Raw genomic sequence first — 144,179 nt, 5'->3', positions numbered from 1 at the left:
ACCCCTGGATTTTCAATGTGCATAAAATTCATCTAAATCATAGACTCTGTATATATAAAGGTTGTATTAGAAGGATTTTGCAGAATAATGTCTTCTTCGATATCTATGGAGGGCTAAGATTGTCACTTTTCAGCTATTTTTTTCAAAATTTCAGCGAAAAGGGCATAGGGCAATGGTGAGAGCCCCCTGATCTCTCAATCTGTCTAATATTATGCAGACATTTAGTTAATAGGTAGATACAAATGTGACGAAAAGGAATTTGGATACACTTCCTGTCTTCTATGTTTACGGAGCGCCCAAAGTGCCAGTTAGATATTCAAAATATATAGTGAAAACCTACCTGTGACCGCTTAAATAGAGAATGAGAGACCCCTGGATTTTCAATGTGCATAAAATTCATCTAAATCATAGACTCTGTATACATGTATATAAAGGTTGTATTTGAAGGATTTTGCAGAATAATGTCTTCTTCGATATCTATGGAGGGCTAAGATTGTCACTTTTCAGCTATTTTTTTCAAAATTTCAGCGAAACGGGCATAGGGCAATGGTGAGAGCCCCCTGATCTCTCAATCTGCCTAATATTATGCAGACATTTAGTTAATAGGTAGATACAAATGTGACGAAAAGGAATTTGGATACACTTCCTGTCTTCTATGTTTACGGAGCGCCCAAAGTGCCAATTGGATATTCAAAATATGCAGTGAAAACCTCCTTTAGACCGGTTAAATGAGGACGAGAGCCCCCTGGTCTTTCAATGTGCATAAAATTCAATTAAATATATCTACAAGATATAAACATGGTAGCGGACTGCAAACCGTATTTCTACCATCCGACTTTGACCTTTATCGCTTGGATCTGTGCAACGCTGGCTACCGGCCAGGAAACAATGGTGTGCGAAACGAGATTGTGGCGATCCTCGATGCCACGAAGAAAGGTAACACATGAGCATCAAGGAATACTCCATCGTAGTATCCTGTAAATAAATGCTAAGAAAGAAAGGTTATGCTTGAAAGTATGCATACGGTGGTAGAAGTTTGTTTGACACTGTCGCCAATATCGCTGGGCTCATGTTCATCTCCTTTAGATATGCTGTCAAGACCTTGGGAAGTAAGGCTATGAGCGCCGCCATCAATGCAGCCATGAAAGGTGTTGAAAAGTGGGCTGCCAGAGCCGTCGACCATGTCGTTGACAAGGTGACCCGCCCTCGAAAACCCAGTATTCAATCAATAGCTCAGTGTCCAACGCAGTGAGCCCCAGCACCAAACCCAGTTGAACAATCTCATCTCTGGTCGTGGCATCGCTATCATACACGACTTCGTCCAACGCTATAATAAATACATTATGTCTGACATCCTTACAATCACTGAAGAGTTGACCTTCGATAAAAGTATTCAAGAATATTAGTACCAGGTTCACGAAAACAAACCTCAAGCTGGCGCCCAACTTACAAACTCTGGAGCGGAGATCCGAATCAACATCGAAACGCAGGACCTGTTCCTCTAACCCACCGAGAGTTATCTCTTGGTAGAAGGACGATTTCAAAAGAGCGACGGCACTGCATATGCCGACGTTGATATTGTGTCGCTCATTCACAATGGTATCATGTTTCTCTTCCAAACCATCAGCAATCGACTCTCCGGCCAGCATATTGACGACATTAACGACCCCGGCATCGCCACAACTATGCTGGGAATGTTAACCTACCCCGACGACTTCTCCAAATTGCAGGTTCTCAACCAACTGTGGTATAAGGATTCTTCCACCGATGCCACCAACAAATGATCGTTTTCGTTTGCCATCCCCCTGAAACATATATTTGGATTCGCAGATGATTACAACAAAATAGTGTACGGGTTCAGGCACGAACTCTCACTCGTTCGCAATTCAGGTGAAAATGCCATTCTGAGAGCAGCCGCCGACAATTACGTGTCAAAAATAATCCTGTGTAAGATAGTGCATTTTTTTCTGAATTTTTTTCTGAACTCAATTTATTCTGTTTGATTATAGGTTTATGCTGAATTGAAACATATATATAGACTTTAAAAAAATCTTTCATCTTTTGGGGATATCAATCCAGGAAAGTGGAAGGATATCATGTTTACTGGAAGTGGTGCGGCCTAGTAAAAATAGCAAACAGAAAGTAGAAAAAAAATGTTTTGACTTCAGGATTGCGTAACTTTTTATTCTTCGTGGCAACACCCTCTTTTTTTTCGATTAAATCACAATTTCACATTAGTACATGCATGATATGAACATGAAAATTTTTTTCTATGTAGCATTTTTTATTTTTTTATTTTCAAAGATCAGCTGTTTAACATGTAAGCCTATGGAGCAGTCAATTACAAGACTGCAACCTGGAGAATAAGGAGAGCAGTTTCCCTCACGTACGACTGGTGCAAGAAATCGAAACAGAAATACATGCAATTCGTTGAAGTTTCTAATTCCGGTATGAACGACACCTTCAAAAAGGCACATTCCCTCGACCCATCCAACGTATAACGTTTGGGTAGCCGCCCTTTGAAATTGCCACCTACTTTATTTGCAAACGTTGATTGCGAGTCTTCGCTATTAATAAATAAGCAAAACTTGTCAATAGTGTTCATTTCAGTTTAACTTTAAGTATCTATCTTCTATCGTTATTATACTTAAAACCGTAGTTAAGAAAGAAAAGTAAAAAGTAAGTAATTGCTTAACGTCCAGTGGCAAATAGTTAAAGCATGTTCAGAAAAAGTCAACCAGAAATACAATAGGTTAAGAAGGGCTTGTAATAGAGGCAATATGGGATAAAGGTCGGGAAAATTTGGTCTTCCGGAAAATGAGGATACATTGGATAGAGACAGACATTTTGTTAACAGGCTAAATCGTGTGGTGGATAAATGTATAAGTACAGTAGACGAATTAAGCTTCTATTCGGGTGAACAAATTTATAAATACAACTTTTATCGTTTCTGTATAATAAGTGTCCTGACCTATCCTTCTTCCTTAAGCATTTCATTACCTTCAACACAGTTTTATGTAGAGGAATATATAGAGATAAAAATTGTTTGATTGGACCGTATGCTCAGAGCCGCCCACCTACAGAGCCAGTATCGTCTCATTTAAACCGGTTCAAACCGGTTCTGGTTTCTCTGCACAGACATAATTCCTTCACGAGCACAACAATTAAAAAGATAAGTAAAGAGAAATCTTACTGCATAAAAAAATGGAATATTCATATTTGTTTGTATTATTTTTTTTATTATTATTTAAGCAGCCCATAGTTCTTTATTCCTTATAGTATAGCAGCCGTATATTTCTCTATTCTATACAGATTAATAGCTTTCATTTCACTATTCTTTAAAAAAAAAAATATCATTTTCTTTATTCTTTCTTTAAAATGTATTTTTTATTTATCCATTATTCTCTATTTTGTTTATATATTCTTTATTTATTAATGCCCATTATTCGATCTCTATTTTATAACTCCTCGAATATAAATATCGATAGATTAAATACATTATCCGTGTATTTTTGAAGATAAAAATCAATTACGGCCGTTGACTTTACAACTATATAGATAGGACTATGTTAAATGAGAAGCAATATTTAATGTCCAGATGTGCATTTTAGTTAATCATTTGGGGTGAAATTTTAATGATATGATATTAAATATAAGTGGTTCAAATGAATGTGGAAAGCAATACTACTGAATACTTACGGCTAATATGGGGACGAAGTCCCCAATAACAGTAGAAAAATCAATAAAAACAAAACAAAAAACGGGGAAAATTTTCCCGAAATTTTCATTGTACTAATGAACTCAAAATCGTTCAATTCTTTTTATGTCATGTTTTGAATTCCCGCATCTGCGCAGAAATCTAGAATGTACTTCCTTTTTCGGGTCTCGTTTGTATGAAACTTTGAGTGAAATATATATTTATCAGTCTAGTATAAAATAGGAAGGAACGCAATACCAATTTCCTAGTTGTTGTCCGTTAATTAAAACCAGACAAAACAGTGTACACCTGTAAACATGTTATTGAAAAAGAAGTGTATAAAGATACTTATATATGTTTTAATCACCAGATGTGCTTTATCTCTTTATTTAATTATTTGTCATTTTAATCAGCACCATATGATATTAGTTAAGAGTTGAAAGAAATCGAAAAGCAATACTACTGAATGTTTCAAGATTGTCATGTAAATAAGATAAGCAATCCAAAAAATAAAAATAAAAAGATAAATATTTTATGTATTGATAGCAAACATTTTATTCCAATTATCTTTACACGTTCATCTATTTATAGTTCCGCCTACTGGATTGATTGACAGTTTATCTGATTTATATAAATAGTATATCTTGGGGAATTTTTACAGTTGTTATAAGCATGTTCAAATAGTTACTTATTTAATGGTAGAACTTTCATTGAAGTCCGATCTGTTTCCATGCAAGGATTGTTCTGGTAAGAAGACTGTAATTTAAGCGGGTGAATTAAGTGGTGTATGTAACCGCGCCAGATTGTTGTACAATAAAATCATCATATATACCAGATTTCAATTTTGAATTTAAACCAGACGCGCGTTTCGTCTTCAAAAGACTCATCAGTGACGCTCGAAGCCAAAAAAGGTTTTAAAAAAAGTACGAAGTTGTAGAGCATTTAGGACCAAAATTCAACTATGGTGATCTATTCCTGAGGTGAAATTATTCCTTTTCAAACTTATCACGGACTTATTATCTAGGGGTTGGGTAAGCGTTTAGCAAAGAATAATTCGCGTCCACTTTTAAGGATGTGACTTCATTAATAGTGCCCACCTTGGAGGGTAGCCTGGTTCAACATTTAGGTACGGCGTTCAAGGTTTAAACCCAACTATAGCGTCAGCGTCCGCGCCCAAATACGGCGTTCGTGTGAGACATATTCTAAGTTATGCATCCCAATGTGAATTCCAACTATGACGTCCGCGCTGAGCCCGAAATATAGCGTCAGTGTACGTGTCAAAGTATAAATGTAGCGCTCAGGTCCGCGTCCGAGGTTTGGGGTCATACTGCTCACAAAATACTACTAGTAACAAACACAATAAATAATTGTTTTGATACACATAAAAAAAAAAACAATAGTCTTGGCCTTGGAAACCTGTTAAAGGTATGAAAATAGATGATGTAACGTATTTGCATGTACTATAATTTAAATCTATCGGGCTATTTCCAAACATGATTTACCTACATTTAGCTTATCAAATGAAAAAACTAACTGGAAAATGGCCTGTTAGTTTTTAAAAAAGTTAAAAAAAAATAAGAGGGAGGGACCACATTCAGGGAATACACATGTCTCAACACGCCTTGTCAGGGACGGAGGCAAAAGTAAGGAGGGTTATTCAGAATAATATGCACGACTGCTATGGGAAATGACCGACAATAAAATCTAAAACATTTTGCAGTTTTCCTTAGCTACCACATGAATCGTCATTGCATTTGTAGCAGTTAAACTGGTAGACGTGTCTCGCTAGAATAGCCTACTGGGAAAGTTTTAACAAATCACTCTGACACCAAACACCCTTTATATTTCTAGTTCTAAGTTGAAGTCGGGGAAAGCAATTAGAACTTTGAACTAGCTATTAGTAACTGCGATCGAGTAATCTCAGATCTGTACTAAGCGGTTTTTTTTTCGTACAAATACCTGGACACGCCCAATCAATGTTTTTGATAGGTGTATTTCTATGAGTATGCAACTCATGAATTCAGCCTTTTTTGACAAATCTGATGTTGTACTAATACACAAGTGTCCCATGTTAATGAGAGGGATCGGCTCCCATTTATATGTGTTAACCCGGCCGCCACATGCTGTGTGTACCTATTCCAAGTTAGGCCCCCGTAATTCAGTGGTTGTCTTTGTTGTTGTATTACTTATTACTTATTTCTTTTTTATTAGTTAATTTTTTGGTACATTAATTAGGCCGCTACTTTTTTGGTTTGAATTGCTTTATATTTGACATTTCGGGGCCTTTTTATAGTTGACTGTGTGGTACTGGCTTTGCTTATTATAGGCCGTACTTTGACCTATCGTATTTTTAATATTTGCGTCATGTGGTCTCTTGTAAAGAGTTGTCATTCATACCACATCTTCTTTTTATATTGTTTTGTTTTTTTCGATTGCACTTCTTGGAAACTATAGTCGTGTCTGTATCTTTATATTTTTTTTCAATTTAAAAGCATGTGTGTAAAACGCACACTCTTAAAACAGAACAACATAATTTCCCCTAAAAACTAAACATTTATATAGCATTTTTAGTATCATTATAAAAATACCACATTTCCAATACTAAATCAACAACCCTATAAGGAAACAGCGAAGCAGTCCACAGCTTTTTAGAAAGCTTAAACTTGTAATTTTCAAAGTGTATATCATTGATGCGTTTTTAAAATGTTAATCTGTGTCAAAAAAGCGTTTAACAGAACGTAATTGATGTTTGCACATAACGTAATAGGTGATTGCACATAACGTAATAGATGATTGGACATAAAAAGTAAAAACACAAAAATACTGAACTCCGAGGAAAATTCAAAAAGGAAAATCAAAAATCAAAAGGCAAAATCAAAAGTCCAAACACATCAAACGAATGGATAACAACTGTCATATTCCTGACATATGTATTAGGCATTTGCACATACCGTCATACGTTTTTGCACATAATGTTATAGGTATTTGCACATAAAGTAATAGGTATTTGCACATAATGAAATAAGTGTTATACATAACGTAAATTAAATTCTCCCTCGCCCTGCTCGTCCGTATTTAAAGCATTTAATCTCTAAATTCAATAGGCTATAAACAAGACAAACACAGATATAGGATTGGTTGCTCGCAGTAACATTTCATTTTCTCTTGCGATACAATATTTTATTTTACTTTATTGTACATATTTCTTCGATTGAAGCAATTTATAAACACATGACATATAACATTGTTCCTCTTTCGCATCGCTTCTTTTCCCCCGGCTAATACCTCCAACGCCTGTACGTACAATAAACATAGCAGCAACTGCACATATACCTATGTGACCAACTTCAATTCGACGTAACTGCGAGCACCTTCGATACTAATACATTTAAATCCAAAACTTTATATAGTACCTTTAAACCCCACCCATAAAAACCGCCAAAACTTTCCTCGTGCCTCCTGCACCTAACATCAACCTTATAAATAGTACGTACTGTTACAAAACCAGTATCCGAACTAGTTATACTAGTTCCCATCTATAAATAATAACTACAAATAGCAAACGGGAAAACCTCCATTTCAAACGAAATAAAATACATTTAAATTCTCCTTCGCCCTGCTCGTCCGAATTTAAAGCATTTAATCTCTAAATTCAAAAGGCTATAAACAAGACAAACACAGATATAGGATTGGTTGCTCGCAGTAACATCGAAACAAAGGAAATGAAACAGTTCAGAATAAGATGCCGAAAAAAGTCTTTTGAAATATTGCTAATTGAAGATAAATCTTTAACCACTTAACTGGACCAATATCAATTTCAAGTCGACAATCGGAACGTCAAATACGACACATGGAACCGGACGCTTCCGCAATAGATGGTAAAGCAGACAAATCTTTTGCAAATCTTGAATCGTTGGATAATTTTGCAAACTGTTTTCATTGATTCTGTAAATAGAAGAAAACAATCAAAACTTCATACATACATGTACATGTATCTTAATCAGATAAACATTAAACTTCTATAGATATATACATTTTTCATTTCTATATACATCAACTTCTAATCACACTGTGTGATTCCTTATTTTACACAATGCAACATAGCTCATGAAATTCTATACATAGACATTTCATATCTACATACATCAACTTCTAATCACACTGTGTGATTCTTTTGTTACACAATGCAACATAGCTCATGAAAGTCTAAACATATATACATCTCATATCTACATACATCAACTTCTTATCACACTGTGTGATCCTTTATGTTACATTCAATATAATATTTATTTGTTTAGATTTTTATGAATGTAACATAAAGGATATATATCTCATAGACATAGGAAGATGTGGTGTGAGTGCAAATGAGACAACTCTCCATCCAAATAACAATTTAAAAAGTAAACCATTATAGGTTAAAGTACGGCCTTCAACACGGAGCCTTGGCTCACACCGAACAACAAGCTATAAAGGGCCCCAAAATTACTAGTGTAAAACCATTCAAACGGGAAAACCAACGGTCTAATCTATATAAACAAAACGAGAAACAAGAAACACGTATATATTACATAAACAAACGACAACTACTGTACATCAGATTCCTGACTTAGGACAGGTGCAAACAAAAGCATAACATCACAACATAGAAAAACACACGATAAAATATCAATTGGCAGACTTAACTCAATCAAAAAACGTATGATTACAATGGCCGTACTTTAACCTATAATGGTTTACTTTTTAAATTGTTATTTGGATGGAGAGTTGTCTCATTGGCACTCATACCACATATCAATTATCAACAACAAAAATCAAAGTCGACATGTACAGCTATGTCGGAAGCTCCGACTTTGTACTAATTTTCTTATTATCTTTGTTACATTTTGATTATCGGTGTAAATTAAACAAGTTTTCCACTCAATATTTTATGTACCATGTATACGGACTGTAAAATATTACTGCTTACCGATTTAAAATCTCTCCAAGTTGAACTCTCGGTACTGTCCTATTTATCTCACATAAAACGGGCTACTTTTTATACCTACACCTGCATATTTGTGGCATCCGGGAAATAATTCTCACAGACATGAGGTCTCCAATATGGTACTAAAACTCTGATCGTTTTATATTAAATGCGACCTGCTGATAAAATAAAAGGAAAACTGTGGTATTTTATGAAAAAACCTATAAAATTGATGATGATTACAAGTCTCATCTTCAAATCAAATGTCTACATATATTGAATTATGTGCAAAAGTTAATGCCTTCATATTTAATCTTTTGTTTTCTATATATTAATTTAACTAAACAACATCCCATGGTGCACTGTGCAACCAATCACATCGCTCCCAGCGACAACATTCCATGGTGCACTATGCAACCAATCACATCGCTCCCGACGACAACATTCCATGGTGCACTGTGCAACCAATCACATCGCTCCCAGCGACAACATTCCATGGTGCACTATGCAACCAATCACATCGCTCCCAGCGACAACATCTCATGGTGCACTGTGCAACCAATCACATCGCTCCCAGCGACAACATCCCATGGTGCACTGTGCAACCAATCACATCGCTCCCAGCGACAACATTCCATGGTGAACTATGCAACCAATCACATCGCTCCCAGCGAAAACATCCCATGGTGCACTGTGCAACCAATCACATCGCTCCCAGCGACAACATCTCATGGTGCACTGTGCAACCAATCACATCGCTCCCAGCGACAACATTCCATGGTGCACTGTGCAACCAATCACATCGCTCCCAGCGACAACATTCCATGGTGCACTGTGCAACCAATCTCATCGCTCCCAGCGACAACATTCCATGGTGCACTGTGCAACCAATCACATCGCATCCAGCGACAACATCTCATGGTGCACTGTGCAACCAATTACATCGCTCCCAGCGACAACAGCTCATGGTGCACTGTGCAACCAATATCATCGCTCCCAGCGACAACATTCCATGGTGCACTGTACAACCAACCACATCGCTCCCAGAGACAACATTCCATGGTGCACTGTGCAACCAATCACATCGCTCCCAGCGACAACATCTCATGGTGCACTGTGCAACCAATCACATCGCTCCAAGCGACCTAATGAATAATGTCCATACATTACAACAGTTTAAACTCAACTGTTACTCAATTTACCCTGAGTGAATTATTGTCGCACTGCGCGACCAAAAACATCGTTCCCAGCGATCTAATAAAATAAATTTCATACATACCATTTCAAACTCATCTGTAACTCATATCACTCTTCGTGACAAAATCATCTCGCTGCGAGAAGATTAATACATTTCAGATGAAATACACATTAACTATAACCAACTAACAGTACAAACACGTGACTGTTAATAGGCCGTTTTGCAAAAATACTGTTGTCATTTGATACAGCCTCAAAAAAGTTTTGGATTTTTATATTCTCTAAAATCCTTTACAAAATTTTAATAAGTGTTAGTAAAACGATCTACATCATAGGCCAAAAAATGGACTTCCATTTTTGTTACTACTAAAACAAATTTGGCTTTGCACATCTGCATATGATTATTTATCCGAGAAATTAAATTAACAGGAGGAACTACCCAATTATTAAATTTTGACCAATCATATGCAATTGCGTCTACACCTGGTGTACGTGGAGTAAAAAAATTTGAAAAGAATACAGCTACATATAATCTCTTATTTCTGTCATCTGCCAGAGTATCACAAGTTAATGGATGGACCTCATAAAGCATTAAAAAAAAATAATTTGAAAATATTTTGTGAAACACCCCAGTCATCGAAATCAAAAATATTTTTAAGCGCATCTGCGCAAGTATTTTCATTCCTAGGTATCCATTCTACCTCTAATACCAGTGTATATAGTGTGCGAATCCAGTATGTTCATTTTCACTGTTGTATGCGAGTATGTTCATTGTAGAATACACCTAGACCTTCTAAAATTCAAACTGACCACACGCACGATACACGCACGCACGATACACGCACGGTGAATGCACGATACACGCACGGTACACGCACGATACACGATACACGCACGATGAGCGATGAGCGTTACACGGAGGATTAACGCAAAATGAATGATGAATGATGAACGCACGATACACGCACGATGCACGATGAATGATAAATACACGATACACGCACGATACACGCACGATACACGCACGTTGAATGATTCATTGACGAATGAACAACGAACGCTTTTTACACGATTCTCAAAGCTATTTTATTTAGAATAGTATTTAAAATTGATATGCATTTGAATTAAAGGCAATACTTGTTGCTGTTTTGCCGATACTAGCATAATCGATAATATGCTAATTTGACAGCTCAGATTCAAATAACTTAATTAAAGTCGGCGATTTTATAGGTATCGGAAATATTTGTGAACTTGGACAGAAGCTCCTAACAATCAAAATATAGTGTCTTGATTTTGTTCAGCCCGAGAGTTCAAGTTTACGGCAAAAGAAGGCGAGACATTGTGTTCCGCAAAGCCCTACTAATTTTATTTCATACAGTTAAAAATCTAAATTATATTTTTATGCATACAATGTCCGACGCATTATATCTACAGACAGTGACTGGTTCTAGAAATTATATATTTCAACTTCATGACTGTTTGATATAATTGATTGCAATAAATGAATGATCAATGTATTTTTATTTTCATGTTATATATTTTTTTTCTCACTTTGACGGATAAATTTTATAAACGATTATATATGTATATATCTAAAAAAAAAAGTATTGTAAGCTGTTTTCGTATTCACTACAAGCATAGCAGAAATTAATTGATTCTTTTATGTTAACATGCACTGCAAATTTTTGTAGTTCTCTACATGTATACTTATCAACAGGACAGTAAAATCAGTGATCCGAATGACACGAAAATTCTTAATAATTCAATTATCCTTCCCATCGTGCAACACAAAAAGTTAAAAAAATGTATTCCCATCAAACCATCTGATATGCAATGGCTACACACACCTCCAGAACAACAAAAGAGATACTTGGATCTCTTGGAAGTCCATAGACAGAAATTGCAGGGCTACAATATGCACAAGAAATGATGTACCTTCAAAGATTGGCCAACCACACAATCACCTACCAGACCATGCATCTGATTCAGTCAATAGTAGAAAGATATTAGAATCAATTAGATCTAGATGCAGATCAGAAACTACACGGTACCTATACCATCAATTTATGATGAATAAATAACAAAACTCAGAGATGCACCATGGGATGCCCAGACCCGGGAGACTGCCCCAAAACTGCCTACATTCGTAAGTAAGGATGCCCAGACCCTGGAGACTGCCCCAAAACTGCCTACATTCGAAAGTAAGAGATCAGCACTCTTTCATGTATTAGTTGGCACAGCCATGATTCCATTGGTGTATTCTTTGCTTCGACAGCGAGATACATAACCAACCAACATAACCTCAACTTTCAGCCAGACAGAGTTAGCCTCGACTTTGAATGTGCATCAATAAATGCAGTATCTCATGTCTTTCCAAACGCAGAACTCAAAGGTTGTTTGTTCCACTACGCCATAGCAATTTTGAAATAATTCTTAAGTTTTATGTTTTAGTGCTTATTCTCATGGTATTATTTATAACTTGTGCTTTGAATTCAGTGCTGATTCACAAATAAAATATTTGTTATGATAGTTTGATATTTGTCTTTATTTATTTATTAAAATATGAAATATCCGTAGCCAATTTATCATCTCTAAAAAGACTTTATTTACAAAATATAACACATGAGTAAAAACAAAATACAATTTCAGAAAAAGAAGAGCAACTATAAAAAAAAATATTTAAAAAGTAGGACACAAAAAAAAAAAAAATCTTCTTTTAAATAGTATTTCATGGTGGAATTTGGCATCAGATAACAAATATCAACTAATTGCAATAAAAACAAAACATAACTTAATTACATTGTTTATATTGAAGCTCCCATTTCGCCTTAGTTAATTCTTGTGTACCTGAAAATTTATACTAAGGAAAACTGGGATTAATTTTATATAATAATTTTGACAGCTAAGGCGAAATGAGAATAAGCCGAGCGAACTTACATAACAACTGATTAAACAATCATAATCTCTTTTTTTTATGTAAGTTACAATGTTCCTTATACTATCCATTGTTATCATATTCGTATGTGTTTATTTAGAGCAAAAGATATTATTTTTTCAGAAAAATTTGATTCGTACAAATTTATTAGAACTAGCTAAGAAAATGACATTTACCAAATAATTAGAAAATTTAAACATTTGTAATACCAAATACTTCAATATATACTTCTGAAACGACCTTTCGTCCTGAATATGCATGAAATGTTTGCCACTGGACGTTTAAACAACCACTGAATAATCAATTAATCAAAGTTTGCTCCCAGTAAAAATGAATTACACAATATAAGACACAATTGGTGTCTGATGTTTGTTTGTACAGTAAACAAACTGAATTTGTTTATATTCCTAATACAATTTCAAGTATAAAAATTCATACATATTTTCAAACATCCTGACACTTTAAATTTCTAGGAGGTGAGATTCTCGGGGTTTTACCTAGAACTCTTTGGGAAAATGCAATATTTAATTCCAATTTGAAACCAAACGGTAATAGATGTCCCAATCTTTTTTAAAATGCATGTCTAATTTGATATGGAGATTTGAAAATCGATCTAAATGGTAGTTGAAATGATTCAGTGCAATCATTGTGTGTCCGTGTCCGTCGTTGTCTTTCATATCAATTGGTGTATCCCCTGTTTGCTGTTCGTAATCTGTTGTTTATAGCAGTCAGGCCTCGCGATCGGTGTCCAAATTTAAGCCCCCACTTAGGTAATTTAATGATCATTTATAGGGGAGGGGTTATTTTTCTCGATGGAAACATTATTTTCCTTCCTGAAAACGAAACAGCTTAACAATTTTCTATGTTTTTTCATTTACTCATAAACCGATGCATATTAAATGATTTTTTTTCAAATTTAAAAACATATTTTTATGGTAAATATATCTAAATGTCAGGGTAATTTTCTTATCCAAATAATTATTTTTTTTCATTTTTTAAGGTAATAGTGTTTTTGACACGTGTCTTATATTTCAGCGATTTTCGGAAAAATTAACGAAAACCGGCACTTTTCAATTATAATTATTTGTGAATTTTTATTGATTAAATTTGAATATATGCATTAAATATCAATCTCTATCTAGATAAGAAATTTGTTTAAATTGTACAGCACCCCTTTTAGTCCTTAGTAGCATATTATAACTCATTAGTGCACTTAAGAGTCCATAGCCGTGTTTAGACGCACCATTTTCTGCTCTTTGGTCGGATTGTTGTTACTTTGACACATTCTCCATTTCAATCCTCCATTTTATTCAATTAGTTGTGATTCTCTGCATCTCTCTGTTTGATGTTTTTGCAGACAAAAACAATTCGCAGAATTAATCTTAAAAAGTAGACATTAAACTCTTTCTTCTAAAAACTTTTAGCATTTAAACCTTATTGCATGACATTGAATTAGTATTTTATTATCAGTCTTATCACATATTATATGACCTTCATAATAGTTTCATATATAATGATTTTTGACAGAAATTTATTTACTTAATAATTGAAGAATTCGTTCTATCTATCGACACATTAAAAATTGATGCCGTAAATGTTATTTTGCGCCACGTCAAACTGTGAAATATCGGGAAAAGATACATTTTTTTTCGAGATTTAACCATTAGCTTAAGAGCATATGTCCTTCTTTTTTTAGAAATAACATGTGGCTTGATAATCATACCGTACGGAGATTTTTTTCCCGACTATTATGAAGAAATTAACCACTTTTTTTTGAACTAGATCAATATTCAACAAAAATACCGTTTTTTCTTAAATCAATTTCTTTTAACAAAAATCAATTATTAACAAAGAATTGTAACACAAATGTAGTAAGAACCCAATTTTGTAACGAAGATATTCCTTATCTCTTTACCGAAATCTGCATATCTATATATTTTGAAACATCAAATGTTGAGGGTGTCTGCTCAAAAGACAGAAAGGTCCAAGAAACCGAAATATTAAGTAAATGTCGAATAATTCAAACCCATTTGTCTTTTAATTTTAGCACATGAAAACATATACACATGTACAGATTGATTTTGTAAAAAAAAAATCACTGTCGGTCTAAAACTGTATCGCAAGCTCATAATTTTCCTAAAGCTTTAAATGTTAGATCACGAGGGTCTGAATGGGGATTCATTATTTCTGTATTCTATAATTTTTGGCAATTTGTTCTATAATTCATTTTACCTGTTGCCGATCATTCTTTATTCCATATATTCATTTCTAGTACCTCATCATTTTCTTTTTCTATATATTTGTCTGATTATTTTCTGTATTCTTTATTTTTTGTCTATAATTTCCTTCTATAAACCCCCATCCACACCCTCATGTATAATGGAAGACGATAAACATTTTAGTATACATACCCACCCGTTGTCACTTTCACCTGACATACAAATCACATATTAATATTGTTATTACGGGCCCGTTATTTCCACCTGGACACAGGACTTATATAATATATATGTTACGTAATAATAACGGATATAGTAAACTCAGTAGAATATAACCTGTATCAACGCACTGACTTGTTAAATGTATTTTGAACTGACAATTGTTAATCATATTTTAAATTATTTTAAAATTAAGAAAAAAAATCGAGAATATGTCAAAGAGACAACAACCCGAAAAGAACAGTTGACAGCCGAAGGCCACCAGTTATATTTGCTAATGTTTTAGTTTTGAATAAGGCAAAAACCATTGTATTTTCAGAAAATCTCTAAACGGATCTTTCGAGGTTACGTCACGGAAATGTATCTTAAATGAAAAGGTGCAACTGGGTGCATCCCTAAAAAAACAAATTTAAAAAAAATCTATATTTATAAAATGACCGGTATTCGTCAATCAGACAGCAATCCAGCATATGAACATAAACACAAGAAAGTTACCTAACATCTAGAATAAGAGGTATAAGCATACATGTACCCCGCGCTGGTATCAACTTACTGAGTTGTGATTAAAATTCAATATACACGGTAGGACTGTGAAACGGGAAATATACGAAAGATTTGTTTTTACGTACGATTGAGTATCATTTCCTAAATACATACGGGTCCACACACTATTCTTATGATTAATAATGGTAAATGAGGATCTCATTTGAAGAACAAATTAAGTAAGGATACATGTAGAAGCAAGGATGATTTCCACATGGAAAACATCAAATAGGACTATCTCTCAATTAGTACGCAACAACTCGAACTATAACATCCATAGACAATAACACTATAGTAAATGCTTTATATACTGACATTGAAACGAAAATACTGCTCATAATAATTGCACATATGTAGACTTTAATTGAGGTATCCCGCTTTATATAAACCATCGCACACCATTGCGCCAAAGTGTGCTGGTCTGCGCCGAAGTGTGCTGAGCTATTATTTCATTATTCAATCCGATGTAAAGTAAAATGAATGATACCGTTTTGAGCTATAAAACCAAGGCAACCCTTTATACTAATCAAAAATGGCTTGGTCTTGATAGATGCATACGAAACTACAATTAATTGTTTGTATTTTTCAATCTTTTATATCCGATAAAAATGAACAAAAAATGGAAAAAACTACCGATTGTTCTACGAGACAAAATTTATCCTTAACAGAGTCTTTGTCATATGGATTCACAAAGAATGAAAAATTTCCTCAGTAACAGAATAAAAAACACCCCATGGTAAAAAAAAACACGGGTGACACTGATAAGGAGTCACTAAGAACGTATAACATGACACTAAGTACTAGATGGGATGTTGTTACATGTAATTTCTTTTCATATTGTGGGATATTTAATGCATAATTTTCAAATTTTATAGAAAAATAATAATAAATAAACAAGATATTCGATATTATTAAGACACGTGCCTGTTTTCTTTGATATGCCGAAAATCAATGAACCGTTTTACACGTGTCAAATTACATAACTGATTACACGGGAATCCTCCTATCTGTTGTGTTAACGTTTAATCGACAAGATCGGTAAAGTTGGATACTAATAAATGAATTGTTGCTGGAAAAAAAATTTCAGAATGAAGAAGTATTTTCTTAAGTGTGTTTTGTAAATATTTCATGTAAATAATAAATTTGTCAACAGAACAATATATCTAATGTCGGTTTTTCCAAGACTGCATACAAATTTTGTGTTCGTACATCGGTATCACTTCGTCGTCGTCCGTCGTCCGCTTGACTTGTTCGTGTGGCGTTTTCACAAATTTTGGTATACACAAATGAACATGTTGAAGCTGGTTACGAGACTTCAATACATATTCGTACAATCGTTCTTTAAGTTTTTGAAAGTACGTGTTAAAAGTTTTGATAACAAGAAAAAGATGTGGTATGATTGGGGATGAGACAACTCATCGCAAGAAATAAAATGACACAGAAGTTTTCACCATAAGTCACCATACGGCCTTCAACAGTGAGTAATGAATAAACCGCAGTCATTATTTCATAAATTATCTCAAACAATATGTTAAACAGACAATTTGTTAAAAAAAAATCGTAAGGGTTCCGCGGAACCCAGTGTCTCGCCTATTCTTTCTGTTAATTGCAGGCGCAACACAAAATGAGGAAATAAATCAATAAAATACTATACTATCTTTTGATTGAAAGAAGCATCTGTCCAAGTTTGGTAAAAACCCAGGACAGTTTATGAATCTAATAAATGTTTAAAAACTTTTGGATACTATCTTATGATCATAAACAAGCTTCTTTCCAAGTTATGTTAGAAATTCAGGATAGTTTAAGAAACGGTTATTAATTTCAAAAACTTAAACCACAGAGTGAATATTTGTAGACGCCGCCGACGCCGACGCCGACGGAATGTAGGATAGCTAAGTCTCGCTTTTTCGACTAAAGTCGAAGACTCGACAAAAAACATACAAATCAGATTTCCTTCTGACATACGGGCACACTACGCTTTTTATACGCCCGTCAACATTTTGACGGGACGTATTATGGTATACAAATGTCCGGCGTCCGTCCGTCTGCCGGGCGTCCACATGTCGCACTGTAACTTGAGAACCGCTTATCCATTTCATGAAACTTTACATAGTTGTTTCTTATGATGGTTTTCGGAATTTACTCATATTTTTAGTGAAACCATTTGTATATAAACGCGTCTTTGTCGGAATTAAAATAAAAAAACAAAACACTTATAAATATATATATTCCTTTTGTCTTCGTATATCTTACATAAACATTTTAACAAGCTGACCAAACTCTTACTTATAAGTTAGCGCACATCAAAGTCGTGCTCATATGGCAAACAATTTTGTTGGGAAAGAAATAAAGCAACAGCAAAATTATTTGTCCTTTTTATCATTTTGAATAAGAACAACACATATAATTATAAATATTTGAAGCATAAATCTTTTCGATACAATTGTTTTAAATTACTTAAAATAAAAATTCGTGATTGTTTAATCAGTTGTTATGTTATTTGGCACGTGTCAATCGGTTCATTGATTTTCGGCATATCAAAGAAAAACCGGCATGTGTCTAAATAATGTTGAATATCTCGTTTATTTATGATTTTTTTCTGTAAAATTTGAAATTTAAGCATTAAATATCAATCTCTAGAATTATATATAAAAATAATACATATAACAGCACTCCTTTTAGTCCTTAGTGGCATTGTATAGTCAAGGCCTTAGTGCACCAAGGAATTCTCAGCAGTGTTTAGACGTACCGAAATAAAACATCCGTCATTCTTTAATAATCATAGAAGGTTAACCACTAGTCTGTTTCCCGGCCGTCATTGAAATTCTTGACAATACCTTAATATTTGTATATTCCGAAGGCATACTGAATGTTTTACGGAGGGGACCAACCTAGTTAACAACGTGCTATTGGGATTTTTTTTTTCGGATAATAATCTTTTAGACATACATTAAAAACGGTGTCATTGATAGGCAACCATGAACACAATGAAAAATGAATCCGTGAAAGTGTTCCATGTTTATTCCATTCAAATAAAGACTTGTTATGATCAGAGACATATATATGTCTCTGTTATGATAATACCATATATTTAACTATTTTATCATTAAAAAAATAAAATAAAAACAAGATTATATCTTAAACTTGTAAATTCAATTTCAAGTTTTAAAAGTTCCTCAATTTAAAATCCTTCTGAAGGAATACATGCTATATTTGCCTGATCTTATATTTGTTTAATTAAAATAATGCCTTCAAGTTCATATAATGTTTATTTTTATTCAATTTTCCACAAAACATAATTAGCTTAGTTTAAATGAAATTCAGAACAGAGAATTCAAACACTGTTGAAGAGAATATACATATTCGTGTTAATTCGCCTCAGTTTAATTTGTTAATTCAAGTTTGACATTTAACATTTTAATCCGCAATCCACATTTACCCGACAGTCTTGTATATTGCATTTTCTCAATGTAATAACATTACGTGCATGTGACCATCAGAAACGAAGACAAAAATGATATTTATAATGGCATTTACCAAAACTTAAATATTTGAAAATATCTAAGTAGCAAATAAGCGAAGAATTATAATCTAGCCTAGTTCAACCAAGGATTTGTATAGTTTTTTTTTTCAATAAAATATTGTTGGTGTTTTTGGCGACTATAGCAGTAACATTGCCGTTATTAAATGAAAATATAAAATTTTTGCTATCTGGTAATTAAAGGTTAAAATGTTCATTAAAATGTATAATATTTGTCTTAAAACTACATGTAATGGGCATTTTAGAATGACATGAAGTTCATCTTCAATAGTAGAGCTACAACACATGTCATCTCGTGGACTTCTTTTCTTTCATACTTAATAGTTTCAATTTTTTTAGTGGAGCTACCCCACATCTAAATTTGGCTAAAGCACTTTTGTTTTTAATTGACAGAATGTTTTTAACAAATAACAGTTGGCCAACAGTATATTTCGCTCAGTTGAATAGAAATTCCAATTTTAACTCTTCTGTCGTAGAAATGTCAATATCATGTTATTGTTTTTACGTACAACATGTAATTATATCAAAATGTGTCAGTCCCAGCCAAGATTCACTGACTAACCACGAAATATTTACAGATGATAAAATATTTACACAAAAAGTCATAAAGATTTGATTTGAATTAAATTGAATTATGAACGTTATGTACGATAAAGTTAATTAAGTGTTCACAAGAAAGTAAGTATGACTGTAAATTTTATTGAAAGTCGGAACATATATATATATACTTTAACCGTGAGAAAAAATATAAGCTTTGGTGAGCTCTATATCCGACTATTATATAAAAAAAAACCGCAATGTATGAACGTTACACAATTAGAGATGAACGTTTGTCAAATGCACGTTATCTGATACACAATTATACACGATTGACGAACGCACGATACACGGTTAAGAATGAATGATTGATGAACGCACGATACACGGTAAAGAATGAATGATTGATGAGCGCACGTTACACGCACGATACACGCACGATACACGATTAAGAATACACGATGCACGCACGTTACACGGAAAATACACTGAACGATGAATGATGAACGCACGATTGGTACACGCACGATACACGCACGATGCACGCACGCAACACGCACGATACACGATGAACGCACGGAATAATGGTCAGTTTGAATTTTAGAAGGTCTGAAATATTTTTAAGCGTATCTGCGCAAGTATTTTCATTCCTAGGTATCCATTCTACCTCTAATACCAGTGTATATAGTGTGCGAATCCAGTATGTTCATTTTCACTGTTGTATGCGAGTATGTTCATTGTAGAATACACCTAACTGCGGCCTAGCTTAGCGAAAGGTCGTGCGACATAATCCAGTCAAACAAACTTTATTAGATTCACTCTCTAAGGAACGATCGTTTTCATTGGTCAATTCAAACCTTCGACCTCACACCTGCTAAAATAGAACACACGTACTATAACGTTGAATGGACTGATTAATATCCACGTAGCTGGTCAAGGTCGTTTAAAGCTTCCATCGTCATATTCGCATACATGATTGCAATGACAATTCTAGCTTTTGATAAATGTACATGTGAAATTCATTGGTTTTATACTTTTGTGCAATTGGTAGTAAAGTTTAAGCTTTAAGATCTTGACAGTTTTCACATCTTAATATTCATTTACATGTCTCCTCTAGATCAAGGGACGACATTAAAAGTTCAATGTAGGATAAAAAAAAAAACTCAATTCATATTTTTTATTGACTCCTCCCCCCCCCCAAAGTTGCTTATCCTGCCTTTTCTTTTACTCAATGGACTCGATGAATTAACGTTGTACTTGAAAAATGAAACCGTATGTACTTTACTACAAACACTTCATATTCTTTGCCAAGTTTTTAAATTAGGTATTCGACATAGGATAGTGATTTTTTTTCTGATTCCGTTTACTGGAAGAAAAAAAAATCCCGATATTGTAAGCAAATTATTAACATATAACCAACCATGCTTTGTTAAAAAAAAAACGGAGATGGCCAATCATGGCACAGGGGATGATTAAATGTAGTTTATAAACTCCAACGATATACTTGATGAGATTTTGCTATTCTCAGTTGAAAAACGAACGTAAATTATATATTGTAAATATTAGACCGTTGGTTTACCCGTTTGAATGGTTTTACACTAGTAATTTTTAGGGCCCTTTATAGCTTGTGTTATATACCTCTATTTGGTATTTCTGGTTACCGGAAATGTAGGACATAATTTATACTGTTTACTGTATTTTACGGGACTGTATACCTTTTTTTTTATGTTTGTCGGCGGCGAACAGTTAGTGTCGTCTGCCATACAGATTGAAATAAACAATTAATTTCCCCATAGGCGACAATGGTAGCCTTTTTCGAGATACAGACTTTAGAAAGTTGATTTTCTTAACGAAACCTTGCTAGAATCAAAGAAAAGTTATTAGGACAGTATTTTTTGGTTTAAAAAATATAGGGTCGCGTTGCTTTTCTTAGCGTATTTTGTACTTATCTCCCATGTCTATCAATTTTGCCCTTAAAAATACGGGTCTTGTCCTAGCGTTGAAAAGTCATCTCAGTGCCTTTAGGGCTACGGAATAATTTTTATTTTGCGTTTTGTATAAAGCAGAGTGCACGAAGTCTCTTAAAATAAAAAATAACGGGAGCACATATCGACCAATCAGGATTCGCCATACTCTTAATTCTGAACACCATGTTATGCTCATAAAATGGCTGCGCCCATAAAATCTAATGGTGTATTGTAACCTATACGGTATTTAATACTTTCTTGTATCGTGCAATTCATAGTGCGTTAGATGCACAAATATATATGCCACAAATAAATCATCTTCAAACCGTTCTGGCTTTACTCTCTGAATTTTCAGAATTTTTTATCGGAGGTGACCCCAGTCGAAAAATGTGAAGAAAAAAAATCAGTTTTTTTGAGTAAATGCGGTTCTGTTAAAAAGGGACTGAAGATAATGCCCACTTTCTCCAATGATTCTTTATATATCATCAAGTACTGATTATATTGATAACAAAACCAATCCAATATATAACTACTACGGTGAATTTTGAACAACAGTTTTAAATGAAACCGTTTTCGTAAAAAAGTACATTTTTGAAACAGACTATAGCATTTCAAAATATGGAATACGTGTTAATATTTGTGTTTTGACACCGATAACTGTTTGTTAACTACAAAATGGCATGCTTATTTTATTCTTTTAGTTTGATATTCGTGTGAACATTTCAATGTTCGAAGGAGATCATTTCCGTACATTTTCGCTGAATTTGGTAATTTCGATAACAGCACTTGGGTCGAGATTGTTATGTTTAAAAATCGATTTATATTCACAAACTCTAGACGTGTACTTGCTCTATTCAAACAAATCAGCAGAACTTCAGAAAATGACATATTCGTTCCACAGTAAGTCAAAAGTCGAGCCCACCCTTGTTTCTAATGTAAAATGCAATACCAATATGAAACAGACTATAGCTTAAAAACTAGATAATCAATATTTCATTTGTCACCAAAAAATACCGTTTCACATCAACTGTCAAGTAAAATTACTGTTTTTGACACTTTTTGAGCACTATTATAAAGAAAGGTCGATGCTGTATAGATTGAAATAAACAATTAATTTCCCCATAGGCGACAATGGTAGCCTTTTTCGAGATACAGACTTTAGAAAGTTGATTTTCTTAACGAAACCTTGCTAGAATCAAAGAAAAGTTATTAGGACAGTATTTTTTGGTTTAAAAAATATAGGGTCGCGTTGCTTTTCTTAGCGTATTTTGTACTTATCTCCCATGTCTATCAATTTTGCCCTTAAAAATACGGGTCTTGTCCTAGCGTTGAAAAGTCATCTCAGTGCCTTTAGGGCTACGGAATAATTTTTATTTTGCGTTTTGTATAAAGCAGAGTGCACGAAGTCTCTTAAAATAAAAAATAACGGGAGCACATATCGACCAATCAGGATTCGCCATACTCTTAATTCTGAACACCATGTTATGCTCATAAAATGGCTGCGCCCATAAAATCTAATGGTGTATTGTAACCTACATGTGTTTGTTAAATGGCAGTAAAATAAAATTTGGATAACGAAAAGCGTGACTTCAATCCCATAGTCCCCCCAGACAACAAAAAGGATTGAGGCCCACGACACTTGTTGTTCAGCGTGAGCCAATGCTCCGTGTTGAAGGCCGTACATTGACCTATAATTAATGGTTTACTTTTATAATTGTTATTTGGATGGATAGTTGTATCATTGGCACTCACAACACATCTTCCTATAACTATGTAAATAGAAACAAACACAGTTTTTAAAAAGTGTGTTTATTCATTAAATCATTTAAATGTATTGATAAGAAGGTGGGTTTTTTCTTGTACATGCATTTAGTCATCCTTAATTTCTTGATATTTTGTTTATCCGTTTATCATACACGTTTCGTTTTGTATTTCATTTTAAATACGAATACATACTACATTTACTTTAGCGGATAGTTCAACAATGTTATGCAGCTCTATTCTCACAGTATAAAATTAAAAGATAAATGTTCATCCATTTAACATCGAAAACAGTACATTTATATTTAAAAAAGAAGATGTGGTATGATTGCCAATGAGACAACTCTCCACAAAAGACCAAAATGACACAGAAATTAACAACTATAGGTCACTGTACGGCTTTCAATAATGAGCAAAGCCCATACCGCATAGTCAGCTATAACATGTATAAAAGGCCCCGAAATGACAATTTAAAACTATTCATACGAGAATTGTTCCTTATAAACTACGACATTTCTCACACGTATTAATTTATTATTTAGTTCCACACATGCAAAAGAAATAATCTTCGCCGATGTAACATTTCAATTTATTACAACATGCCTTCACTGAATTCTTTCAGGTGCACAAATGATACGATTAAAGTTATTTTGTTTCTATATCTTTGGGGGACAATTTCCTCCGTTTATGGTACGCGTATAGCTACTGTGTGTATGTTTTATAGGCAGATGGCAGTTAGGTCCGCTGCTGTATGCCCTGAGGTAATCGGTGCCCTCAGGTAATCGTGGCAATAGTGCCCATTTGCGTAGTAATAACATGATCTAAAAATAGAATAAACTAAAAATACATCATTGTACTTTCTATTTCGACTGACAGTATATGTGCGAAAAATAGGAGAAAACAGGAACACATACAATTTTTTACAATAAGTTACGACAAATAATTCACGAAAAAAATTCAAATATTTGGTTTATTTGTGATCATTGCAACGTGAACAGATATTTATTTAGTGAAACGTAAATGACTTAAAATAATTAAAAAGAAAACACTTTTTGAATGGCGATTTAAACTTTTATAATAATAGTTGTCAAAAACTGGTTTCATAGAGATTTATGTAAATAAATGTATATACAATTATTTAAACTAACTATTAAAGAATAAAAGTTATCCACACATGCCTAAGGCAGCAAACATTTGATTTTCGGGGGGTGGGGGGGGGGGGGGGGGGGTGGCTATGGATTTTTTTCCTTCGGCGAAAGACAATATTTTTTGGAGACAGGTCGAAAACATTTTTTTCTTTCATTTCAATTTTAGCATTACATATAGTGGCAGAACAATTAGAAGCAAACTTTAAAAAAAAACCCATAGCCCCCCCCCCCCCCCCCCCCTGAAAATGAAATGATTGCTGCCTAAGTTTCGTGAATGTCCTGTTGAAACTTTGACTATCATTGTGTTTGGTAATATATGACACTTACATATGGACAGATTACGCATATATTGATTTTGGTTACTTCTTTTAAAGTAACATAAGTAGAAAATGATAACATTTAATAGATAGGTTATTAAAATCAGTCCATCTTGTTCGACTACATGAGGGGCAGTGGCGGATTCATTCCTTTTTTTTTAAAGGGGGAGTCCCCAATCCAGGACACAAGGAGGGGGTTCCGACTATATGTTCCCATTCAAATGCATTGATCTCCAAAAAAAAAGGGTTCCTATCCCCAGAACACCCCTGGACCCGCCACTGAGCTGTTACAAAAAATATCGCGATAAACTGTCACGGCATTATTTGAATTTAAGTGTATGCATCTTGCACTGTAAGATTAGCATTAACACTAATGCAAAATTGTTAAATAATTAACACTTTCGTTGGTTTTTTCTTATCTTTGTTTGAAATGTATTTTATTTAAAGCTTCTTTGTGTACCATTCTTTGTTTATTCGAAAGGGGTAGTAGATATAAATATATATATATACAATTAAAATAGAAGAACCTAGATGACGATATGTATGCGTTCAATAATGATACATATAAAAAAGAAGCTGTGGTATAAATCCCAATGAGACAACTGTCCACAAAAGGACACAGAAATTAACAACTGTAGGTCACCGTACGGCCTTCAACAATGAGCAAAGTCCATATCGCATTGTCATCTATAAAAGGTTCAGAAATAACAATGAAATCCAATTGAAACGAGAAAACTAACGGCCTTAATTATATAAAACAAATGAACAAAAACAAATAATAAAGAAACGACAACCACTGAATTACAGGCTCCTGACTTGGGGCAGGCACATACGTTTTTTTTTCTCATAAAAGTTGTACAAACAATCGATATGTGAAAAGTATTCTATCAATTATATCAAAGTATATTAAGCAAAGCATACATTAATAGATCCGTATTTTACTCGATTGGCTTTAAAATACTAGTAGTTAATAATATATGACACTAACATATGGACAGATTACGCATATATTGATTTTGGTTACTTCTTTTAAAGTAACATATATAAGTAGAAAATGATAACATTTAATAGATAGGTTATTGAAAATCAGTCCATCTTGTCCGACTGCATGAGGGGCAATGGCGGATCCATCCATTTAAAAAAGGGGGGTTCCCAATTCAGGACACAAGGAGGGGGTTCCAACTATATGTTTCCATTCAAATGCATTGATCTAAAAAAAAAGAAGGTGCCTATACTCAGAACACCCCTGGACCCACCACTGTCCATTGTTCAACTACTAAATTGTCTGTTTTACTTACTAGTACACTTGGTACAATAAAAAACCTGATAATAAATTGTTCAAATAAGGCCCTTGAAAATAGTGGAATTAATTACTTTTGGAGTGTCAAAAAATTGCATGCATACAATGGTGATTTTAAATCTGTTCAAAGTTTAGATTTTTCTACTCTATATACCACTTTGCCTCATATTCTTATTAAGAAAAAATTCACATCCCTAATTAACTGGGCATTTAAAAAGTCGGAATGCGAGTGCATTTGTTCAAACTCTTTGCGATCATTTTTTAGTAGCAATAAACAAAAGAACTATGTCAATTGGACATGCTTTGATACTATTTATGCGCTTGAATTTTTATTTAATAACATTTTTGTTCGCTTTAGAGATTCCGTATATCGTCAAGTTATTGGAATTCCAATGGGGACTAACTGTGAACCAATTATTGCGGACCTGTTTTTGTATTGTTATGAGTTACAATTTATGACTTAAATTAGCAAAGACCCATCAAAACAATATTTGATACAAAAATTTAACAATACTTTTAGATATTTGGATGATATATTGGCTCTCAATAATAACGACTTCCGTATGTATAATAAAGAAATTTATTCTGTAGAACTTACTTTAATTAAAGCTAATGATAACAATGACCACTGCCCTTTCCTCGATCTTGATATCTATATCATAAACGGGAAGATTAATACAAACATTGTTGATAAGAGAGATGTTTTTTCATTTCCTATTGTTAATTATTCATTTGAAGATGGTGACGTTCCCTTGTCATCATCTTATGGTGTTTATATATCTCAACTTGTACGATTCTCTCGTGTATGTAACAACGTATTAGATTTTAGCGAGAGAAATTTATGTATTACTAAAAAATTATTACACCAGGGTTTTCGATATCACAAACTGGTCAAAACATTTACTAAATTTTATCATCGGTATAAGGAAATAATTCGTAAATTTAACTCAACATGCAGACATCTTATACGTTCAGGTATTTCACATCCATTTTTTTATGGAAATATTCTATATAAAGAACAAAAATGTCAGTATTCTCCTCAGAAACTAACAAAACCTTTAAATAGACTTATTAAAAAGGGATATAGTTACGATACTGTTGTCAGGTCATTAAAGATTGCATATTTTGGCTTTAATATTGATTCACTGATAGAGTCTTTGAATCGGAACTAAACACATCTATTTCTAAAAAAACAGTTGTTGGCATGACACGGGTTATGTTCTTCTCATATATTTTATGATAGTATGATACTAAACCCCTAACGGGAGGGATTGTGCCTGATATTCATATGATGAACACATAATCTTTCAATCAGTTTAATTGAGGTCTGGAGCTGGCATGTAAGTTAACTGCTAGTAGTCTGTTGTTATTTATGTACTATTGTCATTTTATTTATTTTCTTTTGTTACATCTTTTGACATCAGACTCGGACTTCTCTTGAACTGAATTATAATGTGCGTATTGTTATGCTTTTACTTTTCTACACTGGCTAGATGTATAAGGGGAGGGTTGAGATCTCATAAACATGTTTAACCTCGCCGCAATTTTGCGCATGTCCCAAGTCAGGAGCCTCTGGCCTTTGTTAGGCTTGTATGATTTTAAATTTTAGTTTCTTGTGTATAATTCGGAGTTTAGTATGACGTCCATTATCACTGAACTATTATGCATATTTTTAGGGGCCAGCTGAAGGACACCTACAGCTGCGGGAATTCTCGCTACATTGGAGACCCATTGGTTGCCTTCGACTGTTGTCTGCTCTATGGTCGGGTGGTTGTCGCTTTGACATATTCACCATTTCCTTTCTCTATTTTAATAACTATGTTTCTGATCTAATTTTGTATTCTATAAACTGCATCCATATATTTACACTACAAATCTACAACTCTCAGTCTATGGCTACACGTGCTGATCTTATCTATATTCATGCATAATATTCATTAGCTGTGTATGAGTATCAAAATCGTATCATACGCGATGATGACCAGCCAGTACATACTAAAATGATTTTATTCACCATTATTAAAAAAGAGAAACATTGCAGTACGAACAGTAATCTATTTGTTTTTTCATTTGACATTACTTTGAAAGTAACGTAGTTACAAGCACAGGTTATACAGTATATAACTGCTTTTTTAGAATGTTAATTGTCTTAATCAATCTTATTTGAGAGATGTTGGATATTTTCAAGGAAAAACCTCACATCTCCAGTGGACTTTTGTACATGGTCAGATAACCTTAGGTCATCGCTAAATTACTGTGTATTTCCTGTATCTCAGATCATATCTATGATTGCTCACATGGTGAGGCTACCTCAGGTCACCTCTGTATGATTGAACATTGTGAGGTTACCTAATATTACCTCTGTATTGCTGTACATGGTGAGGTTACTCTGTATTACTGCACATACTCGTATTACCGTATAGCGGGTTATTTTCGCGGGTGTAAAATTTCGCGATTTTCATTGAAAAGGGTATACGAAAAATTTTGGCGGTTATTATTTTGGCGGATTCAACATTTTTAGCATTACCTTTGCATGTACATTTTTAAATTGGCGGAATTTATTTTGGCGATTTTGTTCTATCCGCGAAAATTTACACCCCGCGAAAATAACCCGCTATACGGTACCACATTTTGTATAAACTTTACAAAACACTATTTTTTTAGTTTTCCTCAGCGCACTTCTGCATTTCTATACATGGTCAAGTACACATGTTAACTAATGTCATTTCTTAACTACTGTATATAAATATGTAACCTCAGAATACCCCTGTATGTTAGAATATGGTGAGGTTACCTAAGGTCACAACTTCATGGTCATTGTACCAGCTGCATGTTACCACAGATAAACTTTGCAAAACGATAATTTTCTACAAACCTCAGGTGACCACAATTGAATGTTCATAACTCCCTTCGTCAGCTTAGTCCGTCCAGATAACATCTATGTTCTTTTTTTCACGGACAGGCTACCTCAGGTCATCTGTAAATAAAGGCAACAGTAGTATACCGCTGTTCAAAACTCATAAATCCAGGGACAAAAAACAAAATCGGGGTAACAAACTAAAACCGAGGGAAACGCATTAAATATAAGAGAACAACGACATAACACCGAAACGTAACACACACAGAAACGGACCAAGCATCAGACAAAACACCACGAGAATAACAAATATAACATGAAAACCAAATACATGAATTTGGGATAGACAAGTACCGTGCCACGTCTGATCTCAATATCTCAAAAAATAAGAGAAAACACAAACGACTCAACGTTAAAATGCAACACACACAGAAACGAACAATAATATAACAATGGCCATCTTCCTGACTTGGTACAGGACACTTTTAAAGGGGAATAAAAGTGGTGGGTTGAACCTGGTTTTGTGGCATGCCAAACCTCGCACTTTAATGGCAAAGTTAAATATAACATTGAAATGACAACATAATATTACAGGACTACAATACAAATAAATAGGAGAACATATTAGACAAAGAAAAACATGATTAATAGATATCAAAAAGCATCAGGTTTAAAATTCAATACGCCAAAAACGCGCCTTGTCCACACAGGACTTACAAGTGACGCCCAGATATAAAAGATCGAAAGTGAAAAAAGTACAAAGTTGTACAGCACTGGAGATAAAAAGTTGAAAAGGTTTCGCCAAATACGGCATTGTTTTTATGCCCGGGATAAGAACATTCTTATTATATAGAACAATTCATGCTATTGCAAACAGTAAATTTTATCAAATGAATATGAAAGAGATATACATAAAGAAACTGAAGTATTAACTAATTACAGAAAACTAAACCCGAATACATAACGCCCAGATATAAAAGATCGAAAGTGAAAAAGGTACAAAGTTGTACAGCAATTACTGTACATGACCAGGTTACCTCAGGTCATCTGTAAATTACTGTACATGACAAGGTTACCTCAGGTCATATGTAAATTGCTATACATGACCAGGTTACCTCAGGGAACCACTGTACTACTGTGCATGGTAAGGTTACCTCAGGGAACCATGGTACTACTGTGCATGATGATCGGGTTACTTCAAGGAACCATTGTTCTACTGTGCATGGTCTGGTTACCTCAGGGATCCATTGTACTACTGTGCATGGTCATGTTACCGAGGGAACCATTGCACTACTGTGCATGGTCAGGTTACCTCAGGGAACCACTGTACTACTGTGTATGGTCAGGTTCCCTCAGGGAACCATTGTACTACTGTGCATTGTCATGTTACCTCAGGGAACCTTTGTACTACTGTGCATGGTCAGGTTTCCCCAGGGAACCATTGTACTATTGACATGGTCAGGTTACTTTAGGGAACCATTGTACTACTGTGCATGGTCAGGTTACCTCAGGGAACCATTGTACAACTGTGCCTGGTCAGGTTACCTCAGGGAACCATTATACTACTGTGCATGGTAAGTTGCCTCAGGGAATTATTGTACTACTGTGTATGGTCAGGTTACCTCAGGAAACCATTGTACTACTGTGCATGTGCAGGTTACTCAGGGAACCACTGTGCAACTCTTCATGGTCAGGTTACCTCAGGGAACCATTGTACTTCTGTGTATGGCTATGTTACCTTAGGGAATCATTGTTCTACTGTACATGGTCATGGTACCTCAGGGAACCATTGTACTGTTGTGTATTGTGAGTTTACCTCAGGGAACCATAGTACTACTGTGCATAGTCAGGTTACCTCAGGGAAAAATTGTACTACTGTGCATTGTCAGGTTACCTCAGGGAACAATTGTACTACTGTACATGTTTAAGTTACCCCAGGAAACCATTGTAATACTGTGCATTGTTATGTTACTCAGGGAACCATTGTACAACTATGCATGGTCAGGTAACCTCAGGAAAACATTGTACTACTGTGCATTGCCAGGTTACTTCAGGGAACCATTGTACTTCTGTGCATTGTCATGTCTCCTCAGGGAACCACTCTACTACTGTGCATGGTCAGGTTACCTCAGGGAACCATTCTACTACTGTGATGGTAAGGTACCTCAGGGGATCATTGTACTACTCTGCATTGTCAGGTTTCCTCAGGAAATCATTGTTCTACTGTGCATGGTTATTTAACCTCAGGAAACCATTGTAATACTATGCATTGTCAGGTTACTCAGGGAACCACTGTTCAACTATGCATTGTCAGGTTACTCAGGGAACCACTGTTCAACTATACATGGTCAGGTAACCTCAGGAAAACATTGTACTACTGTGCATTGCCAGGTTACCTCAGGGAACCATTGTACTACTGTGCATGGTAAGTTGATCTCAGGGAACCATTGTACCACTGTGCATGGTCAGGTTACCTCAGGGAACCATTGTACTACTGTGCATTGTCAGGTTTCCTCAGGGAACCACTGTACAACTGGGCATGGTCAAGTAACCCCAGGGAACCATTATACTAATCTGCAGGGAACCATTGAACTGTGTATATTCAGGTTACTTAAGTGAACCATTGTACTACTGTGCATGGTAGGTAACCTCAGAGAATCATTATACTACTGTGCATGGTCATGTTACACCAGGTTACCACAATGCAACTGGGCATTGTCAGGTAACCTCAGGGAACCATTGTACTACTGTCCAGGGAACCATTGTACTATTGTGCATGTTCAAGTCTCCTCAGGGAAACGTTGTTCTACTGTGCATGGTCATGGTACCTCAGGGAACCATTGTACTGTTGTGTATTGTGAGTTCACCTTAAGGAATCATTGTACTACTGTGCATGGTCAGGTTACCTCAGGGAACCAATGCACTACTGTGCATGGTCAGATTTCTTCCGGAAACCATTGTACTACTCTGCATGGTAGGTAACCTCAGGGAATCATTGTACTACCCTGCATGGTCAGATAACTTCAGGGAACAATTGTACTACTGTGCATGGTAAGTAATTAGGGAATCATTGCACTACCATGCATGGTCAGGTAACTTCAGAGAATCATTGCACTACTGTGCATGATCAGATTACTTCAGGGAACCATTGAACTACTGTACATGATCATGTTACCTCAGGGAACCATTGTATTGCTGTGCATGGTCAGTTTATTATCTCAGGGAACCATTGTACTACTGTGCATGGTCAGGTTACCTCAGGAAAAATTGTGCTTCTGTGCATGGTCAGGTTACCTCAGGGAACCATTGTGCTTCTGTGCATTGTCAGGTTTCCTCAGGGAACCATTCTGTTATCCATTTGTTTTATGTGTTTGGACTTTTGATTTTGCCTTTTGATTTTTGATTTTCCTTTTTGAATTTTCCTTGGAGTTTAGTATTTTTGTGTTTTTACTTCTACTACTGTACATGGTCATGTTACCTCAGGGAACCACATTACTACTGTGTATGGTCAGGTTACCTCAGGGAACCATTGTACTATTGTGCATTGTCATGCTTCCTCAGGTGACCATTGTACTACTGTGCATGGTCAGGTTTCCCAAGGGAATCATTGTACTACTGTACATGGTCAGGTTACTGCAGGGAACCATTGTACTTCTGTGCATTTCCAGGTTACCTCAGGGAACCATTGTACTACTGTGCATGGTAAGTTTATCTCAGGGAACCATTGTACTAATGTGCATGGTCAGGTTACCTCAGGGAACCATTGTATTACTGTGCATTGTCAGGTTTCCTCAGGGAACCATTGCACTACTGTACATGGTCATGTTACCTCAGGGAACCACTGTACTACTGTGCATGGCCAGGTTACCTCAGGGAACCATTGTACTACTGTGCATTGTCATGTTACCTCAGGGAACCATTGTACTACTGTGCATGGTCAGGTTTACCCAGGGAACCATTGTACTACTGTACATGCATGGTCAGATTACTTCAGGGAACCATTGTACTTCTGTGTATGGTCAGGTTACCTCAGGGAACAATTGCACTACTGTGCCTGGTCAGAATACTTCAGGAACTATTGTACTACTGTGCATGGTAGGTTTCCTCAGGGAACCATTGTACTAATGTGCATGGTCATGTTACCTCAGGGAACCACAGTACAACTGTGCATGGTCAGGTTACCTCAGGAAACCATTGTACTCTTGTGCATGGTCAGGTTACCTCAGTGAACCGCTGTACAACTGTGCATGGTCAGGTTATTCATAAAGATAGACAAGAATGAGATTTACAGATAATTTAGTAGACTGAATTTTTTTCTGAACTCATTTTTTTCTGTTTGTTTATAGGTTTATGGTGAATGGAAACATAAATATAGACTTTTTAAAAAATCTTGCATCTTTTTGGGATATCATTCCAGGAAAATGGAAGGATATCATGTTTACTTGAAGTGGTGAGGTCTAGTAAAAATAGAAAACAGACAGTAGAAAAAAAATGAGTTGACTTCACGATTGCGTAACGTTTTATTCTTCGTGTCAAGACCCCCTTTTTTCAATCAAATCACAATTTCACTTTGGTACATACATGATATGAACATGATTTTTTTTCTAAGATCAGCTGTTTTGCATGTAAGCCTATGGAGCAGTCAATAACAAGACTGCAACCTTATGTTAATTTGATTTGAATCGATTATATTTGTTGTTATTTTTTGGGTTACCTGAGGTAATCCTGTTATGAAAGAATACTTCGTAGATACTTTGCTGGTATATGCATTTATGCTGTAATTACACAATTTCTTAATTTAAAATGTAGGACTTCATAGATTTGTATTGTTTATGCGATTATATGTAAATGTTACATGAGTTCACTTGAGTTAAATGGATTGTATTTGTCGTTATAATTGGGGTTACCTGAGGTAACCCTGTCATGAATGAATACTTCGAAGATACTTTGCTAGTCTTTACACTAATTGTAATAAACTAACTTATTCATTTTGAATGTAGAAATTCATTGAAGTTATATTGTTTATGAGATATATATGTAAAGGTGATCTCAAATAACTTCAGTTAAGTGGGTTATATTTGCAATTATATTTGGGGTTACCTCAGGTACCCCTGTTATGAAAGAATGCTTATTAGATAGTTTGCTAGTGTAAACATTTATGTTGTAATCAAACAATTTCTTTATTTTACATGTAGGACTTCACAGATGTAAATTGCTTACGCGATATTTAGAAAATGCGATCTGTCTTAACTCGATTTAAATGGATTATACTTGTAGCTATTTTATGGGTTACCTGAGGTAACCCTGTCATGACAGAATACTTAGTAGATACTTTGTTAGATTGTGTATTTATGGTGTAATAAACCAACTTCTTCATTTTCAATGTAGGAATTCATTGAAGTTACATTGTTTATGTGATGTAAATGTAAAGGTGATCTGAATTAACTTGAGTTAAATTTGTTGTAATTGCTGTTATTGCTTGGGTTACCTCAGGTAACCCTGTTATGAAAAAAATATTAGTAGATACTATGCTAGTGTATACATTTGTATTTTAATCACACAATTTCTTAATTTAAAAATGTAGGACTTCATAGATTTGTATTTTTTATTTGATGTTATTGGTATGGTTACCCGAGGTTATCCTGTCATGTAAGAATACTTTGTAGATAGTTTTCCAGAATATACATTTAATTTGTAATAAACGATTTACTTTTTTATAAATTTGAACTTCATAGATGTGTATTGTTTATATGATATTTAGGAAAGGCAACTTAAGTTAACTTTATTTGAATTGATTATATTTACTGTTATTTTTGGGGTTACCTGAGGTAACCCTGTTATGAATGAATACTTCGTACATACTTTTCTGGTATATGCATTGATGTTGTAATTACACAATTTCTTAATTTAAAATGTAGGACTTCATAGATTTGTATTGTTTATGCGATGTATAGATATATGTTACCTGAGTAAACTTGAGTTAAAAGGGTTGTATTTGTTGTTATTATTAGGTTACCTGAGGTAACCCTGTCTCAGGTAACCCTGTAATGAATGAATTCTTCGTAGATACTTTGCTAGTGTTTACATTAATTGTAATAAACAAACTTCTTTATTTCAAATGTAGTACTTCATGAAAGTTGTATTGCTTATGTGATGTACATGTAAAGGTGAACTCAGTTAACTTCAGTTAAGTGGGTTATATTTGTAATTATGTCTGGGGTTACCTCAGGTACCCATGACATGAAGAATGCTTTTTAGAAAGTTTGCTATTGTAAACATTTATATTTCTTTGTTTTAAATGAAGGACTTCATAGATGTGTATTGTTTATGTGATATACCGGAAAGGCGACTTAAGTTAACTTGATATGAATGGATAATACTTGTTGCTATTTTATGGGTTACCTGAGGTAACCCTGTCATGACAGAATACTTAGTAGATACTTTGCTAGTATATGCATTTATGGGGTAATAAACCAACTTCTTCGTTTTTAATGTAGAAATTCATTGAAGTTTTAATGTTTATGTGATGTATATGTAAAGGTGATCTGAATTCACTTGAGTTAAATAGGTTGTATTTGTTGTTATTGTATTGGTTACCTCAGGTAACCCTGCTATGAAAGAATTCTTAGTAGATACTTTGCTAGTGTATACATTTGTATTGTAATTCCACAATCTTTTTATTTGAAATGTAGGACTTCATAGATTTGTATTGTTTATGTGATGCATATATATTTAAAGGTGACCTCAGTGAACTTGAGTTAGATGGGTTATCTTTGTTGTTATTGTTATGGTTACCTAAGGTAACCCTGTAATGAATGAATCCTTCGTAGACACTTTGCTAGTGTTTACATTAATTGTAATAAACAAACTTCTTTATTTTAAATGTAGGACTTCATGAAAGTTGTATTGTTTATGTGATGCACATGTAAAGGTGACCTCAGTTAACTTCAGTCAAGTGGGTTATATTTGTAATTATGTCTTGGGTTACCTCAGGTACCCATGATATGAAGAATGCTTTTGAGATAGTTTGCTAGTGTAAACATTTATGTTGTTATCGGACAATTTCTTTATTTTAAATGTAGGACTTCATAGATGTGTATTGTTTATGTGATTTTTCTGAAAGGCGACTTAAGTTAACTTGATATGAATGGATAATACTTGTTTCTATTTCAAGGGTTACCTGAGTTAACCCTGTCATGACAGAATTTTTAGTAGATACTTTGCTAGTATATCCATTTATGGTGTAATAAACCAACTTCTTCTTTTTAAATGTAGGAATTCATTAAAGTTATATTGTTTATATGATGTATATGTAAAGATGATTTGAATTAACTTGAGTTAAATAGGTTGTATTGTTGTAATTGTATTGGTTACCTCAGGTAACTCTGCTATGAAAGAATTCTTAGTAGATACTTTGCTAGTGTATACCTTTGTATTGTAACTCCACAATTTTTGAATTTGAAATGTAGGACTTCATAGATTTGCATTGTTTATGTGATGTATATATATTAAAAGGTGACCTCAGTGAACTTGAGTTAGATGGGTTAACTTTGTTGTTATTGTTATGGTTACCTGAGGTAACCCTGTAATGAATGAATCCTTCGTAGACACTTTGCTAGTGTTTACATTAATTGTAATAAACAAACTTCTTTATTTTAAATGTAGAACGTCATGAAAGTTGTATTGTTTATGTGATGCGCATGTAAAGGTGACCTCAGTTTACTTCAGTTAAGTGGGTTATATTTGTAATTATGTCTTGGGTTACCTCAGGTACCCATGTTATGAAGAATGCTTTTGAGATAGTTTGCTAGTGTAAACATTTATGTTGTAATCGGACAATTTCTTTATTTTAAATGTAGGACTTCATAGATGGGTATTGTTTATGTGATATTTCTGAAAGGCGACTTAAGTTAACTTGATATGAATGGATAATACTTGTTTCTATTTCATGGGTTACCTGAGGTAACCTGTCATGACAGAATATTTAGTAGATACTTTGCTAGTATATCCATTTATGGTGTAATATATCAACTTCTTCATTTTTAATGTAGGAATTTATTAAAGTTATATTGTTTATGTGATGTATATGTAAAAGTGATCTGAATTAACTTGAGTTAAATAGGTTGGTTTTGTTGTTTTGTATTAGTTACCTCAGGTAACCCTGCTATGAAAGAATTCTTAGTATATACTTTGTAAGTGTATACATTTATATTTTAAATACACAATTTCTAAATTTAAAAATGTAGGACTTCATAGATTTGTATGGTTTATGTGATGCATATATATTTAAAGGTGATACCTGAGTTTACTTGAGTTATATTGGTTGTATTTGTTGTTATTATTGGGTTACCTGATGTAACCCTGTAATGAATGAATTCTTTGTAGATACTTTGCTATTGTTAACATTAATTGTAATAAACAAACTTCTTTATTTCAAATGTCGGACTTCATGAAAGTTGTATTGTTTATGTGCTGTATATATATAAAGGTGACCTCAGTTAACTTGAGTTAGATGGGTTATCTTTGTTATTATTGTTATGGTTACCTGAGGTAACCCTGTAATGAATGAATCCTTCGTAGACACTTTGCTAGTGTTTACATTAATTGTAATAAACAAACTTCTTTATTTTAAATGTAGGACTTCATGAAAGTTGTATTTTTTATGTGATGCACATGTAAAGGTGACCTCAGTTAACTTCAGTTATGTGGGTTATATTTGTAATTATGTCTGGGGTTACCTCAGGTACCCATGTTATGAAGAATGCTTTTTAGATAGTTTGCTAGTGTAAACATTTATGTTGTAATCAAAAAATTTCTTTATTTGAAATGTAGGACTTCATAGATGGGTATTGTTTATGTGATATATTGGAAAGGCGACTTAAGTTAACTTGATATGAATGGATAATACTTGTTTCTAATTTATGAGTTACCTGAGGTAACCGTGCATGACAGAATATTTAGTAGATACTTTGCTAGTATATGCATTAATGGTGTAATAAACCAACCTCTTGATTTTTAATGTAGGAATTCTTTGAAGTTATATTTTTTATGTGATGTATATGTAAAGGTGATCTGAATTAACTTGAGTTAAATAGGTTGTATTTGCTGTTATTGTTTAAGTTACCTCAGGTAACCCTGCTATGAAAGAATTCTTAGTTGATACTTTGCTAGTGTATACATTCATATTGTAATTCCACAATTTTTGAATTTGAAATGTAGGACTTCATAGATTTGTATTGTTTATGTGATGTATATATATTTAAAAGTAACCTGAGTGAACTTGAGTTAGATGGGTTATCTTTGTTGTGATTGTTTTGGTTATCTGAGGTAACCCTGTCACGTAAGAATACGTCGTAGATAGTTTTCCAGAGTATACATTTAACTTCTAATAAACCATTTACTATTTCATTTTGGACTTCATAGATAAGTATTGTTTATATGATATTCAGGAAAGGCGACTTTAGTTATCTTAATTTGAATGGATTATATTTGTTGTTATTTTTGAAATAACATGAGGTATCTCATGAAAGTTGTATTGTTTATTTGATGTACATGTAAAGGTGATCTCAGTTTACTTCAGTTAAGTTAAGTGGGTTATATTTGTAATTATGTCTTGGGTTACCTCAGGTACCCATGTTATAAAGAATGCTTATTAGATGGTTTGCTAGTGAAAACATTTATGTTGTAATCAAACAATTTCTTTATTTTACATGTAGGCCTCATAGATGTGTATTGTTTATGTGATATATCGGAAAAGCGACTTTAGTTAACTTGATATCAATGGATAATACTTGTTGCTATTTTATGGGTTACCTGAGGTAACCCTGTCATAACAAAATACTTAGAAGATACTTTGCTAGTATATGCATTTATGCTGTAACAAACCATTTTCTTCTTTTGTTATGTAGGAATTCATTGAAATTATATTGTTTATGTGATGTATATGTAAAGGTGATCTGAATTAACTTGAGTTAAATAGGTTGTATTTGCTGTTATTGTTTGGGTTACCGCAGGTTACCCTGTTATGAAAGAATTTTTAGTACATACTTTGCTAGTGTATACATTTATATTTTAATAACACAATTTCTTAATTTAGAATGTAGGACTTCATAGATTTGTATTGTTTATGTGATGTATATATAAAGTTACCTCAGTTGACTTGAGTTTAATGGTTGTATTTGTTGTTATAATTGGGGTTACCTCAGGTAACCCTGTCATGAATGAATACTTCAGATCATTAATTGAACTTTTATAAAAAAAAAAAAAAAAAAAAAGTTTATAATTTTACCAGCCATCCCCACCCTACACGTACATACGAAATAAATGATCGGTGAATACAATAATAAAATCATTTGGGAAGTTTGTTGACATCTTTGGTATTTGGTCACATTAAAATTTGGTATTAAGATCTATCTAGATAAGAACTATATTTTCGTGCGTATTTAATCAATGGCGCATTACCACGATTACCTCAGGGCACCGATAACTGCCACCTGCGTTTTATAGCACGAAAATAATAAAAGAGGAATGCAAAGACACATTTGGTTTCCGGACAATATCTTCAATTTAAGTGAATGGATCTATATAAATTTTATAGAAGGTTCAATACCAAAAAAGGAAGGGTGGGGTAATTTTGGGGATGATGATTCCAATCGTTTACGAATAAGGGGCCTAAAAAAGTTTGTTTTTTTAGTTTCAGGATAATAACTTGTGTATAAGAATTTCCATTTCTCTGCAATTGTACCACAGTGTTCAATACTACAAGTAGAAGGTTGGGATGCATTTTGGGTTTTATGACACTAACAGTTTAGGAATAAAGGGACAAAAACAATCAAGTTTGTAGTTTCCAGACAATAACTTGTTTTTAAGTGTATGGCTCTCTCTTAAATTGTACTTCAAGGTTCATTACCACTAAGGAAAAACTGGGATTTGGTTTGATGGTTACTGATCCTAGAAGGAATACAAAATGGTAGGGGCGCTTCGAATTTTTTTAAGAGGTTCATATCTTTTTTAGTTGTTTTTTTTTATATTTCAAATTTTTAAAAAGTTTCAAGAAAAAACCTACAGTATTGCGCATACAATTTGTAAGATCTTCGACCACATTTACCTTGTGTCAGAAACTTATATAACGTCATAAATTAAAGGTGAAGGGGCATTAAGGCCTGGATTTGGCCAACAAATAAATGTTTGATATCTATTTCAAATTGACACGTAATGTTTAGAAATGAATAGGTTTAAGAAATATAAAAGAAGTACATAAAGATTTTTACCTGATGACGTCACAACTACGTCATAAAATGTTCTGTTATGGAATTAGGAAACATTGTGCACAGACAAGAAACAACAAAATAATTTAACAGAACTTTGCTATTACTATTGACATGATTCCACCAAATACAAAGTTGTTCCTTGGGTGCGCACATACTTTTTTCAATCTAAATTATACATAAAATTTGATGAAAAACAAGGAAATCACGAAATTTTACAAAATATGCAAAATAAATCATGATTTATTGCCATGTAAGCTTGTTCAATGTCAAATATGTTTTGTTTCTCTGATTACCTTGTACTGTAGTACGGTTTTCAGTTATTTAAGAATACATATGATTACTTTTAAATTTGAAGTAATTTTTGGGCCAAATGAGGGCCTTATTGCCCCTACTCCTTTGATACCATTCAAATTCGGATATTATCAAACTTTAATATTGTGTCCAAATTTGCCCCAACTGTTCACGGTTCGACGTCTGTGGTCTTATCATGCTGCGGCCAGCGAAGCATTTTTAATGTTTTACTACAAAACGAGCTGATGTGATTAAAATTTCCTGTTACTTTCATCATATGGTAAGTCAGGCCAGCATAGGCGTATCCAGGGGGGGCAGGAAAAATTTGGCAGGCCTTCTCCATGCTCTCAGTTTTTATGCTCATTGAGAAGTCTTTAAGATTTTAATTCACACATTTTTGAAACTCATTAGTGGGGATTTTCTATTGCCTGTGAAAACTAGCTTCCCATTTTGTCTTGAAAGGACAATAAGTGCATCGGTATGAAGAACCTCCTTTTTAACTTTAGTTCTTTTTTCTGTTATTCATCTTCACTTGCCTCCTCTACTGTTGAGCCCAAAAATGCTTCAATATAAAGAAGCAGATGAGGTATGATTGCCAATGAGACAACTATCCACAAAAGACCAAAATGACGCAGACATTAACAACTATAGGTCACCTTACGGCCTTCAACAATGAACAAAGCCCATACCGCACAGTCAGCTATAAAAGACCCCGATAAGACAATGTAAAACAATTTAAACGAGAAAACTAACGACCTTATTTATGTAAAAAAAATGAACGAAAAACAAATATGTAACACATAAAGAAACAAACGACAACCACTGAATTACAGGCTCCTGACTTGGGACAGGCACATACATAAATGATGTGGCGGGGTTAAACATGTTAGCGGGATCCCTATCCTCCCCCTAACCTGGGACAGTGGTATAACAGTACAACATAAGAACGAAATATAAAAACCAGTTGAAAAGGCTTAACTCATCAGATGGACATCAATGTCCATATTCTGAAGGAAAGATAGTTTTTAGCTCGATTGTTGCTTGAATTTCTGTACTGTATAAAATGAAAAGACATGTGATAACTATCCAAAGTTTTTAAAGCGTGAAATATAAGTCAAGTTGTGTAGGGCAAACTTTTTCTGTCAAAAATCTTCCTATATTTATGTTCTGATAACGTTGCATTGGTACATGATGTACGTGTTGTAGAGTTTGGGGTAAGTATGTACACAACATCCAAGCAAGACTTCATTTTTGATTAAATGAAAAAAATGTTGAATTTTGGACTTCAATGTGGACCATTTCGATAACTTGGACAAAAATCCCAAAATCCCAAATTTAAAACCATGATGTGAGATTCAGCATGCCAAAGACACCCAAATATTCAATTGTTGTTGAAATCCATTTATTTCTAGACAGTTTGGATCCCTCAAACTTGTAAAATGGGCCAAAAATTAAACACAATCAGCCTACCAAAGAACCTCAAGTTTTATTTTGAACCCTTTGGACCAATTTAAAACCGGACTCAAAATAAAAAAAAAACCTTTACTTCACGGTTAGATTTAGCATATTAAACCTCATTGTACTTGGTCAATAAATGATTAATAAAAAATATTAGAAAAGCGTTGTTGTTTTTTATCCCCTTTTATCCCATCCTATAACGATAGACATGATAGATGAACGTATTTAGTGATGAAGTGTCAAATAATTTGATATTGATTTTCCCTATATATTCCATGTAATTAAGTACCCTATCGAAACATTTCAATTGAAGTCGGTGACATAAATACTTTATTTTACATTTCTGATGTACATTTTCAATATCTATCAAGTTGAGTTTTTATCATTTTTTTTAATCTGTGGACTGGTCATTTACTGAACGATTCTTGACCTTAATATGTTTTCCTTAATTTAAAAACACTTTCAACTCTTTAATGATCCACATGTTGTTATATTATGACTACAATGTGCTGCATTTGAAATGAATATCAATTCTATTGAATTTAATGGAGTGTTCAATCAAACTTTCCTTCTCAAGGTCATCACTATGAAATCCTTAATTAGTGTTTGAGCAAGTCGGCTGAATTAGGAATTTAATGCATAAAAATGAATAGAATGCATACAGTGAAAATGCACCGCATATACAATACTAATGAATCGCTCTACAGCGAAAATGAAAGTAAAGTATCATTATTCAACAGTAAACATGACTCGCATAAATATAGCATCATATTGGAATTCAATTCAATATGGACAAACTGAATAACAAAACCTATTCTACGTTATATAACATTAATAATTGTGTTGAAAGGAATATGTTTCTGCAACTACATCTTTCCTGCTAGTTTTTAATCACCAGCTGCACGATTTGTCAGTAAAACGTCCTAAATATTCACCTATTTCGGTATATATTTCACGTATGGTTGGCTATTGGCGCGATAAAACCCCGTTATCATCTCTTATTTTGTCTAACTTGTATTATTTATTACCTTACATATACGTGTGAACTATTTTTCTCCATTTTCTTCAAAAATAATATTTTTTTCGTCTGTTTATTTACCATTCTACATCAGAAATGTTTGGTATATCCAGTGAAATGATATTTTAGGATCCGCACTTTACATACACTGTAATACTATATTATTGTTTAAACATATGTTGTTTACATGTCTCAAATCTAGTACAAGTCTTACGAATTCTTTTCCTGATCTTTGTACTGAAACAGTAATCAGATTTACTACAAAAGGTGGACACTGTAATATTTTAAATAGTGAGCATTTCATCTATCAACTTTTAAATAAAAGTTGCATGCCTAAAAGCTGATTTGTTTATCATATTAATGAACTCAACATGGTTCACATGGTTCAGTATGAATGGAATTATATAACCAAATTCTGCAGTAATTTAAAATAAAATCATAAACCTGTAAAACGTTTTTTAAAAGAACACAAATATATTGATATTTGCTTTTAACTTAATAATATAATCTCCAGACATGATTCATGAATGTAAATAAAGCCAACATTATACTCAACTCCGTTCATGTGCTTTCATATAAACATGTTCCTCTTTCGCATCGTTTCTTTTCCACCGGCTAATACCTACAACGCCTGTACGTACAATAAACATAGCAGCAACTGCACATATACCTATGTGACCAACTTCAATTCGACGTAACTGCGAGCACCTTCGATACTAATACATTTAAATCCAAAACTTTATATAGTACCTTTAAACCCCACCCATAAAAACCGCCAAAACTTTCCTCGTGCCTCCTGCACCTAACATCAAACTTATAAATAGTACGTACTGTTACAAAACCAGTATCCGAACTAGTTATACTAGTTCCCATCTATAAATAATAACTTCAAATAGCAAACGCGAAAAACCCTATTTCAAACGAAATAAAATACATGTAATAAGTGTTCGCATATAACGGTATAGGTCTTTGCACAAAATGTATTAAAAGCCGTTAGAGTATAACATCATGAGGTTTTCATAGAACAAAGATGCAACAAAACAAAACGTTTAGAAAATTCGGCATAACAATCACATTTGTGTCAGGACGCAAGTATAAACTGACTTACTTAAAGGAAGAATAGACACAACATAGAGAAAATATGAAAGATGGAAAGGTGGTTGATCATAAAGTTTGGAAGTATTAACAGAATATATAGTGGTTACAACATTATGTAATGCCTATTGCACACAACAAAGTTTAGTAATGACAAGGCATACAATTGTTTGACCAAACGATTAATTAATTTGACATTACACAGATATGCAGTGTCAGAAAATAAATGTATCTGCACATAACATAAAGAAGAAATGACAGGACGTAAAGGCAAAGCGACAAAACACATTAGATATTTACACTATTACTTATAAGACAGTTTCAGCGTTCCATAGTCTTCCGCTGTTGTCTGCTCTTTGGTCGGGTTGTTGTCTCTTTGACACATTCCCCATTTCCATTTTCAATTTTATGTAAATGCAAAAAAGAAGATGTGGTGTGATTGCCTTTGAGACAACTCTTCATCAAGTGACCAAATAGCACAGAAATTGATAACTATAGGTAATCGTACGGCCTTCAACAATGAGCAAAGCACATACTGCATAGTAACTTGTAAGGACACCATTAAAATTTAAAACAATTCAAACGTGAAAACTATCGAACTAATTAATACGCAGGTCAATTTCACTCACATCAGTTTCACGTGAATTTAAATTCATAAAAAAACAGTTCTATTTCAAATATGAGGATATTTGGAAACTCGTCTATTCGTTTCAAAAATAAACCATGATTGTTCTACTCTTCTTTTTTAAAAAGCGGTATCACAACTATCCAGGACATTTGGAATTTAGAAACTACGGATTTCATTAGTTGTAATGAAATTTATAGGAAGCTGATTGATCGGAGAAATTGTATTTCCGAATTTTCAAAAATTAAACAGGAAATTCCTACAGATTTCGTGCAAATTTTGAAATCTTGCGGAAACCAGAATTTGGATTATGAAAGTAAATTAAACATATCAAATGACCTTGAGATCATTAACTTAAACAACCAAAAAATCAAACCATCGAAGTTAAAACTCACTTATATTCGTACGGTTCTAAATAAAGATGTATCTCCAAAATGTCAAATTAAGTGGGAGGAAATATTTTGAACAAATATATACTGAACGACTTTAGAAACGCAACACTCATTTTGTTGATTTTTTAAACCAAATCTTGTTTGATTCTCTCACAACTACTGATCATGCTTATCATGCTTCTTTCTCCTTACAAAAAATCAAAATCTGACTTACATGTGGTTATTGAACATACCGAATTTTTGAAGTTGCACGAATTTCTAAAAGCGAAATTTCGGACCCATGAAAGATTGTTTTATCTTTTTTGCTTTGTGAAACAGTTCTTTCAATCATTTGCCTCACTTAAATCAGTTAAAAATTGTTGCATCTCCATTTTGCCAAGAATGAGAAATAAAAATGAACTAGCCCTTTAGAATACTGCAAACATGAAAACATAAACGTGCTGCAACCATACTGTATGACTATAGAAACTCGTCTTACTGTCCTTCCGACAACGATACAAGTAGACAAGATTTGTTGCTGGCCATCAATGAACAGATCAACGTGTAGTGACAATGAAACGTCAACAGAATTTGATTATGCAACGTCATTTACCAGACAATGTTAACGGCCGCAACGTTAACTGCTAATCAAATTGTACAGATTCATGCCATAAATGTTTCCCATCAACTGAATTACCAAAGAATCGACTGAAGAAAACCCTTTAAAGGCATCAAGTTCTAACCGTATAATTGCCAAAACCAATTAATGAGTTGAACAAAAGCAAAATCGGAAGGTGTAAAACAGAACGCAACACATTTTAGACAGAATTTGTTGACCTTTCTGACAATCATTTTGACGTTTGTAACAGGTAGTCATCGCTTGCTTTTGACGGTGACAAATCCATTCAAAAATAACACAAAAATAATCTAGTGTTGCGTTTCTTAAGTCGGTCAGTATACCTTGGGAAAATATGTGGTCGGGATTAAAATATTTGAAAATTGAAAATAAAGTAAAAGAATTCCAATGGAAATCCTTGCACAATATTTTATATACTGAAGACAGATTAAAAATGAAGATATCAAATGGAAAATGCCACATTTGTCAAAATGACAATAATATAGAAACCCTGCAACATTTATTTTTCAGTTGTAGTACATCACAGTTAATTTTAAAAAACCTCCAAGAAATACTTATCAAATCAAACATAGGAATACATAATCCATTTGGTAAAGAAGGTTCTATTGGGTAAAAACACGAAAAACTAAAATATGATAATTTTTCAAACATAATTATCATATATTTTAAATGGACACTATGGAAAATTAGGAATTCAATCAAATTTAACAAAACGCCTAAAACACCACAAGAAATTTATAAAATCTGGAAACAAAACTTGAAATATAATAATCTAAAATTTGTTCTTCTTTTGAAAGGCGTTGATATCATTGATAAGACACAATTAGCGTCTGTAATAATGAAAATTTAGACATTTTTTATATAGTATAATATAGCTTGAGTCAAAGTACATTTTTTATGGTTTATAGTATTAGAACAATGATTGTATAAAAAAAAATGATAAAAAAATATTAGCCTATGGTTATTGTAGTAAATGCACATCTTTTATGTGGGTATCTTATACTTATTTACTTACTATTTTGTATTAAAGTATAGAACTGTTTGATGCTTCTAACATTATATGGATATATTTTTTTACACTAAATGTAAATCCAAGGTGAAAAGTGGACTACTTTTTTTATTGCCTTCTATTTCCCCTGGATAGATGGTTTCACTTTGTAAACAGGGACCCTTAGCCTGACCCTGGACGACTAAGGTAATTGTACACAGGAAATATTTAGGAATAAAACGTTATATGTCTTAAAAAAAAAAAAAAAATCATGAAAAACACATTTGAATTTAACTTGACGTGAATTTTCCCTCAAACGAGCTTTCACGTGAAACTAATGTGCATTCAGTTTGTGTCAATCTTATGTGAAACTCGAGTGAATTGTTTTACGTGAAATTCACATGAATTTTTAAGTATTAGATAAAATACAAAGGTAACAACCGTTGTCGAATAGTTTTTCTGCACGAGTAGTCAGGTCACCTTGACCTGACTACACGTGTAGAAAAACTATTCGGCTGGTTGTAACCGGCCTGTTTTTTCTTACTTTTGTTTTTTATCTGACTTGTACGACGTTTCAAGAAAGTAATAATACTTTTAGCAAGACTAGAACACTTGAGAAACTTAGATAGCCATAAATCAGTTAATGTAAGTTATACGTATAAACACATTTTTTTTTCATTTCCCTTCAACCGAGAATTTTTTTCAAGAAAAAAAATCAGGAATTTAATAATTTGATAAAAAGAAAAGAACCATTTCAAGTAAAAGATAAATGTTGTACGCATTTAAGACTTTTTAAAATGCAACTTCGTAAAAAAGTCATTATTAAAGACATATTTTAGTGGTAAGCAGTGGCAGATCCAGAGGGGGGCGTAGAGGGCGTACATTCGCTTTGATGGAGTTGGCCAGTGCGTCGAAAAACGTCACTCGGTCATTTTGAAATTCAAATTACAGTAACACATTGATTAGGCTGAGGATGACAATCATGATACCCTCAAAGCGAGACAGGATTGAACAAGAACGTATTGACTTTTATTTCACAATTCCACCAAACAGAAAGTAAAACTCTATTACACTCTCATGAAAAAAAAGTTCCACTGCAATAATATTCACATACGAAAACTTGTTTAACCTCAAACGTCATAGTCTATTTCAAAATAATATAACTGAACAATGATCCCCAGTCAGTATCTAAAGCTCTGGATAGATTTAAAGTATAATGTACTTAGATTTGAGGAGGCAGTCTGAGATATTTGAGAAAAAATCTAACTCTGACGTTTTCCTTAAACAAAAATTCTGGCCGTATCTTGATTGAAAACAATAATCTTGTCCACATTTTTTTACTATTAGAAACGACAATTTCCAACAGAATTATTTAGCATTAAATAAAATTGAGAATGGAAATGGGGAATGTGTCAAAGAGAAAACAACCCGAACAAAGAAAAAACACAACAGCAGAAGGTCACCAACAGGTCTTCAATGTAGCGAGAAATTCCCGCACCCGGAGGCGTCCTTCAGCTGGCCCCTAAACAAATATATACTAGTTCAGTGATAATGAACGCCATACTAATTTCCAAATTGTACACAAGAAACCAAAATTAAAATAACACAAGACTAACAAAGGCCAGAGGCTCCTGACTTGGGACTAGCGCGGGGTTAAACATGTTTGTGAGATCTCAACCCTCCCCCTATACCTCTAGCCAATGTAGAAAAGTAAACGCATAACAATACGCACATTAAAATTCAGTTCAAGAGTAGTCTGAGTCTGATGTCGAAAGATGTAACCAAAGAAAATAAACAAAATGACAATAATACATAAATAACAACAGACTACTAGCAGTTAACTGACATGCCAGCTCCAGCATGCAGACTTCAATAATAGTTATCAAAAGTACCAGGATTATAAAACTGACTGAAAGATTATGATTTCATCATATGAACATCAGGCACAATCCTTCCCGTTAGGGGTTTAGTATCATACCATTATAACATATATGAGAAGAACATAACCCGTGTCATGCCAACAACTGTTTTTTTTTAATATATGTGTTTAGTTCCGATGCAAAGACCCTATAAGTGAATCAATATTAACGCCAACATATGCAATCTTTAATGACCTGACAGCAGTATCGTAACTATATCTCTTCTTAATAAGTCTATTCAAAGGTTTTATTAGTTTCTGAGGTGAATACTGACACCTTTGTGCTTTATAAAGAATATTTCCATAAAAAAATAGGATGTGAAATACCTGAACGTATAAGAAGTCTGCATGTTGAGCTATATTTACGAATGATGTCCTTATACCGATGATGAAATTTAGTAAATGTTTTGACTAGTTTGTGATATCGAAAACCCTGGTGTAATAATTTTTCAGTAATACATAAATTGCTCTCGTTAAAATCTAAAACATTGTTACATACACGAGCGAATCGTACAAGTTGAGATATATAAACACCGTAAGATGGTGACAAGGGAACGTCACCATCTAAAAATGGATAATTAACGATAGGAAATGAAAAGTCATAGATAAAGGAAGATGTGGTGTGAGTGCCAATGAGACAACTCTCCATCCAAATAACAATTTAAAAAGTAAACCATTATAGGTTAAAGTACGGCCTTCAACACGGAGCCTTGGCTCACACCGAACAATAAACTATAAAGGGCCCCAAAAATACTAGTGTAAAACCATTCAAACGACGGGAAAACCAACGGTCTAATCGATATAAACAAAACGAGAAACGAGAAACACGTATATATTACATAAACAAACGACAACTACTGTACATCAGATTCCTGACTTCGGACAGGTGCAAACATTTGCAGCGGGATTAAACGTTTTAATGGCTCCAAACCTTCTCCCTTTTTCTGAAACAATATCATAACATCACAACATAGAAAAAAACACGATAAAATATCAATTGGCAGACTTAACTCAATCAAAAAACGTATGATTACACAATGAACGAATAAATTTGATCTGCGATATTTGAATACAAATGCACAGTTAATTAAATATTAGAGACAAACATTCATGACCAAAAAGCTAACAAACAAATTCAAACAAAGCCATGGCAGGACATCACTGAGAAATATTTCATCTCTTTTATCATAAATTTTAGTATTCAGTTTTCAGTTAGTGATATAGATATCAAGATCGAGGAAAGGGCAGTGGTCATTGTTAGTATAAGCTTTATTTAAAGTAAGTTCAACAGGATAAATTTCTTTAATATACATACTGAAGTCGTCATTATTGAGAGCCAAAATATCATCCAAATATCTAAAAGTATTATTAAATTTGTTTATCAGATGTTGTTTCGATGGGTCTTTGCTTATTTTTTTCATAAATTGTAACTCATAACAATACAAAAACAGGTCCACAATAAGTGGTGCACAGTTAGTCCCCATTGGAATTCCGATAATCTGACGATATACGGAATCCCCAAAGCGAACAAAAATGTTATATAGTAAAAATTCAAGGGCATATATAGTATCAAAGCATGTCCAATTGACATAGTTTTTTTGTTTCTTGCTACTAAAAAATGACCTAAAAGAGTTTGAACATATATATTCACATTCTGACTTTTTAAATGCCCATTTAATTAGGCGTGTGAATTTTTTCTACATAAGAATGTGAGGCAATGTGGTATACAGGGTAGAAAAATCAAAACTTTGAACAGATTCAAAATCACCAATATAGGCATGCAATTTATCAAGTACTTCCAACGAGTTCTTGACACTCCAAAAGTAATTAATTCCACTATTTTCGAAGGTCTTATTTGAACAATTTATTATCAGGTTTTTAATTGTACTAAGTGTGCTGGAAAGAAGAATAGACAATTAAGTAGTTGAACAATGGCTTGAAGACGAAATAAATCTATATTTGTAAGGGGTTTTGTGTAGCTTCGGAAGCCAATACATAGTACAATGCACATGATGAATAAAAACGGGCGTATTTTTTTAGGGGGTCGGGTTACCATGTCTGACTGGAATGTCTGCTTCGCCGAACTGATATATTGAATACTTTTTTCAAACCAGACTGCAAGCAACCTGCTTATTGGTTGTGGCCTTTATGTCTCCATTTATCGACCGACATCATAAATTCGTTGTCATTTCACTCATTCGTAACGGCTTTTGGTTGATTTGGAACCCCTTACAACGAAACATTTGGCTAAACATTGCTTGTTTGTATTTTAACTCGTGTCGGTCGTTTTGTAAATTTCATTAAATAGCCTAGCGTATAATCCGTTCCAATTACTTTACTATATATAAAAGCAGATTTTTCTATATTTTTTACTGATCAAAAGTTATATGTACAAATATCGAAGTGGATAGAAGGTTATCCAACTCAGCGGAGAAATATTTTTATAAGATTGCATATTAAACATCATTGTTTACGTTTCTTCGTTCCCCGTTCTTAACAGTCTCTTCCTAAATATAACTCTGCATTTAATTCATTGAATTTATTAGTTTTAATTTACCTTGTTTGCCTTGGATTTACATTCATGATTTAAGATTCTGTTTTGACAAATGTTCAAACGGAAATTGTACAGTGGATGAATTGTGGGATATTAATGAAAAAAGTGTTGTTAAACGTAAAAACACTATGTACATTTGCATTATTTCGTAGCCAAACTTATCCATAACGATTATAAATAATATCTGGGAGTCTGGAACGTCAGAAAAATATACTCGATCTGAACATGAATGAAACATTTGCCACTGGACGTTAGGCTACAAACAAAACCAATCATTTTCCTTCTTCTAATTATTCCAAGAAGAGAACTTCTCATACATGTACTTATATTTTAGGGGCCAGCTGAAGGACACCTACGGGTGCGGGAATTCTCGCTACATTGAAGACCCATTGGTTGCCTTCGGCTGTTGTTTACTCTATGGTCGGGTGGTTGTCGCTTTGACATATTCACCATTTCCTTTCTCAATTTTATTTTCATTTTTAAATAAAGTATATGAATCAGTCATTTGAGTGTTGGATGATGGCGTTAAATAGTTTTGTTTAAAAAAAAAACATCATGAACTACTGACTTAAAAAGTCACTTTTGTGACAATTCATTATTTAATAATTTAATTTTGGATGTAACGGGTCTTCTGATTGGCTGACGTTATTTTGTTATCAGCCTATAGAAAAAAGTTAGTCATGTGACCGTAACGTTATCAACACTTTTTCATGGTTTGCTAAGGTTTAAAATGGAATTTAGAATTAAGTTATAAGAAATGACTGTAATATTTTTTTCTGTCTATTCGAAATAACATAAAATAGGTGGTGCATGCACACTGTTAAAAAACCTGCTACTCGCGTTATTCAGTGTGCACCAAATTGTTTATGTTATTTCTTCATAGATAGAAAAAATATAACAGTCATTCCTTAAATAATAATATTATCGATACAGAGAGGAAATAATGGCGCCCTAAATGGATGTGGACAAATTTTGGTGTCATCTTTATCATGTAATATCTGTCCTGACATAGACATGTTATTGGTTTACAATGAGGCCATATATATTTACATGATAAAGTATATATGTTCAGTTTTGGTTGATGCGGTCAAATAATATTGTTATTAAAACAACTCAGTCTGTGTTAACAATTCAATATTTTGATTATAAAGAGCACATGCTGTCATTTGAATTATACAATCCATCGTTATTGGTTGTTGTCTGCTCTATGGTCGGGTTGTTGTTGCTTTGACACATTCTCCATTTCCTTTCTCAATTTTATAAGTGGTTTACTATGCAGCTATATAATTATCTATATATTAAGATTTACATAATAAAGTGTAAATATGGTCAGTTTTGGATGATGCAGACAAATAATTTTGTTATACCAGTCAGTCTTAGGTATGAAAACTACTGATATTTATTTATGATGCAATATTTTGATTAAAAAAAGGACACGCTTACACTCTAAATTGATGCAAAAGAAATAAGGTAGCTTTGTGTTCCAATATTTCTATCATTTGTATTATACAACCATCCTTACATAACAATATTACAGATTTACTATGCGACTATAAGAGTTACATAACAAAGAGCAAATATGGTCAGTTTTGGCTGATGCAGTCATATATGGTCAGTTTTGGTTGATGCTGTCAAATATGGTCAGTTTTGATTGAGGCAGACAAATAATTGTGTTACATGAGTCAGTCTGAGATATGAAAACTACTGATGTTTGTTTCTGATGCAATATCTTGAATAAAAGTAGGGAATGCTGGCACTCTCAATAGATGCAATTTTTTTTTGGGGTCCAATATTGCAGTTATTTATATACTACAGTCCCTCTTGACCTAAAATTATAACTGAAGTACTGTGCAGCTATATAGACTTGCATAAAAAAGCAAATATGGTCAGTTTTGGTTGATGCAGTCAAAAGATTTTATTACACGACTCAGTATGAAGTATGAAAACTACTGATATTTGTTTACAATTCAATACTTTGAATAAAAAGAGGATGTATGCTGGCACTATAAATTCATGCGAACAAAATGTTGAGGTCATTGTTTTCCAATATTGCTGTAACTTGTATATTACAGTCCCTTTTGACCTAATATTATAACTGAATTACTGTGCAGCTATATAGATTTGCAGAAAGAAAGAGCAAATAAGGTCAGTTTAGATTGATGCGGTCAAAAGATTTTATTACACGACTCAGTCTAAAGTATGAAAACTACTGATATTTGTTTACAATTCAATACTTTGAATAAAAAGAGGATGTATGCTGGCACTATAAATTCATGCGAACAAAATGTTGAGGTCATTGTTTTCCAATATTGCTGTAACTTGTATATTACAGTCCCTTTTGACCTAATATTATAACTGAATTACTGTGCAGCTATATAGATTTGCAGAAAGAAAGAGCAAATAAGGTCAGTTTAGATTGATGCGGTCAAAAGATTTTATTACACGACTCAGTCTAAAGTATGAAAACTACTGATATTTGTTTACAATTCAATACTTTGAATAAAAGAGGACATACTGGCCCTTTAAATTCATGCGAACAAAATTTTGAGGTCATTGTTTTCCAATATTGCTGTAACTTGTATTTTACAGTCCCTCTTGACCTAAAATTGTAACAGAATTACTGTGCAGCTATATAGATTTGCAGAAAGAAAGAGCAAATAAGGTCAGTTTAGATTGATGTGGTATAACAGGTCCGTCCGAGGTATGAAAACTATTCGTAAACACATATCACATATGTTTACGATTCATTTTTTTAAATAAAAAGACATGCTTGTATTATAAATTGAGTGCAAATAAAATTTTGAAATCATTAATGTTTTCCAATATAATTGGTTTCCTTGCCTGAAAATAAACTGGATTCCTGCAGTGTGCAGCTAAATGTATATAGATTTATATGATGAAATCAAAGATGGTCAGTTTAAATTTATAGTGGATCAATGGCAGATCCAGAGGGGGAGGGGGTTGGACCCCTCTTTTTTGGACGATAAATGCATTTGAATGAGGACATATAGTTGGACCACCCCCCTTTTTCCTGGGTTGGGACCCCCCCTTTTTTTTAAACTGCTGGATCAGCCCCTGGTGGTTTGGGAAACAACGCATTACATTAAGGTCAGATAATTTTGTTATGTACATTTGTGAATGACAAATGTAAAACAATTGAAATAATAATCCCCCCCCCCAATATCAACGGCCTAATTTATGTTAAAAAAATGAAAGAAAAACAAATAAATTATGTAACACATCAACAATAGAAAATCACTGAATAACGGGCTCCTGACTTGGAACAATCACATAGATGCAGAATATGGCGGGGTTAAACATGTTCTCTTGCCGACGAAAAATTTGAAATAAAATCGGCAATATAGCAAAACTCTTCATAATATTAATCGCTTTTTTGCCGAAGCCTTTATATTTCGACAAAGAGTTCTTAAAACTTATAAATCAATTCTAGCCGTAAAATTTATAAATCAATTTTAGCCGTAGGATTTATAAATCAAATCTAGCCGTAGAATTTATTAATCAATTCTAGCCGTAGAATTTCTAATCAATTCTAACCGCAGAACTGTTCTAGAAGTAGAACTGACCAAAGATTTGGTCAGTTCTAGGTTGAACTGTCTAAAACTGTTCTAGGGTAGAACTGTCAGGATCAGTTCTAGGTAGAACTGTCCAAATCAGTTCTAGCTAGAACAGTTATAGCCTAGAACTGACTAAAAGGTGCCAGGCTGACAGTTCTACGTACTGTCCTAGAACAGTTCTCCTGACAGATTCTGACAGATTTAATGAGAGGTTAGAAGTGATCTCCACTGTACAACACACGAGAATTTGCCATGTCTATGTTTTATTGACAAGTACAACATTAAATATATCAGTACATAGCTTTGATACATACTATCATTTTATGATAAACAATTGATAGGGAGAATTAATCCAGCATAAAACATGTCAAACCCTTACACTTTACAGCAACTGTAAAATATACATGTTCCACGTCAGGAACCGTTAAAGGGGGCATTTTAAACATATTTTTTGTTTTTTTTAGCCTAAAAAAGGTCCTAAATTTTTAGGACTCGCTGCGCTCGGCAATATTTAAAAACTTGGCCCCCCTTTCCAAAATCCAGGATCCGACCCTGGTAAGTAAGATCACGTTTGATTGTTATGAATGAAACGGAAAGCGGAGAGGGGGAGGTATAATTCATTTTGAAATAAACAGGCTGTGATCTTTGTTTTTGATGAAAAAATGTAGGATGTGCCATTCCATCCCCCATAAAAAAAATCGAGTTGGTTGCCAAATACATGAATTTAATATTCAGAAGTGGGGGTCGCAGGGGTTGGAACAATCCTTTTTTGGTAGATCAATACATCTAAATGGGGACATAAAGTTGCCCCCCCCCCCTGTTTTGTTTGTCCTGGAAGTAGTAGTCTTATGCACGTTCTGGAACAACTTCCGGATTAGTCTTATGCACGTTCTAGAACAACTTCCGGATTAGTCTTATCCACGTTCTTGAACAACTTCCGGATTAGTCTTATGCACGTTCTGGAACAACTTCCGAATTGAGTAATGATCTAAGGACACAGGAGGTCAATCAAAGTTCAAATAAGTGACATTCCAGCAATTGTCAGAATGATGTCATCAAGAATGTTGTAACCTTAGGAATGTGTAGAATGTGTGTATTTTGATTTTATGAATATACAGTATACATAGGTATACCTCATTCAGTAATATGTTGTTTGGATAGCAAGTAAATGGCTTGGAAAAAGATACGATGATTAAAACAGATTAACATTTATTCAAAGTTAACATGCATGTTTCAAGTGCCTTAATCATTTTTTAGTTAACATCATGTTTTCAATAAACTATATACAGTATAAGACATAACCTGGGCATTTATCCATTTTTGTTGTAAAAACAATATATGAAACATAAATATATATAACTTGAACAATGTTAAAAAATGTGTTACCTGAGATCTTGTATTTGATTAATGGAATATATGACATGAGAAACTTATACAATGTATTTTTGTAATGCATCAATATATAAAAACATATAACCCGAGATAGTTTTGATTGAAAGAAATACATCAGTCAAGGACAATTATGTTAATACTATTATGAAATAAGGACTTGAGGAAAATTATGCAATGAATACAACAATGTATTTACACTATATTTTGACACTTAAATATTACAGGATGTAAAATACTTTACAAACAATAAAAAAAAAACCATCAACAATATACATACATATGATTAAATCTTTAACACCATATAAAAAAAAGATCAGCGAATTAAAAATAACTTTGTGACCTGAGAGAAATTATATTGAGCTCACTTACATGAATATGTATTAAACTTTAAACAGATATCAAGTATAAAAAAAAGTTACCATCATTTTTTTCCTTTCTTTCTTGCAATAAAAGTTTCTAAATAAAGTATAATAGACTATACAAAAAAACATCAACAAAATACATACATATTATCAAATTTTCAACACTTTGTAAAAACATGGACAAAAAACAAAACCGGGGTAACAAACTAAAAGCGAGGGAAACGCATTAAATATAAGAGGAGAACAACGACACAACACTAAAATGTAACACACACAGAAACGGACCAAGCATCAGACAAAATCCCACGAGAATAACAAATATAACATCAAAACCAAATACATGAATTTGAGACAGACAAGTACCGTGACACGTCTTATCGCAATGTGAAATTACACTCAAAAATAAAAGAAAACAAACGACGCAGCGTTAAAATGTAACACACACAGAAACGAACAATTATATAACAATGGCCATATTCCTGACTTGGTACAGGACATTTTTAAAGGAAAAAATGTAAAGTTTGAATATTCATTTTATTAATTTACTGTTTGCAAAAGTATAAATTACTCTAAATTATAGGGATTTTCTGGTAACTTAACGGAAAACCCTTGCCGTTTTTGGCACAACCTTTTTGATCTTTTGGTCCTCGATGCTGTTCAACTTTGTACTCGTTTCGGCTTTCAAACTTTTGTATCTGTGCGTCACACATAGGTCTTGTGTGGACAAAATACACTTCTGGCGTATTAAAATTTTGAACTTGTTGCCTTTTGTTGGCTGTTGTTCGTGTGATTCTTTGTCAATTGTGTTCTCCAATTTATTTATATTGTAGTCCTGTGTTGTCATTTTGATGTTATATTTCACATGGCCATAAAAGTGCGAGGTTTGGCATGCCACAAAACCAGGTTCAACCCACCATTTTTTCCTTTAAAAATGCCCTGTACCAAGTCAGGAATATGGTCATTGTTATATTATAGTTCGTTTCTGTGTGTATTACATTATAACGTTGTGTCGTTTGTTTTCTCTTATTTTTGAGTGTAAATTCACATTGCGATAAGACGTGTCACGGTACTTGTCTATCCCAAATTCATGTATTTGGTTTTGATGTTATATATACATGTTATATTTGTTATTCTCGTGGGATTTTGTCTATATGTGTTACATTTTAGTGTTATGTCGTTGTTCTCCTCTTATATTTAATGCGTTTCCCTCGGTTTAAGTTTGTTATCCCGATTTTGTTTTTTGTCCATGGATTTATGAGTTTTGAACAGCGGTATACTACTGTTGCCTTTATTTACCTTATTTTTTTTCTTCTTTCAAACAGGTTTCTATATAAAAAGAAATAAATTGATTTTTTTTTTTTAAAGAATTGCACCAATATATCATAAAGAATCATAAAATAAGTATCAAATGAAATCCATAAAAAAAACAATCAAAGTATACACATGATCATATAAAAAATTATTTGATAAAAAATATATCTGAAACACGGCAAAACCATAAAAAAATGAGACATATATATAAACAATCAAAGAATGACTTTAATATCAAACTGTAATTTATAACATAAAAATTTGTCTATAAACCGATCAAGCGCAAGATTCGAAAAATATTATTTTCATAAACACCATCTATTTTAATTGTAATACCCGACCATGTAGAAACTGAAGGTGTGACATATCACTTAAAATTGATTTATGTAAAAACACGACACATACCACATTTCATGTAAAAGAAAAGACAGCGAAAACTTTCTTTCAAACTGGCTCGAATATCTGGAATAAAAGTGGGGAATGGTAAAAAATTATTTATTTATTGATAGTTAAGTTTTATCTTTACATATTAATATAAACAACACTTAGTATGTTAAGGTATATATCATATAAAAATCAGTTATATTAAAAGATCATATATTATGAAAATAATTGACATAAATAAGTGTTTAATTATATAGATGAGAACGTTTACAACTTAATGATTTTATATGCATTGGTAAAGCTAGATTTTTAACATGCATTTTGAAACATTAAGGAACTCTCAAAAAGAAGCAATAAGATTGATAAAAAGAACTTCACATACAAACTTTACACAAACAAAATTTTCCAATCCATAGTATTGTATTTATGTACGCATTTATTCATCTGTTTCTAATTAAAATATTGTTTACACTAAAATTTGACAACAAGTTTAGTCTTATAACTGTTTTGTATTTGTCTTTGAGACCTTCTCAGTACTTCCATTACATTGACATATGGTATTGGTTGATTCTGAAGGGATTATTTGTTTATTTTCAGCAAGTGCTGGAGCAATGGGATGGTCCTGACTAGCCTATGGTTTAACATCTTGTTGTGCATCAGGGTTTTCTTAGTGGTTAAGTTAATTTTGAAGTCTTTGGCACAATATGCTATAACTCCAAATGCTTTACCAAAAACCACTGAAAAGGAAAAAAATAAATAAAGATAGTTATTTTGAACTTACTTTTCTTCTCAGTGTTTTATTGTGTAATTATGTTTTCCTTTTCTGTGATTTTTTTCTTCTTTAATTGTATTTCTTTTGTTTAAGTTGTATTTCTTTTTTTTCTTTAACTGTATTTCTTTTGTTTAAGTTGTATCTATTTTTTATGAATATGTGTTTTTTTTTCTTTAATTGTATTTCTTTTGTTTAAGTTGTATTTATTTTTTTGTGCATATGTTTTTTTTTTTGTTTTGTTTTTTTTGCTAAATTTATCATAACATGTCAACAATTCTATTTAATACCTACTTCTTTTTTTTATGAAAGAATTTTTATGAACGTTACTTAAATACATATCTTACCAAGCTCACCCCATAAAATTGAAAAAAAAGTAACTAAATAAACTCATGATATATCTAGAGCCTGATATTAAACTCCATTTCAGTTCATGGTTTTTTTAAGACCTTGCTTTACTTTTTACATCAAAAGAATGTTAAATGTCTGTAAACCTCTTAGTTCATGTTTAACGATATCAATAATCTATTGTTATGCCAAATATAATTATCTACATGTATTGGTATTGTTTCTATCTTTTCGATTAATGACTGCATGTATTTTTTTTGTGCTTGTATATAGACTTTGAAGGGGTTCTTTTAAAACAAATACACATAAAAAAAGTTGATAAACAAAAATTTAACTTGGGAGAAGTTTTCGGGGATAACATTTTCGTTCTCTTTGTTAAATATTCATTTTTTATGCAAAACAAAACCATTTTCAATTATCTCAATGACTAGTAATCAGAATGATTTTTTTACATTCTAAATATTCAAGAAGGTGCTATATGTATATATAAATATATATGTATTAAAAACTGTAACACAATTGTCCAAACGATTCTGTCATTACGGCCATCTTCATTGGAATAAGTTCCATATCTATATGTTTTTATGTAAATTTGTATGTCAAAATACATTAAAAAGAAACCAAAATGTTATATTTTTACATTTCAAGTATTGAAGAATGTGCTCTATGGTGTTTATATTATTTTAAATAAATGTTAATCTTTAGGATAAAAATCAATGATACAAACAAAAATAGTTCATATCAGAAAAGAAAGCAATAAAATGAATAATATATATATATATTTATAAATGTATTTGTTGAAATAAAGAATTACTAACAAAATAGATAATAAGTTAACGGCAAAGAAATTTGAGAAATTTGAGGTGATTTAACCCATAAAGAAGTCAACCCATTTATGGTTAAAGTATTTTGTGATGGATTTTATTCTCTAAAATATTCCTTTTCATGTAAGAATTCTTTAAACTTACTGATTTTAAGAAGATGTTAATATATATATTTTTTTATATATAATTTTTTTTTAGAAATGTTTTTTGTTGCAATAAAAAAAAATCGATGGTAGTTTGTTTAAGTTTTATGTAGATCGAAGGTGTGCGAATATTCTTGTAGCTGCCTTGTCTATTGTCAAATCAAACATATATAGCTATAGGAAACTTTTGACAATATTCTGTTACGCAAAAAATACAACTTGTTGAAAAATCCCTAACGAAAAAAAAACACCGTTATAATATGATTAATTTAATAAGCAGACGAATTTCTAACGAAATTTTCGTAGCCATATTTGGAATAACGTTTTGAAATGTTTAGGTATAAATTCCTGTCCACTTCCATTCATCATGTTTGTAATCTGGCAAAACTGTTGTTTCTATCTTTTATTAGACATTTAGTTAGTAGAAATACTGGTTTGTCATATTATTGATGATTTTATTTTATGAACAGACTCATACCAATACTGAGTCATACTTGAATTTTGAGATTTCCGAGCTTCTTGTTTGAAATTATTTTTGTGGAATTCAAAAAGGTGCATACGGACAGTTAACACAAAGGCAGTACTGCAAATATCATAAACTGTACAATACCTTCAAAATAGACAAGATGAAGGCATCTCACTAAAGTTTATGTAATGGTATAATTCCCCGAATTAAAAAAATATATAACCCATTTAACACCACAAATCCACTATTAGAACAAACCAACTGATCCTTCTAGGAAATCAAATACCGTCATATATAAGACCTTAGGGTTTGTTAGACATTATCGGTTCAATTTTTTTTTGTTTAAACGTTTTCTTTCTTTCTAAATCTAATCTGCCAAGGCCTGATATTTTATTTATAATGGTTACTGTATACTTTTATCTTTTAGCTTGCCTGACCTCACAAGACACGTGAGATATTGCTATGACTTGGAAAATTTTGGAGTGAATAATAATGTTTTTCTTTAAGTATATACATAAATATATAAAGATTATAGCATTAAATGGAGTTAACTAATTAATGGTTGAAGTATTTTGTGATGAATTTTATTTCTCTGTAAAATATTCATTTACATGTAAGAATCTTTGAAGCTTTTTCTTTCCTTCTAAACTTACTGATTTTAAGAAGATGTCTTCTGTATGTTTAATGTAGATTGAAAGTGGGTGAATATTCTGGGTACTACCTTTCGGCTGTTAAATCAAATACCGTAATACAATGTCATAGTAACATTAGGTCTTATACGAAGACATCAGATTTCCATTATTTTTTTATTAAAATTTTTCTTTTTTCTGAATTTAATCAGCCAAAACCTGATTTCTTTTTATAGTTGTTACTGTTTACTTTCATCTTTTAGCTTGCCGGACCATACTAGGTACGTGAGCTTTTGCTATAACTTATTGTTTGCTGAAATGGTCATAAACTTTTTAAAATCGTCACTTCGAAATCCACTTGACAGTGCCAATTTCCACTAACGTTTGCATAAAGATCCTTAGACTACCTGAAGGATAATGTGTTTGGTTGTTCCTGTCTATGAAAATATAGAATAACTTAACCTTTTATTATCTTAAATAATATGATATAATGTACCAAGTTAGGAATACGGCAGTTTTAATCTAATTGTTCGTTTCTTTGTATGTTGCATTGTCGTTTGTTTTTTGTTTCACTTCCGCGTTCTGTTGTTTAGTTGTTTTACTCTTATAGTTGATGCATCCTCGATTTAAGTTTGTAGTTCGGATTGGGTTTTCTTTCCATCAATTTATGATTTTTTTACAACGGTATACTACTGTTGCCTTTATTTAAAAGATTTCCAATTTGTAGAAGGTATATTGGCATTCGGAGCAAAACATACTTAACAGATATCTACAATATTACATAATAAACACAATTGTTACTAACAAATCCGTAATTTCAAAGTTCACTGGTACAATATTGCAATCAAAAGAATGCATATTGTCTTTTTTAAATAATAAAGATAACAATTTTTATATCTGTTCAACCTTGAAAAAAGAAAAGTCTATTTTTGATACATAAGTTTTAAAATGTTCTAAACATAAGCTGCCATTGATTGATTACATATTCAATTTAACTATAAAAAAAACGAGTGGAAAAAGAATCATTTGATGTATAAGATTTTAAAGTTATTCCAAAGTCAATTAACCTATATGAATCTACGCTTAAAAAAGAGTTTATCAAAGAATGAAAGAGATTGTATAAAACTGAAATTATTTTTTACAGATAAAATTTATGAAATATTTTGTTGAAAATAAACCTTAAGCATATATTAATGTACTTTCAAAAAGAAAAAGGTACAAAAAGTATACTAAATAAGTATAAAATGATCTTAAGCCTTAAACACTAGAAATTACCGTGGGTCAATTAAAGCGATAGCACATAATATTTACTTATGGAAATTCTTTCAGATGGCAGAGAAGTAGAAATTAGTTATTAGTTTTTGTTCATATTTATGCTTAGACGTTTTAAAAAGAAGCCTGAATGGAAAGAACGCTTGTTTTATACTGTTCTTCCAGACAATATGGTTTGAGGCAAACTTTTTCACTTTCAATAAGTCACTTGATTAAAGGTTATCCTAAGTACATTTCAGTAATATTTGAACCGCTCGTTATCCTTCAGAAGTAAACTGTGAAATAATTCAGGCAAAACATTCATTCCGCAGTTATATTTAAATAGATTTTGTGATTAGTTATCATAGGTACCAGGATTATAATTTAGTACGCCAGGCGCGCGTTTCGTCTACATAAGACTCACCAGTCACGCTCAGATCAAAATAGTTAAAAGCCAAAAATGTTCAAAGTTGAAGAGCATTGACGGTTGTAAAATTTTTATGAAGGACTTCATCTTTGTAAGTTCATTTTGCACATCACATTAAAATTGCATGAAACAAACCAGGATCAGGACCATAACTACGTTTTGTTCAATGTTAATCTACTTTTCTCTGAATTCATAGTGTACACATGATTAATACAACGTGACGTAATCCTAGCCATATGAATATCAAAGAAACAAAGTAAGAACGCTCTAAATATATTCCTTTGTAAAGCTGTAATTCCAGATGTAGGCTTATTTGAATTGTTTCTTCTCCAATCTACCTCATTCAGCAGGGGAGCTTTGATTAATGTCTTTGATTTTTCTATAGTGAGAGCAATGTATTTAATCCACTGATTTCTTAATTCCATATTTTCTTACACATTACCATTTTTTTTTATATATTTGTGTATACCTCAAAAACGAAATCCTATTCATTTGGATAAATGGTTTGATATTAGTTTAGTGAGCTGTGCGTCAACTTGAATAAAATTGTCTTAATCACATCCAATTGTCGAAGTTTTTAGTTTGATCTGGTAGATATTTCTTTTAAGTGTATATCATAAAACGAGTCACTGCACACCCTTTTACTGGCGTATTAGTCTATTGAAGAAAAAAACCCAGAGGAGTCTAAAAAGGGGAAGGAGATACATTGTTTGATTATTAATTTCCGAAAAGAATAAGTTTATTTATAAGGGAAGTGAACAAATAGTTTCCCTTGAAAATTATGATCAACTTAATTACAACATTGAGTTTAAGAATAATTGTTTTTTCCTGTCTGTATTTGCGATTAAAGAAACAAGTTTTTATTCTAAATTATTTCGCATTATAAAGAAATTCACTGCATTTTCTACCAGAGTTATTGTGTTCTCTTTAGCCTTAGAGATACATTCAGTAAATATAAAACTGGGGTTGTTTTTTTTTTGTTTTTTTTTTGCAACTACATGTATCAGTTTGTCACCCCCTCCCCCTAAAAAGAGTTAAAATATACATAATGAATTTCCATTTTTGTATAGAGAATTGTAGAAATGTGTATAATTGTAGAATTATATAGCCAAAATACAGCTTCGAAAATTGCCCACTTCAAGTTTTGTTCCAAACTTTCTATCTAAAATGTTTTAATGTTCTGATATTCATATGGCTAGGATTACGTCACGTTGTATTAATCATGTGTACACTATGAATTCAGAGAAAAGTAGATTAACATTGAACAAAACGTAGTTATGGTCCTGATCCTGGTTTGTTTCATGCAATTTTAATGTGATGTGCAAAATGAACTTACAAAGATGAAGTCCTTCATAAAAATTTTACAACCCTCAATGCTCTTCAACTTTGAACATTTTTGGCTTTTAACTATTTTGATCCGAGCGTGACTGGTGAGTCTTATGTAGACGAAACGCGCGCCTGGCGTACTAAATTATAATCCTGGTACCTATGATAACTAATCACAAAATCTATTTAAATATAACTGCGGAATGAATGTTTTGCCTGAATTATTTCACAGTTTACTTCTGAAGGATAACGAGCGGTTCAAATATTACTGAAATGTACTTAGGATAACCTTTAATCAAGTAACTTATTGAAATTGAAAAACTTTGCCTCAAACCATATTGTCTGGAAGAACAGTATAAAACAAGCGTTCTTTCCATTCAGGCTTCTTTTTAAAACGTCTAAGCATAAATATGAACAAAAACTAATAACTAATTTCTACTTCTCTGCCATCTGAAAGAATTTCCATAAGTAAATATTATGTGCTATCGCTTTAATTGACCCACGGTAATTTCTAGTGTTTAAGGCTTAAGATCATTTTATACTTATTTAGTATACTTTTTGTACCTTTTTCTTTTTGAAAGTACATTAATATATGCTTAAGGTTTATTTTCAACAAAATATTTCATAAATTTTATCTGTAAAAAATAATTTCAGTTTATACAATCTCTTCCATTATTTGATAAACTCTTTTTTAAGCGTAGATTCATATAGGTTAATTGACTTTGGAATAACTTTAAAATGTTATACATCAAATGATTCTTTTTCCACTCGTTTTTTTTTATAGTTACATTGAATTTGTAATCAATCAATGGCAGCTTATGTTTAGAACATTTTAAAACTTATGTATCAAAAATAGACTTTTCTTTTTTCAAGGTTGAACAGATATAAAAATTGTTATCTTTATTATTTAAAAAAGACAATATGCATTCTTTTGATTGCAATATTGTACCAGTGAACTTTGAAATTACGGATTTGTTACTAGCAATTGTATTTATTATGTAATATTGTAGATATCTGTAAAATATATTTTGCTCCGAATGCCAATATACCTTCTACAAATTGGAAATCTTTTAAATAAAGGCAACAGTAGTATACCGTTGTAAAAAAATCATAAATTGCTGGAGAGAAAACCCATTCCGAACTACAAACTTAAATCGAGGATGCATCAACTATAAGAGTAAAACAACTAAACAACAGAACGCGGAAGTGAAACAAAAAACAAACGACAATGCAACATACAAAGAAACGAACAATTAGATTAAAACTGCCGTATTCCTAACTTGGTACATTATATCATATTATTTAAGATAATAAAAGGTTAAGTTATTCTATATTTTCATAGACAGAAACAACCAAACACATTATCCTTCAGATAGTCTAAGCAAACGTTAGTGGAAATTGGCACTGTCAAGTGGATTTCGAAGTGACGATTTTAAAAAGTTTATGACCATTTCAGCAAACAATAAGTTATAGCAAAAGCTCACGTACCTAGTATGGCCCGGCAAGCTAAAAGATGAAAGTAAACAGTAACAACTATAAAAAGAAATCAGGTTTTGGCTGATTAAATTCAGAAAAAAGAAAAATTTTAATGAAAAAATAATGGAAAACTGATGTCTTCGTATAAGCCCTAATGTTACTATGACATTGTAGTACGGTATTTGATTTGACAGCCGAAAGGTAGTACCCAGAATATTCACCCACTTTCAATCTACATTAAACCTACAGAAGACATCTTCTTAAAATCAGTAAGTTTAGAAGGAAAGAAAAAGCTTCAAAGATTCTTACATGTAAATGAATATTTACAGAGAAATAAAATTCATCACAAAATACTTCAACCATAAATTAGTTAACTCCATTTAATGCTATAGTCTTTATATATTTATGTATATACTTAAAGAAAAACATTATTATTCACTCCAAAATTTTCCAAGTCATAGCAATATCTCACGTGTCTTGTGAGGTCAGGCAAGCTAAAAGATAAAAGTATACAGTAACCACTATAAACAAAATATCAGGCCTTGGCAGATTAGATTTAGAAAGAAAGAAAACGTTTAAACAAAAAAATTGAACCGATAATGTCTAACAAACCCTAAGGTCTTATATATGACGGTATTTGATTTCCTAGAAGGATCAGTTGGTTTGTTCTAATAGTGGATTTGTGGTGTTAAAACGGTTATATATTTTTTTAATTCGGGGAATTATTCCATTAAATAAACTTTAGTGAGATGCCTTTATCTTGTCTATTTTGAAGGTATTGTACAGTTTATGATATTTTCAATACTGCTTTTGTGTTAACTGTCCGTATGCACCTTTTTGAATTCCACAAAAATAATTTCAAACAAGAAGCTCGGAAATCTCAAAATTCAAGTATGACTCAGTATTGGTATGAGTCTGTTCATAAAATAAAATCATCAATAATATGACAAACCAGTATTTCTACTAACTAAATGTCTAATAAAAGATAGAAACAACAGTTTTGCCAGATTACAAACATGATGAATGGAAGTGGACAGGAATTTATACCTAAACATTTCAAAACGTTATTCCAAATATGGCTACGAAAATTTCGTTAGAAATTCGTCTGTTTCTTAAATTATTCATATTATAACGGTGTTTTTTTTTCGTTAGGGATTTTTCAACAAGTTGTATTTTTTGCGTAACAGAATATTGTCAAAAGTTTCCTATTGCTATATATGTTTGATTTGACAATAGACAAGGCAGTTACAAGAATATTCGCACACCTTTGATCTACATAAAACTTAAACAAACTACTATCGATTTTTTTTATTGCAACAAAAAACATTTCTAAAAAAAATTATATATAAAAAAATATATATATTAACATCTTCTTAAAATCAGTAAGTTTAAAGAATTCTTACATGAAAAGGAATATTTTAGAGAATAAAATCCATCACAAAATACTTTAACCATAAATGGGTTGACTTCTTTATGGGTTAAATCACCTCAAATTTCTCAAATTTCTTTGCCGTTAACTTATTATCTATTTTGTTAGTAATTCTTTATTTCAACAAATACATTTATAAATATATATATATATTATTCATTTTATTGCTTTCTTTTCTGATATGAACTATTTGTGTTTGTATCATTGATTTTTATCCTAAAGATTAACATTTATTTAAAATAATATAAACACCATAGAGCACATTCTTCAATACTTGAAATGTAAAAATATAACTTTTTGGTTTCTTTTTAATGTATTTTGACATACACATTTACATAAAAACATATAGATATGGAACTTATTCCAATGAAGATGGCCGTAATGACAGAATCGTATGGACAATTGTGTTACAATTGTGTTACAGTTTTTAATACATATATATTTATATATACATATAGCACCTTCTTGAATATTTAGAATGTAAAAAAATCATTCTGATTACTAGTCATTGAGATCATTGAAAATGGTTTTGTTTTGCATAAAATATGAATATTTAACAAAGAGAACGAAAATGATAACCCCGAAAACTTCTCCCAAGTTTAATTTTTGTTTATCAACTTTTTTTATGTGTATTTGTTTCAAAAGAACCCCTTCAAAGTCTATATACCAGCAAAAAAAAAAAATACATGCAGTCATTAATCGAAAAGATAGAAACAATACCAATACATGTAGATAATTATATTTGGCATAACAATAGATTATTGATCTCGTTAAACATGAACTAAGAGGTTTACAGACATTTAACATTCTTTTGATGTAAAAAGTAAAGCAAGGTCTTCAAAAAAACCATGAACTGAAATGGAGTTTAATATCAGGCTCTAGATGGAGTTCTATATTTCATATTTTGTTTTGTCCTTTAAACAATTTGACATACATTTGTTTAAAAAAATCTACATAAAATCCATTTATTTCGTGTACCAATGACAACAAAACACTGTATTTCTGTCGTTTGGTATGGACTATAATGCTCGACTTTTTTTCTTCTAGCGTCACTAGTGAATTTTTTTTTAAGACGAAACACGTATTTTACGCAAATACAAAATTTCATTCCTGCAATATATCATGAGTTTATTTAGTTACTTTTTTTCAATTTTATGGGGTAAGCTTGTTAAGATATGTATTTAAGTAAACGTTCATAAAAATTCTTTAATAAAAAAAATTGTTGACATGTTATGATAAATTTAGGAAAAAAAACAACAAAAAATAAATACAACTTAAACAAAAGAAATACAATTAAAGAAAAAAAACCACATATTCATAAAAAATAGATACAACTTAAACAAAAGAAATACAGTTAAAGAAAAAAAATAAATACAACTTAAACAAACTTAAACAAACTTAAACAAAAGAAATACAATTAAAGAAAAAAAAATTACAGAAAAGGAAACATAATTACACAATAAAACACTGAGAAGAAAGGTAAGTTCAAAAATAACTCTCTTTATTTATTTTTTTTCCTTTTCAGTGGTTTTTGGTAAAGCATTTGGAGTTATGCTATATTGTGCCAAAGACTTCAAAATTAACTTAACCACCAAGAAAACCCTGATGCACAACAAGATGATAAACCATAGGCTGGTCAGGACCATCCCATTGCTCCAGCACTTGCTGAAAATAAACAAATAATCCCTTCAGAATCAACCAATACCATATGTCAATGTAATGGAAGTACTGAGAAGGTCTCAAAGACAAATACAAAACAGTTATAAGACTAAACTTGTTGTCAAATTTTAGTGTAAACAATATTTTAATTAGAAACAGATGAATAAATGCGTACATTAATTCAATACTATGGATTGGAAAATTTTGTTTGTGTAAAGTTTGTATGTGAAGTTCTTTTTATCAATCTTATTGCTTCTTTTTGATAGTTCCCTATTGTTTCAAAATGCATGTTAAAAATCTAGCTTTACCAATGCATATAAAATCATTAAGTTGTAAACGTTCTCATCTATATAATTAAACACTTATTTATGTCAATTATTTTCATAATATATGATCTTTTAATATAACTGATTTTTATATGATATATACCTTAATATACTAAGTGTTGTTTATATTAATATGTAAAGATAGAACTTAACTATCAATACATAAATAATTTTTTACCATTCCCCACTTTTATTCCAGATATTCGAGCCAGTTCTGAAAGAAAGTGTTTGCTGTCTTTTCTTTTACATGAATTGGGTATGTGTCGTGTTTTTACATAAATCAATTTTAAGTGATATGTCACACCTTCAGTTACTTCATGGTCGGGTATTACAATTAAAATAGATGGTGTTTATGAAAATAATATTTTTCGAATCTTGCGCTTGATGGGTTTATAGACAAATTTTTATGTTATAAATTACAATTTGATATTAAAGTCATTCTTTTGATTGTTTATGGATTTCATTTGATACTTATTTTATGATTCTTTATGATATATTGGTGCAATTCTTTTTTTTTTTAAATCAGTTTATTTCTTTTTATATAGAAACCTGTTTGAAAGAAGAAAAAAAATAAGGTAACTTATTTCATACTTTACTTTTTTTCCTTTAAAAATGTCCTGTACCAAGTCAGGAATATGGCCATTGTTATATTATTGTTCGTTTCTGTGTGTGTTACATTTTAACGTTGCGGCGTTTGTTTTCTTTTATTTTTGAGTGTAATTTCACATTGCGATAAGACGTGTCACGGTACTTGTCTGCCCCAAATTCATGTATTTAGTTTTGATGTTATATTTGTTATTCTCGTGGGATTTTGTCTGATGCTTGGTCCGTTTCTGTGTGTGTTACAATTTTGTGTTGTGTCGTTGTTCTCCTCTTATATTGAATGCGTTTCCCTCGGTTTTAGTTTGTTACCCCGATTTTGTTTTTTGTCCCTGGTTTTTACAAAGTGTTGAAAATTTGATCATATGTATGTATTTTGTTGATGTTGTTTTGTATAGTCTATTATACTTTATTTAGAAACTTTTATTGCAAGAAAGAAAGGAAAAAAATGATGGTAACTTTTTTTTATACTTGATATCTGTTTAAAGTTTAATACATATTCATGTAAGTGAGCTCAATATAATTTCTCTCAGGTCACAAAGTTATTTTTAATTCGCTGATCTTTTTTTTATATGGTGTTAAAGATTTAATCATATGTATGTATATTGTTGAGGTTGTTTCTTTTTTTTATTGTTTGTAAAGTATTTTACATCCTGTAATATTTAAGTGTCAAAATATAGTGTAAATACATTGTTGTATTCATTGCATAATTTTCCTCAAGTCCTTATTTCATAATAGTATTAACATAATTGTCCTTGACTGATGTATTTCTTTCAATCAAAACTATCTCGGGTTATATGTTTTTATATATTGATGCATTACAAAAATACATTGTATAAGTTTCTCATGTCATATATTCCATTAATCAAATACAAGATCTCAGGTAACACATTTTTTAACATTGTTCAAGTTATATATATTAATGTTTCATATATTGTTTTTACAACAAAAATGGATAAATGCTCAGGTTATGTCTTATACTATATATAGTTTATTGAAAACATGATGTTAACTTAAAAGTGATTAAGGCACTTGAAACATGCATGTTAACTTTGAATAAATGTTAATCTGTTTTAATCATCGTATCTTTTTCCAAGCCATTTACTTGCTATCCAAACAACATATTACTGAATGAGGTATACCTATGTATACTGTATATTCATAAAATCAAAATACACACATTCTACACATTCCGAAGGTTACAACATTCTTGATGACATCATTCTGACAATTGCTGGAATGTCACTTATTTGAACTTTGATTGACCTCCTGTGTCCTTAGATCATTACTCAAGCCGGAAGTTGTTCCAGAACGTGCATAAGACTAATCCGGAAGATGTTCCAGAACGTGCATAAGACTACTACTCCTGGATTTGGACCTTGATCCGCCACTGATGTAAATTCGATAACAATATAAATGTATCAAAAGAATGAATTTCCTACTTCATTAGTGAATGAAATGTTGATGAAAAATGGATTTTGTCTTACCATCATATATATTCAGGCATATACTTTGATTTTTTTTAATTCATGCTCGTCTCTAGATCTGCAAGTGTTGATCGGGATTAAACAAGTGTTAATATATGATCCAATCGCAGCTTACCGCCCAACATTGATGACATAAACAGGAGAAGGTCATCAACAGGTCTTCAATGTAGCGAGAAATTCCCGCACCCGGAGGCGTCCTTTAGCTGGTCCCTAAACAAATATATACTAGTTCAGTGATAATGAACGCCATACTAATTTCCAAATTGTACACAAGAAACTAAAACTAGACTAACAAAGGCCAGAGGCTCCTGACATGGGACAGGCGCAAAAATGCGGCGGGGTTAAACATGTTTGTGAGATCTCAACCCTCCCCTATACCTCTAGGCAATGTAGAAAAGTAAACGCATAACAATAAGCACATTTAAATTCAGTTCAAGAGAAGCCGAGTCTGATGTCAGAAGATGTAACAAAAGAAAATAAAAAAAAATGACAATAATACATAAATCACAACGGACTACTGGCAGTTAACTGACATGTCAGCTCCAGACTTCAATTAAACTGACTGAAAGATTATGATGTCATCATACGAACATCAGGCACAATCCTTTCCGTTATGGATTTAGTATCATAACATTTATGAGAAGAACATAACCCGTGGCATGCCAACAAGTGTGTTTTGTTCCGATGCAAAGACCCTATAAGTGAATCAATATTAATGCCAAAATATGCAATCTTTAATGACCTGACAACATTATCGTAACTATATCCCTTCTTAATAAGTTGATTCAAAGGTTTTGTTAGTTTCTGAGGTGAATATTGACACCTTTGTGCTTTATAAAAAATATTGCCATCACAAATTGGATGTGAAATACCTGAACGTATAAGAAGTCTGCATGTTGAGCTATATTTACGTATGATGTCCTTATACCGATGATAAAATTTAGTAAATATTTTGACTAGTTTGTGATATCGAAAACCCTGGTGTAATAATTTTTCAGTAATACATAAATTTCTCTCGTTAAAATCTAAAACATTGTTACATACACGAGCGATGGTCAAGTTGAGATATATAAACACCGTAAGATGGTGACAAGGGAACGTCACCAACTTAAAATGGATAATTAACGACAGGAAATGAAAAATCATCTTTTGTATCATAAATGTTTGTATTAAGCTTCCCGTCAATGATATAGATATCAAGATCGAGGAAAGGGCAGTGGTCATTGTTAGTATTAGGTTTATTTAAAGTAAGTTCAACAGGATAAATGTCTTTAATATACATACTGAAGTCGTCATTATTGAGAGCCAAAATATCATCCAAATATCTAAAAGTATTATTAAATTTGTTTATCAGATGTTGTTTCGATGGGTCTTTGCTTATTTTTGTCATTAATTGTTACTCATAACAAGACAAAACAGGTCTGCAATAAGTCGTGCACAGTTAGTCCCCATTGGAATTCTGATTGTTTATATATAGGATCAATAATTAATGTATATTGTATTGTGTGCTCGTAAGAATACTTTGTAAAATGCAACTAACAGAAGATACAAATATAAGATATATTATGCTAATCAAATCCCCTGGTTTCATTATCAATCAATAACACAGGGAGGAACCTTCGCGTCATTGATGTAGCGCTAAGGGACATTGTTCACAACCACTAGTAGATAAAATATTTAAAGTTGAAAAAGAAAATAAAAAAAACAAAAAAACAACAACATTTTTTCGTAAAAAAGTGTATTACAAAAAGAGAATTCTGGCAATAACGACCCCCACACTACCTCAGGAATCAAGTATTTGCAATTTATTTCTTAAGTTAAGTTTTAATTTCCAATATGTCTTTAAATCATAATAAATAGAATTAATATTACAAATAAAGTCTATAAAAAAGAAAAATATATATAGTTACATCAAATTAAAAAACTAACATCATGAAATTATTAAAGCGGTAAGAATTAATGCAGGTTTTTCGTAACTTGATGCTGATTTCCAGTGTTATTTCACATTCATTCACGTTTTTTGAAATCATTTACAAAGGATGAATTTTTACAAAATCACAAATCTGTCCTTTTATGTATAAACATCAAAGAAACAAGAGAAAATCTACTGTCATTCTACTGGATACCAAAACTTCACAAAACTATATATAAAGAACGATACATAGCTGGATAATCAAGGAGTTCCACTTAACATCTCTCTAAAGTACTGACTGTTATTCTTTCTACAGTAAAAGATGGCATCAAAGACATTGTGTTGAGATATATTATACAGAGTACCAGTGGTGTTAATCAGATGTGAATTCTCTAAAAATTCACATTCACATAAACTGCTCCAACAAAGTAATGAGAAAAAAAGATTAAAATGAAACTGCGTACAAAATAATAGACATCATCACGAATTGGTTGATCCTTACGATGTGTATGTGTCTAAACTAACTGAGGACACGTTTTCCACGTCTTAGTTTGTGGTTTACCATTTACGTCGTCTTGTCTTAAGGGCATACGATACAGTTTTGAACCTGTATTTACAATTTGATGAAAATATACATGTAGGCTATTTTATACGTGATTAAATCAAATATGTAATAAAAAATATACCTTCATGTGCTACTTTTTGAGTAAAATGAGGTCGAAATTTTGTATATTTGCTCAAAATTCAGATTTGTGTCCGTATTTTCTTTTTCGAAAGAAAGACATGATAACTTTTTTGTTTTAAAAGATAAACACAAATTGTGTTTTGTTAAATAATCGGTTATTTCTGTATTTTAGAAGTATCATAAAAATTAAGCAATATTTATTAGAAACAACTCATATTAATCAAATGTTCATGAATAGAGGAAAAAACGTCATTTTTTGCTGCATGTTTATCAAAATTAAAAACTCGCGCTATTTACAGTTTTATAAAATTTGGTTCACATAATTAACTTAAGAAATAAATTGCAAATACTTGATTCCTGAGGTAGTGTGGGGGTCGTTATTGCCAGAATTCTCTTTTTGTAATACACTTTTTTACGAAAAAATGTTGTTGTTTTTTTGTTTTTTTTATTTTCTTTTTCAACTTTAAATATTTTATCTACTAGTGGTTGTGAACAATGTCCCTTAGCGCTACATCAATGACGCGAAGGTTCCTCCCTGTGTTATTGATTGATAATGAAACCAGGGGATTTGATTAGCATAATATATCTTATATTTGTATCTTCTGTTAGTTGCATTTTACAAAGTATTCTTACGAGCACACAATACAATATACATTAATTATTGATCCTATATATAAACAATCAGAATTCCAATGGGGACTAACTGTGCACGACTTATTGCAGACCTGTTTTGTCTTGTTATGAGTAACAATTAATGACAAAAATAAGCAAAGACCCATCGAAACAACATCTGATAAACAAATTTAATAATACTTTTAGATATTTGGATGATATTTTGGCTCTCAATAATGACGACTTCAGTATGTATATTAAAGACATTTATCCTGTTGAACTTACTTTAAATAAACCTAATACTAACAATGACCACTGCCCTTTCCTCGATCTTGATATCTATATCATTGACGGGAAGCTTAATACAAACATTTATGATACAAAAGATGATTTTTCATTTCCTGTCGTTAATTATCCATTTTAAGTTGGTGACGTTCCCTTGTCACCATCTTACGGTGTTTATATATCTCAACTTGACCATCGCTCGTGTATGTAACAATGTTTTAGATTTTAACGAGAGAAATTTATGTATTACTGAAAAATTATTACACCAGGGTTTTCGATATCACAAACTAGTCAAAATATTTACTAAATTTTATCATCGGTATAAGGACATCATACGTAAATATAGCTCAACATGCAGACTTCTTATACGTTCAGGTATTTCACATCCAATTTGTGATGGCAATATTTTTTATAAAGCACAAAGGTGTCAATATTCACCTCAGAAACTAACAAAACCTTTGAATCAACTTATTAAGAAGGGATATAGTTACGATAATGTTGTCAGGTCATTAAAGATTGCATATTTTGGCATTAATATTGATTCACTTATAGGGTCTTTGCATCGGAACAAAACACACTTGTTGGCATGCCACGGGTTATGTTCTTCTCATAAATGTTATGATACTAAATCCATAACGGAAAGGATTGTGCCTGATGTTCGTATGATGACATCATAATCTTTCAGTCAGTTTAATTGAAGTCTGGAGCTGACATGTCAGTTAACTGCCAGTAGTCCGTTGTGATTTATGTATTATTGTCATTTTTTTTTATTTTCTTTTGTTACATCTTCTGACATCAGACTCGGCTTCTCTTGAACTGAATTTAAATGTGCTTATTGTTATGCGTTTACTTTTCTACATTGCCTAGAGGTATAGGGGAGGGTTGAGATCTCACAAACATGTTTAACCCCGCCGCATTTTTGCGCCTGTCCCATGTCAGGAGCCTCTGGCCTTTGTTAGTCTAGTTTTAGTTTCTTGTGTACAATTTGGAAATTAGTATGGCGTTCATTATCACTGAACTAGTATATATTTGTTTAGGGACCAGCTAAAGGACGCCTCCGGGTGCGGGAATTTCTCGCTACATTGAAGACCTGTTGATGACCTTCTCCTGTTGTTTTTTCTATGGTCGGGTTGTTGTCTCTTTGACACATTCCCAATTTCCATTCTCAATTTTACTTCAATATACTAAAATTCTAGACTAAAGCAAATTGATTATTTACAAATAAAAATCAACAGTAAGATAACGTGCTAAAAATTAAAAACGACTTAACTATAATAACATTTTTATATTCTATAATAAATTCCAATTTCTTTTAAAAATGCAACAATTTTTAAGTGAATGGAAATTATTAAATTATTCATGCATATTATTGACATTGACATGCTTCTTACGAATATCAGCAAAGACAATACATTCAATTAAAACATGTTTAATAGTATACTTGCAGTTGCAAGGTACACATTGTGGTTCATCTTCATTTTTTAAAAGATACTCGTGTGTTATTCTAGTATGACCAATACGACATCTAGAAATAACACACTGATCCCTTTCACCCAGGGCATTCTTTGCCTCAAGGTCTACAGATGTGTTTCCAAGGATTCAAACATGACTCGGTACCCATAGAAACATGATTTCTTTCAGAAGAATTTTTAAATTCCTCTTTACATATAAAATTTTGAGAATTGTTTGGTTTTTACTTTAAGTATTTTGTATAGCTTGTAAGCATGAAAGAATATCAGAACATATAATAACAAATTTGGATTTATCTAGAGAAGCAATACATTTCTAAGCCAAAATTATTGCTTCTGCTTCAGCAGTGAAGATGGATGCATTATATGGCAAACGGAGAGTTTCAGCTCTGTCCCTGAAGACAGCAGCAGATGCAACTCTGTCACCATCTTTTGATCCTTCAGTATAGACAGTTGAAAAATCTAGATAATCGGCTTTAATTTCAGCATAGTGTTGCTGAATTAAAAAGGATTTGTTTTATTTTTATTGTGTTCATGGAGATCAAATTTCATTTTTGGTTTGGGAAGGAGGATATTTGCAAGTTTTAACTTGAGCAACAGATTTTGAACCAAAAGAAGTTAAATGTGGTTTAAAACGTATACCTAACGGAGGAATTTTATTTTGATCTTTTGCAAAAATATCTTCATAAATCGGATTAAAAACACAGCTGCAGGCAGGATTATCTGAATAGGTTTTTAGTTTGACAGCATATTGAAGTCCAAACTTCAAATGTCTGTTAGAGAGTGAGTGCTCATCAGCCACTACATACAGACTCTCAACTGGTGAGGTTTTAAAAGCGCAAAGACAGAGACGCAAACCCTGTTGATGCACAGCATCGAGAATCTGTATGTAGGACTTCCTTGCAGAGCCATACACTATAGAGCCATAATCTAGTTTAGATCTAAGTAGAGATCTATATAAATTAAGTAAAATGTTGCGATCAGCACCCCAATCAGTACTGCCGACAACTTTTAAAATATCTAATGCTTTTAAGCATCTCGATTTTAAATTTTGATATGGGGTAAGTCAGGAATCTGATGTTCAGTAGTTGTCGTTTGTTTATGTAATTTATACGTGTTTCTCGTTCTCCGTTTTTTTTTATATAGATTAGACCGTTGGTTTTCCCGTTTGAATGTTTTTACCCTAGTAATTATAGCTTGTATGTTCGGTGTAAGCCAAGGCTCCGTTTTGAAGGCCGTACATTGACCTATAATGGTTTACTTTTTTGAAATTGTTATTTGGATTGAGAGTTGTCTCATTGGCACTCACACCACATCTTCCTATATCTAGAAAGGTTAACTTTTTATCGAAAATTAACCGAGGAAATTTGGTTTCATCGACCATTTTAATTGGGTTCTGGATCAAGATGCAATTTACTTTTGTTGCAAAAATGCATCCCGACCGTATTTGACGTGGAAAATTTAAAACCATTTTCCGAGGCCCGTTTTTCAATTCTTTCAAGACATAATTCTAATTGTCTTTCTATGTAATTCTTATTTTTGCCTCTGTATCATATTAAAAAATCATCAACGTACAATGAACCTTCAATTTTGCTTTTAAAACTTCAACAAGGCTGTTGATTTTAAGACTAAATAATGTAACAGATAAAATACTACCCTGAGGGACACCCATCTCTTGATCAATCAGATCAGACATCGTCGAATTCACTCTAACATTAAATTGTCTTTTAGAGAGAAAATTAGAAATAACATTTGGCATATTGCCATTCAACTCCATATCAAATAGATCTTTTGAAATACCATATTTCCATGCAATATCATAGGCCTTTTCAAGATCGAAAAAGACCGACACTACATGTTCATTTTTCGCCAAACCATTACGGACAATGGTTCGAATCGAACAAGATGATCAAGAGTACTGCGGCCCTGTCGGAATCCACACTGGATATTGGCTAATAGCCCATTTGATTCCAAGAACCAAAAGAGGCGATCATTGACCATCCGTTTGAGTGTTCTACAGACACAACTGGTAAGAGCAATTCATCGATAGTTAATAGGATCCGTGTGATCTTTACTTGGTTTTGGAATAGGCACGACGGTTGCAAGTTTCCAGATTGATGATAAATCACCAGATTTCCAGATGTTATTCATGAGCTCCAAGGGATCTTCCAGCGAGGAATCTGGCAAGTGTTTTATGAGTTGGTAGTGAATATTATCAGGCCCACAAGCTGTTGCATGGGCTTTTGACAGAGATGTTTTAAATTTAAGAGAAAAATAGTTTTTTTTTATTTAAAGTTTAATTCAATTTTTTTTTTTTTTTTTTAAACTTTTTTTAAATCTTCTCTGTAGTTGTTACAAGAAGAACATTTTGCAAAAGTTTCACCAAGCTTGTTGGCAATATCTTTTTCAGATGTTTTAAAATAAATCATTGTCGTCTTTCAAATGTTTTACAGTGGCTTTATAATTTTTACATTTTATTTTTTTGTACCATATTCCAAACTTTTGTTATCGGAGTGCGAGATGTTATCCCCGAGACAAAATAAAATTCAGGATGTTCGGCGGACTTGCCTACAATCCGCCAAGCCTTAGCGCGGTAAATACGGAAATTACTCAAGTTTTACGTCGTTGTTTGTTGATTGAACCGTCTTTCAGATTTTTTACGGTCGCCTATGGCTTGATCACAAGCGTCATCAAACCATGGTTTGCTGGAATGTTTCGGATTTGCCGAGGTCTTAGAAATAGTTCGGTCAGCAATTGAAGTTAAAACTGTATTAAAATTGGATCTTGTACAGTCTCAAACATCTTTGACTGAAGTTCCGCTTGACAGAGATTCTAAAACCTGGACCAGTCCGCCTTGTCAAGTTTCCAACGTGGTACTCTCTAATGGGCAGAAGTAAAAAGATGTTCAAGTACTATTGGAAAGTGATCACTTCCACATAGATCATCATGAACACGCCATGAATAATCCAGAAGAAGAGAGGGTCAATAGAAGAATGAGACCTGTTTCAAAGATGAAGATAAGTATTAGATCCATCATTACAAATGCATAATCCTTCTTGAGAGACAAAGTCCTCAATGATCTTACCTTTGGCATTATGAGTCTTGCTACCCCATAATGGATTGTGGGCATCGAAGTCGCCCATAAGTATAAATGGTGAGGGAAATTGATCAGTGAGGTTTTTTTAGTTTTGCTTTATCAGGTCGGGACCACTACCTTATATGGAAATGCATAAATTAGCATACTTATGTTCTCGCACATGTAATTGTTTATTTACATGTGACGCAATTTATTTTTACCTAGGTTTTTGACCAATCCACCAAATGAGTCACAATGCATGATGGACTACTACGTGTTTACAATCAACCAAGAACACGTGTTATTTACTGAAATACAACACATTTTTTCGTGCAATGCGGGATTCACAATTTCGCTTAGTTTTTCATTTTGTGTATCCTCATTTATAGTTCGTGATATAAAGTATTACTTCCATGCTCAGATTAACGGACAGTTGTTTCTATGCGAAGAAAACAGGGTTTGAATTACCCGATATATAGCCATTAACATGTTTGATGATGGCACAGATATTTCATGTATTCGTCTACCAGACGGCAACGAAACAACAGCTAAAAACACAATTACCCATGAAACAAACACTAGTGTAAGAATAAGCCGTCGATAACAGCCAGTGCTAATATTCACGAGTACATCAATTTTCGTATAGATAATTAAAGACAAATGTGTGATCCTTGAATTTTGTGTTCGTAAAAAAGACGAAGAAACATTTACATACATGGCAGTGTTAGTATTTATTTTTGTCACATTTCAGTATATGTGACTTCCAAACTGTTCCCTTTGTTTTCAAGGTAGTGAAGTCAGAAACTGTAGTTTCAGTTTGTTCGTTTTTTAACAGGCTCGTACTTTTGCCAAACTGGATTAATTATTACAGCTGATTTCTTATACCTGCAAAGTAAAATTTTTGGTTGGCTTGCTTACTTTGTTTGTATAGTTGTTTATACAATCTTTAAATAATATGTATATATATATAGGCATAGTTTAACTTGTACATTTTATATGTTGTACGATATAAAAACAAAGCAAGCAAGCAAGCTAACCAAAGTTTTGCTCTACGTGCCTTAGGAAATTAGCTGTAATAATGTTATCCATATGTATGTGCGAGAAGGTTGAAAATTTGATATGTTTTGTGAAAATTGCAGCGATGGACCTATAATAAAAAAAGAAAAGATGTGGTATGATTGCCAATGAGACAGCTGTCCACAAGAGACCAAAATGACACATAAATTAACATTTATAGATCACCGTACGGCCTTCAACAATGAGCAAAGCCCATACCGCATAGTCAGCGATAAAAGGCCCCGATATGACAATGTAAAACAATTCAAACGAGAAAACTAACGGCCTTAATTATATTTAAAAAAATTAGCGAAAAACAAATATGTAACACATACACAAACGACAACCACTGAAATACAGGCTCCTATACAATATATATTTTTTTTATGGGATATATTTCTTCTCCTTTGATATATTTAATTGGGCCGGGTTTTTTTGTTGTTGTTGTTTGGATTGTTTTACACAAGTAATTTTTGGGTCATTTATAGCTTACTTTTCAGCGTTGAATCTATGACTGCTTACTTTACTGAATTATGTCTTTGTTGGAAAGATGTCTCATTTGGCACTCATACCTCATCTTCTTATTTCTATATACAAAGCACGTTTTAGAAAAAAAAATAATAGGTAATATGGCACCCACTTTGATCCAGATACTTTTAATATTGGAGATATTACATATGTCAACAGGACAGCAGCCGAACGATAAAAAACCTCTAAGGTATATTTTGTGATAAAATTGGCAATAAACTGATATTATCGATGGATGAAACAATAAAAAATGATTTGAGCTATATACCGTACCCGCTACAGGAGGGCGGGGGTTCTGGAGGGATGGACCCCCTTTTTTTAGACGATCAGTGCATTTGAATGAGGACACGTAGTTTGAACCCCCTCCCCTTTTGTCCAGGGTTAGGACCCCCCTTTTTAAAATGGCTGGATCCGCCCCTGCCGCTTTCATAACACTTATTTTTAGCATACTGAATATTATGATGTTCTTACAGAAAGAAGTGTTTCAATGAAAGTTTTCGTGTTTTTCTCGGCAGAAATGATTTTGGAATGACACTATACCGGTTTAAAAGAGCTCAAACGATTTTCTTACTGGACAATGGTCACTTCATTGGATATTTCACCGTTTCATGTCGTGAAATTAATGCAGGTTCAAGTCATAACAATGCACAAAACCGGTTCAACTACTTTTGCAAGGCGAAAAAGAAAGTCGAATCGTGAAGCCAGTAAACAATATTTTTTTAATCTGAGCATGCAAATTGAGGATTACGTTATATATTTTATATTAAATATATTTGCAGAATAAAAACATTGGTAATGAGAGTCCCAGACAACTATATTAGTTGACTGTTTTCCCACTAATTCCACGTGTTTTAAGTAGTAGTTTACTTGTAGTAGTCCACAATGCATTGTATTTCATTGAGTCGATTGGTCAGTTTTTCAAGGCCATATTGGCCTTGTGTTTTGGAAATTACTATGCAAATATATTCTGACGTCAGAAAATCTAGAGTTCTCGACCTGTTTATCTATAATTGAATTGGGTGGAATATATATCGCACATATTGTAATTGTTTTTTCTAATGATCAACGAATTTCAACTGCCTGCAGATCCGTGGCGAGTTGGACTGTGCTATGATTGACGTTGTCTTTCACAAAAATGGATGATCCGTCTGCAGCACGTGCATCTACCTTAGAAAATGTGCATAAATGTTGTATCCTTTAAAAGATACATTATCACTTTCTTTTAGATGAGTTTCTTGAAGACAAAATGCAATAGGTAAAAATGACTGAACTAGAAGTGTTAACTCGAGAAGATTTAGTTTAAGACCTCGGCAATTCCATTGGATGATATTAGTCAATATTTGATATTAGAAGGGCGAATGCTGTCGAGTTTGCCAGCATTCTTATTTCGCTCACCCTGAGATTGTAATCTCTCGGGTGGCGGAACACTTCCGATTTCCATTTCAGTTTCGTCGATAAGTGTTGAAAATTTGTTGTGTAAGGAGAGTCGTCGATCTCCAGGACCACACGCAGCTGGTTTTACTCCGCCTCGACCCCTACCTCGCGACCTCGAATCAGAAGACCTCTGAGAGGATGTATTTACTGGCTTCTTTTGGACATCCTTCTTTTCTGGAGAACGAAGAGATTGGGGCTCTAGTAGACTTTGTACTGGATGAAGAAGATAACTTCTTAGATAGGAGGAAGGAAGACTATTTGAGGTGGAAGAATCATCTATGTCACTGGGAAGGTCCCAGATAGATTTACCGCCCCAACTGTCTGATTTAACTGATTCTTCTTTATTTGATTTCTTTTTTTTTGTTGTGTGATGATAATGAGCGCTGTAGGGAAGATTGAGTGGACTGAGTACTGGTTTTGGAAGATTTTGGTTTTCTTGGAATTAATATTTTATCGTTAGATTCCGTTTTAACAGGAGGCAGCATTGTAAATGTGTCTGCATCAATTGGCCAAGTCATGTGAGTGTGTGTATTCTCGTGACTGAATGAGCGGACAACTTTGCTATCGTACGATGGTCTGTTTGAAACAAGGAGATCATTCGAAACAGAAGCAATCTGTTTAGCCTTTGGGTAACTGATGTTTCTTGCTGTTTTAATTTTAATGATATTTTTTTCTTTAAGGTAAACAGGGCAGTCTCTAGACGACGAATGGGATTCACCTCAGTTTACGCTTGAAGAATCAGAGTTACAGTTTGTTCCCTGCGTACCACGACATTATTTGTTTCCATGACCAAACTTTTGACAAGTAAAGCATCGGATTGAGTTAGGGAAAAACATGCCAACTCTGTTTCCGTGGCGAACCGGGATCAAGTGCTAATGCTGAAAACGAGCTCCAAATATAGTGTAGCTGGTCCTCAAAATCAGCACCTAAGATCCACTGCGGAAAGCACCAGATATTCCAAGAATAGTATACTCAAGCAGAGAGTATCCCTCAAGTGAAAATGAAAGCGTACCACTTGATTGACCCATGAGCCATCGCCTTCTTCAGTTTTTCGAAATATAAATAGCTCAATTTGAAACACATGTGTATATAATGCAAATTGTTACAAGAAAGCTTATTGTTGAGGATTAACTCAAAGGCTCGACATGACCAGCCGATTGATCGAACCGGATCCATCCGACCTCCCGTTTAGATAATATCGGAGCCAAAGCAGCTTATTGAACTATAGTCTCGTCCGTCCGGGTTTTTCTGACCGTAAGGAGTTTGGCTATAGCCCTCAACCACAAGGATCTCATCAAACACCGACACGGGTAGCAATCCACGACAAACGGGTTGGACAGCCTATTTTATTCAAAACATCGGGTATCGTACGATGTTCGGATCACTTAAGTCTGGTCTCTACCCTTCGACATCTCCAGCATGGGTAACCCTACCAGGAAACGAAGCTCCAGCTGGCATAACTCTTAGGGTCACTGAGACACGCAAGCCCCCCGACCACGGCAAGGATAGCGATCCACCGGAGGGTCTCTTATTCAGAAAGCAAGTAATTCAACTGATAAAACAAACAATAAAGCGCTTAAAGTACACCCTGGTCGAATTCCGCGCTCAAAGTTAAAGGTTTCTGAAGTCCATCCATTATTTAAGATACATCCTTTTATGTCATAATATAGGATTTTAACCCACTTCTGAAGCTATTCAATAAACACAAGATTAAACAAATTTTCTGATGATTATCAGATTATTTGTGAAAAGCAGTCAGGGTTTAGGAATGGATATAGTACTACAGATAATTTATTTGTTATTTACATGTTATTTAGTTTAATGAAAAGTAAAACAAATAATGTAGTGTGCCTTTATAGACTTTGCTAAAGCATTTAATAGTGTATGGAGAAATGGATTGTTTCAGAAATTGCGTTGAAACGGTAGTAACGGTAAAATTTATAACGTTATATTCAATATGTATAGTTGAATAAAATCAATAATTGTATATAATGGACAATCATCAGACTATTTTTCTTGTAATATTTGGGTAGGACAAGGAAAAAATCTCGCTCCTTTTTATTCTCCTCACATCTGAATGATTTGGAATCTTTTTCACAAATTCATGATGTTTTAAGACTAAGTAGTATATCGCTGTTTTTGTTCTCATTACTAATAATTCAATTGACATTATCCTCAAATGAATAGAATTGACAATAAATTTCAAGTACAAGGACGGAAGCACAACCAATGTTTGGTTTTCAATGCTCCTCAATTTCGTTTTTGATTTTCCAACAAACTGCTATAATTCACAATAAAACGCACATAAATGGTTCCTTACCAAAAGGCAAGAACACTTGTTTACACAATACTTATGTAAAAAAACATATTATGAAACATGATTATAGAATATTGATGTTAATAACATTTTATGATGAAACATGTATTTAAACATTTCATAAAATATAATTTGTTCTTTATTACATATCTATGGGCGATATTGTTTCAGAAAAGTTGGACAGTACTTATACAGATTCAAAGGATACAACATATGTTATGACGACAGTTGATAGTTTCTCAGCAAGTCAGGTATTTTCTTAGAATATGAATGTTGTTTAAATTTAGATATTATATGTTTGTAATGATTGTCATGTTTGTCTTGGTAACAATCCAATAGACATGTTACGAAAAGGTATATTCTCGACGCTGAGGTTGATAAATTAGACTTTAAATTAAGGGACGGTGTCAAAACATTGATTGTAATTTAAACAGGTAAAATTTAAATCTTGTGCGTCTTGGTAAATTCAAATCACATAGAACATCATAATGTAACATCCTATGATGGTAATTGCTTTTGTGACTTTATTTCTGGCTATCATAACACATGAAAATGTATTCGTGTGTGGAGTGGGTGGGCTTGAAAAGGGGGCTGAGAGTTATACAAGTTCATTCGATTATAGTTTGATAATATATGCATATTAAGCTAAATAGATATTAGTTTTATTGTTGTATAACAGTTCCTGAAAAAGTCCATTCTCCACTAATCATACACAGAGCTCTATAGTCTGGTTGATTTTTCTCTCTCGGGTGTTTTCATAAGCTTCCAATGACTAAAAGTTTTTAAGTGCTTTATAGCGTGTTCGACATATATCCGACACTCTTATAGAGAAAATTCATTTGTTTACATTTTCGTCCTTCTACTCGTGGTTAAGCTTCCAAGCTGGTGGCGTATGTAGGGGGTAAACATTTTCGAAGAACACATATGACAGACAGTAGCTAACGACCAACACTGAACTACAGGCTCATGACTAAGAACAGGCTAATGAACATTATTGCGGGATTTAACATTTTGTTATATATTTCCTGCCTTTTTATCGTCCTATTTTATCCGGACTTTTTATTATTTTTTCAGCCTTGTTTGACATGAATTGTCATCCTGCCTACTTTGTGTAAAGTTGCTCATTCTGCAATCTCGAAACTCCTGTACTGCCATTTTTTCAAATTGAATCCTTGTCCCCTCCCCTCCCTGAAAAAGGTACCTCCGTAGAGTAGTAATAGGTACACATCCAACAGATTTGATATAAAAAATGCCATAAATATAAATATTTTTAGAGAACCCCAAGCATTGTTATCTTAAAAAGAGAAAGACCCATCGATCATCGGTGTTAATTTTACTATCGTCCTTTTTAAATGAAACGGTTGGCGAATTTCCACAAAACGTTTAAGGAATTTATAAAATTCAAAATATCTGCATTAAGTGGTATTAAGGTGTAAATGCAAAGTCATTTTGCTCTCATGCATTTAAAACGCTGCAGGGATGTTCAACCGGTGAGTAGTGGGGCATGTATTACACAAACCTCTTACCGTTCTGAACGCGCATCAACTGTTTGCCACTGGATGTAAAGCAACCAACAATCAATAAATCACAAACCCCTTATAAAGAAAATACAAATTGGGCTGTAACTGTTCAAATTAAGACAAAGTTGTAAGGAAATAAAGGAAAAAAATACATGTATTCGAGGCTATATGATCGCGAGTAAATTTCCTAAAACTATAATGCAACATGTTTCAAGTTGAAATTGTAAAACAACATCCTGTTTAAGGTGTTTAAAAATAGACCCAATTAAATAAAAAAAAATAGGTATTAAAAAAGTGGATCGAAATGCAGACACTCCTTTCAAATTGTTTGCCTACATTACTTTATAAAAATTTTCGTAAGAAACTTATTCACGAGTAGGTATAAAATAGATTATAATTCCAAATAATTTGAAAGACCTGTTAAGGGCTCGTCGAAGAATTCACACACGTATGTACCCCGTGTCTCCGTTGCCCCGCACATCTACTGCATTTACATGAACGCCCCCCCCCCCCCCCCTTCTCTCTAATTTTTTGCATTGCTATCCATTTCTCATATTTCTTATGGTAAAAATGTTATTGAATATTCGTTCCATACGGAATTTCCTCCGAAAGGATCAATGCAGGTTTTTAAATTATATGCAATTTATACACAGGTAATCTCTTTTTGTGTTTTGACACAACCCCACATTTAAAATATAATTTGTCAATCTCAGCGTCGTGAATATACCTTTTCGTAACATGTCTAATATTTGGATTTTACACCAATATAATGATTTGATTTGATTTGATTTGATTTGCAAGTCATAAAATTGGTATGAACACTTTTGATTTGTAAACAGTATATTTATTCATGCCACCCGCTATAAGAATTATAGACTTATTTTACCATACCATATTTTTTTCAAATGGGAAACGGATTAAAACATGAAATGTATGTACAAACAAAATTTCAATTGTTCGTTGCAACATGATGAACTTAAGGGAAGAGTGAATAAAAATAACAAAGTTCAGTATCATTACCAATTTGATATACAATGAAAAAGAGACTAATAACTTATATTTCAGGGTTTTTCTTCATCAATGAGTAAATTCTATACCATATGGTAAAAATAGAACTTTCAAACATAACAAAATGCCAAACAATTTAAATAAGAAAATCAACCGCTGAATTATTTACATCAGAGTTAACGAAAACAAATCTGCATATTTCTGGAGGTGTTACGTGTCTGTATACGAAACTTGCGTCCGTCCTACTTTATTGTAAGCAACATACCTTAATGAGAAATATCCTTCTACAATATTAATATTTACAAAATATTTACGTAAAATCTCTTCACATTGAAATATGTTACTAAAATACCAGATACAAAATTAGTTCTTTATTAAAAAAATATTGGCCAAACTTTATTTTTAGAAAAGTTGGAGAGTACATTTACAAAAACAGAGGAATCAAAATAATGTTATGACAACATTGGATAGTTTATCAGCAAATGACAAAAAAGGTATGTAAATTATTGTTTAATTTAAAGTATAATATCTATTTCGTGCACCTGTTATTAAAAAAAATCATATAATACCAGATATAGTTTCTTTGAAATGAAAAACGACTTGATTATACATACATATGGGTAAAAAACCTGTCGTTTGTTAGTGTCTGCAAAGCAAGAGTATTTAACTTCGTTTGCAATATTCGACTTTGACAGGAAGAATGTCAGATTCTAATGCAATTTGGATGTAACATTTTTTTTCATTGGCTAAAAGTTGCCGTCAAATCCACAGTTGACCAGACGTAACTAAGGGACCCGCAATTTTGAATTGATTGAATCAACAAATGTTCGATTATAATGTGCGACAAAAACACAACACCTATCTCGAATTTGCCGTTTTAAAGTAATTTTATCCGAATTTGAAGCGTACAGGTTACGTAATAACCTCCACTTTGTAAGTTTTCATTTGTATGACGTGACGTTTAGCCATGACGTCTTTGTACCAAAATCATTCATGAAGTTTCGCGGATTTTTTCTATTTGTCATAATTAGACATATTTTCCAGTTTTATCCTATTTTTTTTCTTTTTTTAATGCATTAGAAACGGAATTATAGCATTGTAGTTGGATAGTTGCCTCCGTCAATTTTGATTTGACGGCCGCAAATCTCCGTTTTACTATCTCCGCTACGCGTCGCAGTAAAACTGCATTTGCGACCGTCAAAGTTACAATTGACGGGGGCAACTCTTCAACTACAGTATTGTTATTCCTTAATTGCCATTCCCTCTCCGGCGATAAAACCCAAGTGATATATAGATGTCAATTGCAATATCCTGTTTCTGTACGTTAAAAAACCTTGCAACAACTATATGGTGACTGTCAAGATTGCTACTTAAGTGTGGTTTTGTTTGCTGCTTTCCCTTGTCTAATTTCAATATCCAAAAACGTATCCGGTAATTTTATAGACTCAAACAACCATTGAACTTTCACACTAATTTTTGATAAATTAAGTGTAAATTTTCTCTCGTCATCCTGACCTCGGAACTGCCATTGTACGTTTATATTTTTAGAAAAAGGTGCCAGTTGTATGTTATCAATTCATCGTGCAGTTTCCAGCTACATGTATAATCTTTGGTACTTTTACAGGGATTTTCAGACCTATTGAAGTAACCATATCTTGAAAAAGTGTTTGTAATTAACTTTGCTTTTTTCCCACCAAAAAAAATACTTTTTATATTTCACTAAACTTGTAAAACTTGTTAACCGTAGAAACCTATCATGCTGCGCCAGCTAGCCGTTGATACTTTGGTTCGTTTTGTGTATTCGTTATCTAAGCCTAGTATTCAAAGAGATCAGAATATAGCGTTTCCTAGATCTTACCCGTCTTATGTGACGCCGGTAAACACATAGGTGTTTGTAAATGATACAGAAAACAAACGATAAAGCAATGGCTTTGGTATCGAATATTTTAAGGAAAGCCATAATTGCAAAATTCAATTCTTTACATTTACCTCACGTTTCAATTTCTTTTCAGATGGAATTTTTCTAAAAACAGAACTTATCATATATTCAATAAGTGCAGGAAGCATAGTAGTAATGGTTGCTCTAGCATCATGTTGTTTCAAATACAAAAGGAAAGCTGAACATTTAAATAAATCAAAATTCCCAGGAATACATCATGAACAAGTACCTTCCGATCAAACAAATGATCAATTTAATGACGAAAGTAATACTTGAATCTATTAATGAAGATAATTTGGTTTGCAATGGCACGTTTATTCACTGCATTATCAGAAGTAAAGATATTAATCATGATGACATTTATCTAACAGTTCAACAAGATGTAAGTAGTACTTCATATTCCGAAGGAGATTTGGCTGATGCTGTTAATAACGACTATCCGAATCCTTATCAGTATATGATAGAGGTCGATGTGCATGGTTACCGACTTTTGGAGAATGAGTGTACTCAAAAATTGGTGGAAATATTTCCAAGCAAGGTCTGCAAGCAGGATGGCTGATCCACCAAGTGAAAAGGATTGTTTTCAAACTACAGATACAAAACCACTGACAATAGGTGTACTTATGACAATAAAATCAGGGAATTTTAAAGACAGAGTGGAAGAGCAAAGCAAATTCTAATATTCAATTAGTTATCATCGTCTTATATTGGGATTAAGGGCTATCCAACAGTTCCAGGTGAGGTTATAACAAACGTAAACGTCTTCTATTGTTTCCCGTAATTTAACGTTGTTTCAACGACGTCATAACATAATCGCTATGGCCGTCTAGAAAGGGCGGGTTCTTTCATCAAAGAAAGGGCACGGCGGGAATCGGCAAAAAACTCATACAGAATATTAACAGAATAAGAACTCAATTTTCTAAAGATATCCAGTTATCAAAGGTACCAGGATTATCTTTGTCGTCTTAGTCTATTAGAAAAAAACCGCAATTATCTTGACCATTATAGACCATATTCACTTAAGTTTCCGTTTTATTGAAATTATCTTCAATACAGTAGAGAACAACGATAACAAATGCGTAATGATTTCATGATTATTGCATTAGAACATGTAGAATGCAAATTGTAATCAATTCTTTACCAAGCTTTTTCGAGATTTTGTCATTTAGAAAACTCAAAGTTTGGTTTAACTTAAGAAAGATGAAAAGAAAAAATTGGTTTCTTGAGAAAAATAATATACAGCGTATACTAAAAATTATCATGCATCTAGCTTTGCGTTGAAGTCCTAATGTACAGTACATACATATAGTAGATCTTTAAATGAATACGACCTTTAACTGGTAAACAATGTAAAACAAATGATGACACTGTAATATTAAAAAACAAAATTGAAATAGGAAAAAATTGTAGTATATAAATATACACTGACATACACGTAGAAAATATCTGACGATTTTGAGGTTTACTTATGTATAATAAAACAAATATGATATAGCAAAAAAAAAACGGTGTAGGTCTTGATGTAGATCTTGACTAATAAGATACGCTCTCATAAAATCAGCGGGTCCATAATAGGATAGAGGAAAAAAAAAGCCATCGAATTACCGTAATTCAAAATTGGGGAAAAGGGAGGGGAGGGCTAATAGCTTAACTCAAGATTTTGATCTTATTCAACTTTATTCTATTACGGCATACATTTTACCGCTAACAAACTCTTTATCTTAATAATGTATCAATAATTTACTTCAAATCCACTTTCGCCTCGTCTTAAATATCTGTGATATATTTGCCACTGGAGCACGGGAGCAATCAATTTATCAGTTTCATATAGTGATGCATAATCATCAGTTTTCAACGGATAATTGTCTGAAACAGGGTTCCGGTTTTGGTATTTTATTTTTATTTACATTTTGTTTTTAAATGAAAATTTTAGATGGATTACGGCCCTTGACTAAGGTATCGGGTGTGTAACCACTAAAGGAAAAAAAATCGTAATTTAACTTTGTTTTCTCATTGACAATTACTTCACAGTACTATAGATGCTTGCTAGTATGTAAAGCTAACCTATTAGTGACTTAAAATCGCAAAAACAACTTTAGAAAAGGTGATTTCAGAAAAGTTATGGCAAAATCCAATGAACAAAGTGAACCCAAAATGGCGTCCTACGCAGAAAAAACAAAATCAGACCCTAAAACAATTGAGCCCTCAGACATGGTTAGTGTTAAACCTGTATTTATACAGGAAGCAGATGTCTTTGGGTCAATATCGTATGGAGAGACTCTAAAAAAATTATACCTGACTCACCCTGAAATGTATAAAGCTGTCGGTGAAGTAGTACCAGAAAGAACAATTACTGGTCTTCAAAGAATCCGAGGCTTATGGAGAATTTACATCGATGACGAAGCTGAAAGAGATATTCTCATATCCAAATGCCTCAAACTTCGTGGTAAATCAATCTGGATTTACTCCAGAAATCCACGTGTAACTGCACACGAAAACGTCAACGATATACGTATAAGAGTTAAAGATGTACCGCTTTCAGCAGACGACGGACAAATAATTAATGAGATGGAAAATCATGGCTGCTCAATTTTGAGTAGTATGCGTGAACGGCTAAGATACAACAACAAAGTGACAAACTGTCTAACAGGAGATAGGATCATCATTTGTGATGGACCGCTATCAGAGCACATCCCAAGATTTATTTTCATTGACAAATATAGAGCCACCATCATCTATCGCGATCAGCCTAAAACAACCCTTAAAATATGAAATGCTCAAAATGTCTGCAGGAAGGTCATCATACAAGAGACTGTACAAATGATTGGGTGTGTAGGTCATGCGGAGAAGAAGGTCACAAACAAAATGCATGTACCAAAGATGCTTATGCAGACGCACCAGATCAATCCGATAAATAAAACACAAAAGAAGGCCATGAAACAAGTGATGCAGATGATGGAACTTCTGAATCTGAATCTGGCAGTGATGCAACACAAATATCAGTCAAAACCAACAATGATGAAATATGTGCAAGTACAACAGCTACAGGACGTGAAGGTGCATCAGCTGCTGATTGTGAAGGTGTATCAACTACTGGATATGAAGATGACAACGGACAGTCGCAATCCATTATCAATCCAGTAGCTGATCCACAAAAACGGAACAAAATAACATAAAAAAACAGTAAAAAAACTAGTGAACTAAGTCAAGCTGAAATAACCTTATTCATGTCTAGTAACAAACAAAGCACAAAAGAATCAACCAAAATATCTCAAACTCCATCAAAGCAACCTGTCAGTATTTCCTTTCTGAAGTCTCCAGTGACACCAACTGAGAAGCTTCACGACAAAGAAAGTGACTCTAATGCCAAGAGGTCAAAAACAACTGTTTCCTAATTATATACATACATGTAATTATTTTACCTGTGTTTTTATAAGAATTCAAATCACAACAATATGAATATGATGATGTATAAATTATTATTTTATTATTAGTACATGTATCACTTATCCACATTTCAAAAATCAGCTGACCATTTAACTATAAGTCTTTTAATTTTATATCACTTAATTGTCAGTCCACATTACAACAGCTACAAGTTTCCTGTCAAATAGTAAGCAGCATGCACAAAATCTCAGAATCTTCAGATCCTTTTCATATAATTTTTTGTGTATTTTTCATTCACTTGTTGCATAACTACACAAGTACGTTAACGTCACTTTTTTGTTATCAAATAACTCTTCAGAAACGTTCCTGCGTAATCGAAATAAATCCTTCAATATGTTTGATTCAAGTTGATATTAGATTATCATCTGCGATTTTATACACCAAACTTCAAAAGGATAAAGCACACCTACAAATATATAGTAATAAGTAAATAGACGTCCAGTATATACTTTTATGTTATATGTAAAAACATTAAAACAATAGTTGTTTATTTTGTGTTTAGCTTAAAGCTATGTTTTTTACATTCAATTATCTCTGTATATATTTTGCTATTGATTGTATTCTTATGTATGTTTACAAACTTAATGAGTCCAAAGTATTTTTTTGACACAGAGGAGTCTGTATCTGAAGTCACATTGTTGACCCAAATCATGACCTATATATTGAGGTTAATAATTGAAATGTTGTGTTATGTTTACAGATTTATAATCATGAGTATTATACATGTACATGTAATTGTACATAGATGTAAATATAGAACGAATTTGATATTGATAAAGATATCATATAAAAAAATTCCACAAAGCAAGGATATAGATAAAATCATAAAATCTAAATTATTGCTGATTTACAAGTTAAATATAATTTTAAACACAACAGAACTCTGTAATAATCTAACTTACCTTCCTAATATTAACACAAAATGACAAACAAAAACTGTATCCATGCCTGCACTAGTACTGTAAATACCAACGGGTTACAAAAACCTGAAAAAAGAAATAGAATTATTGAATGGGCTAATCAACAAAAATGTGATATAGTATTCCTACAAGAAACGCATTTCACTCAAACCTTAGAACCAAAGCTAAAACAAGAATTCAAAGGTGAAGTAATCTTTTGTAACGGGTTAAGCAATTGCATTAGACAATAACATTTATCATTCATGATGACACGAGGTCCCACAATAAAGTGCACAGGTGAATTAAATAAAACTTGATAAAAATCGTGTTTTCATGATCCTAGCTAAAAAAAAAATGTAATTATAAGTATTGAATGCTTCTTTTTGTAACTTTATAGGGTTGTAAAAGCGTTGACCGTGCGTACATTTTTAGAATGAAGCGCTTCCGCGCTTCATACAAAATGTACTTCGGTCAACGCTTTTACACCCAATTAAATTTACAAAAAAGAAGCATTCAATTCTTTAGTAATATTATTGTGGTCTACCGTAAAGAAAAACGTGCAAAATGATCTAAATACAAGTTTTTAGTCATGAATAAACATGATGAAGGTATTAGCAAAAAAGAGTAAAAGTATGATAGATCTAAAAAAAAGTTTCACATAATAAAGTCATCAATATCTATTTCAACTAAATATTAAACAATTTTGCAGCATCAGAGTATAACATTTTTTGATAAAAAAAAACATTCTGCGAGTAATACATGGCAATACATAGTCCCCAACCCGTTACAAATTCATTGTAATGGAACAAAAATATAATCTATAATTTGTCATAATGTAAACTACATAAAAATATTGAGACAAAATCTTCCAGCAAAACGTAAAAACGTATTGAATTCTGACTATCTCAGTGAATTTTCTATGTTCAAAGACAACAACTCTGCACACAGTTATCAGACTGGAACAAAATTGAATCACTAAATACCAAAGAAAAGACAAATAATTCAAAATGTAATTTTGTCTTTAAAAAAATGAGTTATTTCCGTTTGAACAGAAGTCCTCTAATGAATAAGTATTTCATCAAAAATTTAATTCAACTGAACAAAGAGAAAAGCTTAAAGCGTGAATAATGAATTTGACCTGAACTTGTCATGATAAATCAAATCAAAATCTACAAGCACAAAAAAGTCTTATTTGCCGAACTGACAGATAGACAGACGCAGTGCAAACCTAAGTCCACTTAGACGTTAGCCGTTAGGGGACTAAAAATCAAAATCTCCAAGTATCAACAAACACGAAAGAGATGATCTTTGGAGAGGGAACATTCAAGATAATTTTGGAAAAGCTTTCGATTTTTGAAGAAGTAGGGTTACCTCAAATGTCTTTCTTTTATCTTGATTTAATCTGAGATATAAATCAAAAACTTTTATATGGCACATTATATATGCAAACATAATCTTTTTTCGTAGATAAAAAAAAATGGCCACATTTTTTTTTACATACGCTCTAATAGACACAACTTTCCAATAAGGACACTCAATGAGTGATTGGCCCTATAATTGGTTGCATTCAATCAAAAGTTTCAAAGAGGAAGATTTTTTGAAGTACAAGTATGTTCACAACTCTGTTTCATATAACAAGCTTTTTAAAAGACTGTCATCGATTGAAAGTATGTGAAAACCAGGTGCTCCGCAGGGCGCAGCTTTATACAACCGCAGTGGATGGACTCTGAACAGTTGGGGCAAATTAAATATGGTCACAATGTTCAAGCTTGATACTGTCTGAATTTGGATTGTGATTGAATTTTGACAAAAAAAAGATTTTTGTTACAAAATAAAAGTGGCCAAAGATCAACGAATCTATTGCACAATACTGTGCAATTGAAGATTTCTTCTTGAAAATTTTCAAAATTTGAAATTTGAAAAATTAAAAAAAAAAGAAATCCCTTAATTTTTTCTAACAATCCCCCCCCCCCCCAACTTATTGAAACCCCCCTTTCAGCAATAACCCTTAAAAACAATCCCATCCTTTCCTTTTTAGTATAGAACCTTGTAGTACAATTACAGAGAGATCCATATACATGTACTTAAACCCAAGTTATCGTTTGGAAACTAGAAATGTGCTTCTTTTCGGCCCTTTTTTGGCCCCTTTTTCCTACATGTTTTGGGCAATTAATCCAAAAATAAATCCCAGCCTCCCCTTTGTTATATGGAGCATTGTGGTACAGTTTTAAAGAGATCCATACAATTACACACAAGTTATCGTCTTGAGATAAGAAAAATGCTTGTTTTGGGGCCCTTTTTGGCCCTTTATTCCTAACTTTGATTCCATGACCCATTTATAGGAATCCAAACCTTCTACTTGTGGTTTTTAACATTATGATACAATATCAGAGCAATTGAAATACTTATACACAAGTTATTATCCTCAAACTATAAAATGCTTGTTTTGGGCCCCTTTTGGGCTCTTAATTCCTAAACGGTAGGGACCATCATCCCCAAAATCGTTCCACAGCTTCCTTTTGTGGTATTGAATCTTCTGAAAAAAACTCATAAAGATCTATACACTTAAACTAAAGTAATTGTCCGAAATATAAGTCTACTTTGATCAGTTTTAGTTAAAATGTTAAGGGCCAAAACCTATTGCAATAGTGCATTTTATAGATATTTGGGGGCATTTTTTACTAACTTCCCGTTATTTGCCAGGCTAAATTTTTTTACTTGTCTTAGAACTGATATGTACCTTAAAAGTGTAAAAAAATAAATATGATCTTGAGAGAAAACACCTACTGAGTACATGTACTACATGCAAGTTATCTAATACATCTGTTGCACGAATCTCTCTGGCAACCTGCCAAAAGGTAAAAAGTATGTCAAAATGCTTTTTTTCTTTTCTTTTATTATGTTCTTTGCAAAATATATCAAGATAATGCTATATTTAACAGATATATCATTTATTCAGACCTTTCAAAAGTACCTAAATTTTGGTGATTTTTTTGCATTATTTTTTTATAATTCACAAATATGCAAATAAGGCTGTTAAATGGAAAATAGTGTGAATTAACAAAAGATTTTTTATTATCTTAACTCCTAAATACCCAAAGATTTTGGAAATATATATAATGTTGCAAAGTTATTACTACCAATTTGGACGAAATTTGAGATTTTGCATGGTTTTATGGCAGACTGGTTCTTAATTTCATTGAAACTTTTGGAAGCCTTTCTGGGCTCAAACTGAATAGAAACAAAACAGAAGGCTTATGGCTTGGCAAATTTAAAAAGTCAAAAGATAAATTTGAAGATATAAACTGGAAACAAGACCACATTAAAAGTCTAGGAATATACTTAGGATTCGATTATCAAGAATGTCAAAAATTAAACACAGAGAAACAAATAGATAAATGTGAAAAATTGATTCAAGGATGGAACAAACGAAACTTAACATTAATAGGAATCAAAGAGCTGAATAGCTCTGAGGGGAAAGACGGCCCTTGTTTCTATTTCATTTTTTTTGGTGTGTGGGGGGGGGGGGGGATCTTTTGATAGTCTTCATATAAAGAATGAAAAAAAGGAACGGCTAGAACATATGGAAGGTTGACACTATTGGAATTGGAATCAATTGTTGTTTAATGTAATTTCGTTTCTTTAGTTTAGGATTCAATTTAGACCAATGGAAGAGATCTGCCTGCATCTTCTAAATCTAAACATTCAATTCAAGTTGGTAGTTAATTATCTAAAATTCAAGTAGTTGAATTCTGTCATTTAACAACAACTACAATTATTTTTGAAATCTTAATAGTGTACGACTGAACTGCAGGCTAGGGCAATTTTCCTCTTTTTGTGACAGTACTCTTAAGATTTTTATTTTTTTCTTAAGAAAGTTAGGACTGAGAAATCTATTCAGTTTTAAATTTCCATTGATAAAGTTCCCAGTTACATCTCTCATCACAGGGATACAGGTACTAATAAAAATAACAATATGATTGATGTAAACTGTGTGAAGCTTGTTTCCAAATCCTACATTTTGAAATATTTGTAATATTTCATGAATAAATAGGTTTAAATTACAAAATGCAACATTTGTAATTTTTTTGTTACTATTACAATGATTATGTTGGTACACAAAATTTAGTTTTAATGGAAGACTACTTATGATAAATTTAATGTCACATTTTAAGTGGGTTTTTTTAGTTGATAATTAGCTCATAAATTGAGGTGCTCCTGAATTGGAGGAAGATTCTCAAAACAGAGTTTTACAGAAAAAAATGGAAATGATCATTTCTCTCCCCAATCTCATGTAGCCCCTCGAACTTTTGGTTACTTTGAAAGTTGTTGACCTACAAATTATAGTATTGCATGTTGATGTTTGAATCATCTACAGCAACCATCATTATGTTTAAATTTAACAAATACTATTTTTTAATAAGTGCACAATCTTTGAGAATGATTTAAATAACCAGTGAAGGATATCCCTGCTTATGAATAGTGTGGCATTCCAACAATGACGTCACTATAAAATATAATGTAGGTTGGATATATTTAGAATATCTCGTCAGACTGATTTTTCCGGATTGTAAAAGAAACGTAAATAGTGTAAAGGAGAGCTCATTATACGATAATTTTGAGAGAAACAGAGGGGAAAGGTGTAAAAAAGTGTTTACAGTCAATTTATTAATTTGTCATCATTCTTAGTAAGATTTGTTGGGGGGGGGGGGGGGGGTTCCACACTATAAACACAAAATGAATGAAGTGAGGAAATGTCACTCTGGTCAACCCCATTGGGGATTGACGGCTTGAAGCCGTCTTCCCCAAAAATTACTGTAGTAAAGTCCCTAATTTTACCAAACCTAACATACACAGCATCATGTATGATAATAACACATGAAATAAAACAAAAGTTCAAAAAATTAATATATAATTTTATATGGAGCGGAAAAAAAGATAGAATTTAGCGCTCTATATTATGTAAACCATATCTAGATGGAGAATTAAAAATGATTGATTTAGACTCCTATATAAAATCCTTGCAAATTAGATGGGTTTCAAAATTAATAAAAAACGAAAACGATAACTGGAAAATTATTCCAAGATTTTATCTTAATAAATTTGGGAAAGATTTTCTTTTATTCAGAATGAATTTAACAAATGCTAATTTGCTTAATAAAATAGATTATAAAACCTTGCCTGAATTCTATAAACAATTAATTAAAACTTGGGTAGAAGTAAAAGGAGGTCGAACTATCACTCCTAAAAACTTTCTTGAAGTTAGAAAACAAATTATATGGGGAAATAATCTTATCAAAGGAAAAGATAAATGTCTGTTTTTTTAAAAATTGGATTAGCAGTTATATTTTGTACATCAATAATATAATAGACGAAAACGGACACATGTCATCAAAAACTGTATTAAAAAATTTAAAGAATAAACAACATTGGATTAGAGAATTTTCTTTAGTTAAAAATTCTATACCAAAGCACTGGCAAAATATCTTAAAACAAGAAAACTCTTATAAAACTGTTGTCAATATAAAGAAATCAGTAAACTTAAATATCCTACTTAAACATGAAATTTCACCAGACTCGAGCAACAAAGAAATATACACGTCCCTACAAAGTCAATTTACAAATGATAACCCAACAGGAATTTTAATATGGGAAAGAATTCCGCATAAAAAAATGTCTACACAATTTAAATCAACATTCAACTTTATTTTTAACTACCTTGAAAACAACAAATTTAAAATGTTTAAATGGAAAATAATGCATTATATATTAGCCTGTAATGAATTACTTTATAAATGGAAAATAGTATCGAGTAGTTTGTGCTTCCATTGTAAACAACATGATGATTATGAACACTTCTTTTTTTTCCTGTTCACATAATGTTCAGTATTGGCACAAAGTTACACAGCTTTTAGCACTATTAAAAGTTGAAAAGCATATATTCAGTCTTGAAAGTTTAGTAACTGGCTATAAAATTGAAGATGAGAATTATTATGATATTAACTATCTATTAACTATAACTTACTTTTCAATTTATAAAGCATATTACATGTCTGACAAGAAAGACAAGGTGATTGATATTTTTAAGATATTCCAAAATGAAATCAGGGACATAATTAACATAAATAAAATTAGAGAGAAAAAAAAAAGAAAATCATACTTAAAACTTTGGAATGTTTCGAATTTCTATAAAAAAAAAAAATGCAAATGAATTCAAGCTGTGACCTAGTTAGTTCATGACTGCACATAACATGCATGTGTCCGGTCAGGTGATATGCATCAAATTAAATTCGCTATTCTACTCTTTTGTCATGTTTATATCTATAATTTATCATATCTATTATACTGTAGCTACACTGAATTAATATTGTTATTAGTTTACACAATACAATGCTTGGAAACTGCATTCATGTATCGTTAAGGTTCATTTGGACCCTATGGCTAAAATGGCCGTATTTTCCCCTCAAAATTTACTGGATCGATCCAATATTTCCCCCCCGCAAAAATTGGCATGATCCAACTTTTCCCCTTCAGCGTTATGGGGGAAAAAACAGGATCAGGCCAATTTTTCCACCGTAGTTGCGTGAGAAGCTAAATTTTCCGCCTTGTAATATAACGTCGGCGACGTCACGATAAGAATGTTTTATGAAACCAAAGAATAGTAACTGTTCTTATATCAGTGTATGATATATCATGCAAAGTATAAAGTATTAATACGTAAAAGCACTCAAAAAAACAAGGATAGAGAGGAATACTCGTCGACCTAAAGCTTTCATTCAGGAGAAGAAGTCCGATACGGATGAAACTTCCATAAACTTATAGGAGATATGAACACCCGCTTTTGCCAGCACGGAAGACGTGGAAGTACATGGACTAACCACATTATAGTTTGAGCTGTACAAGATCTTAAAAAAAAACCACCTGCCCTACAGGTGCATACATAGGGTCGAACACTTTCCAGCACTAATGATACAATTTGGACGTGGTATTAACTAATTAAAGGCCACTAGGATCGCACGGCATTTCACAAAGAGAAACCCTCATATAGTCGGCTTTAAAATGCCCCTACCATAAAAATGTGAATAAAATTCAAACAAAACTAACGGAATTATTTATAACAAAATAATTTACGAAATACATATGACCGACATGAAACGTCAACAATCACTGTACTACATGTTCCTGGCGTTGGAATGGCACTTAAAGAAGGTGGCGGCATTAAACTCAACCCTCATCCAACACAATACTGGACAGCACACCGCAGGAACATACTGTAAAATATCATCTGCAATTGACTTCACTAAATTGTTAGTACGGTGCACAATAATCACTAACATAAAAAAAAACAATAGATTCAAAGCACCGAAATGAAAGTAAAATGTATGCGCTGTTTACACTGAAAGCTATTTCAAAGCCAGTGTAAATGTTCTTTAGTCGGACAAGTGGACATAGACAGAATGGTAAACATGTAAACAGAACGGTGAATATGTAGACAGACTTGTAGACATACAGACAGACAGTTAAATATGTAAAAAGACTAGGGGACACATAGAAAGACAGAGTAGTTGACACATAGACATACTGGTGAATATGTAGACAGACTTGTGGACATAAGGACAGACAGTTGAAAAGTAAAAAGACTAGGGGACACATAGATAAATGTTGAACAGAAAGACAGACTAGTTGACAGTAGACAGACTGATAAACCTGTAGACAGACTTGTGTAAATTTGAATGAACAACACATGGTTTTTTGAAGTAGGAAAATTTGAAAAATCTAAAATATGATTTTTTTATTATTTGTTGACATTATGTACATATAGCTGTTTTATTTATGAAAATAAAATTTTACAAAATAAATAGATGTAGACAAACCAGATAGACTATCACTTACATAATGCTGTGAACAGAAAACAAGAAAAAATCAATTTAAACATATCAGATAACTATTAAGTTAAGATAAGATGGATAGATATAATGTCCCGTTCTGACAGGTTGAAATGGCTGTCAATTATTCTTTGAAATTTTGGCAAGTACTACATATCTTATGATTATAATCTAGATAATGTAGTTAAAGTTTTAATGCATAATCTTCTGTCAATGGTAAACTTTTATATTGTTTTGAAATATGACACTTTAAACAGTTGCATATTCTGTCTACATCTATGGCCAATAACTCCAACTGAAAATGTGGATAAAAGGTGAATGCATCTCTGTGTGGATTATAAAACACCATACTTTCAAATTAAACTGTCACTAAATATAATACTATGTTAGTTGATACATGGATAGATAGCACATGTTGTAGATTGTTTTTTGTTTTCTTCATTTATATATAAAAACAATGTGCATTACGGTAGTGAATACACAATATCAACCAAGGAATGTGTCTTTTTTTTTTATTATGTGAGATTTTATTAAACAACTTTATTTCATTTTTTTCTTAATTAATTGCAAAATTTGAATATTTTGTATACTATATGTAATAATAATAATATAATCATACCCAGTTATGTTTTGAAATTCAGGATAAACAACAACAAAGAAAATTGTGTTATTATAAAACACCCATGCAACAACGCTTCTCATAGGATCCAACACTATTTTAGTGTTTCTGCAATTAAGCTTGAGATGGTCATTTTAAGATGCATTATTTTAATATAATCAAATATGAAAATGATTTATGTGTATATTGATATTTCAATTCTCCATCAACAGTTCTAGTTATTATTTTTATCAAATTGTTATGGTCACTTGTGTTTCTAATTTGCTGTCTTCACCTTTAAAAATACTCGAAATGCATGCTGTGAGTGACAGCTATTTCTTTGCAGATAGAGATAAGAATAGGTTTCTTTAAAATGTATTTCAAGGTCAATAATGCCATGTATTGTAAATCTTTGACCTTTAATTTCATCAACATCTTAGAACAACATTTTTTCGTTTGAGATATCTTAGTTAAGACTTTAATAAAGGGTTATAATCATTTGCTAGACGAAAAGAATCTATAATTTCATCTGATGTTCCATCGAATATTATGAATACAAATAATCTCCAAATATTCTCCCAACTGACCTAAATAATCTCCAAATATTCTCCAACTCTTTGTTTACAAAAATAAAGCATATAATAAATCATATAAAAGTATTTACTACGTGACCTAGAAAACATGCTATGTTAATCTTATAGCAGGATAGCCATTTGACTTAATGACTTTAACAGACGATAACCAAAATGTTAATATGACAAAATTAATTACAGTGGACAAAATAACACTTGTACAGCAATAAAAAAAATAGCAATAAAAAAGTCCTTTAATTGAAGAAAAGTTTAAGTCACGGCAGATTATATTCTTACTAACTACAACTAATCACCAACCCCGTGCACACTTTAGCTGTTTTTCTTCAACATTATAGTTTTACTATGTGGCAAGGATAGGACAAGAATAAATCAAGATTTCCACAATTTTAATTTTTGCTTACAACTTTATGAAGTTCTTAACTTGCTTAACATATGTCAATATCCTAACTTAAAAGAACTGACTCCGCTTTTGAATGTATGTGGGTAATTCTTTTCTAAATTAATTGTTTTGATTCTAAATGTCTTGAAAAAGTTGAACCAATGAATATTTTGTTTACATTGTTTTTTCAATAAATACTCTTGTTCCTGTTTCTTATTGAAAAAAAGAGTTTGTTTTGGAATAGGTCAAAAAAGAAAGATAAGAAAACAGATAATTAATAAAATCCTGTTTAAGAATAGGTTTATAGACTTTTCTAAATTTCCTACTTCGAAAAACCATACCATGCTTCATACCATCAAGTTATACCATGGTATACAAATTTGTACCATGGTATAGTAATTTGTACCATACCATCATACCATACCATGGTACCATTCATGCATACCATGGTATGATGGTATTCGTACCATACCATCATACCATAACACATACCATAACACATACCATACCATCGTACCATACCATGTTTTACAGTATGCCAAATTTTACTATATATCCAATACAATATTAGCCCTGTTTTAGCATGTCCCTCCCGTTTCTACAATAAAGGAAAGATATATTATTTTTTTAGGTTAATCCATTCATTATACATTAATAGGAATTGAGAAAAAAATACAGACATAGTTATTGGTCAGATTTTTAGCTCACCTTTCCTAAAAGGAAATGTGAGCTTTTCTCATCACTTGGCGTCCGTCGTCGTCGTCGTCGTCGTCGTCGTCGTCGTCGTCGTCGTCGTCGTCGTCGTCTGTCGTCGTTAACAATTTTTCAAACATCTTCTCCTCTGAAACTACTGAATGGATTTGGATGAAACTTAGCATGATTGTTCCTTAGATTATCCTGCACAAAGTTTGTGCTTCGATTTTTGATCCGTCAAAAACATGGCCGCCGTTACTTAAAGTAGAACATAGGGGTCAAATGCAGTTTTTGGCTTATATCTCAAAAACGAAAGCATTTAGAGCAAATCTGACAAGGGGTAAAAATGTTCATTAGGTCAAGATCTATCAGCCCTGAAATTGTCAGATGAATCAAACAACCCATTGTTGGGTTGCTGCCACTTAATTGGTTATTTTAAGGAAATTTTGCAGTTTTTGGTCATTATCTTGAATATTATTATAGATAAAGATAAACTGTAAACAGCAAAAATGATCAGCAAAGTAAGATCTACAAATAAGTTAATATGACCAAAATTGTCAATTGACCCCTTAAGGGGTTATTGTCTTTTAATGACGATTTTTCACAATTTGTTCATCATATTTGCTAACTTTAAAAAATATTCTCCTCTAAAACTACTCAACCAAATTCAACCAAACTTCAACTGAATGATCAGTAGGGTGTATAAAATAAAGTTTGTGTTATATTTTTCTATTTCGTCAAAAAACATGGCCGTCATGGCTAAAAATAGAACACAGGGTAAAATTCAGTTTTTGGCTTATATCTCAAAAACTCCAGCATTTAGAGCAAATAAGACAAGAAGTTAAAGTAATTATTAGGTCAAGGTCTACCTGTCCTGAAATTTTCAGCCGAATTGGGTAACTGGTTTTTCAGGTATAATGCCCCTGAACTGATGATTTTAAAGAAATTTTGCAGTTTTTGGTTATTATCTTGAATATTATTATTGGTACAGATAAACTGTTAATAGCAAAAATGTTAAGCAAAGTAAGATCTACAAATAAGTCAATTTGACCAAAATTGTCAATTGACCCCTTAAGGAGTTATTGCCCTTTAAAGACTTTTTTCACAATTTGTTCATCATGTTGACTTACTTTTAAAAATCTTCTCCTTTGAAACTGGTGTATCAATTTCAGCCAAACTTAGGCTAAATGAGTTTCAGAGTTCTAGTATAAATTTTATATTTAATTTCCATGTATGTCAAGAAACATAGCTCCTATGGCTAAAATAGAACATAGGAGAAAATGATTTATTTTTTTTGGCTTTTGAAGAAAATAGGACGATTCAAAGAACATTTAAATAAATTGAAAAGCCAAAATAATCATTGATGAGAGATTTAACCAAAACAATTAAGGTGAGCGATTCAGGCTCTTGAGAGCCTCTTGTTCATAAATCTTTTAGATTGGTCCTCGTTAAAAGATTCTGAGATAGCGGAACTGAAACCGAAACAACAGATGCAAAGTAGTGACACAGAAATTGTCAAGAAGAATACACAAAGAGACAAACAGATAATAGAAATAGAAAGAGAGGTAAGCAGAAGATGCAATGATAAAAGCGCTTTTGAAACAGAGAGAAAGCAATTGCACAATCAGATAATGGAATTAGAGGGCAACATCCGAGTATTCTGCAGGGTCCGACCTTTACTGAATCATGAAAAAAAGGAAATACTTGCAAAATAAATCAAATATCTGTTCCTGATCAAAACAAAATTATAGAGGTTGTAACAACTAGAAATGAAAAAAGAAAAATAAATAAGTTCAGTTTTGACAAAGTATTCAAGCAAAACGCAACACAGGAGCAAATTTTCAGAGAAATATCACCGTTAGTTCAGAGTGCTTTAGATGGCTATAACGTCTGTATATTTGCGTATGGCCAGACGGGTTCTGGAAAGACTTTTACAATGGAAGGTACTTTTGTAAATGATAATTATGAAAATAGAGGAATCACCCAAAGAGTAGTTGTACAAATTTTTGATACAATTACAAAGCTTAAAATTGAAGGCTGGACATATGCAGTAGATTTCTCATGCTTTGAAATATACGGGAAAGAAATCAATGACCTACTATGTGATAAAAAGGGCGACCAAAAACCTGAAATCCAAGACGTTAAAAATGAAACTCGTGTTACTAACATAACAAGTAAACGGGTCGCCAAAGAGAACGAAGTATATATGTTGTTACAAAAAGCATCTAACAATAGGACAGTAGCAGAAACTAAAAGTAATCAGAGGTCATCTAGATGTCACAGTGTATTTACGCTTAAGATAACAGCGGAAAATTCTAATACCGATTAAACAAGCAAAAGTACCTTGTACTTCGTTGTTTTGGCTGGAAGTGAAAGAATAAAATTATCTGGGGTAGAAGGTCAACACATGAGGGAGGCATTAGCTATAGACCGATCGCTAACTACACTTGGTAGAGTCATAAGGGCTATAAAAGATAAGGAAAAGGTAATACCGTACAGGGACTCTAAAAGAGGGACGGAAGATACCAAAGGGATAGTCAAACTCATAAATCTAAAACAAACTGACAACGCCATGGCTAAAAATGAAAAAGACAAACAGAAAAACAATAGTACACATGACACAACATAGAAAACTAAAGAATAAACAACACGAACCCCTCCAAAAACTAGGGGTGATCTCAGGTGCTCCGGAAGGGTAAGCAGATCCTGCTCCACATGTGGCACCCGTCTTAGTTGGCTTACCTGTTACAACATTCTATTGGAGGAAATAGTAAAACTTTAATGATTGTAAACATTTCTCCGCAGGAAGATTGTGTCGAGGAAACACTTAACTCTCTCAAATTTGCAACAGAAGCAAACCATTGTAAAATAGGTGTTGCACAAAAGAATCGATAACATTTAGAACGTGTCTTTATAAATGTAATTGGAATGCCATTTTTTAAATGCATTATTGCGTAAAGTTGGATCAGTTTGTGATGCCGTTGTGTTTGATTAAACACAATTTAGTATGTATATAAGTTATTTTGAGATGAATAATCTATATTCGGAGATGTGCAATTGAATTGTTTCAAAAGTTTTGTGTTTTTAAAACCAGTTTTTAGTATCGAAGCCTTACCATATCAACGTATAAATTTAAAAAAAGGTTCATGAAAATTACACATTGACTTTTTATCCTTTGTCGGTTTAGGGGGTGGAGTTCCATTATACTACACAAATACGTTGATAATATATTTGTCCATCGAAGGAACTCACAGTCATGGAATTTGTAAAATGCTGTATTTTTGACGTTTTTAAGATATCAAAGTAGTTTGTACCCGATGAACTGATGTCAACACATTCACTTAATTATCGTTCATTAACTATACACTTTTGGGTTTCTAAAGAACTAACAGTTTTTCACAAGTAATGTTTTGTCTTTCTATTAGGAAGACATGTTTCATTATATTTTTCTCACCAGTAACGTCGTTGTAACAATCAAACTCTGATTTATCGGACGAGCGTCTCACAAAATTCTAACCCTTGCTGTTTTATATGTTAGTTTAACCTTTGACATTGACCGATGTCACTGCGGGTGGACGTTTCTTCTCCATGTGTATCATCAGCCAAACTGTTACTGTAGTGACTTAAAATAACGGTCATTTTCATAAATTTAAAGTTTACAACACTTTGAATATAGTTTGAAATACTACTGGTACCGGTATCCTTACTCAGGAAAACATTATACCTTACTAGTATTATCTGTTTTTAATAATCCTCAACTTTAAATTCGTTTTGACGTTAAAACTATTAACTATTTCGTTACTGGTGAAACTGCTCGGAAAGTCTCTACGTGTAATAACAACAGTATGTAATTGTATCAAAACAGGATGCGTACTATTTGGATAATATTTTTTTTTATATTTCATATGACACTTCATTTGCATGTTGCCATGCTGAAATTCCAAAACATTATAAAATTAAAACATATCTTAGACGGAATTGTGAATAAAGTTTACAAATCGTATTGGTTCTGATAAGCGACGACTTCGTGGCAGTTATTAAGAAAATTTTCGACAACGATGTACTCTGTGAATTTCAAATCAGAGATGCGATAACGCTTATATCTAAGTCTTGGAAAATGGTGTTCTAAAACGGACTATAAAATTATTGACAGAGTACTGGCGGAAAGGTTAAAAAAATGTACCTTCGCAATAATTGATTTGGATCAAGAAGTGTTCGTCAAAGGGAACAACATATATTTTTTCACGGCAACAAATTACTGCAAGATGTAAAGATTTTTGTGAATAAGAAAATGAGGAATGTGCGGTATTATTTTTGGACAACAGATAGCATTTGAAAGGGCTGAGTGGTAATTGATAGACTCTTGTTCATTTAAATATGGGTTTTCGGAAAAAATTCAGGAGTTTGGTAAACATTCTTTTCATTTACGCTAAGACGTGTATTCATACGTTTGGATTTACCTCTTTATTTGTAAGCTTGTTGATTCGTAAATGATGTCCAATTTCTCTTATGTTATATATTCTGCAACCAGAACCACTTGCAGCATCAATGAAAATATAGAAGGTTATTCTGGACACTTTGAAGAATAATTTAGCCAACAGGAAAACGAAAAAACGTCAATAGAAGTAACTACATAATATAATTTGCACTGAAGAAAATATACAAAAATGAATCGTTCAACAATAAGTGTCACTTTTATAATGAAAAAGAATCACTATTTTAACTATTTTTTTTATTTTATACTGGTGGAAAAACGTTTGGCTGAAAAATTTTGAGAAAATATTGGAATTTTGTTCAAAATAGAGAACCAAAAATTACAAAAATCGGAAAGAAGTATCATTTTGGGTGTCGTGAATGCAAATACATTTCAATTTCAAATTCCAGATACTATGCTTCTTATTACAAAATATGCTATTTGTAAAACTAGATTCATCGCAAAATATCAAAAAAAGGGATAAATAAATCGATGGTTTCAATATGATAAAGCATGAAATGCAATTTTGTTTCAATTCTCTTAAACCAAATACGAACGTATATAAATATATATTTCGCGCTGTCCATCCAGTGTGATGAATTTCAATACTGCATAAATTATCATACGCATTGCTTTTAACTACCTTTATGTACTATGGGCTTTGCTCATTGTTGAAGGCCGTACGATGACCTATAGTTCTTTATTTCGGTGTCATTTTTGTCTATTGTGGATAGTTGTGCCATTGGCAACCATACCACATCTACCTTTTACATGTATTTTCTATTGTGTATGTAAATTATGCATAACATATACTTGAAATAAGGACACGTTTTATCAACAAGTACATATTATAAGCAAATACTTACTCACCATATAATCCTTTTTCCAACTTTTATGAATGAACTACAATTTTCCTTTCAGATAATTTTAAACGAGTAGCAAGTGGCAATCGACAAGACATTTAATGTTATAGAAATAAAACAAAACGGAAGAACGGATTAAAGTGCTATAAATTTGAACTGTTTTATAAATACAGGTAGCTCTCGTGAGAAAGAAATTACAGATAAAATGAGTTTTTTTTATTCAAATGATAATAATATAGTGTGATGTATAAATATATAGATAGATTAAAAATACATGTATAATTGTACAAAGATAGATAATATGCATAAAGATAGATGTTAATTATATTATAACGGGTGGTTTGTTTTTCTTATTTGCCTTTTTCCCAACGAATGAGTCTGTAAAATGGGGTTCCCCTCTGTTGCTTCCCTTGACATCTTAGGGTTGATGTGATTATTAAATGAATAAATATGTTTAAAAGAAATTTCAAATACATATCTGTAAATACAGCGCTCATTTCGTTACTTGTTTTGATTTACTGTACATTTTATTTTTTTCAGTGCGTAAATATAGTTTACTGTAAATGTAAATGTTAAAATATATACCTTTGAAATGTTTGATGAAATAAAGAAAAATAGGTGTTTGGTTTAGTTACATGGTTTTATTTTAAATTGGAGTGCACTTAGAATTTTAACACAGTACTATCAAGAAGGTAACATTTAAACATTAAAAATAGTATTTACTCATCAAGCGTTCCAACAACAGTAATAAACAAATATGGACATTTATTCAATTGTCATACTTTAGGTCCAAGAAGTCTTTTTCGTTATCTGTATACTCAAAATGTAAGGTCAACAATTTGAGACAAAACTTTTCTTCATATACAGTCTCTTTTGATATATATTTTTTTTGGTCAAAACTTTAATTGTATACTCTGTCTTATTAGCATTATTGACTGTCTTTATCTTTGTATTGTTGTTAGTTGACGGTACGAGTTGTCTTCATCGACGGTCCAGTACGACTTGTTTGTTTTGTATCGGTCCAAGTTTACTTTTGTGTAATTTGTTAAAGTTATTTCCCGGACGACCTGTCTCGTACCTGTATTTCTCTGTTTCAGTCACTTGGTGTATTGTGTCAACAAATTTACTTAAAATGGCATAAAAAAAGTAAATGCCTGCAGATCGTATAGCAACGACGCAATATATGATGCATTATGAATGTATGAGGTGTACTCAAATCCATACTTGACAAAAGAGACGATTTTTCATTTCCTATTGTTAATTTTCCTTTTTAGACGGCGATGTGCCTTTGGTTCCATCATACGGTGTTTATATATATCCCAACTCGTTCGGTTTGCCCGTGTGTGTTCTGATGTCGTAGGTTTTAACGAACGTAATCAATGCATCACTGGGAAATTGGTGTGTCAGGGATTTCGATACCATAAATTACTTAAAACTTTTACCAAATTCTTTCATAGATACAAAGATTTGATTAGTAGATTTGGCTTTACCTGTAGAAAAGTTATTAAAAATGGTATTTCACATCCTACATTTTATGGTAATATTGTACTTACAGCGAGGAAATCACTATGTGATACTTTTAAACTCATCGAACCTTTAAACAAACTTATAAGTAAGGGTTATCGTACCAATATTGTAATTAGATCTCTGAATATGGTTTACATTGGCACTAATATCGATTTTGTCATTAGCAAATTAAAACATACCTAAATTGTAGTGTTATCTTTTGAAGCGAGATGTATAGTGACACAGACACGTTAATTTTTATCTCTATAGAAGTCGCTCCTCACTATTCTTCTACCTGTCGATACATTTATTTTTGGCATTGCACAATTCATGTCTTCTCTGACTGTTAATGACGTTAAAATACTAAATCCCTGGGATGTGTTTTAGTTGATTTTAGTCTCTGATGCATGATTTTTTATTATTTATTGGTTTTGGCTTTTAACTAGCTTTCAGTAACTGCGAGTACTCTCAAATCGTATTTTCTTTGTTAATTCGACCTGTTGATCTGTTTGTTCCTTTCAAAGTTAGGAGCCTGCCATTTTTGATGTATTTCATAGTTGTTTTTTGTTCATTATTTTGTAAATATATCATTGTGTATGTCATTGGGACACAGGTGGATAATTGTCGCATTGGCTATTACACAACATCTTTTTATTTTTATACAAACATAAACAATAAAGTTTAAATTTTATCAGTTCATTTTTTAGTAGTATGCCAGTTTGATACAACGAGTTACGCCTCTTCTGCTTGGTGATACTTTCTAGAGAATGTATTTGTGCTTGAATAATACACAATTATCAAAATACATGTAGTTTAATGATCGGACAGCTTCTTGTAATGTGTAAAAACAAAAAAATATACAATAGTCGGACGAAAAATGTATTTTCTACAGACAATCCACGAAAGTGACGAATCAGTACAAGCAATTTAAAACGACAACACTGAATGTAGAAAAGGATGATTTTATGATCAAACCAACAATTGACTTAAGAATTGACGATATATAAGAGCATAATTACGTTTTTCATTCATTTCAGCTTTAGCTTTTTTTCATTTTGTATTGGATCAATTTGTTGTTCACAGTAATATTCTACCTTATTGTACAACAATATAAACAATATAAAGAATGTTTTAATTAAAAAATGTACCTATCCTAGAACTTGAATTACATATCAATTGACTTATAATTTCTGATTGTGATACAAGGCTGAAAACATATTATGTATATTCATAATTTACCCACTTTGGACTAGTTGCGCTGTTCTGTTAACTAATTAAACTATGTCTAATGGTCGAGGAAACATATGGCCATTTGTTAGAAATTTTATAAGTACTTCGTCTAAATAAAACAACAAAAATGTTACCTCCGTAATTTTGCTGAGGCAAATGTTTCGTCTTCCCTGGCCTGATTCAAATTATGCTACTAAGATACTGTAACGTGCCACCAAATCACCTAACTCAATGGCTGGCGAACTACATCACTCGTCCATCTAGCCTCGACGAAATTGAAGTTTTTGGTGGTCTAGCATTACCTTCCCTCGTCTGTTCTTTTTTGTCTAGAGTCATAACACAGTACATGATATATAAGTCATACAGATGGAATATTTCAGATAGCTGAATTAAACATGATTAAGATGACATGACAAATCAATGTAAGATGTAGTTTCAGGAATAATTATAATCATGATAATTGAGACTCTACAACAGATGTTATCCATCAGATCGCCAGTCACGGTGATTTTATTGCTAAAACACATACTGTATTTATCTTTCGTCTAAATAACAGCCCAACCATGTTAGATCTGCTTTGCGAAGTAATGTTTTTTCTTTCGCGGCCGGGATTCTGAATAACTATATATGGCTTCAAAACAACTGTTAAGATATACATGTACGATCGGAAATATATTTGACAAAAAAACCTGGCCACGTCTACTCGGTGTTATTCTTTCGGGTCATGCACCGAAATGATATAAAATTATTGATGTGCCCAAAGTGGCTAGCCATGCAATTCATAACCTGGGACAGTGGTGAAACAGAACAACATAAGAACAAACTATAAAAATCTATTGAGAAAGGCATAATTCATGAGATGGATACAAATAGATACACAGAGTAGACATAACCAGGTTTTTGTACATCCCAACAATAAAAACACCAAGTAAATATATGAGAGTAATTTAAGTAACTGTCAGTTATATTAAAGTTAATTACAAATATAAAAAAATGCGTCTACGACTAAATTATCAATTAGTGCACATCCAACATCCAATGTGTCTGCTTTTAAGACAATAACAGTATAAGAGATATTTATTTATAAAACATTTTAGTTTCAAAGCACAATAGGAAAGATGTGATTAGTTTTGGAGGCTATTGTCGTAGCTGATTATAATGAACAAGGTCTTAAGTTTATGAATCTCTGTTAAATTTTAGAACAAATTTCCATACCACAGTAAAAATGTTAGAACTCTATGTTGGGGTTGTTTGTGTAGCTGTTTAGAAATAAGGGGTCAAAAATAAGCGTTTACACTTCAAATTTATCCATTTAAATAATCCACTGCTGGTAGTTTATTTCCTCGAGGGTACCACAAGCCCAGTAGTCAGCTTCTTTTAGTGCTGACATGAATTATCATTGATATGGTTATATTTATAAATTAACTGTTTACAAATTTTTGATTTGAAATACTAAGGCTTTTCTACCTCAGCCATGGATGACCTTAGCTGTATTTGGGAAAACTTTTAGGAATTTGGGTCCTCAATGGTCTTCAACTTCGTACTTTATTTGGCCTTTTTAACTACTTGGATTCGAGCGTCACTGATGAGTCTTTTGTAGACGAAACGCGCGTCTGGCGTATATACAAAATTTAGTCCTGGTATCTATGATGAGTTTATTTCATATGTCAAGACAATATTTGGTGTATAGGAGTATAGATTTCTATTATATTTTACCACACGGCTCAATGTGTACTTTAACAGGCAAGTTTAAATGAATTTTGGAGGTCATGGCCTATAGCGTTTAATAACTAGGGATCGTAATGTGACGGAAAATAAATATGTTTCTAGTTTGCAAGCAATAACTTGTGTAAAAGTGTATGGGTATGAAAAAGACAATTTGTAAATGTCGAATTTTTAAATCTATACAGTGCAATATTAAAAACTTCATGTAAAATAACTATCATATGCATGATAAGTGGTGACACCATTCCAGTTTGAATCATTCCATCCAAAATTCGAAAGTGACTTTACATTATTTGGTTAATATTAACGAATTTAATCAAATGTTTCGCATTACTTGATAAGTTCACAAATTATGTCAAAAAAAGGGCTGCCAGATAAAATAACTCTAGTGGCAATATTTAAATTTTCACAACCGTCATCACTGTATTTTCGAATATGGCAGTAATTATGAAGTTTGATGTGTTTAAACTTTTGAAATTTTTCATTTGATTACGAACTTTCTGTTTTGAATTTTCCTCGACTTTAGTTTTTTTTTATATTTATATTTTTTTTTTTTTTTGATATAAGATGATTTTGACAACAGTTTACTAATTAAATCACATATCTTATGACAACAAGTGAAATACTCTAATTTTTGGAAATCGTGTTTCCATTGTGCTTGTGTTTAATATAATACCTAAATACCGGTCCTTCAGTTTTGTGCTTAGCTATTAGAATATTTACTGTTTGAAAATGGTTATCATGAAAGTCTTGCTTCTTTCACCATGCTCACTAATATGGTCTATAGTCTGACAATCCCCAAGTAGATGTAAAGTATTCATTTTTGTATTCTCTGCGATATAGCATATTTCTTGTAAAAAATGTTAGAACCGGACGGCAACAAAAGGTAAATTTACAAAATAAAAAAAGGGATTCTTTTTGTTAACCAGAAGGCTTACTGTCTGTTGAAGACTTGAGGCAGATTGCGACACTACGCTTACAGGGTTTATGATGACCGCCATGTTGCTGTCATCGAAGCTTCAAACTTGCAAACTTCCGGTTGATGTGGTAAAGATATCGCTGCGAGTACTTCTTTCTTCAAATGAAGTATTACGTCATACATAAACTCTGCCATGTGGACTTCAATGTTTTCACCGTTTGACTTACTTTTTACGATCTGCATTGGTATAACGACTGTTTCTTCAGTTCTGAATCGGGATGAGCAATGCGTTTGCAACCATTTTTTCTCTAAATAAAATTGTTTCAAAACAACTTTTAAAACTTCTAGATACGGCAATTTCTTACAGTTGCAAATTTGCTCTTGACTGTAGAAATGTCTAATGTTCTGGATTACTGACGACCAATTGTTTTTTTGAACATGGATGATTTCTTGATTTTTTTCTGGCAAACTATTTCATGAAAAAGATTCACGTGAATGATTAACGAACATGTTTTTCAAACTTCTTATTAAACCATGAATATAAACAGTTTAAAGCGCAAACTTTCTATCAGTTTGTACTTTTATCAATATACGAAGACAGACATTTTATCTAATTGAAACGTACTGATTAAATTCATCATAGATACTAGGATCGAAATGTTGTATTAGCGCCACCTGCAAAATTCATCTCCAAAAGTCTCCTCATTGACGCTCGAATACAAAAAAAAATTCCACATGAAGTACGAAGTAGGAGAGCATTTATTTAGGACCATAATTTCCTATACGTTTATCAAAATACAACTAAAAGAGGGACAAACGATACCAGAGGGACATTCCACCTCATAGATTGAAAAATAACTGAAACGCAATGGCTAAGACAAGCCGACAAACAGTAGTACACAAGATAAAACATAGAAAACTGAAGAGTAAGCAACAGGAACCCCACCAAAACACTTGGGGTGGTCTCAGAGGCTCATAAACGGTAAGCTAATCCTGCTCAACATGTGGCACCCGTAGTGTTGCTTATGTTATTACAAATAGTTTAATTTGGTAAACAATATTCGTGAAAACGGAACGACTCTGTAGCTACGCCATAAGAAACACATCTGAAATTATCTGTGAAACGAATATTCCATAACGGTCAAACAACTCGTCATGGCTTCTGTAAAATTTACGAAGAGATAATTTCAATTACAATCTTGGTTTAAGAGCATCCTTGTGAGCAGCAACCCTCTTTTATGGAAATCATAATATTCAAAACAAGCCCGGAAATATAGTATTACTTTGGAAATATACACTCCGTATGCAGGCGCTGCTGGAATGTTGCTACATAGAAAGGGAAAGTTTATGATTCGGAAGCTGAAATCATCTCTTTTTTCGTAAACTTTTGGTTTCAAACCCTCTGTCTTAATTTCTAGATGTTAGTCAAGATATAAGACAAACTTAACTGTATCTGTTGTATTCATTATCTCTAGTTCGATGGGATAGCTGCGTTCAGCATTTTAAATTATTTAGTGAGAGAACATCCTCTTTATAGCGGAATGTAAAGTTAAAGTATATAGCTAACTTTTTAGAAGTTCCTGTATAAATTCAGCCTCATGAGAAAAAAAAAGTTCAACTTAACAAGAAGAGGAGACACAATTCAAAATTTACATCACAGAAGTTAATAGTTTACGACAAACCTAATGTATGACTTTCCCTGTCAGCAACACAACTCAAAATGAAAACTACCTAGTATCCTTTGCAAAACATGAAAAGGGTCTGTATCACTACATGCCTGATGACAAAACCAAAATCATGTGGCATGTCAGTACCTATCACATGTGTCATGAATCAACAGCGTTTATAAGCATACATTATTTATATTGTTTCATAGATTAAATGTTTTCGTTCAGTGTATGTTCACTTGTATCAATATCTTTTTCTTTTGATTGAGTTTAGCCATTTCAATTGATATGTTATAGTGTGTCGATCTATGTTGTGATGGTATACTATTGTTTTAGATAAGGGTGAGGGTTTGGTTCCATTGAAACGTTTAAACCCGCTGCAATTGTTTGCACCTGTCCTATGCCAGGATAACCTGTAATTGTCGATTTTCATCGTGGTTCATATGGGCTTTTTCGTTTTTTACATAGATTATACCGGTGGGTTTCCCGTTTGTATGGTTTTACACAAGTATTTTTTAACGCATTTTGTATTCTTCTTGCTATTCGGTGTGTGCCTAAGCTCCGTGTTGAAGACCGAACTTTTACATATCAAGGCTTACTTTTATAAATGTGTGCCTTGTATCAGTCCATGGAAGAAGCGTATCGAGAAAAACTTTTCTTATATCACAAAGCCGCTTAGCGATATTGTCTAATATCAATTGTAAATATGCAGACATTCCATGTGGAAAATGTTGTTTTCGGCAACGAAAAATTAAGAAAATAGTAACTTTAAAACTTATTGTTCAAATATAAACAACAATTGAGTCTAAATATACATTGAGAAGTTAGTTAGAAGCTAAAGTTTATGTCCGTGTAAAATTTGGCGTGCTGTGTTTTTCTTATATACATAAATAAACAATGCGATACTTTTAAAATATCATAGCAGTGTTTTTCTTATATCAATAATAGTACCGATTACTATTAATATTAGACTGTTGTACCCATATTTTAACAATTTTACCTATTATATCTGTTTTCTTCACGCATCGTTGTAAATATTACATAATTTGATGATACTGTCATACACGTGAGAGGTTAAGCGCTATAAAACCAGGTTCAATCCACCATTTTCAAAACTTGAAAATGCCAGTACTGAGTCAGAAATATGACAGTTGTTATTTATTCATTTGGTGTGTTTTATCATTTGATTTTACCATTTAATAAGGGACTTTCTGTTGTGAATTTTTCTCCGAGTTCAGTATTTTTGTGATTTTACTTCTTTGTAGTATTATATGTAAATAACCAGTTTTAAGAGCATTGCTGCAATTGGTAACATCTTACAAATTTCTTAATTAGTTTTAGAAGCAAAACTAATCAAATAATGGTTTAATAAACAATGCCGTAATCAAATAGCTAAGTATCAAAATGATTGTTCACATATATAACATTAAGCAAATTTCATAATGAACGCACCGAAATAATATTTTCGATATGCTCACAACGCACGCATGGAAAACTTTCATTGGATAACAATCAAACTAACTTGTGACAAAGATGAATCATACTGTCCTCGTTCAGATTGATTCGACAAAATCTGACCTGTACTCTTGAATCTCCTTTTTTTTTACAAATTAGACTGTTGGTTTTCCTGTTTGATTGGTTTAACACTAGCAATGTTCTTGTTCCTATATAGCGTGGTGTTCGCTATAAGCCAAGGCTCTGTGTTTAAGGACCTACTTTGATTTATAATGGTTTACTTTAAACAAATAATTATTTTGATGGAAAGTTGTCTCCTTCGAACTCATGCACCATCTTCTTATATCTATAAATCTTTTAAATTTCACCTTATAAATAACTGCTTTCCAGTCCTCCAACTGAACGATCTAAATGTATGAATATAGAAAAGATAAATACACATTTCTAACTTCAAAAGACATTTACATATTATTTAGTTGTGTTCTAAACATTTGTTAAGTACTCATTGAAGAAATGAATTTATAACAAGCGATACGGATTGTTATTTTGCACTAAGAAAAGAACGCGTATTTATACGATCGGTTACTAGACAAAAACGAAAGTCAAATCTCTGTGGCAACAATACATCGGAATACCCTCACGGTCATCGCGATGTAAAAGAGCGTCCACGCGGCGAGCTGATTATGTTCATAGAGATTTACCAACGGGAAAAGTCTTTGATATCCAAAAAGGAATGTTTTCCTTCTCAATATCTTTTTCTATGTTAATAATAAATACATTTTCTGTCTGACAAGATTTTTGATTTCCGTTCTATCTGAAGCTGTCCACTTTATAGTCTGAGGCTACTCAGTTGGTATCTTCAAAGTTCGGGACATCAGCATTTGTACATTTTAATTTGTTTGGATTATTGATGTTACCATTTGACTATTAATTGTAATTTGGAGCTGTATTGGATTGGATAGTTTGAATGAATGTTTCTTTTAAGTAATGATATTTTTTGTCTATTTCAATATTACCAAGATGGATAGGCTATAGCAGTGTGACCAGTACATTATAATCTAATAGGTCGGTAAACGTATTTGCCACCGCATTTAAATTCCGCCATTGCATCATAACTTCAAATAGAATTATAAAAAATAAGATGTAGTATGATTGCCAATGAGACAACTGTCCACAAGTGACCAAAATAACACAGACATTAACAACTATAGGTCACCGTACGGCCTTCAACAATGAGCAAAGCCCATACCGCATAGTCAGCTATAAAAGGCCCGATAAGACAATGTAAAACAATTCAAACGAGAAAACTAACGGCCTTATTTATATAAAAAAAATGAACGAAAAACAAATATGTAACACATAAACAAACGACAACAACTGAATTACAGGCTCCTGACTTCGGACAGGCACATACATAAATAATATTATGGGGTTAAACATGTTAGTTAGTCGGTTAAACCATGTGATTGAAAACAATAGACTGAACAGATTATTAAAACTTTCAACTATCAATAGGGTGAAGAAACATTTTTGAAATGATAAGTTCATGTAAGCGTTAATTTTGTAACAGTTACGAAATTTTAGTGATATTGATCCTAAAACATTAAACCGGTCATGATCTAAGTTTGTGAATTATGTTTGCAGTTTTCTTGACATGCATTGTGACGTGTCATCGTATTCATTTTATATTAGAAAACTATAGCAGTTATATTAGAAAAGTATCGCATTCATAAATTTTTGATATTAAAAAATCATCTATGCTATAAGACAAATATCGCATTGATATTTTAAAATATACATGTAGCAGTATCGTTGATTTATAGGTGATTTTGGCGTAGCAAACAATTGAATTCATCTCAATTGCATTCCACTGAATTTGATACATGATATTTATAGAATGTGTACATCTACAAATGATAAATCGTGCATTTATGTTGCATTTATTCAATAATTCAATTTTCTCGTTTAAATACACCTTGCTTGGTATTACATAAAATAACTCATGAAAATTATACACCAGACGTATGTCGTGTTAAACGTCACCCTGCTTTAAGAAAAGAGTCATTACTTTATACCGAGAAATCTGCCTTTCTTCGTACAAATGCTTACATTCGTCTGAAATTTCCCACAATGCAACTCGTTGATATAAGACAATATCGCTCGTTGATATAAGAAAAGCTTTTTATCGAATCGCTTCTTCCATAGACTGCGTATGGAGAGTAGTCTTATTGGCACTCATACACTATCTTTTATATCGATGTAATATAAGCTCCAGCTTAATAATAAAACTGTTTGTTTAGATAATTATCTTTTTATTAAAGGCTATATATGCATCATTACAATACATTGTGTGGATTAAGTTGATGGCATTGGTAAATAAATTGCAGTTAAACCCTTTCTTGTATGAGCAGGATTTGTTTAGTCTTTTGTTCAATCCATTTGTTTGAATGCACGTTAGTAATTCGATAAATGAAATATTTTGAATTGAATCGTATGAGTTGCAGATAATAGTTTGAAATAAAATATAAAAGTATCAGATCGTATTTCGAATTTTGTTTGCCAATCATCCCTCAACTAAATACAAAGTTTTAAATGGAACATTTGTGGGAAAAAAAACTAAATTGTGACGTAGTTTACTAGACTGTAGTAGACTGCTAATAACTCTTGTTCAAATACAGTATACACTCTTTAACATAAAGCATTACTTTGTTTAATTCTGAAATTAGACATGTTAGAAGCCATATACTTTATAACACAGATTGAGTTTGATATGGAAAGTGGGAAACAGTGGGATTGCAATTGGCGGGAAAAAGTAAAATGCATGAAATGTAATTGTGTTAGAAAATATTACAGATTGTATAACACTGTTGAAACAAATACAAGAGGTCCAAAGTAAAATAAGTTCAATATTCAGATCCAGTGTGGTTTGATAACTCCCTAGATCTCATTTAGAACTTATGTAATATTCTAATTATTTCGACTTACGACAAACTTTTGAGAGTAGAATCGTTTTAAGCATGAAAAAAAGCAATACACCGTTTCACGCTGGTATCAGTCTTGTGTTAAATAATACTTCGGCTTAACAATTTGCGTTATCGTTAAGGGATTACAACTCTGGTTTGTTGCTACTAGGGGTTGAGATGGAACGGTATTTAACACTTCATGATGTGCGACATTATTCCGCAACTTTGAAACGGGCTTTTTCCAGATGCATATTTAGTCCCTACCTTTATTACTAGAACATAAAAGGCCAGTCTAGTTAAGAAAATATTAAGTTCTTTTTTTTTTTAAAGCAAAGTCTTTTGCAGAATTAAATAACCAAAGCTTTAATATGAATTCAACTGCATAAAGTCCAGCAGCAGATGTCCGAAGTAATCAAAACTATAATAAAAGAGGGACGAACCAGATAAAAACTGTCAGTTCTGCTAATATGAAAGTCTAGTTTCGTTTGCAGCTTAAAAGAGGGACGAAACATACCATAAGGACAGTCGCATTCATTAATAAAAAATAAACTGACAACGCCATGGCTAAAAATGAAAAGGACAAACAGACAAACAGTAGTACACATGACACAACATAGAAAACTAAAGAATAAACAATTTATAAGTATAAATCTATATCTCTAGTTCCAATGTAACAAAATACAAATTTGTAATAAAAGAGGGACGAAAGATACCAAAGGGACAGTCAATAAATAAATTGACAGTCAATAATAAATTACAAACCGACATCATGTGTCACATCACTTCAGAACTCCTTATGTGTCATATATTTTATTTTAGCAAGGGTTTAACACGGTTTTTCAAGATATAGGTCAATTTATATTAGACAAACACATCAAATTTAGTTCTCCATACTTGATATATAGAATGTTTAATTTATTATTGTTTTTAAAAATTGTATAATTCATAACGATTGACATACTTGTCAATGTGCCGATTTTTTCATTACTCGTCTACTAATACAAAACGAAGATCTGTCACTACTGTGTCTCAGTGAGGCCTACCCACTCATCTGTATGATATTCGTGAGAAGTAAATTATATTTATACCTTTTCCCTTACAACTTCTATACCCGTATGTCATTAGTCATGCTACACACAAGTGACAATACTCTGATATATCTTACATATGACCGGATTAATGTATACCTTCACATTTCAAAGGTATTCATCCGTTTTCAGTATTACTTATACATTATAAGTTATGAATTCTAGATTTTTTTTTCTTTTAGGTAGGATTGTCTTCCATATTCGAAGATTTATTATTATTTAATCTTCTTTTTTTATAAATACGAACAGGTATTTGATTAATTTACATACTGTATCGAGCCATATCTTATGGTAACATACCTTATATTTAAGATATATCGAAGTAGAAAAGGGAGACGATCAGAACCGTCGACAATTACTTTATTACACAAAACTTGAACAGATACACATGAAGAATACTATAGATAATGTGTTAAGCTTTTTGTGTTAAGGAGTTATGTATAACGTAATTTTCGCTGAATAAGTACACATTTTTAGTGGCAAGCAGAAGCCCGTCGCATTGAAGGACGTTATTGTCTCTTTGAAATATTCCCATTTTCTTTTTCAATTTTATTGGCTATCACACTTAACACGAATATATCAAAATTGTAACTTTCATTGAGTTATGAATAATCAATAATATTTCTCTCTCCATATCAGTAATTAAAAACGTACATAGGGAAATTAAAATCATGAATTGATTTCTTCCAAGTTAGACTATATAAACTGCATTCGAAAAAAATCAATTATCAAAGATAGTCTCGGCCTGACAACGCGAATGTTTATAAGAATGTAAGGGTTATTTGATGACTGAGTGGACTAAGTACTAGTATTCCAAATACTGTCTTACAAGCCTGGTGACCCTGAGATTGTGAGTTCGAGTCCAGAACGACTTCGAGCTCCCTTCACGTGGTTGGTGCATTTGACTGCAATCGTTATCGACTGGGATTGTCATTGTTTTGTGCTTAGTATCTTAGTGATACAATACGACCACTCCGGCTTCCCTCACCAAGATAGAAATGGTCGCCACGAAATAACCAACAGTGCTAAAAATAGGAAAATATGTTTGATTTCAAAAATGACAACCATCATTCTGAAATAAAATGACGTATCGAGAAATGAACAGCTAGGTCACCCTGTAGCACTCTTTATATACGCATGAATCCGATGTCTTGTCATAAAAGCATTTCTGTAATAAATGATTTCCGTAGTGATTTACCTTCACCAAACTGTAAGTTTGTTTAAAGATACTGATAATTCGTTCTGGCACATTTCAGCACACCCCATCACATTTCAGTGTTAGTCTAAAATACAATGATATTTGTTTATGTTGATAAAGCTCTCGCACTCAGCGAGGTAGTCCGGTTAACATAAATTGAGCACTAAGCAGTCGTGAATGCTTAAACAACACATTTTTATATTTTAACAAAGGCAACAGTAGTATACTGCTGTTCAAAAGTCATAAATGAGATCAACATTTATTTATGTTTCCCTTAATTTACTTTCCCTCATTCCACGGAAACGCCCAACAAGAAGTTACATTAAGTGATATCGAACTAGCAGAAAGTAGGCAGGCACTGTACTGAAGCTACCATAATTTGAACAACTAAATGAAATACAAAGTGATACCTGTGATTAAAATGCAAAGATAAACATAGGTGACAACTTCGACATACGCTAAAAATAAAATAATAGTTAGGTGTATATACCACTTCGTCAATAATCTAGAATGTTTCTAAGACTTTTAATACCTAACACCAATTGACATGTACAACCAAGTCGGCAACAATCACCGAAGATATAAACAATGAAAACCACGGCCTATACTACCAATTTTACAGAAATGTCTTGCTCATTCAAAATTCCAATCAAATTCATTATCAATGCACCTATAGCTACTCGTGTTAAATTTGGTCATTGACGGAAATATGTATATCAATATATATTTGTAGAATCACGGAAATTATTCTTATTATCATGATATTTTATAATAAAACTGCAGAAGATGTTAATGTATATTTTTGTTTGGATTTTATGCTCTGTTCAGAGTGAGATATGTTATGATAATTCAGGGTAATCTTAATATATTCTTTTACATGTTATTCAAAATTATGGAGATATTGTATGGTTGCAAATATGATAACTTTTTTTTAATGTTCCCAATAGTTTGAATATTTTTTTTAACGTTGTAACGTGTTATAATATTCTCATATAAAGAAAAACATTACTCTTATTTAGTGCATAATTGAAAATAGAGTAACCGTACCATAAATCAATTGTTATTCATTGCGACAATTAAGTATAATGACACACATCAATGTCAGGGTTTGGTTACTTTTTATTCTGTAACATGTATTAACATCATCTTGAACTATAGATATCGGCTATCAAATAGTAAAATTACAAAAATACTGAACTGAGAGGAAAATCCAATCGGAAATTCCATAATCACATGGCAAAAGCAAATGACAAAACACATCAAAAACGAACGGACAAGAACACAAGAACTGTCATATTCCTGACTTGGTACAGGCATTTTCAAATGTAGAAAATGGTGGATTAAACCTGGTTTTATAGCGCTAAACCTCTCACTTTGTTCAAATTTCGTTATATTTACAATAATGCGTGAACTAAACAGATATTATAAATAGTATAGTCAAAAAATGGGTACAGCAGTCATCATCGTATAACAATTTTAAAAGAAACAATTTAACAGAACACAAAAACATCTATCTACAAACACATTCTTTGTTTCGCGTGTCCGACATCAGAAAATTCTATACGTCACATATTTCAAAACACTTGAATTTTGTTCTGAAGATGAATTGTATACAGAATGGCAAATAAGATATTGTTTTTCGGCCCAAATCCAATTTAAACGTTCAACTTGCTTTCTTTTATTGTGTGTACAGGGATGGTGAAGCACGGCCAGGATTTTGTTGTAATAATCACGAGAAAAAGAATGGCATATGTGTGGGTATGTTTTATATCAGTTAGCATTAAGATAGAAACAACTGTTGAAACAACTACCTTTAACACGGAAATACAGAGCCGATATATCAAATAAAGCACGGCGACCTATAGTTGTTAATTGCTGTGTCATTTAGTCTCTTGTGCAAAATTCTCATTGACAATCATACCACATCTTCTTTTTTATACAAGCAAAATCAATGAATCAGAGCTTTAACATTTTTCTTTTGAAGAAACAAGTTTTAACACAACATGACACAAGTAGTTTTCAAAGTTCAAAAAGAAAACAAACACCATAATTTACTTACAAGAAACACAAAAAGGTTGTCACGCTGGTATTACCGTTTTCAGTAAATATTGTATTCTCAAATCGGTTCTTTGTCTTTTTTTTTTTTTTTTATTTTGTTAAGAACGAACCTGAAAATCCTTGAGCCTAAAATACAGAGGTTGTTGTTGATTGTTTATATTGCGTTACTTCTTGTCTTATAAGTGTACATGTGGTGAGGTTGGTTTATTCGTTTGAGTAGTCAAATTTTGTACATTATGCAGTTTTATACAGCGAAACATATGGCATTGGTTTTGATCATAGTTGAATCCAGTGGGATAACCTGTAATTGTCTAAATATTTGACTTGTGATATTCATGAATATTTGACTTGTGAAAATCAAATGACATTTGGTGTTGGTATGAATTTCTTTTAAGACTTTAAAATGTTTGTGAAAACTTCCTTTCCCCTGTTATTTGCTTACATTGATTCGCACGACTTTTCTTTTCTTATACCAAACTGATGTGTTTTATTTAGAATGTGAGGTTGGGTATGTTTCAAAAGATGGACTTCCCTGCCAACCATGTTCACTTGGATTTTGGGGGAGAAAATGCAGAGATGTTTGTAGATGTCAGCAAAACGAAAGGTATATCGCCTTTATAAATAACTTTACTTATCATTATTCTAATTCAAAATGAAGAATAAGAGGTTTGTTATCACATTCTTTAGTTTAACTGCATTACACTCTATCAAGTTTTTCCAGAATAAAGAGTTTTTATTTCCCATCCTGTAATAGCAGCGACACTCTATACTGCTGATCAAAGTTCGGATAAAGTTTGGATTCATGTCAAAACAAAACTTTAATTCAATTAAAACATTTGTAATGTTGACATATAACTATTATAATGCTAAATATCTATAGCTATTTAGTAGTTGGTCATCGTCTAGTTGGGTTTGTGTTTCATTCAGGTATACCCTTTTTGTCTTTAATTGCTATCTTTTACAGTTGTAATAACATTTACGGGTGTGTTGGGAGTACAACTTTCGTGCCAGGTGAGACCACATTTATAATATAAAAATAAGAAGATATTGTATAATTGCCATCGAGACAACTATCCATAGGAGACCAACAGACACAGAAATTAACAACAATAGGTCAACATACGGCCTTCATCAATAAGCAACACCCTTACCGCAACTCAGCTATAAAAATGTACCGAAATGAAAAATGTATACAATTCAAACGAGAAAACTAATTTGATAATGTATGTACAAAATAATGGTTATAAGCCCGAGACTTGGAACATGAGTACACAGAACTCTCACCTAACCTGGGCCATTTGTGTCATAGAAAACATTACAAAATATAGTATTTTGTTTGATTTCAATCTAATAGGAAAATCAATATTAATACCAATAAAATCCTTGATGAGGTTCGAAAAATAAATAATACTGACATGAACATAGATATTAAAAATAGATAGTTTTTCAATAACTATTATAATTACAGTATATGATCAATAAATTGACATAGAACAATGTATTTTGATCTTTTATTAAATTTGGGGTTTCCAGTCCATACTTCAATCACAAGGACGGAAGTAGAACTAATTATTGTTTATCTACTGGCCGTAACCTGATTATCATTCAAATAAAACATATATTGATTGTGTTTAGTGTTATCTTTAAATGTGATTGTTTTAAATTAGGGACTTGTTCACTTTTCATCTTGAATTTTATTAAAACTATAATAGTATAACTGATAATTGAGTCACTATATTTTTTCGACTATTGAATTTGGAAAGACTGGTTCATTATTGATTAAACTATTAAATAGAAACATTAAATGATTGACTTCCCATTCGGGATATGAATTTAAATATCAACGTTAACTATAGTTTAAAAACAAACTTAAACACTAACGAAATTCTACCATGTGTCATGTTTAGTATAATTTAATATTTTGTGTACTTTTTGTCAAATGAGAAAGAAATAAATATCAACTACAGTCAAATGACATGAATGTTAGCAACTACATGCCCTTCAATAATAAACAAACGATACCATAGAGTACATTTGTAGACACACAAAGCACAATCATGGTGTATTAGTGCATATAATGTTTTATGTGAAACCCGAATATTTGATTCTAATACAATCACAATAACGAAAAATATGTGCATATGAGTGAATGTGCTGTATGTATGAGTGCGTAGATACTTTTATATATTTGCATATCTCGGATAAAAAAATCTCTCTATAAAAACTGAAATTGTGAAAACATATATTTCAGAAAATTCGGAAAGTACAGTTACAAAGGGATCCACACATGTCCTGAAAACAGTGGATAGTTCTGCTGCAGATGACAAAAATGGTAAATAAACGTTTGAATTTAATTTCGATATCCAGTTTTGGAAGTTTGTACGGGGGAAAAGTGTATCTTTATTGTGTACCAAATAGGATTTTTAATACACATTTGTTACTCATTTTAGACATGTAATCTTATCGATTCCAAGAAAATAAATCTACAGGAAAATTCCTATTTCATAAATTCAACTACTCTCAAATCATTCACTCAATGGTTCTTTAAAACTCCCGAGGTATTTTTCTGACCTAGTATCATATATCGAATTAAGTACAAGTAGCAATTCTAAAATATTTTGCAATTTTTGACCTTTTACGTTTGATATTATTTTTAAATATTACCAATAAACAATTCTTTATTATTTTCTGAAAGATTATATGGAATCTAGCTTTGGGAATCAATATTATCAGTTTGTTTTAGGAATTATTTATTGCATGTACTATTAACCCGAAACGGCATTGAATGATAAGAAATGATTGAGTTCTAAACTAAGGATACAAGAGGAAAAAATCAAAACTGTCAAAATCAAGGTGCACATCAAGAGTCACTGTGTAAAGCTTGAATAATATTGAAGGTAAACAAATGCATGATGTTGCAGATGATGCAAACGTAGGCATTCTCCATGCATTTGACTTCATATATAGTTTCGAAATAGAGTGGCCTCTAGATATAAACTCGTCTTGTTACGACGAATGTTATTAAATAGCTGTTTACGATTAATATTGATAAAACAAATGATTAAATATTGACTTTTATATGAAATACTTTTTTTTATTGTATTTAACGAAATCCATAATAGCTAACTGAACAAACTCACCTTCTAAAATTTTACGGCATGTTATCATCTTTGTTTCAGATGGGATATTTCTAAGAAGTGAAATTATTATTTATTCTATAAGTGCAGGAGTCATTGCAGCAATAGTTGCTCTAGCATCATGTTGTTTGAAAAACAGGAGGACAACTGAACATTTAAACATATCGAAACGATCAACGCCACACCATGTTCAAGTTTCATCAGATCAGGCCGATATTCAATTTAACAACGATAGTAGTATCTACGATTCAATTGACGAAGATAATATCATTTGCAATAACACGTTAAGACGCAGCACGATCAGACTTGAACATGTAAATCAAGCCGAAGTAGACCAAGACGTAAGCAGTAGTTCATATTTTGAGGTTGATGTTACTGATCCTTCTAATGAAGGCCAATTAGATCCATATCAACCGATACCAGAGTCTGACGTACATGGTTTTTGTCTATCAACGAAAGAGTCCATACCACACCCTGTGAAAATATCTTTAGAAAGTTCTGAAAAAGGCACGTCTGATGCCCTTAGTGTAAACAATCGTTCTAAGTGTACAGTTGGAAAACAGATACTTCTGCCACCTAATTCTGGTCTACCTGTATAAATGACATCAGATGATGTATAAATTAAATACAAGAACAGAGATGAATTTTGTGGGAAAACAAATTAAAATAAGACTCTTGGATAGTCGACAATCACGTCCCTATTCCTAAAGTCGACTTCCCGAATTATGTTCCCATTAACTCGAGCAACACGATGGGTGCTACATGTAGAGATTTATCGGCGTACATTTCCGGAGCACCTGAGCTCACCACCAGTCTTTGGTCGATTTTGTGTTGCTTAATTTTTAATTTTCTATGTTTTCTATGTTGTGTTTTGTGTACCATTGCTTTATTGTCGGTACGTTTTATTTCTTCTTGGCCATGACGTCAGTAAATTTTTTTTTTTTGCGTTTGAAGGTCCCCTTGGTGTTTTTCGCCTGCCTTATATCGTATCTTTGCTATGGAAATATAATGAAAATAACATAAAACGACTATATAATCCAGGTGTTAGCTTTTGTGGTTGACTTCTCTTTCGTAGAAATAGTTGATTGTGTTATTGCAGACACGATAACTCACTGTAAATTCCAGTTATGTTTTGTTTTTTTTTTTATTTCAAAACGACACCAATAGTCTAATTGCATATTAAAGGAGTAAAATATTTTTTAAATGAAATATTAAACTATGAAGCCTTTCGTTACATTTGTCCATCGCTCTCGGAGACCGTTCGGATGTGAAAGATTGACAACTGGGCTTGTGATACCCTCGAGCGTTGGAACGAAACGTTCACCAACAGAGGCATCGACCCAGTGGTATAAAAAGCTATCAAAGGTACCAGGCTTATAATTTGATACGCAAGACGCGCGTTTCATCGACATAAAACTCATCATTGACGCTCAGATCAAAATAGTTAGAAAGCCAAACAAGTACAAGTTGAAGATCTAGCCAAATCATATCATAATCAAATAAAATATCACAAAAACACATGTTATTATAATTATAATTGATTTTATTTTTATAAATCAATTCTTTTTTTTAAAGTTTCATATTTTTGAAATTTACTGTACACAAATGCCTTTACCTATAATACAACAATGTTATCATATATTGTTTAAGCAGAGTTCCACCATGTGTCTTATTAAGAAAAACTGTTGAAGGCATACACAATAAATAATACAAGTAATAGAAATAGCAATAGACCGACTACACCTATGTACGGGCTATGTATTTTCATACACATTCGGTATTAAGTACTTGCAGTTGCTAATTAGACTTGATAAAACGTCATCAGTGTTTTAGCAGAAAGACAAGGAACTAGAGTTATGTCACAGAACTTTTCGTCCGTTTTCTATATAAACTGTTATCGGAAGATAACAAGACTTTGTAGATAGATATTTCGTATCAACTCACAAATTATATTCAAGATTCTGGAAGTATATACCAGTCACTGACGTTGTTTGTCATCATGATAATTTTACCTTTAAGTCTGTTTGTTTTGATCATATATTCATGTTTATATACTGGACTTCTATGCAATTGTCATACAAGTGTGAGGTTTAGTTATTTTAATATGAGCGTCACTGATGAGTCTTATGTAGACGAAACGCACGTCTGGCGTACTAAAAAGTAAAATCACAAAAATACTGAACTTAGAGGAAAATCAATTTGGAAGGTCCATAATCACATGGCAAAATCAAATAACAAAACACATCAAAACGAATGGACAAGAATTGTCATATTCCTGACTTGGTACAGGCATTTTCAAATGTAGAAAATGGTGGATTAAATCTGGTTTTATAGAGATAACCCTCTCACTTTGATGACAGTCTCATCAAATTTCGTTATATTTTTACAATGATGCGTTAACTAAACAGACACAATAAATAAAATAGTCAAAATATGGGTACATCAGTCATCACCGTGTAATAATTTTAAAAGGAGTAATTTAACAGAACACAAAAACATCTATCTACAAACACATTGATTGATTTGCGTATCTGACGTCAGAAAATTTTATACGTCACATACATTTGTCGTTCAATGTACATACAAACAATTTCAAAATTTCACATAGCAATGTTAGCATACAGCATACAGGGTTTAAAAATCAAAAGTATGTAAGAATCAATTTCAGAAATAGACCGTGATGTAAAATAGTTCAAAAGTTATATAGAATTTATAAGAATCCACAAATAGTTAATTCCACTACGCGATTAAATGATTTTGACGTTTGTGGTTCCACGTATTTTGTAATTCATAATAGAAATATATCATAATGACATAAAATAGAACAATATCATACTGACGGGATCTTTTAAAGTACAGAGTCACGTTAAAAGAACCAAAGAAATACAAAAAGTTACATATACTAAACACAACACCAAAAACGAAAGACAATATAAACACATTGACGGGATGTACAAGTACCGAGCCACGTCAAACGGATATCACATAAAACAATCCAACAGTAAAAGTACTATTAATAATAGAACAAAAACAAATGAAAGAACAATAAAACACACTGTTAAGATGATAAAAAAACATAAGTACGCAGAATCTATACATCAAGACCATCATGTATTATTTGTGAAGTTGATACGGAATATTTATCAAAACGGTCTTGGTACCTTCAGATGAACTTTTTTAGAAAAAGGACGAGACGTTCTGTGACATACCCCTGGTTCATCAACTTTCTACTCAGACACTGATGACGTTTAACAAAGTCTAAGTAGGAGCTGCAAGCTCTTGCATATCGAATAAGTTGGGAGATATATATCCCATATGCAGGTGAAGTTGGTATATTGCTACTAAGGTGGGGGAAATGTATAATTTCAAAATTAATATCGTCTCGTTTGTCATAGATTCTGGCACTGAGATGACTGTGTAAGTCAAATTCGAGATATAAGTCTAAAAACGAGGTGGAGGAACCCGTGTCTGTTGTTTCTTTAATTTCTAGTTCTGGGGGATATATTAATGGAACCCAATCAGAAAAGTTCGGATTGTTTATGGAAAGAACATCATCAATATACATGTATCTGAAAGTGAAAATAAATAATCTGGCTTCTTTGATCCTCTTGTTTTTGACAAGTGTCTGGAGGAACTCCGATTCATATGAAAATAAGAGGAGGTCGGCAAGAAGACTAAATTATAATCCTGGTACCTTTGATAACTATAAGCTAATTAAAAAATTAGGTTTATTTTTCCATTTCATACACAGGAAAGTAATTGTTCCCATTTAGCTATAGCATATCACAATTGTTTTTATTTTGTTTTATGTGTTTTAGTGTATTAATTTTTATTTAAGACTTTTCGTTTTGACTTTACCTTAGGATTGACTTTTTCATTCATCACATTGCAATTTTTTTTTTAAACCTGACGTTTTACAAAAACACCTTAAGATTCATATGCACATTACTAATAAACGATCAAGAAATGACTTATTTAACAGATTTATAACGTGGCCATCTCTTCTCTGGTCAGATGACCTGTGTACCTCATATCGGTGTTCCTATTGATGTCTTCTAGAGTTTGTGCGATTTAAATTTTCGTATTTCAGTGTCTCATTAACATAATCTCCTTTTTGGCATGTGAGTTAACCAAGATGACTTACAGATCAAGTTTAAGTTGTGTTCCGCTGGGCTAATTTTTGCCGAAATAACAGGCTATGAACTTTGATAGATTGTTGAAAATCATAGTTTTACAGACAATTTTCTAAACGCTTTCAGGAATTGGGCTGATTTGTGGTATGTGAGTTACTAATCATGAGTTACAGATCAAGTTTAAGTTTCGTTCCGCCCTGTTAATTTTTGCAAAAATTAAGTGTTTACAACTTTGAAAATTGTTGAAAATCACAGTTATACAGACTTTTTTTCTATACGCCTCCAGATTTTGAGCTGATTTTTAAGAGACTACCATCATGTTTGTGTCCACATGTGTTATTGAAATTCTGCAGATTTTTCAACTTTTTGAGACGGAGCCAATCGTGTCGCTTTGACACATCTAGTTTTAATATCTGTTAGTATTTGTGATTATTATTTTGAATTGATTTGTTTTTAATTATAATTTGTTTACATTCTCAGTGAACATTTCATCGATCATAGATAGCAATCCATATACATATAGCCTAATTTCTGTAAATAAATATTCATAAAATGTAAAAACGAAAAGAAACACTACGGTTTATTTCATATTGTTGTGGAGACGCTTGTTAAAAAAAGGATTTATATGATTTTCAACTTCAAATTGATTCAACTGTCAACTGTGTCAGATCGCGAAGTACGCAATTCTTGTATATGTATAGACGAAGTGACCATCTGTCTTAATAAAAGCTGGGTTTTTTTTCCAGTTTAACACCTTGTATGTAAATTTAATAACACAATGCATAGAATTTAAGAGACATACGGTATAATGTATATTTCTGATTCTTTTGAAAACAACACGTTAGACATTATTTGCGTCCGAAACGCATTTCAGGTTTTTACCTTCCTCAGGAGCTTGCGCCACCTTGAATTAGAAAGTCAATGATGTAAATGAACCGAAACAGTTGAACAGTTTGTTTGTTTGAAAAGGGAATTAACAAAATAGTCAACTTTGTTATAAATTGCATGCGTTGGAAGTGCTTTTTGAATTAAGCCTTATTTGGAATTCGGAAAGAACAAAAGTCGAAAGACAAAGATATATAAGAACGGAAACGGAAAACAAAGACCTAAATCAAATTAGTCAATCCGTCTAAAGTCAACTTTGACTAATTTTGTGGAAACATTAGTTTTTTTTAGGTTTAAAGAACCTCGGGTTTTATTCATTTCGCTAATAGTTGTTAACAGTACCCCTTAGTGTTACAATAAATGCATTAAAATTTATCAAATATTATCTATGTTTTCAATATCAAAACCTTATGGTGTATGCCCTTATATTTTTTCAGTTATGAGTTCATACCTGTGAGAATGTTCAGTGTTGTCATCTGCTTATGTGATTCATACGTGTTTCTCGATTCTCCTTTTTATATATATTAGACTGTGAGTTTTTCCGTCTGAATAGTTTTGCAATACTGTTTTTTTTAGGTATATATATATCATATAAACAAACGAGTCTAAATTGAAAACTACGTTCAAACCTATGATTGTGTTGGATGAAAACCGCAATTTTTATACGTGTGCATGTAAACCAAATTTCGTTGTAAAAGGGTATAAATACAGCACAAACAACATTTTCCAAAAGATCAAAACAGTGAAAAAGTATATTTAAACAAAACACATTTGACTAACAGGTCGAACAACTGATGTTCTTAAACCCTGCTGAGTGCCATTGGCGATTGCCAAAAAAAATTGATCACGAGATGTAACAAATTGGATCTTAATATAAATTTAATACTAAACAGAAAACAATGAACTTGTGGCCAAGATGTTATGCCACAAACACAAGGTGTCAATATTTGTTTTTGTACACCAGATCTAGATTTCGACAATATATGTCTCTTCAGTGATGTTAGGGATCGAAACGGTATTTGGAAGTACATATAATTTACCCTCAATTTCAGATAGACTCTTGAATTTTAAGAGTCAATATAGGATGAACGGATCATATATGTATAAACCGGAGGGAAAATATGATACAAGCCCAATGAAAAATATAAACGAGTCTAAATGGAAAACTATGTTCAAACCTATGATTGCGTTGGATAAAAACCGCAATTTTCATACGTGTGCATGTAAAACAAATTTCGTTGTAAAAGGGTCTAAATACAGCACAAACAACATTTTCCAAAAGACCAAAAAAGAGAAAAAGTATATGTAAACAAAACGCATTTGACTAACAGGTCGAACAACTGAATATATACAATATAGCTTGCTGTTTGGTTTGCGCCTAGGCTCCGTGTGAAGATCGTACCTTGACCTTTAATGGTTCACTTTTGTAAATTGTGACTTGGATGGAAAATTTGGCACTCATACCACATTTTCATATGTAAGATTACATAAGCAAACTTTTCATACCTCTATTTCTTGTAAGTGTCATTTTAAAAAGTAGTCCTACAATATATATAAGAAGATGTGGTATGCTTGACAATGCAACAACTCTCCATTCATGTCACACTGTATAACAAAATAACAATTAAAGGTCACAGCCTTCAACACATATCTAAGGCAAGATATATAGGGCACAAACATGACTAGTGTAAAATAATTTCAACAGGATAACCAACTGACGTCTTATTAATATGAAGAACGAGAAACCAGAAAAAACTTTGAATGACACAAACAAATGATTCCTAAATGTCATAAGCATTCAGATATCACATTCGGACAACATAAATGTATATTCGGAATTAAATACAAACAAATTCAACTTTGAAAATGACATCGTACTGTCTTTTAAAAATAGTATTCAATTGATATAGGAAGATGTTATATGAGTGCCAATGAGAAATTCTCCATCCAAATAACAATTATATATAAAAGTAATCCATTATAGGTCAATGTACAGCCTTCAACACGGAGCTTTGGCTCACACCAAACAACAAGCTATAAAGGGCCTAAAAATTACTAATGTAAAACCATTCACGAGAAAAAAATGGTCTAATCTATATAAAAAACGAGAAACGAGAAACGAGAAACACGTATAAATTACATCAACAAACGACAACTACTGTATATCAGATTCCTGACTTAGGACAGGTGCAAACATCTAACTACGATTATCAAATGAACAATTAAAAACAAAACACAGACCAGATTCCTGATTTTATAGTGTGGTTCATGTAAAATACATTTCATTTGGAATTCCAAAAGTGATGATGCACCTATTATTTTTGTTCTGTTCATTCCCGGAAATAATATACACATCAGTATATAAACTGATTGTTGTAGAATTACGGAAATTATTTCCTTTGTAATTAAATGTTATCATTAAAATGCTGAAGATGATGATATATAGTGTGTGGATTTTAGGCTTTGTTCAAAGCGATAAATGTTTTGATGATTTAAGGTAATCTTAATATCTTTTTTTTATTATGATATGACTGTCAATGATACACCTCATTAATACGAGTTGTAAAATTCCAGTCTTGAGATTTTGGAAATAGCAGAAATTTAAACCAATGAATCTGTTACATCAAAGTGTTTCCGGACAACTATACTTTTTTTTTAATGTGCCAAATAAATCAATGAAAACCCATTGCGACAACAACAAAAGAACACAAAGCAGTGTTTATTATTAGTAACGTAATATATATATTAACATTAGAATATGGACAACACATCAAGTCATTTATTTCAGTTTCGAAAGAACGGATTTCTAGAAATGAGCATATTTTATTCTGTAATAAACTATTGCCCAGCATGATTTGTTTTAAATATTATTTATTTGCGTTTTGTTTTTGTACAGCAATGGTGTTACTGGTTCATGGTTTTGTTGTAATAATCATGAAGAAATGAATGGCACATGTGTTGGTATGTTTAGAAAACAGAAAATATTTAGAAAGAAACAAATACTAAATTACAAAGACAAGGGAATTCCAATATGCTAAACAGAAGATATTACACACACTTCTTCTTTTATCTAATTATATTCAATCAGTTGTAGCAGATTTATACCAAGAAGAAGATATCATAGTTATCCCATGAGGACGTGTTGTGTCAGTGAAAGATCATCCCGATAGCCGAGGGCTAGAGGGTGATCTTATACTGACACAAAAAGTATAAATGCAATAACTATTTTACATTCCAGCTGTTCTAGATTTAGATTTTTTTTCAAAACACATTAACTTCATAAAATCTAGTTTAGAAAGTCACACAATCATTATCATATACTATATATATATTACTATATAATCTATATCCTGTATGAGCCCCGAACACAAAGTTTAAATATGTTAAATCAACAGGCAATTTGTATCCAGTCGTCCTGGTTTATGGATATGATTCTGGGTCTGTGTGCCAAAGGTCTTGAGTTCTCTTCCCTGCATAGACACTGGCTTTTTCTGCAAATAAAATGATAGTTGGTCTTTTCTGTTTAAGTATTTCTAAGTTTTATTGTGAATATCACATTCCTGCCAAAATTTTACAGAACAAAGAATACAAGGAAACTCAATCTGGGATGATACGGCTCGAATCAACCCTGGTACAAAGGAACTGGAATGTATGTGACATTATTGCCATGATACAACTCTCGACAAGAGACCGAATGACACAGAAATTTACACTTACGAGTTACCGTACAGTCTTCAACAATAAGCAAAGCAAATACCGCATAGAATAGTTTAGAATACAAGAAACCAATAACAAAAACTTGTATATCTTTGCCACTAGCAGAACTATTCATGAAAACTTTATTAACGGATGTCACATGGACACGTCATAGATGATATAGGAACACGCTTAGTTTTGACCATTTAACCTCAAAGGGGCTTTTTGTTGCTTCCTAAACAAAATTCGTATCCCTACTTTATGAGAAAAAATGCTCTTTTTATCAATATATGAACAAGAATGGTATTCTTGACAATGCTGAAAGTAAAGAAATGCTGGTACCGCCGTTCATATTTTAATTAACTAACACAGGAGATATATATAACAAAATCAAATCTAATCTAAAAGTAAACCACTATCAACTCACCAATGCATGATTAATTCTACCAATTGAAGATGTCTATGTAAAAAATGTTTAAAAATTACAATTACAAAAATACCGAACCCCGAAGAAAATTGTAAAGATAAATTCTCTCAGCTTATGAAAAAATCAAACGCTCAAAAACATCAAATGAATGGATAACAACTGCAATATTCCTGACTTGGTATACACATTTTCTAATGGTGGATCAAACCTGGTTTTATAGCTAGCTAAATCTCTCACTTGTAGAACATTGGCATACAATTTCATTGTATAAATAACGATGTGTGAACAAGAGAATCAGAAATAATAGGTAAACAAATCAAAAACAGGGATACATCAATCAAAGTTGTGTTATATTCCTAATCACTATAAATTAACAAATCAAATATGTAACAAAAAAACACAGAAGGACATTAAGACAAAGTACATTAGCAAAAATGAAAGACAAGAATTTTAAAAATTTATCACAGCACAATTTAAAAAGTACGGGATGTATACGGATAGAGCCATAACAAATGAATATCATCAAAAATAGGCTGTGTCTGTCTATGTTGTGATGTTATACTATTGTTTCAGAAAAGAGAGAAGGTAAGGTACCATAAAAACGTTTAATCTTGCTGCAATTGGTTGCATCTGTCCTTAGTCAGGAATCTGATGTTCAGTGGTTGTCGTCTGTTAAAGTGGTTTATAAGTGTTTCTCGTTTCTCGTTTTTCGTTTTTATATATATAGTAGACCGTTGGTTGTTCTGTTTGAATAGGTTCACACAAGCATTTTTGTTTTGGGGGGGCCCTTTATAGCTTGCTGTTTTGTTGTGTGAGTCAAAGCTTCGTGTTGAGGGCCGTACCTTGACATATAAAGGTTTACTTTTATAAATTGTTACTTTGATGAAGAGGTGTCTCTTTGGCACTCATACCACAACTTCCTATATCTATAAACAGTAAAGTAATCTTCCGTAAGACAATGAAAGAATTCCAAAACACCAAGGTCATTAAGATCATCAAGATGATGCACAACGTCAGTATAAAAAATATATACGTCAGGACCATTGTGTATTATTAGTGAAACTGAGTTTGATGACGAGTTGTAGGAAAAATCAATCTGTTGACGATTCTAGTTTTGCTGCTAGTAGAGTTCATGTGATTCTCTCAGTTTGGTTGTTTCCTTGGTTAGTCTTCTAATTTAATTAATGAGGTTTGAACAAAGATTTACTACTGTTGCCCATATTCACTATACTTTTATACATATGGGTTTGCCCCATCGTTGAATGCCGTACGCTATCAATGATTGTAGGTAATTTTATCTTTTGGTGTTTATCGACATTTGTCGTATCGAAACTCCCGCTTCATTTCGTCTTTGTATGAACTACTGGTATATTTTCATTGTATTACAGTTCATCGTTAGTATCTATATTCATAAATAATCATGTACATTAGTTTTGAAAACGACATATTTCTTATAGAATGTGAAATTGGGTATGTTTCAAAGGATGGATTTCCATGCCAACCATGTTCAAACGGACTTTGGGGAAGAAAATGCAGAGATGTTTGTAGATGCCAACATAACGAAAGGTATCAAGCTGATAAAAAAATCTGTTCATGATATTATATTATGAACATGTAGGATCGTGTTCTTAGATCTTCAACAAATGATTAACTGATGTTAAGTTTGATAAAAAAAAAGTTGAAAACTAAATTACATAACTATATACCTATTTTTTGTCTTGATGTTTGATTTTAGATATATATATTTTTCTATAAATTTTTTTGTTGGCTTCAATTAATGCCTACATTGCAAGATTCTGACAAATCACTTGTAGAAGAAGCTTTTTCAGTATTTAGAATTAAAAAGAATAGATTGTCTAAGCTTGCTCATTTCTTTTTATTACACTACTTTTAAAGTACTATCATTTTTTTTATTACCTGTATTAGTACATTTTCTATTTACGATCTTTAGAAATGACACTTATTTGAAGTAACCGACATTTGGTTGTAGATTTAACTAATACAATTAAGAAAGGAAATGGGAAATGTGTCAAAGCGACAACAACCCGACTATAGAACAGACTACAGCCTAAGAATGCTGGCAATTGAATCATGCTAAATAAAGGAATTTGTCATTAATTATGCTAAATGTCGAGTTCTTGATGTCGTTAGGTTTCTTTCCAGTTGTGTTTACACTTCTTGTTTATCAATTTCGATCTATTTCAGATGTGATATTGTGTATGGATGTGTTGAGGTGACAACTTTTATGCCAGGTATGACTTAATTTCTAAACTTAAATTTCATCGATAAAAACAAACCAAGAAAATGGGGAGAAAATCGTTCATTTGTTATAAAACACTAGTATTTACAGTTTAAGTATATCTATAGTATTGTCGTTAAACTAATATATTATTAGATAGGAAAATGTAGTGCAGTTTTTTTTCTCATTACTAATAATTCAATTGACATTATCCTCACATGAATAGGATTGACAATCAATTTCAAGTACAAGGACGGAAGCACACCAAATGTTTTTTTTTTCTAAATGCCTAACCATGATGCATACTTTGTATGAACCAAATGAATCTGGATAAATTTAGTTACCAATTAAACAATTGTAAATGTTTCTCTTCTGAAACATTTGGTTTACAATGCACCTCAATTTCGTTTTTGATTTTCCAACAAATTGCTATTAATGACAATAAAACGCACAAAAATAAATGGTTCCTTACCAAAAAGCAAGAAAACTTGTTTACACAATATTAATGTAAAAAACATATCTGGAAACATGATTATAGAATATTGATGTTAATTACATTTTATGATGAAACATGTATTTAAACATGCCATAAAACTAATTTGTTCTTTATTACATATTTATGGGCGATATTGTTTCAGAAAAGTTGGACAGTACTTCTACAGAGTCAATGGAAACAACAAATGCTATGACGACAGTTGATAGTTTCTCAGCAAGTCATAAAAATGGTATAAACACTTTTGATTAGTAAAGAGTATATTTATTAATGCCATCCGCTATAAGAATTACAGACTTATCTTACCATACCATATTTCTTTCAAATGGGAAACGGATAAAGTAAACATGCAAAATAAACACAAACACATTTTTAATGTTCGTTGCAAAATGTTGAACGTAAAGGCATGAGTGAATACAAGTAAGAAAATTCGGTATCATTGCCAATATGACACAAAATGAAAAAGAGACTAATGACTTATATTTCAGTACTTGATATTATCGTTTTTCTTCAGCAATGTGTAAACCCTATACCATATAGTAAAAAAAAAAGTTCCAAACAAAATTGCCAATCATTTTAAATAAGAAAAAGCTTGACGAAAACAAATCTGGATATTTCTGAAGGTGTTACGTGTTTATATACGAAACTTGCGTACGTCCTACTTCATTGTAAGCAAAATACCTAAAGGAGAAGTATCCTCCTACATTACTAATATTTTACGAAATATTTACGTAAAATATCTTCACATTGAAATATGTTGATAAAATACAAGATAAAAATTGGTTCTTAATTAAAACAATATTGGACAAAATTTATTTTCAGAAAAGCTGGAGAGTTCATTTACAGAGACAAAAGAATCAACACATGTTATGACAACATCGGATAGTTTATCAGCAGATGACAAAAAGGGTATGTAAATTATTGTTTAGTTTAGAGAATATCTATTTCGTGCACCTACTATTAAATAAAAATCATATAATACCATAGATAATTTCTTTAAAATTAAAAACAGCTGGAGTAAACATACATATGGGTAAAAAACTATCTTCAAAGCAAGAGCAATTTAACTTAGTATGCAATATTCGACTTTGACGGGAAAAATGTCAGATTGTCTTTTCCTCCCCAGAAATATATATATCTATATAGATGTCAGTTGCAATATACTGTTTCTGTACACTAAAGAAAAAGCTTGCAACAACTATATGGTGACTGGCAAGATTGCTACTTCAGTGTGGTTTTGTTTGCTGCTTTCCCTTGTCCAATTTCAATATTCAAATACGTGTCCGTTTATTTTCTACATTCAAACATCCGCATGTGTTTTATCCTGTCCAAACGTGACAACTTTCGAACTTTGCACACTAATTTTGATGAATTAAGTGTACCTTTTCCCTCGTCATTCTGACGTCGGAACGGCCATTGTTAGTTCAAATTTTTAGTAAAAGGTGCCAGTTTTATGTTATCAATTCATCTTGTAGTTTTCAGCTACATGTATAATCTATGGTACTTTAACAGGGATTTTCAGACATATTGGAGTAACTTCATCGATTGAAAAAGTATTTGTAATTAAATTTGCCTTTTTCCACCAAAATAAATACTTTTTGTATTTCACTAAACTTATATGTTAACTGTAGAAAATATCATGATGCGCAACCTAGCTGTTGATACTTTGGTTTGTTTTGTGTACTAGTTATCTTAGTCTCCTATTCCAATTGATCAGCATAGGGCGTTTTCTAAATCATCTCTCGTCTTATTTGACGCCAGGTTATTCCAAAGTTGTTTGTAAATGTTATAGAAAACAAACGATTAAGCAATGGCTTTGATATGAAATATTTTAAAGAAAGCCATTAATTATTTTTTTAACATTTACCTTTACTATACATTACAATTTCTTTTCAGATGGGATATTCCTGAAAAGAGAACTTATTATATATTCAATAAGTGCAGGAAGCATAGTAGTAATTGTGGCTCTAGGATCATGTTGTTTCAAATACAAAAGGAAAGCTGAACATTTAAATAAATCAAAATTCCCAGGAACACATCATGAACAAGTACCTGCCGATCCAACAAGTGATCAATTTAATGATGAAAGTAATACTTATGAATCAATTAATGAAGATAATATGATTTGCAATGTCACGTTTATTCGTGACATTGTCAGAAGTGAAGATATTAATCAAGATGACATTTATTTAACAGTTGAACAAGATATAAGTAGTAGTTCAGATTCTGTAGGAGATTTAGCTGATTCTGTCAATAACGACTATCTAAATCCTTATCAGCATATGATAGAGGTCGATATGCATGGTTATCTACTTTTAGAGGGCGAATCCACTCAAAAATTGGTGGAAATATCTCCAGAAGGTTCTGCAAGCAGGATGGCTGATCCACCAAGTGGAAAGGATTGTTTTCAAACTACAGATACAAAACCATTGACAATAGGGGTACATATGGCAACATAATCAGGAAATTTTAAAGACAGAGAAGAAAAGCAAAGCAAATTCTAAAACTCAATTATTAATCATCGTATTATAGTGGTATTGCTTACGAAACAACGACACCACTGACATTAAAGGTGGTAGATATGTCTATATGTTATGTTGTTTGCATTAAAATATCTTTTTCTGAAAGAAGAATGTTTGAATATGCCATTGCAGAAAAACTTCTTCAATTTTTTTCGAGCATGCGACATTAATTTCCACGAGGCGAGACATATCGATCATATCCCGACGTCATCGTCGACGTCCGAAACGTCAACACTTTAGTCTATGGTCAAAGATTTTTCACACTCTATTAAACTTTCATGGAATTTTTATTTGAACAGAAGCTTGTTTATAACATAAATACAATATCTAGAGCAAAATGTTTCTTTATTTTACTGAAAAATGAAAAAATAAAATTGAGAATGGAAATGGGGAATGTATCAAAGCAACAACAACCGAAAAAAGTATATTTTACATTTAACGTTTATATTCTGTCTGAGGTTAACGTTTGTCGTGCATTAATAACTTTGTCAAACCTTTTTTGATAAGTAATGAAATTGAGAAAGAATCTTGTTTTTGATCATATCCAGGGCAAAATATTGAAAATATTTATTTGATTACTTGAAAAGTTTTGATCACACTTACAATTCATATTGAGTCTAAAGTTAAAGTTTATCAGTCATCAATAACTTCATGAAATTTTATGAAACCTGGGCAGAAGCGTTTTAAATGATTATAATCAGTCTCGAGAGCAAAATTGTGGAAAGATCAATTTTCATTTTCTTTTTGTTTTTAACTTAAAAATAGACTCTTTTCAAATTTAACAAGTACATAAAGTCTTAGGTTATAACGATTTACATGTACATGTTCCGACATCGGACATTTAAACTTAATTTTACTGTGCGTATTGACGTGTGTTTGTTTATTCTAAATTGAGATTTTATTAAACATGTTAAACCCAATCGCAATTTTGCACCTGCCACACGCAGGAGTCTCTCGCTTTTGTTGGTTTTTTGTGTGCTGGTTTTTTTTTCATTTTATTTTGTTTAAGATCCCGTATTGGTTTCGGAGTAAAAGAGACGTCCATTTTCGCTGAATTAGAACACTTTTGTTTTTTATGGGCCAGCTAAAGCCGCCTACGGGCTCAGGGATCTCTGAGGTGAAGACCCATTACTCTTTTTCTGGTCTTTGGCTGTTTGTTGTCTCTATGAAACATTCCCCATTTTCGTCATCTATTTATTTTATTCACCAAATACTTTGTAAAACCTTCATGTCAACACTACATTTTAACAATGACAGCAGCAATCGTAGACGAGTCCCGGAGTTCAACGGAAACCGTTGCACATTTTTCCTATGACGGCTCTAACGTTCGCTATAACACACTTCGTGCTATTGTTAATATTTTTAATATTCCTAATTTTGATTTGGCTATTTCGTATTTCAAATCGACTACCGTAATTCGATCACATACTTTGAAATGTAAAGAAAATGTTTACCTGTGATTATGTACAGTATCTTAAAACGGAAACGGCTGGTTTATGGTGTGTAAATACGCAACCACTTACAAATTTGCAAGCACAATTTGAAACATATA

The 144,179-nt window shown here is 32.4% G+C and overlaps 2 protein-coding genes and 1 pseudogene across 2 annotated transcripts; all 3 read left to right on the top strand.

Moving 5' to 3' along the window:
• The first annotated feature begins 82,735 nt into the window (after nt 1-82,735).
• Nucleotides 82,736-92,646, top strand: LOC139486858 (uncharacterized). The gene is made up of 3 exons (XM_071271926.1): nt 82,736-85,238; nt 87,922-88,009; nt 89,528-92,646. The coding sequence occupies exons 1-3, from the start codon at nt 85,140-85,142 to the stop codon at nt 89,728-89,730; spliced, it is 390 nt and encodes a 129-aa protein (XP_071128027.1). The 5' UTR covers nt 82,736-85,139; the 3' UTR covers nt 89,731-92,646.
• A 12,793-nt stretch (nt 92,647-105,439) lies between these two features.
• On the top strand, nt 105,440-113,907 carry LOC139486686 (uncharacterized; annotated as a pseudogene).
• Nucleotides 113,908-135,635: 21,728 nt separating this feature from the next.
• On the top strand, nt 135,636-142,732 carry LOC139486857 (uncharacterized). Its single transcript, XM_071271925.1, has 7 exons — nt 135,636-135,747; nt 136,147-136,211; nt 138,831-138,939; nt 139,579-139,625; nt 140,251-140,337; nt 140,928-141,014; nt 142,002-142,732. Exons 1-7 carry the CDS (start codon nt 135,674-135,676, stop codon nt 142,562-142,564), a joined length of 1,032 nt encoding a protein of 343 aa, XP_071128026.1. The 5' UTR covers nt 135,636-135,673; the 3' UTR covers nt 142,565-142,732.
• Nucleotides 142,733-144,179: the final 1,447 nt, after the last annotated feature.

The sequence above is a fragment of the Mytilus edulis genome, chromosome 8 (genome assembly GCF_963676685.1).
Source record: "Mytilus edulis chromosome 8, xbMytEdul2.2, whole genome shotgun sequence".
Lineage (NCBI taxonomy): Eukaryota > Metazoa > Mollusca > Bivalvia > Mytilida > Mytilidae > Mytilus > Mytilus edulis.
The sequence above is the reverse complement of the archived record's forward strand: the minus strand, read 5'-3'. Positions and strand labels throughout refer to the sequence as shown.

Bases quoted from the DNA above. Each gene is read 5' to 3' on its own strand.
- LOC139486858 (XM_071271926.1), top strand. From the start codon at position 85,140: ATGGGCGATATTGTTTCAGAAAAGTTGGACAGTACTTATACAGATTCA. The intron at 85,239-87,921 runs GTATTTTCTTAG...CTTTATTTTTAG, and splicing joins ATAGTTTCTCAGCAAGTCAG to AAAAGTTGGAGAGTACATTT. The intron at 88,010-89,527 runs GTATGTAAATTA...ATTTCTTTTCAG, and splicing joins ATCAGCAAATGACAAAAAAG to ATGGAATTTTTCTAAAAACA.
- LOC139486857 (XM_071271925.1), top strand. From the start codon at position 135,674: ATGCTGAAGATGATGATATATAGTGTGTGGATTTTAGGCTTTGTTCAA. The intron at 138,940-139,578 runs GTATCAAGCTGA...GATCTATTTCAG, and splicing joins AGATGCCAACATAACGAAAG to ATGTGATATTGTGTATGGAT. The intron at 139,626-140,250 runs GTATGACTTAAT...ATATTGTTTCAG, and splicing joins GGTGACAACTTTTATGCCAG to AAAAGTTGGACAGTACTTCT.